The 108,709-nt window shown below is 36.4% G+C and overlaps 3 protein-coding genes across 3 annotated transcripts; 1 reads left to right on the top strand and 2 right to left on the bottom strand.

Annotated features, from left to right (window-relative positions):
* The first annotated feature begins 3,692 nt into the window (after positions 1-3,692).
* On the top strand, positions 3,693-52,313 carry fam193a (family with sequence similarity 193 member A). Its single transcript, XM_059343048.1, is given in 24 exon segments — positions 3,693-4,122; positions 6,350-6,424; positions 8,653-8,895; positions 15,859-16,034; positions 17,241-17,408; positions 20,656-20,902; positions 22,716-22,840; positions 23,587-23,734; positions 23,847-23,921; positions 24,017-24,091; positions 25,009-25,121; positions 28,000-28,242; positions 29,386-29,542; positions 29,736-29,882; positions 31,469-31,747; positions 34,991-35,213; positions 36,727-37,089; positions 40,874-41,156; positions 42,287-42,470; positions 43,459-43,701; positions 44,963-45,742; positions 45,744-45,867; positions 49,339-49,420; positions 51,227-52,313. Coding segments are annotated over 24 exon segments (4,878 nt in total). The 5' UTR covers positions 3,693-3,891; the 3' UTR covers positions 51,321-52,313.
* Positions 52,314-63,092: 10,779 nt separating this feature from the next.
* tnip2 (TNFAIP3 interacting protein 2) lies at positions 63,093-67,510 on the bottom strand. Its single transcript, XM_059343125.1, has 6 exons — positions 66,860-67,510; positions 65,719-66,018; positions 65,491-65,580; positions 65,075-65,338; positions 64,828-64,944; positions 63,093-64,213 (listed from the first exon to the last, which is right to left on the bottom strand). The coding sequence occupies exons 1-6, from the start codon at positions 67,397-67,399 to the stop codon at positions 63,923-63,925; spliced, it is 1,602 nt and encodes a 533-aa protein (XP_059199108.1). The 5' UTR covers positions 67,400-67,510; the 3' UTR covers positions 63,093-63,922.
* A 15,002-nt stretch (positions 67,511-82,512) lies between these two features.
* sfrp2 (secreted frizzled-related protein 2) lies at positions 82,513-84,368 on the bottom strand. The gene is made up of 3 exons (XM_059343218.1): positions 83,847-84,368; positions 83,279-83,359; positions 82,513-82,980 (listed from the first exon to the last, which is right to left on the bottom strand). Exons 1-3 carry the CDS (start codon positions 84,346-84,348, stop codon positions 82,676-82,678), a joined length of 888 nt encoding a protein of 295 aa, XP_059199201.1. The 5' UTR covers positions 84,349-84,368; the 3' UTR covers positions 82,513-82,675.
* Positions 84,369-108,709: the final 24,341 nt, after the last annotated feature.

Below are 108,709 nucleotides of genomic sequence, written 5' to 3'. Positions count from 1 at the left end.
GGGAAGGAGGGAGGAAAGGAAGGAAAGAAAGAAAGGAGGATAGAGGAGGAAGGAAAGAAGGAAGGAAGGAGGAAAGAAGAGAGGAAGGCAGGAGGAGGGAGGAAAGAAGGAATAGTCAAAACAGATTGGGTCAATTTGACCCAGAAGGACGACAGGAGGGTTAAAACAGCACAATCATGGCTAGTGGTGGGAACAACTCCAAAATAAGTTAAGTGTGGAAGTACAGAAAAGCCAAAACATAAAACAGTTTAAAAACAAATATAAAGACATCATCTTTACAAAGTACAGAAATTTAGAAATGCCTTTGTAACATGGACATATGTAGACTGTAATTTTGTAAAACACATGGTAATTGTATATTTTTATATTATATTTTTATAGTAATTTACAATATACATGTATAGGTATTTGCAATGTAATATAAATTGTTTATAGTAAATATAAATTGTTTATAGTATATATATATATATAATTGTTTATAAAATTTGTATGTGGCTATATTGATTATTCATATATATATGTATATATGTATATAGATATAGACACCTGTTAAGGGGTAGGACTCGATACGTTTTTTTACTTCTTCCTACCCCCTTTCGAGCTTGCAGAAAGTGTCTGCCTTTTTTTTGCTTTTTTTTAATTTTTATTTATTCATCTATTAATATTTAAACTTGTTTTTTTATTTGCTTGCATGTTCGAAATAAAGACAATCAATCAATCAATCAATCAATCAATCAATCAATCAATCAATCAATCAATCAAAAATATATGTTATGCAGTATAACACAGTTATAACGCCATACAACACTTTAAAAAAGGCTAATTAATTTCTATGCTAAATTACAGGAAAAAAATGGAATAAAATTATATTGTGTTTATTATTTTTATTACTATTATTACTATTGCTGTTCTGCCCTACAAAACAAAAAGGCAGTAACTGCATTTTTGGTCAAAAATGAGTTATTATCATTTTCATGACTTTCAAGGCATCCTTTGTTATGTGACAAAACATCTTATCTCAAATGTGTGTCGTTTTGGAGAAAAATGGTAGTCGTTTGTACAGTAACTAAACGGCTGGATTACAGGATGACTTTAAAGTCATTTTTCTCAGTTCTGCACTCTGTGTAGTTACTGCCTTTTTGCTTTGTAGGGCAGTGTTATTTTTTATACTTTTTGTGTTTGATACCTATATTTTCTTTTTTATTATTATTATTATTATTATTATTTATGTATTCATTTTGAGTGTTGCTTGGTCAATACTACAAATGTTGTAGGGTGTATTATGTAAATCATCTCCGCGGACTTGTGTAGTATCCCTTGTTTCTTATCTAGAATCATAGAACAAGTGTAATCATATATGCATCTCCAAGTTGAAATGTAATTGTATGTGTTTACATAAAAAAAGTTACATATATACATATATATAAACATATATACCTATTTAACATTTTGCATTTTTACAACCTCTACTTGCAACCTCTCCTGTCCCCTCCTCTCTGGTCTGTGTAAACAGCCTACTGTTATGTCCGATTTCCATTGAATATTTGTGACGTGATCAATCATCTCAGCAAAATGAATCATGGAGTACATAATTCAATGTTTTTAAAAAATGTTTATTCTTTTGGCGCTGTTGTAATTGAGCCATGTAGAATAAAGTGATCTTGAGAAACTCCCAAACCAAGGACTGTTGGAAAGTTCTAATTCTGACGATAATGCCTGTTTTCGCCGTTTCTTTCTTAGATGAATGGTGTATTTTGGCGATCTGTAAAGGAAAACCTTATTTGTTTCATAGCACCAACATTTTTATACTGCATATTCATATTTATTCTGCACTGGAATTCTACTCCTTAATACATACTCCTTCTTTAGACACTTTATTTTTATTTTTACATTACATTTTATTGTATGTTATTGTATTTTTATATTTTATTGCTTGAAATATGCCTAGGTTGTTCTTTTTATTTAATTGTGTTGTTATTGTCTCTGTGTGTAACGCTGCTGCTACACTGTAATTTCCCAGCTTGGGATAAATAAAGTATATCTATCTATCTATCTATCTATCTATCTATCTTAAACAGGGGTGTCAAACTCTGGCCCGCGGGCCAAATTTGGCCCGCAGTGTAATTTTATTTGGCCCGCGAGGCAATACCAAATTATTATATTATTGTTATATGGCGCATTTACCGCTAATACTAGATTTATTGTTGTTATTTTATTTTTAAATGTATTAACCTGTTGAAAAACTTTATTTTGATATTTAAATCAGAAGGATGCAAATAGAAAAGAGGCATACAATTTTTATTTAATTGGTATTTAATAAATTAATGACATTGATGTGTTTTTTATTTGAAATTTGATTTTGCATGTCTGCACTATTTAGTTATATATTTTATGTTTATAAGCGTTGCTGGTTCCATATTTAATGTTAAAGCAAAACATGTTTGGTATATATTAAAAGGTTTATTTGTTCAATGCTGGCCCGCAATTTTATTCAAGTTTTAAATTTTGGCCCATTGTGTATTTGAGTTTGACACCCCTGATCTAAAACATACTTGGTGGGGTTCAGACGACAAACTCCATTTCCCATCAGCCCCTGGGTGGGGGACGCACAGTTACTATCTATCTATCTATCTATCTATCTACACATTTATTTTAAAAAGACATAAAAATGACCAGAAAAGACACAGAATTACCAAAAAATACACAAAATTATTTTTTAAAAGGCACAAAATTATTTAAAAAAGACACAAAATGACCAAAAAAAGACACAAAATAACTAAGAAAAGACACAAAATTATTTTAAAAAGACACAAAATCATCAAAAAAAGACACAAAATCACTTAAAAAAAGACACAAAATTACCAAAGAAGACACAAAATTACCAAAATAAGACACAAAATTACCAAAAAGAGACACAAAATTATTAAAGAAGACACAGTTATTAAAAAAACCAAAAACTAATTAAAGGGACCTTCCACACACAACACAGTAAAGTGCCATTCATATAAAACTCACATTAAACTTTCATATCAAGGTGGGGGCCACAAAATATCGTCACGAGGGCCACAATTGGCCCGCGGGCCGCGAGTTTGAGACCCCTGATCTAAAACATACTTGGTGGGGTTCAGACGACAAACTCCATTTCCCATCAGCCCCTGGGCGGGGGGACGCACAGTTACTATCTATCTATCTATCTATCTATCTATCTATCTATCTATCTATCTATCTATCTTTCTATCTATCTATCTATCTATCTATCTATCTATCTATCTTTCTATCTATCTATCTATCTATCTATCTATCTATCTATCCATCCATCTATCTATCTATCTATCTATCTATCTATCTTTCTATCTATCTATCTTTCTGTCTATCTATCTATCTATCTATCTATCTATCTATCTATCTATCTATCTATCTATCTATCTATCTAAAACATACTTGGTGGGGTTCAGACGACAAACTCCATTTCCCATCAGCCCCTGGGTGGGGGACGCACAGTTACTATCTACCTATCTATCTATCTATCTATCTATCTATCTATCTATCTATCTATCTATCTATCTATCTATCTATCTATCTATCTATCTATCTATCTAAAACATACTTGGTGGGGTTCAGACGACAAAAAACTCCATTTCCCATCAGCCCCTAGGCGGGGGACGCACAGTTACGTTGCAACGTAAGCTGAAGCCTGGTTGAGGCAGAGCTAGAGGCCATATTGGAATCTATGAAGTCGGCTTGCACTTTGATGGAACTGAGTGTCTGTCGTTTTGGGAGTCTCTAAAATCGCTCTCCCGGATTTATACCCGAGTGATTGCGCAAGGCATTCCACGTGAGACCCTGCCAAGAGTGGACGGCAAGTTGTCTCGCTTCTTTTGTGGAAAAAAAATGAGTCCAACCGATGCTAAACGAGGGGCTAAACGCAGGAAGAACAAGCGGGGCGGTGGCAGCAGCTGCAGTGCTGTCTGCAACACCAGCGGTGGCAAGGCCGGGGTCGCCTCGGCCCTGGGCTGTGCTGGGGGGGCAGCGACACCTGCCTCCTCTGTCGTCAGCTTCCTAACACCTGGCAGCAGCACAGGCAGCGGGAATATCGGCTCCATCACGGGCATAAACGGAGAGGTGAGAGTGTGAAGTGGTGGATGTCAAAAACGGGGCGACTAGCTTAGTTATCAACGACACAAATCAGATCTGGGCCCAGCTAAGCTAACAAGCTAACTAACCTGTGCGTAGCTAGAAATTAACTGGTTTAATTGCAGCTAATGCTGGTTGGTTATGCTTTGTGGGATACCTAGCCAGCTAACAAGTCGCCTAGCTTGTGTGTGTGATGTTGTTATATTGTAATAAAGTGCAGTAAACATGAGGCTACTAGCTAGCATCGTTAGCTCAAGATGAATCCACAACAACTTAGACAACACCAAGCTTTATTTTTTTTAGCTAATACAACCCAGGTAGGTGCAGATTACACTGGACAACCCGAGATTATTCGTGAGTAACTTTATGTTTAACACAGTTGCACTATAAACTGTTATTACACAGATAAACATTCATGCTAGCTAATGCTAACAGTGAAGACTACCAACAACTCCAGCCCCGTCGGGCCTCTGTGTGTTTTTACAAACTGACCTTTCACTTTTTCTTGTTTGGAAAATAGTTAAACTTTCTTACATTTACCAGATGATTAAGATAAACAGGATAACTAACTGCTGTCCAAGGTTGCTTAGTTACACTCTGTTAGCACAAAGTTAGCACTAAAACAATAACTTGCATCAATCCCATCAACAGATAGATAGATAGATAGATAGATAGATAGATAGATAGATAGATGTACTTTATTTATCCCAAGCTGGGAAATTACAGTGTAGCAGCAGCATTACACACAGAGACAAAAACAATTAAATAAAAAGAACAATCTAGGCATACTTCAAGCAATAAAATATAAAAATACAATAAAATATAAAGTGTCTAAAGAAGGAGTATGTATTTAGGAGTAGAATTCCAGTGCAGAATAAATATGAATATACAGTATAAAAATGTTGGTGCTATGAAACAAATAAGGTGCAATGAACAGTGTGCATAAAAACACATAAAGTGCATAGACAGTATGTAATGAACCAGGTTATTATTTGTTATTGTACAGTGTGATGGCATGTGGCAGGAAAGATTTTTTATATCTGTCCCTATGACAACTTGCATCGATCCCATCAACAGTGGCAGTGAAATGGATAGATAGATAGATAGATAGATAGATAGATAGATGTACTTTATTTATCCCAAGCTGGGAAATTACAGTGTAGCAGCAGCATTACACACAGAGACAATAACAATTAAATAAAAAGAACAATCTAGGCATACTTCAAGCAATAAAATATAAAAATACAATAAAAATACAATAAAATATAAAGTGTCTAAAGAAGGAGTATGTATTTAGGAGTAGAATTCCAGTGCAGAATAAATATGAATATACAGTATAAAAATGTTGGTGCTATGAAACAAATAAGGTGCAGTGAACAGTCCCCAATCCAATGTGTCCCCAATTTTTCTGTATATATATGTAATGAGTTGTTGGAACTACAAAGGTAAACAAAGTCTTTTTTTAGAGCAAGTGTGTATGTTTATGACACATGCAGACAGTCAGCTTAATAAATAAATAAATAGCCTCCTTCCTTGGATGTTGTGACCCTTCCTTCCAGACAAACCTTGCACATCAGAGGGATTACGTCCTCTATTTATTTAAAGCAAATAATACTCCTGAGATGTGCTGCATGATGTGTTTAAAAACGGGATAAGTTGTAGTCACGGTTGTTTGTCTACTTATTTATTAACAGAAGGTTGAAAACTACAGCAAATTAATGTATTATTAGACAAACAGCTGCTTGTCCACTATTAAGTTGTATTCAATTATTGGGGCTAAATAATCTGTTATACATGTTAATCAGTCAAGCAGCTTTACGGAAATAGCTGGAAAAAAGTGAACAAAAACGACTGTAGATACTACTAGGTACAAGTGGGTAACATGTTTAAACAAATGTTTACATTTTGTTTCTATAGCAGTCTACCTGTCTGATGCTTAGTGAGTTTCTGCCTTGATTGTTCAGCACGTGCATAGCTAGAAATCTCAGAAAATACAAATCTCTAACTCACCATGTAAGGGTTTAAAATGTGATTTTGTAATTGCTCGCTCACCTAATTTATCAGCCGTAGGTCCTAAACAAAACGAACAATCTCAGCAACAGGCTCTTCGCTCTTATAGACTGTCTTAATATAAGTTACAGCTACATAAACTCTACTTTATGAAGCGTGTAAGTGGTCAGTTCTATTTAAAAACTGAGTTGTTTGTATCCCTCAGGTCAAAGTAAACAACAGTGTTACACCACAGTTTACGGAAGGACCAGTGAATGCTGACTTCTCCGGGGTCCTTCAGGTAAAATTACTGCAGGTGTTTGAGAAGTTCAAGGCCACTGTGAGATTTTTCTTCCAATGCCTTGTCCCTTTTGCCAAATCATAATTCATACCTTGATGCCAAAACTTCAGGCACATTAAAAGGGGGAGCACACTACAACATTGGCTTATTTGGTCTTTATTTTATTTCCTTTATTTACAATTATTGAGCATATTCTATTCTGATGGGTTCTGTATTCAGGCTGTAGATCTGGGAAGTGATTGGGGCCAGTCTCATCGTGTTAACTGGACACCTTAAGCGATCAATTACAACAGGGATTTTGGTCTCTGGAGCGCTGTTTGTTCTAAACAGCAGCATTACAGTGCTGAAAACTCAAAGGGAGCTTTCTTTTTTCCATTTAGACACATTTGAATGGGCTGTCATCAAAACATTAACATAAAATTTGATCTCAACCAAGCTGGATCTCGATCTTTTCAAAGTTTTTATCAATCTGATTGACCGTTATTACAAAAGTATTAACCTGTGCATTATTGAACATGTTCACATATGTTGTCCTATTCACATGTGACATGTTAAGTAATCATTTAGGCTGCAACAGTGTGTACATTGTTCAGAACAAGACATTTTATTCAGCACACACAGTGAATGAAGTAATCCACCCCATGCTTGTTCAAAGTATGTCACGTGATTACCCTGCACTACCTTGTGTGTGTTTTTGTTTACGTTATGCTTAGAAAATTTGCTCTAAATGAGTCGGGCAAAACTCCACGGTTTGATTAAAGAATATCTCAAATACAAAATTGATAGTTGGATTAAATTGAAAGTAAAAATGTGAGGAATGTTATTGGGTCCTGCTTTTTTTGTTGTTGTTGCATCAAACTGAAGGATTTCAGTTGTTACGCCCCATCTGACCTTTGCAGTATACCAAAAATATACAGGCAAACAATTCCTGCTTTACTGCTCTCATTTTAGGTGTAGTCAGAAAGCACCACTGCTGGAGGAGTGAATACGTTTGAGGCTCCCACAGGTTCAGAATCTCCTGGGCACACCTATAAAATGTTGCTGGAATAGATGCAAAAAAAAGACTATTTTTAAAATCCAAAAAAAGCCATTTTGTGCTCTGACAAACACGACTGACGTGGATGTCATTAATTGAAACGTCTGCCTGCTAATTATGTGTCTGTGCCACTCTGTGGTTCACTCACTGACAAGGCTGCACATTAAGAAAAGGTTCCAGTGTTTTAATGGAGTGCAGAGGAGCAGCTAAGATAGCTGATGAATCCAGAGCGTATGGCAGGTATAGAGATATAGAGATGTTTAGCTGACTGGTAAATCGTGGAAACATTTCTTTTCCCATTTTTCCACATTATTTTCAGATAAATAATTTAGTCTGACATTCCATATGAATTAACATGGTTTGATGTTTATTAAGTTTTATTTACATTGATTGAAACATTCACTGTTTTTGTTTTTTTTGTAAATTTTATTTATGCAAAGTTTTGGATATATACAGACACATACAGTACAAGAAACATAGAAAAACCCCAACAGAGAAATAAATAAATAAAATAAAAGTAAACAAACAGATAAAACAAAATAGAAGCAACAGACAGCCAGCCACCACTTACTCGTTAACGTAAAAAGAAAATGAAACATACACTGTTTTTTGACTCTAAAATTTCAGTCATAATGAAATATAAATGCTTACGGCGGACTATCCTCTTTAAGTGGAAAAAGTCGGTACCCCCTTCTCATGGGCGGTGGGTGATGGACGTAGTGGCTCATCTTAAAGTGGAACAACTAAGATATACGACTCAAGGCTCAGAAAGTAAATTCAAAAAGCTGTGGCAACCGTTCCCACTATATGTTGAGAAGCTCCACGTCAACTAAATGATTTCAAGGGCCCTGTGAATTTATTTATTTACTTATTTATTTTACTGTTTTTTGTTTTTGCTTCTCTGTTCACCTCTGTCGGTTTTGTATAGCTGATTTGCATAATTTGTGAAGTTTTACCATTAGCTAATATATTTGGGACATTCTAATCATGTTTATTTTTATTATTATTATTTCTTATTGATTTTATGTTGTGCTCACAATACATTTGAGTTTCTGGATGTGTTTGAGTTCATGGATGTTCTTGTGCTGTATGTATTATAAAACCCAATAAAAAATATTCACATAGAAATATAAACGCTAAAGTGGCTGCGAACCTAATGGTGTTTTTTTCCCTACAAACGTTCTCACCACAGACACCATTCACGTTTGGCTTGAACCAGCGAGCTCCCTACACGGCCGGAGATCGCTGCCTCTTATGTCGGTGTGAGCGCAAAGACAGTGCCATGCCTTCAGAGGCGGGGATCCTGGGCCAGAACGGTACGGCACAGCCCAGCAAGACGCCCAGCGCCCTGCAGCTGCCTCTATGGGTGTGCTCGGACTGCAGGCGCACAGTGGAGAAGGAGGACCGGCACACAGCTCTGGAACAGTCGTTGGGGGTAAGTCACCTGGGGAAAGAGAGTTAAAAGACGACAGCTTAAAGTTTGTGGCTGTTATGTTTTTTTTTTTTTGTTTTTTTTAACATATGTTTATTGACATTTTGAGTAAGACATGAACAAACAATACGAACCCAACCCACCAAAGATCTCATCCATCAAGGTCCAAAAAAGGAAGAAAAAAAAAAACTAAAACAGGAAGACTAAATGAGCAAGTGGAAAATAATAAAAAGTGAGGATACATAGAGCCATATAATCACACATACAATGCAATGCCATTAAGATAACAATAGCAGCTACAAAACAAAAACAAAAAAAACAGATGCAGACATCAGAGCAGCAGTACAGACAATTACAGGGCAATAAGATTCAAGGGTCAAGGGCACACTGCAGATCTGCACTTTCAAGAAAATGTAAAAAAAAGGCCCCAGATTTTATAGAATTCACCAAGTCTATGTTTAATACTATAAGTTAACTTTTCCAAAGCCAGACATGATGATAATTCCTTCAGCCAGTGATTAATAGGGGGACATATAATATTTTTCCAATACAGAGCAATGAGACGTTTTGAATGGACAAGGCAGAGATTAATCAATTTGATTTCATGCGATTTCAAGGAGAGATTTTGGCTGTTATGTTTTTTTAAACTTTCTTTTTATTGATTTTTCAGTGAAAAACAAAACACAAACATATAATTATACACACAGAACAGGTACATCAGACATGGTCATCCATGGCAAAATACAATGGCAGGTTTTATTCTAAACAAAGGGCTGGCAGAACTCAGGCTGATGAATCGGGTCTAGAGGCTTTAAGGCACCCACAACCACAAGGTCACTGGTACAAAAAATAAAATAAAAAAGAACCCCCATAACAAGCGGAAATGGAATATATATATACATATATATACATATTTATACTAGGGGAGAAACGCTCCTGACCCAGGGGAAAAATACAATAATATAAAACAAAAAGATTTTCCCACACAGAATATGCAATCACCTCTCATACATGTTGCCCCTCCATTTCTTCCAGTATTGGTCACCTTTTTCAGTACTGTATCTCAGGGAAAATGTTAACCTTTCCATATTATAACTTTCTTTAACTATTCCTATCCAGTCTGAAATTGTCGGACACTCCTTGCTTAGCCATTTCCTGGTTCTTGCCTTTTCGCTACTAGCCAATAATATTTGTAATAGGTATCGGTCTTGTTTATTTATCTTAGTTGGTATGTTTCCTAAATATATAACACTGAAACTGAGATCAGGCTGCAAATTGATTATTAAATTGATTGCTGCTATTATGTCTTCCCAATAAGATGAAATTATAGGACATTCCCAGTGTGGCTGTTATTAAAGAACTGCAGCGTCGTCCGTCTCGGCTCTGATGCCGTATATCTGCAATTTAACTCGCACAGCTGCAGTCGGTCTTTGGTTGGAGGGTCTGCCTCCTCCGTTCACATCCGTTTCTTCCCCAGATAAGCTGCAACAGATGGGGCAACCAGAAGCAACAGCTGCTGCTGTAAAAATGTTAGAAAGGACACACTATCATCTAATAGATGGATAATATCGAGGGCGAAATTAGCCAATTCTGTTAGGATCTTAAAAACAAATTACAATACAGAGGATCAAATACTTACAATACCATGTTCCATAAATTCATTCTTGAATTACATTTGTTGTGTTCTGTACGTGCAACTTTTGATCCACACGTCGAAGCACGGCTGTAAATATCCTCCCAGGCCTATGTTGTATAAACGCCATGATGTGTAAGACTAATGCCTCCTCATATAAAGAGCTTCTTTATGTTCCACGTCTGGCTGTGTGCTCAGCCTCGTCTTTGTAAGGTCAGCACCAATGTAGACATGGAAACATCTTGTAATTTATTCAACATAGGATTTTTTTTTTTTTTTACTGGAATACAAAGTAACTTTTCTTCCTCTGAGTTGTGTAATTAATAAGTCCATTTGACATTTAAAAGCTCCTTGTTGTACACCTAATCTAAAAGTTAGGGGACTTCCATTTTATTCTATTTTTTGCAAATTGTTGGTTTCCACGTCTGGTTCGATTAAGTGCAACATGATGAGTCGACGGTTCAGTTATTTGTTCTGTAGACTGCAGGCAATAGTTTCATCTTCCACCATTCATTTTTTTAAGCCAAGCCAAAAGCTGCTGCCACTGTGTTTTTAGCTACATTTTGGTTGTGTGACCTGAGCTGATCAGAAAATAACATCTAGTCATCTCTGGTAACTATAATTATTGTTTTAACAAAGAGGTAAATTCTGCTTATTTCACTGTTTGCACATTGATGTCATGTCTCTGAATAATGCAGAATTCCAAAATCATTACCCAAACATTGGATTAGCAAACTAAAACAGACAAACACAGAAAATGTTTTTTCATAATGTAGCAGAACTTCTAAACTATCATGTTTACAGCGTGTTTGGTTCAAGACTTCGCCACTAAAATGACACGTTGGCTTAAATTCACACTGTTATGATTCAAAGTTGTACTGTAAGGAATCAAACTGTGCATTCGTTTTTAAAATGCAACCTGCTAAATACACATATCTTACAGAAGACATGAAGCCGTTGTAACCTACAGTGTTGTGCTTGTTTAATACTATCAATCAGGATTTATATTAGGCCTGTCAGGTATTTTAGGGGGGTCGGTTTTCCTTGTTGTGGGTGTGAGTCTCTTGGCCGTGGCTGTTTTGCTTGGGTTTGGTTTCCTCATAAATGTATTGTTCCTCTGCATCCTCACAGCAGTGGGGTACTCTGCTGACTCACGACATCATGGCATTGTAGTAAACGGAGCCAAACCACTGGAAAGCTTTTACTGTGAAGCTGCTGAAGAAAGTTAGCTTGAACAGAAATCTACCACTAAATCAGAGAACCGAAAGCTTGACAACGAGTCGACCAATGAGGCTCATATTATAGGCTGCTTCCATACTAATGTGCATGAAAACGTACACTCACCGGCCACTTTATAAGCCAGCAAGCTGTACCTAATAAAGTGGCAGTGTGGTCTTATGCTTCAAGGTTGGACCTGTTGTGTGTTCAGAGATGGTATTCTGCATACCTTGGTTTTAACGAGTGGTTGTTTGAGTTACTGTTGCTTTTCTATCATCTCAATCCAGTCTGGCCATTCTCCTCTGACCTCTGGCATCAACGAGACATTTTTGCAGAGAGAACAGCCGCTTACTGCATATTTTCTCTATAAACTCTAGAGATGGTTGTGTGTGAACATCCCAGTAGATCAGCAGTTTTTTTAAATACTCTGACACCAACAACCATGCCTCGTTCAAAGTCACTTAAAACACCTTTCTTCCTCATTCTGATGCTCAGTTTGAACGTTGGCAGGTCGTCTTCACCATGTCTACATGCCTAAATGCATTTAGTTGCTGCCATGCTATGGGCTGATTAGATATTTGCATCAACAAACAGTTGTACAGGTGTACCTAATAAAGTGGCCGATGAGTGTTTATCACATGACCAACTGCTCCATGTTGAGCTGACAACGTCGCTTGACATGGGAAGCATTAGCATTAGCTAGGGGTGTGCCGCATCGTATCGTTCACGATAATATCGGTATATTTTTTTTATGGTTAAAAAAATGCATATCATGATATTGGCAACGTTCCTACTTCTTGATGTCGTGGTTAAAGTTGTTTTAATCACAAAAAGCTACTTACTCCCTGTTGTTAAACACATGCAGCTTTCAAAATAAGAGCACAGTGTGTTAAGAGAATCCACCACAGAATTTACAAGAAGACTGTCAAAATAAGATGCCTTAAATAAAACATACAATAACCTTTATTCTCCTTTACAAAATGTCATTAAAATATGCCCCCGGAACCCCTAAAAGGTTATTTTTATTATTTGCTCATACTCAAGAGTCAAGAGTACATTTTTTTGTATTTGGCAACTGTTGAGATTTGCACTTCAAACTACATTTTAGATTTTTATTTATTTATACAGACTACAAAAAAATCATATTTTTTATCTTTTTAAGTATTTCCTAATATCGTCAAGAATATCGTTATCGCAAAAATAGTCTGCAATATCATGATATTCTTTTAGGGCCATATCGCCCACCCCTAGCATTAGCATTAGAAAATGTAGAATTTTACAGCACAACAGTCAAACGGCTGTAATTTATTGGGTTTTTAGGCGGCTTAGGTGTCAGCTGTCAAAAGATCAGTTTCAGAAATCTTTTTTAACGTTTCATACATTATATTTTTTTCACAAATGGTCAAAACAAAGTTAAGACGAACACTTACATTTTTTAAATGCATGGTCCTCTGTAAGACTCAAACCGGAGTCCATGTGGATATATATTAAATAAAACGTAAGCATATCTCTTCCGTGAGACATGCAGCCCTAAAAACTTCATCAACTAAATGAGTCGGAGATGATTTTCTGACCTTTCCACATTGAATAGCTTAAATTCAACACCCCCCTTCCCCGTGCTTAGCTTTGAGTCAGCTAATCCAGATTGTCTCCTCTCCATGCTGTTTTTACGTTCATACGTCTCAGGCGCTGGGCTAAAATACTAAGGCGCTTTCCCTGAACCACATAATGGCCGGGAAACCCCTGGTTATCCATATCAGGCTGAATAAACCACTGGTAGTCAAGGCTGATGTTGGTATTCTTCCGGAAAAGGGTCACATGATGAGGGCGTGACTGATCAGATCCAGTCAAGAAGTGAACTCGAGTTTGTGCAACATTGTTTTGATTTTCCAGACTAAAATGCAATCATGGAGTTTTCAAATTTTTAAAAGGGTCAACAGCATTTCTTAAGTCAAAAATGATGCACTTTTAAACAAAGACGTATTGTAGTCTGTCACTAAGGCTACATGAATCAGGTTGGTGACTAAACTTGTGATTCACGTAAAAAAAACAACACTTACCCAACATTCCTGTTGTGTGGAGACGTGCTGGGCGTCATGTCAGTGTGACGGGTTATTAAATGGGTGTTAGATTGGCTGATTCCAGCTCCTGAACCTGGACTTGTTCTGTTGTCGGCTCATTGCACATCTTCTTCTTGGGAACAAGGAGAAAGTTACTGCTGAGATATCTCAATGTCCAGACCTCTGCAACTCACAGTTCCACCCAAGAAAATGTTATTCTTTTTGAAAATATAATGTGAAATAATCCTGAAAACATTATAGCAGGGATGGGCAACTTAAATGCTGCAGGGGGCCACAATTTTTCATGTTCACTACCACAGGGCCACATATAGGAGCGTGCACAACCAGATATGATGAAACTGACATTTTAAATATGTTTACAGTGCAGTAACTTAACATATTTCATGCTCAAATGCATGTATAACAGTATAAACAGGAATACAAAATGTACAGTTTGCTAATCTCAGTATTCAATTTAGTATTTTTTTCATTGAACATGTGATTATCTATAGCAGGGATGGGCAACTTAAATGCTGCAGGGGGCCACAATTTTTCATGTTCACTACCACAGGGCCACATATAGGAGCGTGCACAACCAGATATGATGAAACTGACATTTTAAATATGTTTACAGTGCAGTAACTTAACATATTTCATGCTCAAATGCATGTATAACAGTATAAACAGGAATACAAAATGTACAGTTTGCTAATCTCAGTATTCAATTTAGTATTTTTTTCATTGAACATGTGATTATCTATAGCAGGGATGGGCAACTTAAATGCTGCAGGGGGCCACAATTTTTCATCGACACCACCACAGGGCCACATATAGGACCATGCACTTAACCAGATATGATGAAACTTTGTGTGTTAATAATTGTTAAATAATAGTTAAAGTGTTAATAATATGTTTACAGTGCAGTAACTTAACATATTTCATGCTCAAATGCATGTTTAACAGTATAAATAGGAATACAAAAGGTTTGAAGCGAATAAAAAATATCCACTTACTGTGATTTCTTTTTTTTTTTCAGTGCAAGAATAACAGACCAACATTAATTGCAAGAAGTAATTTTGTGCAATTTTACATTGCACTTTTAAGATTTCATGCTCAAATGCATGTAGTTATACTGAGGGCCACTTCAAGTGAGGGTGCGGGCCGTATGTGGCCCCCGGGCCTCCAGTTGCCCATCCCTGCATTATACTTGCACATTGATTTATGCTTGCTGTTACAATGTCCAATCTGTGCTCGTCATATAGCAGAGGTGTCAAACTCTGGGGGGCCAAATTTGGCTCGCAGTATAATTATATTTGGCCCACAAAAAAATATACCAAATGATAACCAGAGCTGGCCCGCCGGTATTATACAGCGCAAATAATACTACAAATCCCAGAATGCTCTGCTGGTGTTTTGGCTTGAACACAGTAGATCAGTGTGGAGCAAACTGAGCAACAATTAAAGTTGTCTTTATGAACTTTTTCTTGCTAGTCCAAGGCTTGAATGGCTGCACATTCATTGAAGGATATTATTATTAGTCATTTGGTTTATTATTGTTATTTTATTCTCACATTCATATTTAGCCCGTGGAAAAAGATTACTGTTAAATTTAAATTTAAAGAAGGCCGCATATAAAATAAAGGGACATACGATTTTTATTTACATTTTAATTAAGAAATGAATGCCATTGATGTGTTTGTTTGTTTTATTTGATATTCGATTTTGCATGTTTGTTTGCAATATTAAGTTATATCAAGCTTTGCTTGTTCCATTTTGTTTCAACTTGTTTAGGTCAATTTTTTCAATAAATATCAATGTTGGCCCGCGACTTTGTCCAAGTTTTAAATTTTGGCCCACTGTGTATTTGAGTTTGACACCCCTGCTCTAAGGTGTGCTGTTTCAGCATGTTTTGGATTTTAGACGTCTAAACATAAACGGCAAAAATTGTGAATAGACAAACGTCACATTTTGTTTAAAACTTTGCTGTCATGCATCTTGAGGACAGTATAGGAATTGTTCTGTATCTAAGTGTGCCATTTGTTGTATTTCCCACAGAGCCAGGACTTCCTTTTGCACATGCCTGTGGGTAACGGGAGCCTGGGCCAGGAGGCAGCCACCGGGGACAGACTGACCACTGCTGTGCCTACACTACCCATGCTCCCTGCCCCCGACCTCACCGCACCCATGCCTGCCGATACAGTGTGCAGCTGCGAAGCCTGCAATGAGAGACGGTCAGTCAATAATTTCTATGAATTTTTATAGTTGCTGTGATCTTAACCCATTAAGGCCTAAAACGGCTGGAAAAAATGCCTGGGAAACCTGTGGGCGATTTTGAAAGAACCCCCTAAAATCTGAAGTTTTTCTGGAAATTCAACAGAAGATTTTTCAGCCTCTGTAGCCGATAGAAATGAAATTCAAAAAGTATTTGAGAGCTTATACCCGTGGCTTTCATGAGAAGTTGAGTTTATTTGTCCAAACCTTCAATAAAGTTTTTTTAAAAATCAACAAACTCAGCAAATGTTGCATTTGACTGAATAAAAAATCCTATATAATACTAATACATGCCCATTAGCAAGATGCAAACATGATATGACCATTGGAAGAACAAGACATAGTTCTCATTAGCCTACTGTAATAAAAATAATAATAATTATCATAATAATAATAATAAATAATAATACATTTTATATATTGCACTTTTCAGGGTGCTCAACGACGCATAAAGTAATATAAGACATAAACAGTCATGATTTCTTATATCATCATCACAATCTATTATTATTATTATTATTATTATTATTATTATTATTATTAATATATTATTTATAATATTATTATTATCTCCAGATGGCCACAAATCTGTCTGTTCTACGGTGAAAATATGTCGTCTGAAAACATATTCCTCATCCATAAATGCCGGTTGATTGGTTCCGAGGGTTCAAAGTCGGATCAGCAATAACATCATCAGCGCTGTTTTCATCAAGATCTCTTCCGTCACTTACTGCTGATCTCCTCCGCTATAGTCGTATAAATACACAAAATGACGGAGAAAAGAAACAAAATGACCAAAAAAAATACATAATGACAAAAAAAAAGACAGAATTGACCACAAAATGATAAAAAAAAAGACACAAAATGACCAAAAGAGACACAAAATGACCCAAAAAAGGGAACAAAATTACCTGACGAATTACCTGGAAAAGTCCCATGATGCATTGCGACACTCCCGCATGTATTCTGATCATGATTCTGATGCATTACATTGGCCAAGAGACTGAAAATATGTGGAAAAAAACTACAAATACTACAAAACAACGTATCCGCTGTCCCGGCCTCAATGGTAGAATAACACAACAGCGCTCCTGGTTTTAATGGTAGAAATGTGGTAATGCTTTCCCGCCTTAAATGTGTTAATGAATTCATGTCCTGAATAACAGGGAGATCTCGGCTGAATCGGAGACAGAGTCCCAGCAGCTACAGAACCACTGGTCGGAGGTTCGTTACCTGGTACGCTGCATCTACCGTCAGACAGGAACACCGCTAGCAGACGACCACGACCAGCCCCTAGAGAGAGACAAGGACGGCATGAAGGAGCTGGTCGACAGGTAAAACTATACTAAACGTGCTCTAACTATTATAGAGCACGTTTAACCCTTGTGCACCCTTTCAGAAAGTACCCCACTTATTACCTTAGGTGAAAAAAATGTTCACCTCTTAAAAAGTGCTATAAAAATATTATCTATGAATATTTTTTTTCACTTTCAATGCATTAAATCTTTAGACCAACTTCAGTCCTGATCATAACTATACAATTTACATGTATTTCTTAAATAATTTTAACCCTTTAATGCCCTTTTAGAAATGTAAATCCACATTTTTTTAAATGAAAAAAACACAAAATATGAAATATTTTCCATATACTAAGTGCAAACTGGATTTTTTTGGGGGGGATTATTAGACCCTTGGATGCATCAATAATTAACAACAACATTGATTTAAATGCATTATTAATTTTTGAGCAGTATGAGTTTATAAAAAAATACCCCACGTATTACCTTAGGTGCAAAAAATGTTCACCTCTTAAAAAGTGCTATAAAAATATGATATATGAATATTTTTTTTCACTTTCAATGCATTAAATCTCTAGACCAACTTCAGTCCTGATCATAACTATACAATTTACATGTATTTCTTAAATAAATTTAACCCTTTAAAACAACCGGGGTTGACTAAAGTGCTGCACAGATATCACAGTTGCAGGAAATACAAAAATACAAAAAAAAACTAAAATACATAAACACAGTGCAACAATAGAATAAAAAAAAATAGAAATATGATAAAATAAATTAAAAATTAAAAGAAAATTTTTGTTTTTGCAAGATGTCCACTTAAACTTGATTAAAAGCCAGGGATAAAAAGTGTGTTTTTGACAGGTGTAATGTGGTCACGTTTGTCCACTAGGGGTCTCTGTTTAACTGCAAACGTCTCTGTAAAAACATTTGGGCCTGGCAGCTTGTGACCAGAATGATGTCAGCTAATAGAAATTACTGCCTTCATACTGTAATAGGTCAGTATGATAGAAAGTCCCTTAATGTTGCATCTTTACTTCCTTGATATGATGCATTTCCTGTTGAAACTGGATCTGTGCAGTGACTCACTGGGGGAACATTTTAAAACCAAGGGGAGATCAATAATGTTTTTTCGAAAAATGTTGGAAACCACAGCCATAATGAGAGATTTAAGCAATTTTTTTTTTTTTTTTTGTAATTCAAAGTTTTTATTATCTTTTTTTCTTTTTTTCTTCTTGTTTTTTTTTTTTCCTTTTTTTTGTTTTTGTTTTTTTCTTTTTTCTTGTTTTTCTTTTTCTTTCTTTTTTTTCCTATTTTCTTTTTTTCTTCTTGTTTTTCTTTTTTTGTTTTTTTTCTTGTTTTTCTTTTTTTTTCTTTTTCTTTTTTTTCTTTTTTCTTTTTCTTCTCTTTTTTTTCCTCTTCTTCTCTTCTTTTCAATCAATAAAGGTTTTTTCGAAAAATGTTGGAAACCACAGCCATAATGACAGATTTAAGCAATTTTTTTTTTTTTTTTGTAATTCAAAGTTGTTATTATCTTTTCTTTTTTACATACAAACGAACATCAAACAAACCAGACAGGATGGAGGTCATAAAAAATACAATAATAATAGTAAATAAATAAATAAGTAAAATAAAATACAAAATCTGAAAATAAATTAACTAAAAACAAGACAGGCAATTTAAGCAATTTTTAATTGTAAGAATGCCCTTGTCGGACACTTCAGTCAAGACTTGGCAGCAGACTGTCATCATCATCAGGTTGCACATTTCTCTTTTATGTTGCAATCCAGAAAACACAAAAAGGCAATCAGCAATCATTAGACATTTTGCAGCATGAACTGGAAATATATTTTCATTGTTAGTCTCAACTAATGCAAGCGAGACACTTCCCGCTCAGCTCACCTACACTGGCTGTTACTTTGACACAAGAAGATTTTCAAACCTTTAAATAAACATTTCAGACATATTTGATAGGCTGTGTAGCTTCTTTTTATTTTTAACTATGCTTCAAAATGATGGACTACTCTGCTGAAAGCTTCAAGAGAGGCTGGCTGTAAACGCTTTTAGACAACAGCTGAAAACCTGCTGATTAATTCTGGCTTTTACGTATTATTATTTGGCATCATTTTATTATTCTTTACATTTATTTGATCAACTGTTGTCTTTGATTGTCTATCTGCATCTATTGTTTTTTGTTTTTTTCTTACTCTTTGATCTACATCACCTATATGAATAGTGTTATTTGTTATTTTTAGTATTGTTTTGATATTTATGGTGAGACTCCTTTCCAGTTGGTCACATAAAGTTACGCCAGTAAAACCCTGATACTACAGGATTATTTGGACAGGTTTTTTTTTTTTCTATTTCTTTTTTTCCCTTTTTTTCTTTTTCTTCTTTTTTTTCTTCTCTTCTTCTCTTCTTTTCTTCTTTAACATAAAGCACTCCTGTAGCGATGACAGTTAGCTCTTAAAGTTTTTTAAAGTTTTTTGTTTTTTTCTTACTCTTTGATCTACATCACCTATATGAATAGTGTTATTTGTTATTTTTAATATTATGATATTTATGGTGAGACTCCTATCCAGTTGGTCACATAAAATTACGCAGGTAAAACCCTGATACTACAGGATTATTTGGACAGGTTTTTTTACTTTTACTTTTTCTTTGTCTTTTTCTTTTTTTTCTTATTTTTTCTTTTTCTTTCTCTTTTTCTTTTTCTTGTTTTTTTTTTTTCTTTTTTCTATTTTCTTTTTTTCTTGTTTTTCTTTTTTCCTTTTTTTCTTTTTTTTTCTTTCTTTTTCTTGTTTTTTTTCTTTTTCTTTTTTTCTTTTTTTTGGTTTTGTTTTTTTTCTTGTTTTTCTTTTTCTTTTTTTTCTTTTTTTTTTCTATTTTTTCTATTTTCTATTTTCCTTTTTTTTTCTTTTTCTATATTTTTTTTCTCTTGTTCTTGTCTTTTCTTCTTTAACATATAGCAGTCCTGCAGCAATGACAGTTAGCTCTTAAAGTTCTGTACTTACTTGATTCCTGTGGTCTATGTCTAGTACCTTCAGGTTGAATGCACTTATTGTAAGTCGCTTTGGACAAAAGCATCAGCTAAATGACATGTAATGTAATGTAATGACACCTTGATTGTCAGTAATGGCCCAAACTAGGAAAGAAAAACAGTTTGATTTGATTATAAACGCGTTCGCTGGTGTTTCTTTTGGGTGGAGTTTTCATTCACAATGTGTTCTGTCTCATCGTATTACGATTTTAAAGAATAAAGTGCTTTATTTTTGTCCTGTAGACTCTGTGAGAAGGACCCCTTCCAGCTGTATCAACGGTTGGAGCAGCAAGCGCGTGAATACGTCTTGGAAATGAAGGTGCGGCTACTGAAGCACCTATCGACAGGACCCAAGACTACAGGACCAGCGGGGACCGTGGCTGCAGCCCTGGGTCCTCCTCAGGCCTACCAGTTCATTTCCCTGCTCCTGGAGGAGTACAACGCCCTCTGCCAAGCTGCACGCACCATCAGCAGCTTCCTGCTCACCCTGGTCAGTTTACAGTGTGTTGAGATACTGTGTTAGCCGCCCTGCAAGTGGCATCAAAGGCAATTAATCACTGGTTTTATTGTGTTTGCTTCAAGTAGGGATAGAAAAAAAAGAAGAACCGTATTTGGTAACTTCAGCTGATATTCAAAATGAGGTCCCCATGTCTCTCTGTGAGGTCATAGACCACACGGATTTTGGGTAATATTTTGAGAAAAAAGTTGCAAATTTACTAGATTAAAGTGGCAAATCTACAAGAAAAAAAGTCACAGATTTAAGAGATTTAAAGTGGCAAATCTGCGCGAAAAAAGTCACATATTTACGAGAAGAAAGTGGGAAAAAAAACAACTTTTTTCTCGCAGATTCACCACTTTAAATCTCATAAATCTGCACATTTTTTTCTTGTAGATTTGCCACTTTAATCTTGTAAACTTGTAAACAAAATATGACCCCCCTCCCCCGGGTCTGTATGTTTTTTTTACACTATCTGGCAGTATGTCATATCCTCCAATATTCTCTAGGGTTGAAATTTGGAATTTGCAAGTATTTCAGTGTCCTATTAAGGGTTAACGGTCATTAAGAATTTGGTCGATCACATGGAATTTTTAATCAATCTGTGTACTTTTTTTGTTTTATCTATGACGGGGTATCAGTTCTCACTCAACTGAAACACGGCCAAGCTTTCAGTTCTGCGGCCGTACATGAATAAGCCAATGAGCTGAGAATTAAGTAGGATAATGCTACAGTTTGCAAACTGAAAGTTGCAATAACAATTATAAAACACACATAAAAACAGTAGTTTAGTAGAGTATTAATTGGAGCAAAAACTAGCTTACTGTATCAAAGCTTGCTAGCATGAATTACTATGTTTTAATTTATCCAAAACTTATTTAAACACAAAGCACACTTGAATATGCAAGATTACTTTGAAAACTAACCACATGCCTCTTCAGGGGCTAAAACGTAAAACATTGAACTCCTTGAAGTTAAATTTACAGTTTAATCTCATTTGAGTTTTACGATCGACAGGATCAAGTCTCTTTTCGTCCTTTCAAAATAAAAGCGTCCGTGATCAAAACAGGCCTTTGCATAGTAATGTATATATATATATTTTATTTTGCCCATGTATGAATGTTTTTACACAAACTGGAGTATGTGTAAAAACATAGCAATTTATCAATTAGTTGATCTTTCGTTATTAAACTTTTTATTTGAAGAAAAACAAAACAGCACATACATGTTGCTCTACATCTTGTAAACATGTCAAGTCTTTTCATCAAAACATAAAAAGAAAGAAATGGTTTTAAAAAAATAAAATTAAAAAAATATAAATAAAATTAAAATCACATCCTTGCAAAAGCATTTAAACTCTATCACAATACTCTTACAAAGACATACTTATACCTAAATTGATAAGCAACTTGAAAATCAGAAAAAAATAAAATAATGATAATAATGATAATTCGAAAATCATAATAACAGCCTTAATAATAGTGAGTTTATCTGCCCCAGGTAAACCTTCCTTCATCCATGTTTTCTTCTGCAAACAGAGCCTTATCATGGGGTGATAACATTGATGACAAGGATCAAGTCTCTTTTCGTCCTTTCAAAATAAAAGCGTCCGTGATCAAAACAGGCTTTTGCATAGTAATATATATATATATATATATCTTTTATTACATACTGGAGTATGTGTAAAAACATAGCAATTAATCGATTAGTTGATCTTTAACGTTGTAGATAATTGAGTTGGCAAGTTCCTTCCAGCCGCCCATCCCTAGCTTCAACTATGATTTTAACCCTTTTTTTTTTTTTGCAGGAAAATGAGCACCTCCAGAAATTCCAGGTGACGTGGGAGCTGCACAACAAGCACCTTTTTGAGAATCTGGTGTTCTCTGAGCCGATCTTGCACAGCAGTTTACCTGCACTGGTTGCACAGCTGAAGTAAGATACTAGTTTGACTAGTTGAAAAAAAAATGCACGATAAATTATTCATCCATCATTATCACCTAATCTGCTACTCCTAACCAAAATTAGACCAATGTTTGTTTCTGAAATGCACTAAATCTTTGCACTAAATCTACGCACGACACTATGCTATGTTATTAATACTATTACTATTATTATTATTATATATACTGTTTGCTGCCATTATTACTATTATTACTATATACTGTAATATACTACTATTATTATTTTACCGGCCTTACCAGCCTTATTTATTATTATTATTACTATTATTTTTATATATTATATATCATATTATTTTACTTATAATTACTTTATTTATATTTTTCATTTTATTTCTATATTGTTTATTATCTATTATTACATATTATATTATATATATTATATACTGTACTATTATTATTATTATTATTATATACCATCTAGTCACCAATGCATTGTTGCCATCATGTCACCAGTTTAATTACCTTCATCTTGCCAACCATCCTACCAACTGATCTTCTTTTTTTAACTTCTTAAGTGTCCTTGTTCTATTCTGTGTTTTTTTTCTATTGTTGTTTTTATTTATGCTACCTCAGTATTTTATTCTATTGTATTTTATTGTACTTGAATACCGGACTGCTGTGACAACCGAATTTCCCTTCGGGGATGAATAAAGTTTATCTATCTATCTATCTATCTATCTATCTAACAACATGTCTCGTTCTGCACCTTTTTTTCAGACATGGCACAGCCTCCCATGATTCATACAATGAAGATATGTACAGGACCTTGTTAGAAAGCTACCATCAGCTGCAGCAGGAGATGGCTTCAGTGGCTACTGAATGGCAGGAGTGTGAGAAGAGGATTGACGACTATGTAGATGAACAGGTATTTATATCCCAGACAAAACAAACGCATTCCATACTGGAAATAACAGTCCTTTTATAAAACGGTGGTACTTGTTAAAGACGCTGTGATTAATGCTGTGACTCTTCTGCAGCTGCTTTTTAAGGTGGAGGGTCAGAGCGTCACCAACCAAAGAACAGAGCCACACAAGTCCTTGATTAGCAAAAATGTAAGAGACTTGAAAGTTTATGTCAACTTAACTCACATTTTGTATTCTTTCTTTTATGGATTCTGATGTTGTTCTCACTGTCTGCCAATTTCCAGACTTTAAAGACGAAGCAGCGAATGCTGAAGGAGGACTGGGAGTTCTTCAAGCAGAGAAGATTTATAGAAGAACAGGTACACAACAGGAACATGGAGCCATCGTGGCAGATTTAAATGCAGTGGCGGTTCTAGACCATTTTTACTGTGGGGGCCAAGGAGGGGCCAGTGTTTAATCAGAGGGGCACATTAGCACATGAAAAAATGGCAAAGATGATATTTAAGCATTCAAAATCTTTGAATGTCTTGAAAAAGACACAAAATGACCAAAGAAGACATAAAATGAGAAGACAGAATAACAAAAAAAACCCACACAAGACATAAAAATGACAAAAAAAGACACAAAGGGACAAAAAAAAGACACAGAATAACAAAAAAAGACACAAAATGACCAAAAAAGACACATGAATGACACCAATGACAGAAAAGACAAAATGACCAAAAAAGACAGAAAATGAGAAGACAGAATAACCAAAAAAAAACCCACAGAAGACAAAAAATAAATAAAAATAACTAAAACAGACACAAAAAAGACGCATAAATGACACCAATGACAAAAAAGACACAAAGTGACAAAAAAAGACACAAAATAACTAAAAAAGACACAACAGACAAAAATATTACCCAAAAAAGACACAAATGACCAAAAAAAGACACAAGATGACTTACAAAAACACGTAAAGACATGAAAAGGATTCAAAAATGGACAAAATATCCCAATAAGACTCCATAGAGTTAAACTATTATACAATGTTCACATTCTGGGTTCCTTTTGTGTGCAATGAGATATTGTTGAACAAAAAAAAGGTTAGAATTGTTCCATTGTTCATCGTTATAAATTGATCATTTTATTATTAATTTGACACAGGGGCCACAGCAGGGGCCAAAGGCTTCTACACAGGGACAGTGGCCCCTGGAGGCCCCTGTGTAGAACCGCCACTGTTATATGTGTTTCTGTGCTTCACAGCAGCTTTTTAACTTGGTTCTCTTTCTAGTTACCGAACAGTAAGAAGTCCCCGGCTGGAGAAAACAACTTCACAGACACTATGAGGATGCTCTCATCTCGCCTGAGTATTCCAGACTGCCCAAACTGCAATTATCGAAGAAGGTGGGTGTCTCAGGTTGGCTGGTGTGTCATTTTCTGGAATAAAATCATGTCACTTTTTCGTGAATGTAATCTGTATGTGACACATGGGGGGAAGAAGTACTCCTATTTAACCTTAAATCTATTGACATCTTTGTTTTAATCTTCTCATTTGAAATGTTTTCAGTTAATTCAAGATTAATCCACAACTTTGACTTGTCAGAAATATTATGCAAGCTGTTTGTTTATAAACAGTACTGTGCAGTACTGTTTTTATCAATTAACAAAATGCAAAGTGACTGAACAGAAGACATATCGAAATCAAATCAGATTTGTGTGACCACCCTTTGCCTTCAAACCAGCATAAATTCTTCTAGGCTTTATTTCACACCTGCCTCACTTTTGCACAGTACTGTATATCTTGAAGCAGCTGCCCTCCAATCAAAATGTGACAGCTACTGTAGCTTGAATTATAGACCACAATTTTATTTATTTTTTTACTTTATTGCCTTTATGCACATTTACAGACAATTAACATCACAAAGGAAAACAAATCAAAACATCTTGAGATTGGGTCTCATCTGTCACACAAATGGCACTGTAAAGGGTTTTACACATATTTTATCTGGTTCTGTATTCCAAAAAATAATAATAAATAAATAAATAAAAAGGGCTAATTTAGATAATAATAGCGTATAAGAGTCTTAAGCAATATAGTCTGTAACTGGGGCCCATCTTCTCATAAAAACAGGTACTTTTAGCTGTAATTGGGCAGTCATATATTCCATCATGTAGACGTGTTTCACTTTCTGTAACCACTGAGTGATCATGGGGGGTCTTTCTTCATCCAATTTATAGTAATAATTTTTCTTGCAATCATCAACAAAATGTGTAATATATAACATTGTTCTGTGGTAAACAGGTCAGGAAACTCAGACCACAAATTGGACAAAACTGAGCTCCAGCAGCCACAGAAAGTTGAGGCTGTGGACTATTTAAATTCTTACAACCTCTTCTTAAAACCTTCCCTGTCCTCTCTGCTGTACGTAAACAGCCTGAAGTTCAGTTTCGAAGGTTTTTTATGTCACGTCATTCATGCCTTCCCAATTGTGCTGAGGAACGCAGAATTTATTCATTTTTAATGGTGCAACACTTCATTTTCGGTGAAATCAGTAGTTTAGGATCAGTTTTGGTTTCCTTTCTGACAGAAGCATTTGTCACACATGATTCGTTCAAAGACCGTTGGAAATCTGAAAATCCCATGGTTTGTTTTTCACTGTTCCTGGACGATAAATGATGTAATTTGGGGAATTTTTTTAACATGAGAGACGTGTGGTTCAGAGGGTTAACTTAATACTTTTCACCATGTCTTTGTGAATACTTCATAATATATGAATGCATCAAAATCAATTTTGTTCTTAATCTTTGACCTACCCAAGGCTGTGATAAAAACCAATGCCCCAGCCAAAAATTATTTATTATATGGAAAAAACTTCAATTTTTTTTGTTTTTTCTTTGAAAAACAGTGACATTGTGCAATCAAACTGGCATTTAAAGGGTTAAAATTCTCAAAATCTTTGAATGTTTGGTAGTTTTGAGCAGGGCAGAAGTTGTTTAAGAGGTTTATGCAGGAAAAAAAGTAGAAAAAAATATTAATCTGTAAAGTTTTTATAGCATTTTTTTGGAGGTGGACATTTTCAGCTCGAAAGGGTAATAAGCTTGTACACATTGTATTATAGAGCCATTACAAAAAATTTAATTAGAATTTCAAAATATATCAAGAAAGAAATCCTTCTTCCAAAAATCATGTCATTTGCAGTATTACAGCCAAAATTATTGCCAAAAATAAAGTGAAAAATGGCTGAAATGGCTGAAAATGTCCTTATTGGGCCCAGATGATATAATGTACTTTATTACCCGTGTCTTTTTTTATCTACTGCTGATTTTAATGAGTTTTCTCTTTCTTGTTTCTGGTTTCTGTAGCACTTTGAGATTTCTGTATGAAAAGTGCTTTACAAATAAAATTTATCATTATTAGTGCGAGGACCCTATTGTAATTGGTCCGTCTATTCTTCTTCTTATTATTATTTTTCCAGGTGATGAATTGCCTTTTTGGGGGCTTTATCATATTCAAAAACTCGCCATATTTGGAATATACATAAATCTCCCGTGAAATTTTTTGTATTCTGGTATTCGCGGGAATGGACGTTGCAAAATGACTCACTAGTGCCCCCTTGAAAGTCAAGAAAATTCAGCCCCTCGCACAGTAATGTCGTATCAGCATGAAATTTGGTACGTACAGTACAGGCCAAAAGTTTGGACACACCTTCTCATTCAATGTTTTTCCTTTATTTTCATGACTATTGACATTGTAGATTCATCAAAACTATTAATGAACACATGTGGAATTATGTACTTAACAAAAAAGTGTGAAATAACTGAAAACATGTCTTATATTCTAGTAAGTAAAGGGTGGCTACTTTGAGGAATCTAAAATACAAGACATGTTTTCAGTTATTTCACACTTTTTTTGTTAAGTACATAATTCCATATGTGTTCATTCATAGTTTTGATGCCTTCAGTGAGAATCTACAATGTAAATAGTCATGAAAATAAAGAAAACGCATTGAATGAGAAGGTGTGTGTCCAAACTTTTGGCCTGTACTGTACATGTATCATGGGAAGACGCACCAAAAAGTCTCAAGAACCCATACCCTAAAACGTACAGGAAGTCGGCCATCTTGGATCGAAAATGGCGTTTCCTGCTGTTTTGGCCCATTTCGATGCCGCATACTTTAACCAACTCCTCCTACAGAAAAGGTGCCAGATTTTTTGGCATCTTTTTCAAGCAGCAAAGGGGTCGCTACACTATGATAATAATTAACTTTTCTCCCACCAACAGGTGCACGTGTGATGACTGTAGTCTCTCCCACATCCTGACCTGTGGTATCATGGACTCTCCCATCGCTGAGGACCTCCACATCAAGCTGCCCCTGCAGGGGGAACCTCCTCGTGACTACCTGGCCGAGGTGCACCCCCCCAGCCTCTCCTCCGGCAGCTCGGCGTCCGGCTCCAACTCCAGTTCTCCCATCACCATCCAGCAGCATCCCAGGCTCATCCTGCCTGAAGGGGACACCAACACTTTGTAAGTCCCATCAGAGATTATTTCATTCTTCTGTAACGAATCTTTAAGACACAGTTTCATATCTGGTGTATAAGATCATAATTACACTCCTCTTCCTATAAACCAAACATTCTCAACCTTGGGGTCCCGACCCCAATTGGGGTCGCGAGACGATTTCTGGGGGTTGCGTGTTTTGTTTGTGTGTTTTGTTTTTTAGTCATTCTGTGTCTTTTTTGGTCATTTTGTGTCTTTTTTGGGCCATTTTGTGTCTTTTTTTGGTCAATTTGTGACTTTTTTTGGTCATTTTGTGTCTTTTTTGGTAAGTTTGTGTCTTTATTTGTCATTTTGTGTCTTTTTTTGTCATTTTGTGTCTTTTTTTGTTCATTTTGTGTCTTTTTTTTGGTCATTTTGTGTCTTTTTTTGTTCATTTTGTGTCTTTTTTGGTCATTTTGTTACTTTTTGGGCCATTTTGTGTATTTTTGTGGTCATGTTGTGTCTTTTTTGGTCATTTTGTTTCTTTTTTGGGACATTTTGTGTCTTTTTTTGGTCATTTTGTGTCTTTTTTGGTAAGTTTGTGGCTTTATTCGTCATTTTGTGTCTTTTTTTGTCATTTTGTTTCCTTTTTTGGTCATTTTATGTCTTTTTTTGTTCATTTTGTGTCTTTTTTGGTCATTTTGTTACTTTTTGGGCCATTTTGTGTATTTTTGTGGTCATTTTGTGTCTTTTAGTCATTTTGTGTATTTTTTTTTTGTCATTTTGTGTCTTTTTTTAGTCATTTTGTTTCTTTTTCGGGCCATTTTGTGTCTTTTTTTGATCATTTTGTCTTTTCTGACAAATCCCAAAGTATCAAGTTCTTACTACTCCAAGGAGTCTCTGGCTTGAAGCTGACTGTTACACACTCAGGAGGTCAGAATGGACCTTTAAACTGATAGCAAAGGACTTAGATTAAAAGTAACAATAAAATATAAAAAATGCACAGACAGAAAGATGTTTTAGTTGTTGTCTGCTTCATTATTTGTCCAAAATTTGTCGTATCAACTGAGTTTGTCTGATCTGAACTGTGAGATTCTGTTCAGTGAGACAATAAGGGACAATAAGCCCTCCTCTCCCCCCTTTGTTACTTCCCCCAAACATAACCATTCACTCATTTCTCTCCACTTCTAGTATCAGTGATGATGACGAAGTGCCTCCGTTGTCCAGTAAGTTCGGGGACATCTACCCGATGAGTGGTTATGAGGACAACAGTGTTGTGGCTGCAGCTGTGAACGGCCTCCATAATGACATGAACGGTGAAGGTGAAAACGTGGAACTAAAGGCTGGGGTGAGTCCTGCACTGCAACATATTACTTGAAAAAATTCCCAAGAATAGTTGTGAATTTCCCTGCCGAGTTTCTTGATGACGCAGCGGGCGTTCATTATGAGTGGGCTGCCGATAATTCAGGAAATGTTCAGTGTGCTGTTCCTCACCTATTCCCTGATTGAGTCGTCTTTTGTTCTACACATTTCTGTCTCAGTCTCCACGCATGACCAGCAGCAGCAGCTCATCAGAGGGTGACGAGGAGGAAGTCAACGGGGAGGTTGGAGGGGAGCCTCGAGGCCAGCAGGAGGAGCTTTCCTCAGGAAAGACCAACAGTCCTCCACCTTCCTACAACCACCAACAGGTGTTGTAACGCTTCCAATAAGCTCTCTTTGTCATAGCTGCTTGGATAGAAAGTGAAAGGTCCTGTTGCAAATACACTACTGGTCAAAAGTTTTAGAACACACCAACTTTTCCAGAATTTAATTGAAAATGATGCAGTTTAATGTCTCAGTGTTCTCTGAAATGAATGCACATTTGCAACATTTAAAATTCTTTATTGAGCATGATAGTGTTTTGAAAGTAAAAAAAAGATTCAAAATCACATTTTATGTTGAACTAAAGGACTAAAAAAAAGACACAAAATGACCAAAAAAAGACACAAAATGACAAAAAAAGACACCAAAAGACACAAAATGACTTACAAAGACATGAAAAGAATTCAAAAATGGACAAAATAGCCCAAGACTCCATAGAGTTAAGTTGTTAACCCATTTCTTGTTCCCTGAAAAAGGCCTACTTGTATAATTCTGAAATGTACATTATTTTTCAGTTTTGGTTAAGCTTACCTATTTTATTTACCTCTGGCAGTTCACCACTTACCTTTGTACCCTTTCAAGCTGTTCATTTGACTTGAACTGCTTGAATTTCAATAAAAAACTGGAAAAATTGGGGTGTTCTAAAACTTTTGACCGGTAGTGTATATTGATCACAAAATGAGGTAAAACACTGATGACTGAGGCTTGAATTAGTGTCTGTGTGGCCACATTAGAGACTGTTTCCCGTCACACAGCAGTGGTTTGTCCATCAGAGAGGGCTTCTGTGATCCCTGCTAGAGTTTCAAGTAAATGGTTACTATGACCGAACAAACAAATAAAAGAGCGATGACTACAGACAGTGAAACTTAAAAAAAAAACAATGGAAAGTGAAAGCGAGAGCCAAAAACACACCTGAAATTACTGCTTGATCAAAACCGAGATATCCAAGATCGTAACTCCAGAATAAAAGTCAACAACATATCTTGAATGTTCCCCGTCTGTGTTTTACTATTGTATTTTTTAGAATAATATTGCTGCAGCATTATAGCTTTTAAGGTTATGCTAATTCTAACTCCTTTATATGCTGTTGGGTAGTTTATTCTACGGAAGTGCATCATATTCTATAAGAAATATAAGATGCAAAAGCTCTAAAAAGTGTGAAAAACAGAGCTGTTTTCAGTGCGTTTTCCAGGTGATCTAAGGTTTTTTTAATAGTTTTATTCAGCTTTAAAAGTAGAATTTGCTTCATCCTTCAGATAAAAGATGCCAAATTTGGAGATGCACATTTTCACTGGACAAGAAGAGTATGAAAAACAAATCTAAAAAAATCACAACCCTGATTCTAAAAGTTCTAAAAGGGGAAAAAATGCAATTACATGCAAATCCTTTTCAACCTGGATTCAATTGAATATAGTAAATAAAGATAAAAAATTTTGATGATGATGATGAATTTGCTTCATCCTTCAGATAAAAATGCAGAATTTGGAGATTTTTTCACATTTTCACTGGACAAGAAGAGTATGAAAACTTTGTGCAGCTGAAACTTTGTGTTTAAAATCTAAAAAATGATTCTAAAAGTTCTAAAAGGGAAAAAAAGTCAACAACATGTCTTGAATGTGTTTCCCCCTCTCAGGTAGAACAGGTCCACCATGCCTGCGAGTGCCACGTGTGCAACCAGGACCCCAGCTCCTCCACCCTGGGCCCCGCCACATGCCTGCCCCCTAGTCGGCTCCACGCTGCACCTCCTCCCCCTGTGGGACACCAGTTCTTCACAGACAGCAAGACCCCTCCTGCCCACCCCGCCCTGCACCTCTACCCCCACATCCACGGTCACTTGCCCCTACACAACTTCTCCCGGCCCCTCCTGCACCCGACACTCTACCCCCCCAGTCCTCCTCTCACACACAACAAGGTGAGGATCCTTCTTGGGGCCACATATCAACAATATACAGTACAGGCCAAAAGTTTGGACACACACCTTCTCATTCAATGCGTTTTCTTTATTCTCATGACTGTTTACTAGTGGTGTCAACAATAATCGATTCGGCGATGCATCGCAATGCGGGGCATGCACGATTCAGCATCGATGCGGCAAAGTGCCATAATCGATTATGTTTATTTCCTGTCCTCCAGTGGAAAGTTGTGGGGGACAGGGTGGGAATTTCACGATGGCCACGACAGCCATGGCCGTCGTTGCCCCACACTCTGGCCTTGATGCCCTGTGAAAAAATGTTCAATTTACGGCCAAGGTGGCCTTTACGCCCCTGTCAAAGTTCCAGTATAAACACAACGCTAACCCGACCCACTCCCTGTCCTTAGAGATGTGTGCGCATCAACACATGGCTCATTTGAATATTCTAATGAGCCATGTGTTGATGCGCAGCACAGGTAAGCTAGCGGGACAAGCTGTTTTGATATGTTGTGACTGAAGTATGTGGCAGTAATTGACAGAACTTAACATTTACGTTTTTATAGAAAGTACTATTGATAGGTAATTACCATTGTATTTGCCTATTTAAAGTCGACTCATTAACGTTACATTTTTGCGTCTTGAAAAACTAGCGATAGCTAGCTAGGTGGGATAGCGCTAACGTCTTCCCTAGCTCAGGAACAAGGGCTCCACATTTAGCTGATGTAAACTTCACCTCAGCAGGTTCCTTTTTATGGCAGGAGGAGGCATTTCTCTTTCCTTACTTTTAGATGAACTCAGGCAGGAGATTCATTTTGCCATCTTTTCAAAATATAGCCAATAAAATCTATTGTTATTAGGCCTATCTGACTGCTTGTATTGCCTCATGACTGACGAAAAATGTCCCTTGTTGTGTGCAGTATAATTGTGATGCATCGCAATGCATCGTAGAATCGAATTGAATCGAATCGTTACCTGGTGAATCATAATCGAATCGAATTGTGAGGGCAGTGCCAATGCACACCCCTACTATTTACATTGTAGATTCATCAAAACTATGAATGAACACATATGGAATTATGTACTTAACAAAAAAGTGTGAAATAACTGAAAACATGTCTTGTATTTTAGATTCCTCAAAGTAACCACCCTTTGCTTACTAGAATATAAGACATGTTTTCAGTTATTTCACACTTTTTTGTTAAGTACATAATTCCACACGTGTTCATTAATAGTTTTGATGAATCTACAATGTAAATAGTCATGAAAATAAAGGAAAAACATTGAATGAGAAGGTGTGTCCAAACTTTTGGCCTGTACTGTACATGCTTTTCTTCCTTATCACTTTCCGTCTCCAGTGATTATAATTATAGCTGTGAGACTTCCTTTAAGAGAATATTGAATCATTTCCTTATCAATGGGGATTTTTTTAAGTTTCCAGGAACAACGATGAGCTTAGTTGTATTCTAGTTTCACTCAGTTTCACTGTAGTTTAATTGTCCGCCACAAGGGGTCAGGTCTAAGCTGTATTGAACACAGTGGTGGAAGATGTATTCAGATCCTTTACCGAAGTAAAAGTACTAATATCACACTGTTAAAATACTCACACTTCAAAATTCACTTTTTAACCCATTGAAGCCTAAAATGCCTGTAAAACCTCTGGGCGATTTTAAAATCAGCCCCTAAAACCTGAAGTTTTTCTGGAAATTCAACAGAAGTGTCAACTCTTCTACTAAATAATAGATTTTTCAGCCTCTGTAGCAGATAGAAATGAAATTCAAAAAGTATTTGAGAGCTTATACAAATACTACAAAACGATGTATCCGCTTTCCAGGCTTCAATGGGTTAAAGTACTGTGCAGTAAAATGTTCCCTGTCTGTGTTTTATTATTGTATTTTGGAATAATGTTGCTGCAGCATTATAGCTTTTAAGGTTATGCTAATTCTAACTCCTTTATATGCTGTTGGGTAGTTTATTCTACGGAATTGCATCATATTCTATAAGAAATATAAGATGCATAAGCTATGATTCTCTAAAAAAGTCTGAAAAATAGTGCTGTTTTCAGTGCGTTTTCCAGGTGATCTAAGGGTTTTTTTTAAATAGTTTATTTAGCTTTAAAAGGAATTTGCTTCATCCTTCAGATAAAAAATGCACAATTTGGAGATGCACATTTTCACTGGACAAGAAGAGTATGAAAAACAAATCTAAAAAAAAATCACAACCCCGATTCTAAAAGTTCTAAAAGGGGAAAAAATGTAATTACATGCAAATCCTTTTCAACCTGGATTCAATTGAATATAGTTAATGAAGATAAGATGACTATTGCTCAAATGTTTTTGTAAATATATACTCATTCTGAATTTGATGCATTCAGTTCTTAGTTAAGTTTTATAAAAAGATTTTTGGAATAAGAGTTGTAACTAAAGCTGCCAGGCAAATATAATGGAGTTAAACATACAGTATTTAACTGTGAGATGAAGTAGAGTAGAAGCATAAAGTTGCATAAAATGTGAATATTCATCTGAAGTACAAGGACCTAAAATTTATACTTAGGTGTAGTACTTAACCTCCTGCGTCCTCATATGTGGACATTTCATTTTAGGTTTTCTGGACCTTATATTTCATTCTGCTTAATTAAAACTATGTACTCTAGAATAAGAACAATACATCAATCAGTGTAAAAATCAGATGGCAGCATCTTGTTAAAGTCAATTAACAGCTTTTATTCAGACAAAAGTGGACCAGGTACCAAAGCTGACCAGATTTTATGGCTAAAACTTGTGTATTTGTGCTTAATAATGTTTGTAGTTTGATGTTCTGTGCAAGTTTGACTATTTTTAGCATTAGCAACAAGCTACGACTCTGCTAATCAGGAAGTATTCATTTGAAAACGAATAGACTTTTACTATCATTCTTCAAATGAGAGGGTGTAAATGTAAGGAAATAAAAAGTTTTATTCACTGGTGAATTAATTGCGTTATACAGTAAAATTAACCGTTTATTTTTTTTCAAAAACGAATTCCTGTTCAAAGACAATGGTTAGTTTTTGTATTTATCAGGTCCTACAAATCCAAAATATCTAGGAGAAACTAACAATACATACCAAACAAAAACTTGGCTCTCAGGAGGTTAAATAAATGTACTTTATAAGATTCCACCGCTGATTTCACAACTTCTCAAATAATTTTTTATGAGCCCAAATTAGTGACATGATTTGTTTTCTATCTAATTTCTCTTTTCCTCAAGCCTCTGCCCCCGAACCCGACAGCAAATCACTCTGCGGCGAAGCAGCTGGCCTTCAGCCCGTCGTTACCAGAACACGTTTACCAGAACTGCTTCGGCGGCGCCGGCGGAGCAGGAGACTGGAACAGCTCGCTGCAGTGCCTCTCGCTCAAGTTTGAGAATCTGTGGGACGCTGCTGTGATGAAGAGCTGGAACCCGTCTGTGCTGTTACCGGAGTCTCTGCCAGGTGAGCCGCTCCGAAACAACATAATAATAGTCATAACTTTATTTGTATAGGATAATGATGCCATAAGGCCTAATAAAACATTTTTACATAAAAAAAACAATAAAAGTCAACAAAGGATCAATTACAAGACAATCTTGGATACCAAGGACAAGTAATAAAGTAATAAGAACAGAATTAAAATGTAAAAGGACGACTACAATAAGAAATTATTAGACCACCCTTGTTTTCTTCAATTTCTTATTCATTTTAATGCCTGATACAACTAAAGGTACATTTGTTTGGACAATTATAATGATAACTAGCCTGATATGGGTGGTTGACGTGACGCTCAATTTTTGTGTTCCCAGTGACAAATATTACTAAAATTTGATAATATTTCATTAAAAAAGTTTTAATATGCAGTTCATTCTTCTACATCTAATCCATCTGCAAACAATGAGTATCGTTCTTCAACTATGCAAATATTCTTTTTTTTAACATGACATTTGTCCACCGGTGCAACTGTCCTAGGTAGCATTACTTATCTTAAAACAACTGTAATTTAATGAAAAATGTATCTAAATACATTAAAATACTTGAATGCATGTCATACGAGTGTTTACTTAATGAATCTAGAGGATATAAGTGTTAAGGTCCCTATGTAGAGTTATTATGACACATTACATTTTGTCCTCCTGGAGCAACGCCATTATGTAGATATAAAACAGGCATTAATGTGACCACCCATTACTGAGAGGGGTCCTTCCAGAACCAGGAAGGACAGAAGAATCTCTGGACACAAGATCACTTTTGTCTCAAATATTTTCATAATATTAATATTCCCGTGCAGTGTTGGAACTGGTCGTCTTAAGGTAGTCCTTTGGTACAACGCAGTTTAAGTATTGATCTGAATATTTTTATCAATTTACATTGATTGATCATTGAAAATAATGTAAATTGATAAAAATATTCCTAACTAATAAGCCTTGGGCTTATCTATCTTATCTGTCCAACATTCTTTGAATTAAATAATGACATTCTTTATTTTGTTGCACCGGTGGACACATTTTAGGACTACCACACCAAAAGTAAATAATATGCTAAATATATGAAGAATTAGAAATGGACACATTCAGTTATGAATTATTCACATATAAGGGAATATAATTGTATGTCATTTGACATATATTTTTGAATTATTCTTTTTTTCACTTCGAATTTGAGTTCACGTCAACCACCCATGTCCAGGCACTTTCCATGGTTTTGTTGATAATGATTTTGGTTATTATCAAGAAAACCATGGAAAATGGCTAGATATCAACTCTTAAATGAAACGTTTATGAGCTATAAAAGTGGGTTTTCAGAAGTGATTTTATAGAAGGAAGCCATTTGAGGATGTAAGGACGTTCTGAAAGTTAGGAGCCAGACCTAAACAAGCTGTAAAAGTGATCAGTAGAATCAGAGATAATCGGGTAAAACAAATCCCAGCGTGTCAAAGAATGTGAAAATCATGTCTGGCCATATTTACCAACAGGTGACATGCTTGGCCCCCCCCTCGCTGACGTGCCCCTCCCCCCAACGTCAGCCATCGGCCCCCAGGGGGAACACCCCTCGCTGCCCACTCCCATCCCCCCCTCCTGCTCCACTTCCTCCTCGCTGTCCTCGTCTTCATCGTCATCGTCGTCGTCATCGTGCTCCTCTTCAGAAGCCAAACAGCAGAAGAAGAGCGGCGCCAAGAAGAAGTGTCTCTACAATTTCCAGGATGCCTTCATGGAGACCAACCGAGTAGTGATGGCCACCTCCGCCTCCACGTCCTCCGTGTCCTGCACTGCCACCACTGTCCAGTCAAGTAATAACCCACCCATCCACCTAGCATCTAAAAGACCCAACTCCTTAGGTAATATAGGTGGTAGGAGCAATGGTTGGGTTTGGTGATTAATTCAGGGAGAAAATGATCCGTTCTTATCTTGCAGGGGCGGAAAATGTTTTGCCTTTTTTTTTTTTTTTTTTTTTTACTTTCCAGCCAAAATAGAGACACAACAAGACAATACCAAGCAAGTGTAGCCAGTCGTAGTGCTGCTTTAAAGTCGAACTGAAATTTAAAGGACTAGTTTGGATTTTTGAAGTGGGGTTGAATGATGCACTTATCCATAATCTCTGTATAACATATCCCAGTCAACAAGTGCTGCTGTGGACGGAGGCAGCAGAACATGTTTTAGCCACATCACCTTTAGATTAGATTAGATTAGATTCAACTTTATTGTCATTGCACATGTCACAAGTACAAAGCAATGAAATGCAGATAGCATCTAACCAGAAGTGCATGAAGCAGTAATTTTGAATCATATTGCAATATATACAGGAATGAATTGTATAAAAATGCAGTATATATAGGTATAGATTATATAATAAATAAGATAAATAAATGCAGATTTAACTGTACATTAGTGCAAGTAGATATATATATATATACATATACATACATACACATACACACGTATATAAATATATACATAGTTGCTGTCAGACAGCCTTTTCCGACCAGAAGCTGAGGCCGTTTTGTTCATCACTTAGAGTTGTGAACGATAAACCGATGTGACTGGATATTCGGTTTCACAAGTGAGAGATACGGCTGCATCGGTAGAAGCCTCCTCAATCGATACAAATCAGCCATGAATTCCTAGATTAATTGGTTATGGAGTCATGAATCAGGTATCGCAAGAATTGGAATCGGTTGGTGGCTTCACACACTTATAGTTTGCGTAAGCGTCTCTAAAACATTGCGAGAGCTGAATCGGCCCACGAAACGGTTCTCGCTACTCCACGGCTCTCTCCCAAGTCTCTTATTTTGCATTCCCGCTTCCCTCACTTGCGCCGTTCACTTGCATCACTTGCGAAACGTTTTAAGAGACGTGAGACGTCCTTTATTCCCTCCGAAGCGTCACATGAAGCAACATCCGTTTCTAATGACGGCGGCAGCTGATTACAGCTGTAGACATGCACTAATAATAATAATAATAATAATAATAATAATAATAATCAGCTGTCAGTCACTTTAACAGCTGGAGACATGCACTAATAATAATAATAATAATAATAATCAGCTGTCAGTCACTTTAACAGCTGGAGACATGCACTAATAATAATAATAATAATAATAATCAGCTGTCAGTCACTTTAACAGCTGGAGACATGCACTAATAATAATAATAGTAATCAGCTGTAAGTCACTTTAACAGCTGTAGACGTGCACTAATAATAATAAATGTTTTCTCTGTTTAACAAACAGCTGCACATGAATAACAAGCTGCATTCTGTATTTATATGTGAACTGTGTCCTGCTCAGGGACACGGGAATGCCTTTGTATTATATTATTTTTTTATTAGCCTATTATTTGCTTCTGTATATAGACTATTATGGTGATAAAATCATTATTTAATATCACAGAACATGACTGTGTCCGCTGAACACCGGCCAATATTTTATTAGGTTAGATTATTAAGGGAAAATGTAAATGATCACTCAGATCAAAGCTACACTCAGGAATGATCCGCCTCACGTTGGACTGAATGGAGATGTCAAACGATGGAGAAGTGTTTCTTGCTGACAGACTCTCTACTGTTTGTTTTTTACCTTAATAGTATCCATCATAAATCTGAATGGGGGAAATAACAGATCATGAAAGGACAAAAAAGCTTTTAGAACGATTTTTCCTTATATTGTAAATGTAGAAAGATGTTTGTAGTCTTTTTGTTGTGCAGACCCAAAATAAAACAGATTTTTAACTCCATGGCGAATCAGAAGATAAATAAAATATAAAACGTATCTACAACAAATATTAACCGTAGCATCAAATAGCCTAAAATCGTTCTTACACTGTATTGATTCGAATCGGTTTGTACTAAAAGTATATCGTTATTGAATCATTTATCACAGAGAGATGTGCAGCCCTGTGATCAGCGCTTCCTTCACTGAATACCAGACTCTATTGGCAAAAACAGGAATTTTACCTTGCACAAGACAGGAGTTGCTGGTCCACTGCTGCCTCAGTTGTGAGTTTTTTTGTGTCATTGTGTAACTTTGGTGAATCAAAAAAACCTTTGAAAACACAATAACACACAGTAGCCCCTTTTTTATAGTGCAGTCCTGCAAATGTCCTGATATATTGGCAGAAAGATCTGTGCCGGCTTTTCACCATAGGCCGTTCATAGTGATTCTGCAAAGGTGTATATTAGATATTAGATGTTGGTGCCCTTTCATAGTGCAGTCTGGTGTTGCGGAGCGAAGTGGGAGGAGACGATAGTGAAGTGAGACGCAGCAGCAGCACAGTACTAATAGGCTACACAGTTAGCTCTGTAGAACAGCTATTCTCAACCTTGGGGTCGGGCCCCCAATTGGGGTCGCGAGATGATTTCTGGGGGTCGCCAAATCATTTAGGAAGTCAGCTCTGTCTCCACTGTGTTAAAGTGTTCATGTGTTAATGTGTTTTAGTCTTTTTGGTCATTTTGTGTCTTTTTTTGGTCTTATTGTCTCTTTTTGATCATTTTGTGGTCAATTTGTGTCGTTTTTTTGGTCATTTTGTTTCTTTTTTGGGTCTTTTTGGTCATTTTGTCTCTTTTTGGGTGATTTTGTCTCTTTTTTGTCATTTTGTGTCTCTTTTTGGGTGATTTTGTCTCTTTTTTTTGTCATTTTGTGTCTCTTTTGGTCATTTTGTGGTCAATTGTGTCTTTTTTTAGTCATTTTGTTTACTTTTTTTGGTCATTTTGTGTCTTTTTAGTCATTTTGTGTCTTTTTCAGTGAGCGGGGGTCGCGGACAACATGCATGGTAAATTGGGGGTCGCGACTCAAAAAGGTTGAGAACTACTGCTGTAGAAGAACAGTATGTATGTGGTGCAGCAGTATGTGTTCATTTAGGGACCACCGTTTGTTTACAACAAGCACCGGGCACTCTGTGCACAGTTAGCGATGCCGGTTTGTTTACGATCTGTCGATTCATAGTGGTCCCGCTTCCAACAGTCCCACCAAATTTCCAACTCTGTGACTCCCTCTGGAGGGATCACTTGATCCCGGCATCCCGCTTCTGGCGCTTTCATCGTGCAGGCGAGACGATACAGAGCCTCAAATGTCCCGGCATGAACTAACAAATAGAGGCAGCAGTAAACCAGAAACTCCTGTCGTGCAATATGCATATTACCATATTGTATATTACCGTTTTTTGTTAAGGAAATCTGGTGGTTTTGACAGGAGCGTAGACTGGCTTTAGTTCTGGCGGCATGGTAAAGCAGTGGAATTATTCTAAATATAACAAACTTCTGTTTTTTTTCCTGTGGTTAAAATACATTTTGCTGCCCCGTCCACAGCGGTACATAACTTAGCCTAGGTGTCAGTACTCCTCTTCACCATCTATTATAGGAAATACACTGACTGTGGATAAGATGCTTCTATTGTAGCTTTCCAGCTTGCTAATGTAAGAAAAAAGTCAAAACTGTTTTTGCACAAATTCATTTCAGTTCCACTTTAAGTGAATCTTTTTCTTAAATATATGGTTAATTTTCTTATGTTTTTTTTTGCTAACCTGCTCCATTGTGTCATAGCTTTGTGAATAACTGCATGTTTTAAAGAGTTTGTTTTTTGCAGAACTGAACAATGTTCTCAACCAATAAATCTTTTCCTCCTCTAGACGATGTATTTCACAATCTAGGTAAAGAGGACCATAGGCAACCCGCTCCAGCTCCACCTAGAAACTGCCCCGCAGGACTGACCTCCCTCCCTCCACTGTCGGGCCCCACCCTCCCCCCAGCACCCACCACACACCTTCCCACAATGGGATCCCAGCCCTTTCCAAAGATGGCCGCTCCAGCCCCAGACTTCATGGAGGCCCATCAGGGTCTGTGCCTCCCGCCCGCCGAGCCTCCGGCCCCCTTAGCTGATTGTCCCGTCAGCGCTCCGCCCAGCGTCTGCAGGTAACACCTCCACCACCAACATGTCCTACAGACTCACAGATATTGGACACCGTACTGAGGCTCCGTTCATACGAGGACGGTCTGAACAGAAGACGCCAAAAGTGGCGTCACGTCTTCACTTTTTATTCCGCGTTTAGACGAGCGTTTTCTGGAGGAAATCTGCTGCATACGGTGACGCAAAAGTGTGTGAATTGGATTGTGTGCAGCCAGGCGGCATCACTTAAAGCCATAAGAGCATCTTTGGGCATGTGGAAGTTTTCACACCACGTATTTTCATCAGCTACTCCTTCCACAAAGTTCTCCACCATCACTAGATCTCCCAGGTCTCGTTCACAGCCGTCTGGCTCGTCTCCGACCAATCGGTGCATCCAAAATTGTTTTATTTTTTATTTTTTATTAGTTTATCTAAACGGGGACAGTGCAATTTCATAAAACACATGATGATACATGCTTAAAAAAGCCAGAGTTAGCCAGAAAGCTAGTTTTCATCTGTAGTCCCCTGGCCATGATGTAAAACAGCAGAGAATTACGAAACAAAAAACAAACAAACAAAAAATAAAAATAAAAACACGTACAATATACAAAATACATATACAAACACTTACGATACGATTAAGAAAAAAATACAACATCACATACAACATCACAACATAACATTTTATCATAACATCAAAACAACACAACAGTGATGATGTGATGGAGGTAATTTCAGATCCTTCTCTGTTCACTAATACTATCTGTACATATCCTGTACATTTGGTGGAAAGACTCCTGTAAGTTTGAAGGTCCGACGCATGGAAATAATCCCACGTTTGTTTATTTTCCTGTACTGGAGCATGGATGTGACGTAAACACATACGTGACGTGAGCAGATCTGAGCAGAGTTTTGTGTCTTGTCAGTGTAGACGACACGCTACGGAGAGGATTCAACTTTTCCACTTTGGAAGGTGGTTTCAGATTTTTGCGTTTTTTAAGCCCCAAAAACGGCGTCACCGTCTAAACGAAAGGCACTTCCCATAAAATATTTTGCCGTTTTTACCCACAAGCGTCCTCGTGTAAACGGGGCCTGAGACACAATATCATATTTACTTGGTTGGAAATGTACCACTTTTAATGAAAATTCCTTTCAGTGATCCTGACTGTGAAGGCCACCGCTGTGAGGGGAACGGGGCGTACGAGCAGCCGTACGATGGCGAGGAGAGTCAGGACGAGGACAGCTGCTCCGAGCACAGCTCCTCCACCTCCACCTCCACCAACCAGAAAGAAGGAAAGTACTGTGACTGCTGCTACTGCGAGTTCTTTGGCCATGGCGGGGTAAGAGACACTCACTGAAATTATCACGTTCACCTCAAATGAAAATGTTTTTTGGGGGGAGCAAATTTGAGTCCTTTTTGAATTAACTTAAAGAATAAATTTATTTTAAGACAAGAAACTTGAGTTGCTTTTTTAATGCCCTGGTCAGTTTTGAGATTGTGGGCTGTTTTTTTTCTATATATATATATATATATATATATTTATGTTAGGGGTGTGCCATATCGTATCGTTCACGATAATATCGGTATATTTTTTTTATGGTTAAAAAAAATGCATATCATGATATTGGCAACGTTCCTACTTCTTGATGTAGTGGTTAAAGTTGTTTTAATCACAAAAAGCTACTTACTCCCTGTCACTAAACACATGCAGCTTTCAAAATAAGAGCACAGTGTGTTAAGAGAATCCACCACAGAATTTACAAGAAGACTGTCAAAATAAGATGCCTTAAATAAAACATACAAGAACCTTTATTCTTCTTTACAAAATTTCATTAAAATATGCCCCCGGAACCCCTAAATGGTTATTTTTATTATTTGCTCATACTCAAGAGTCAAGAGTACATTTTTTTTGTATTTGGCAACTGTTGAGATTTGCATTTCAAACTACATTTTAGATTTTTATTTATTTATACAGACTACAAAAAAAATCATATTTTCTATCTTTTTAGGTATTTCGTAATATGATCAAGAATAATATCATGATATTCTTTTAGGGCCATATCGCCCAGCCCTAATTTAGGTGTCTTTTGCATATTTGAACATAACATTTCAGAAAACTCACAATACAAAAATGAAATGTCTTCATAATCAACTGGGTGAGTTTCATGGTTTAAATCTGTAGTGTTTCATTGTAAATAGATTTGATCACCTGTACACCTGTAAATAAAAATGGCATTTTCAGTTTAATGAATCCTAGTTTATTAGCTTTATGTAAGGATGTATTTACAGTGTCCTAAGTGATGATTCTCTGCTTGATTGATCTGCAGCCCCCAGCTGCTCCTACCAGTCGAAACTATGCAGAGATGCGGGAGAAACTGCGCTTGCGTCTGACGAAACGTAAGGAGGAGCAGCCGAAACGTGAGGAGCAGCAGCCGGTGATAGAAGGACGGGACGGAGGGGTGGAGGACCACAGGCGGGTGGAGGACCTACTGCAGTTCATCAATAGTGCCGACAACAAACCGGCCTCCAGTTCTAAGGCAGCCAAACGGGCCCGGCATAAACAGAAGAAGGTAACTCCTCCTCCCAGTCAGCTCCAGTAGAGATCCATCCACAATAAACCACCACAGTAACACCAAGCAGCTTTAGTCAGAGTTTCCTCACTGTGGCCTTGTTTTTTGCTGCAATATGCAAGTCCTGCACCTCAATTGAAGCAAGAAAATCATGGCTAGAGTAGACAGAAGTCAAATAATTTCTCCTGTGCAGTATAACTGTTTTAGCGGCACTAATCATTAGGAAAAAATATGCAAAGGAGCGCAAAAATTATTTGTGGCTCAATTTAAATGAGAGGTATAGAATTTTTTTTATTGGATTGTCTTTATTTCGAACATGCAAGCAAGTAAAAAAACAACAACAAAAAAAACAAGTTTAAATATTAATAGATGAATAAATAAAAAACAAAACAAAAAAGCAAAAAAAAAATTGAGAAAACAGACACTTTCTGCAAGCTCGAAAGGGGGTAGGAAGAAGTAAAAAAACGTATCGAGTCCTACCCCTTAACAGGTCTCTATATCTATATACATATATATATATATATGAATAATCAATATAGTCATATACAAATATTATAAACAATTAGATATATATATATATACTATAAACAATTTATATTACATTGTGAATACCTATACATGTATATTATAAATTACTATATATATATATATATATATATATATATATATATATATATATATATAAATATTATAAACATAAATACAGTTACCATGTATATAACAAAATTACATTCTACATATGTCCATGTTACAGAGGCTTTTCTAAATTTCTGTACTTTGTGATGATGATGTCTTTATATTTGTTTTTAAACTGTTTTATGTTTTGGCTTTTCTGTACTTCAACACTTAACTTATTCCACAATTTAACTCCGTAGATGCTGATACAAAAGCTCTTTTTGGTTGTGCGTGTTCGGTGGACCTTGAAGTTTAACTGTCAAGGTCCACCGCACACGCACAACCAAATGAAGTGAACAAATGAAGTGATTTCACCAAAAAGTACCTGGAGTTGATAGAGTTGTTTCTCACATATTACTCTTCTAAGACTGTCAAAAATGTTAATATGTAATGATGCAGTCTGTTTTTTACAGTTTCAGGCTTTGATAAATGATGTCATTTTAACTTATTTCATTTAAATTGTAGCATATAAGAAAACAGGCCTTGGGTTGCCGTGTTAAGAGTGTGTACACCCTTTTCGTAGGATTTTTTTGGTCAGAGTTGTTAGAGTGCTGAAAGTGCCTCTCTGTCTCTGTGTGTGCTTCAGATGGAGGAGAAGGCTCGTCTGGAGGCAGAGGCCCGTGAAAGGGAGGAGCAGCAGATTTTGGAAGAGCAGCAACGGCGGCAGCGGCAGGAAGAGGAAGAGGCGGCGCTTCAAAAGGAACTGCTCCGGCTGCAAGAGTTGCAGCAACACCGCGCCGCCAAGAAGAAAAAGAAAGAGAAGGCAAAGGAAAACACCGCTCCCCCACAAAACAACCCACAGCCCCTCAAACAGACAGCTCAGAACGTCCTAGATAACCTACAGAACGGAAAGTCACAGTCACTGCTCCAATCCCTCATCCGCCTCCCTGACCAGAAGGAAACCAGGTTCGACCCCGTACCCCGGCCCAACACACAGCACAGCCCAAAACACAAGAGTGACAGGGTGTTTTCTACCGAGACCAACATCCCAAACTGTCAAGCCATCCTCCACAACGGCACCCCCACATCTCAGCTCGAGGCCAACAATAAAGTCAAGGCCAAGCCGTCTGCTAAAGTGGCAGCTTGTGAGGTGGCCGTAAAGAAAGCGCCGGAGCTACACAAGAGCTCAGACGCGCCGGCGAAGCTAGCGAACGGCGCCATCCCCACCATCAGCGCTACAGCGGACGCCAAAGCGACGCGGATCCGACCTGCTGAGGTTCCTCTCTCCACCGCTGAGCCGAGGCGGGAGGACAGGTGTAACATCAGGAGCGCCAGCGGGAAAAGGCAGCAGCAGCAGCTACAACAACCGCTGACCCAAAACAAGGAGGACAGAAGGAGTCCCCCTGTGTCAAACCCCTCCCCGTCCCCCCCCGCCGGCCTCCCAGTCCGACCAGCAGAACGGCAAACCTCCCAGTGCAGAGTCCCCACAGCCCAAAGGCAAGGCCAAGAAGAACAAGAAGAAGAAGGGGGACAAGATGAACACCTCAATAGGTCAGTGTTAGTAAAACTCACTGTTTGTTCACGTCCAGCAATTATTATTTTTTTTACATTTTTTATTTTATTTTGTGAGAGCATTATCATACAGTGATACAGACCAAAAAAGACACAAATTGACCACAAAATGACCCAAAAAAGACACAAATTGACCAAAAAAGACAAAAAATGACCAAAAAAAGACACAAAATGACCAAAAAAGACACAAAATGACCAAAAAAAGACACAAAATGACCAAAAAAAGACACAAAATGACCTAAAAGGACTCAAAATGACTCAAAATGACAAAAAAAGACACAAAATGACCAAAAAAAGGAAACAAAATGACCAAAAAAGACACAAAATGACCCAAGAAAGACACAAATTGACCAAAAAAGACACAAAATGACCAAAAAAAGACACAAAATGACCAAAAAAAGGAAACAAAATGACCAATAAAGACACAAATTGACCACAAAATGATCAAAAAAGACACAAAATGACCTTAAAAGACACAAAATGAACAAAAAAACTAAAACACATTAACACATGAACACTTTAACACAGTGGAGACAGAGCTGCAATTACATTTTTACATTTTTTTTTATTTTGTGAGAGCATTATCATACAGTGATACAGACCAAAAAAGACACAAATTGACCACAAAATGACAAAAAAAAGACACAAAATGACCCAAAAAAGACACAAATTGACCAAAAAAGACACAAATTGACCAAAAAAAGACACAAAATGACCAAGAAAGACACAAAATGACCAAAAAAGACACAAAATGACCCAAGAAAGACACAAATTGACAAAAAAAGACACAAAATGACCAAAAAAAGACACAAAATGACCAAAAAAGACACAAAATGACCAAAAAAAGACACAAAATGACCAAAAAAAGACACAAAATGACCTAAAAGGACTCAAAATGACAAAAAAAAGACACAAAATGACCAAAAAAAGGAAACAAAATGACCAATAAAGACACAAATTGACCACAAAATGATCAAAAAAGACACAAAATGACCAAAAAAGACACAAAATGACCCAAGAAAGACACAAATTGACCAAAATGACCAAAAAAAGACACAAATTGACCAAAAAAGACACAAAATGACCAAAAAAAGACACAAAATGACCAAAAAAAGACACAAAATGACCAAAAAAAGGAAACAAAATGACCAATAAAGACACAAATTGACCACAAAATGATCAAAAAAGACACAAAATGACCTTAAAAGACACAAAATGAACAAAAAAACTAAAACACATTAACACATGAACACTTTAACACAGTGGAGACAGAGCTGCAATTACATTTTTACATTTTTTTTTTAATTTTGTGAGAGCATTATCATACAGTGCTTACTTTCAGACAATATACAATAGTATTTCTGCCACTCACAATCAAGGTTTTTTGTTTACAAAACAAGAAACAAGATACAGAAAGTTCAGCGTATTATTACATTTGAGAACTTTGAACAAACTGGGAAAGGTAGACATATGTAAAAGAGCAAATAGAAAAAAGAAAAAGAAATTATCCACCATGGAGTTTCAAAATGAAATATAAGTAATTCAAACTAATCATTAGACCCAATAAAACATAGTACAATGTTATAGTACAAAACAGCATTACAGGGTCATCCTTACAGTACTTCTGTCTGTTCCACATTAACATATTCAACCCACTTGGACCACAGTTTAACACATTTATCTTTCTGAAGGCGAAGGGAGAAGGTCCAGGAATTTTTTTTTATTAATATTGTGCCTTCTGCAGTTTAGATAATGCATTATTGTTGGGAAAAAAAATGGATTGGTAACGCTTTATAATAAGGTCCTTAACCCTTTGATGCACAACATGGGTCAGAAATGACTCATTCATCCAAATTTGATTTAAAATGAAATGACCTAATACTACAATAATAGTCATTTGTTTCAAATAGTTACTTTCCACACTCATACAGTACAGACCAAAAGTTTGGACACACCTTCTCATTCAATGCGTTTTTCTTTATTTTCATGTCTATTTACATTGTAGATTCATCAAAACTATTAATGAACACATGTGGAATTATGTACTTAACAAAAAAGTGTGAAATAACTGAAAACATGTCTTATATTCTAGTAAGCAAAGGGTGGTTACTTTGAGGAATCTAAAATACAAGACATGTTTTCAGTTATTTCACACTTTTTTTGTTAAGTACATAATTCCACATGTGTTCATTCATAGTTTTGATGAATCTACAATGTAAAAGTGATGAATATAAAGGAAACGCATTGAATGAGAAGGTGTGTGTCCAAATTTTTGGCCTGTACTGTATATTTCATATATTTAACATGTTTGTGTATCATTTTGTCACACATACAGTGTATCTGGAAGGTTTTCACAGCGCTTCACTTTTTCCACATTTTTTTTAATGTTTCAGCCTTATTCCAAAATTGATTAAATTCATTTTTCCTTAAAAATATACACACAATACCCCATAATGACATTTTTTGACCCATGTTGTGCATTAGAAGAGTAGTGATACAAAAAGGGTTTTTATTCAAAAAGTAAGAAATGGGAAAAACAAAAAATTAGGATGTATGCTAATCAAAAACAAGTTGATTTAGGAAAACCTGGAATACTGAATGATGAAATTAATTTATTGCCAAAATATTGAAAATTAAAACCTCAGATGGGTCACTTTAGACCCATGTTGTGCATCAAAGGGTTAATAACCATTAATGAACAAGTAATAAGGCATTGTTCTCGCTTTAGATCCGCTAGTTGCAAAAAGCATAGTTAACTTATAGTTAACTTATAATAGATGAGCAATAAAGTATATTTCAATATCAATAAGCAAACAAAATAAGATTAATAAAGGCATGGCAAAGACATAATGGGTGGGTCATGGGTGTTTGTAATGCCATTATTAACACTTATATAAGCTTATAAACACACAATAATGTTAATAAGCATCTAGTAAGGACTAACAAGGGCCTTATTACTTGTTAATTAATGGTTATTACAAGGACCTTAATATAAAGTGTTACCGATTGATTTACTGTGCAGCCCTAGTGTCGATATTTTAAAAACCCTTTCTAAAAGTTTTTTCAGGTTTACTTACAAACATTTTAAATCCCCCATGTTTTAGTAAGAATTTCCAACTTTGGCACATTGATAAAAAACTATATGACCTATCGAAACGTGGATTAATACACCGATACACAAGACTTGTGTCTACTGTTTAAAGTTTAAATGGAGTTTCTAGGTGAAATTATGCCGGAGAAGTAGACGCTTAAAAATCTCCAATTATTGTTCTTTTTCGCTCATTTTTTGTCGGCCGTCCCATTCATTTCAATGCAAAATTTTGGGAAATATCAAAAAACATTTAGCTGACTTGCATGTTTCAGTTGTTTTAGAGACAAATTTTAATTTCTTAAAATGTTTAATATTTCAAGTAGGAGGTATTAACATGAATTTATGTTACTTTGTTTTAGATGATGTATTCTTGCCCAAAGACATCGACCTGGATAGCACTGAAATGGATGAAACGGAGCGAGAGGTGGAATATTTCAAAAGGTATGTGCATTAAACTAACCGTGGTTTTCAAGAGATTTTTCTGTTGGTTTCACCTTTAAAGGTACCCTGTGGAGTTTTTTTGACCATTAGTGGTGCTATGGAGTCATGTTTTTATAGAGTAAATGAGTAAAAGCAAAGTGTTCTTGTTATTTGCAAGTTGGTGGCAATGAGGTATTCAAACAAAGCCAACAAAGAAAATAGCTGTTTTCATTCAATTTTGCATTAAAAAAGAGCAAATATACAAAGCTGTAAAAATGTACTTTGATCAGAAGATGGCAGTGTAATGCAGTAGTTCTCAACCTTTTTGAGTTGCGACCCCCAATTTAACATGCGTGTTGTCCACGACCCCCGCTCACTGAACAGAATCTCACACGCACAGTTCAGATTACCCAAAAAAGAAACAAAATGACTAAAAAAAGTAAACAAAATGACCAAAAAAGACACAAATTGACCACAAAATGATCAAAAAAGACACAAAATTACCTTAAAAGACACAAAATGAACAAAAAAAGACTAAAACACATGAACACATTAACACAGTGGAGACAGAGCTGACTTCCAAAATGATTTGGCGACCCCCAGAAATCATCTCGCGACCCCAATTGGGGAGCAAAGATGGATTTAAAAGGTTTTAAAGTCATCAAAATTGTCATATTTCCTTCCCTATAAACAAAATCCAGCGCAGGAAAGGAAATGCATTTAGCATTCATTAGGCCATAGAGCTAATCAAAATGTGTTCTGGCGAGAAACTTAACACAAAAACTCGACAGGGCTCTTTTCAACATTTATTACCTCAACTGAATTAATAAATTGAGCTGTAGCATCGACTTTCAGAACACTGCAAAAAAAGAAAAGTTGGGTGAACTCAAAATTTCAAGGCAACAAACTTTGATAAAATTTTAAGTTGGACATTTAAAATAAATATTTTAAGTTTTGTTTTTGAGTTTGCTTAACTCTGAATTCAGATTTTTGTCAACTCAACTGGAAGTTGCACTAACGTATAATTTACATTGTAATAACTTATCAGCTAATACTGGGACCACAATTTTGAGTTAGCATTGATACGCTAATGGCTACTCTTGTAGCTGTAACAAGCAGCACCGCTAGCATCAGTTAGCCGCTAGCACCAGTTATTGTTTATTGTTTATTGAATGGATCCCCATTAGCTGACGCCTTGGCGACTGCTAGTCTTCCTGGGGTCCCTAAAAAGACATAGAAAATGACATACAAACAACATAAACAAAAACAGTACATACAAGAAAAACAATAACGTACTCAATTAATACATACATGCAATACTGTTAAAAATTCTACATTCATATTTACCCGACAAATGTTATACTGCAAAAATCATTAATTCAGATGTCTATAGTGTCAATATCAGCTGTATACACTTATAATTTGTCATTTCATTAGAGAACATTTAAAAGGAAGAATCATCCAGCTACAGATATAGCAGAGAAAAAGAAATAAAATAAGAAAACAAAATAAGTTAGCCGTTAGCTTTCGCTAATGACTGAATTTCACCGCTTTCCCGCATTTCACAACAAAGAAATAAGAGTTATCAGAACTATTGTCCCTTGTTGTGAACCCCAACTTAAAGATATAAGTAACAACAACTCACAAACTTGTTTTTGAGCAGACAACTGGCTTCCTTTGTTGTGCTAACTTACATTATTGCCCTAAATGTCAATAATTTATATTTCCAAGTTTTACCAACTTAAATCACTGTTTTAGGCAAAAAAAAAATACAAGTTGGCTTTTTTGCAGTGAAGTTTAATTGTTTTTTTGTTTTTTTTCTTGCAGGTTTTGCTTGGATTCTGCCCGGCAGACTCGCCAGCGGCTTTCCATCAACTGGTCAAACTTTAGTTTGAAGAAAGCCACGTTTGCTGCACATTGAGGCCGTTAGTGAGTGACTGTCAGGACACAATCAGTACCTTAACAGCTATACCAACCCACCCGTCCCCTCCCCCGCCCCTCGCCACCACCCCTTTACCTCCATCCGACTGTTGTCCTTCCAGAACTTCTCTCCCGCTGTGCCCAAATCACACCCACGCTGCCTTGCTTTGTTCTTGTCGCTGTGTGGTTCCAACACAGACCCCATCTGGACTGATCCACCTGCAGAGCTAAAAACAAAAATTAAATTAAATGACACAAAAAGAATCACAAAATGCTACTTTACATCTGATTTAATTTTCCTTGCGTGCTTGTATGCTTTTTAGTCTGAGTCGGGCATTTCTCTTGACTGAAAAAAAAGCCATGGTATGAAATTATTTTTCTTATATTGGCTTACCTGTAGTCAAAAGATGCTTACTATGTCTGGATGGTTCTCCCCCCCAACCCCTCCCCCCCCTCTACACCCCCCAAAAAAGAGACAATGGAAACTACAAAAAAAGAGAAATGTATTGAATTAAAAGCTGTATTTGAGATATTGTGGCTTACTATCCCGTCGTTTCCCGTTCCTAGCACGGCATCTCATCCACATGATTGACAAGGGAATGGGCTTGGTCAGCTGGTCTCCACTCCCTGCTCCCCCCCTCCTCCTCCTCCTCCACCACCACCACCAACACCTCCTCCACCCTATTTCACAGAAAGGAGGAAAGCGTAATACTTGACAATGTTCTTTTTTGGTTTTTAAGTTCTGTTTAACAAACTGTTGAGTAAAAGTGTACCAGTTACAGTTTTTGTTTTCTTTATTTTTGACCTGTAGCCAGCTTGTATCAGAATACTTTCAGAATGAAATTGAAAAAGAACAATACTCACACTATCAATCTGTTATAGAGTGTATATTGTATTAACACTGAAGCCAAACTGGCTACTTTTAACATATTGTTAAGTAATATTAAATCTTGTCTTTCTTTTTTGAAAGATGGAATACAGTAGAATGGCAGGATTATGCGTCTTGTGTCACATCTTATTTCATACATGCAGAAGATTTTTTTTTTTTTCCATTGAAGGACATGGGCACTTAAAACTACACATACATGGGAAGAAAATGTTTTGAGATATCAGCACATTTACTCTGGAGTCAAACAAGAAGATTCATACTACACTGATATCCTTTGAATGGAAGCAAGCAGCCAGTTAGCTTAGCACAAAAACTGGAATCAGGACAAATGGCCTGGCTCTCTGCATCTAATGTGTTTAATCAGTTTAACCCATAAGAACCTATGGTGACACCCGTGTAACAAACACTTTAAATCTTCCAGAATCTCCCATATTCAGCTTTATGCTTCACATTAACTCATTAAATCCCTAAGTGACGTATACTCAACGCCCTGGTGTGGTGGTCATGTGACTTTAACAGGAAGTGACTTCTCCAAAATGTAGCTGTGACTGGGAACAGAAATGTGAAAAAGTAGCTAATTTTAAAAAGCTTATTTTTTGTTACTTGGCTAAGTTTAAACCCATTTAACAATTCTAAACCGTTAATAGGGAACTGAACAAATTAAAGTCACAATTCTGATATATGTTATGGAGATGCAAAAGAAAGAGACACATTTTCTGCTTACAGAGACACCAATTTATTACCCTTTTTTTTCTATTTTAAAATAAGAAATATAAACATAAATACCATAAACGGCCAATGTAATGTTCATATGTCACATCACAGATCTTTGGCATTTAGGGGTAACAATTTTTTTTTTTTTTTTTAAACATCAGAAATGTGTTTTATGTGGTCAACTTATAGAACACATCCTTTAAGGATAACTGGGTCTGGGTTCTTATGGGTTAAAACAACAATTTGCTGTTTTTCAGATGTTTATGTGCTGGACTATTGCTTGGCTGGGACAAGCCTCCACTGATTGCCTTTGCAACTTACTAGAACCAAGAAAAAGTCCCTTTTTTAAAACGGAATATTGTCGTTTTAATGTGTTCATCTCTTGTGATAAACAAGATGTGGCGTGTTGAGTGAGATATTTTTGGTGTGCTCACCAAATGCAAAGCAATTTTATTGCATGCCACAGTTGCAAACAAAGTCGATGCAACGTCTATAATTACTCAACAAGAATAAGCAGAATTTGCATATTTGTTTCCTGCACAGCATACACCTGATCTAGCCAAACTCCATTTAGAAAACAAGCATTTTAAAAGTTGGGTAACACTTTACAATAACCTTCTAAGTAATGTTTATAGATGGTTTATAAACCAACTATTAACCATTTACAAAGTGCTATACATATTTAATCTTTAAATGGTTTCAACCAATTTCTTATATGAATCATTTCAAAATCATTAACCTACTAAATATGGTGTTAAAAATGTAATAATGAGTGAAACTAAAACTATTAATAAACTATAATTTAATTGTTTGTAAATGGTAAATTAATTATAAACTTACATTAATATACCATCTATTTGTCATTCATGAATAATGTAGTTAGTTTAACAGTAATAAATTATGTAATTACCATTCTAAATGGCCTATAAATGGTTTATAAATGATGATTAAACATTAATAAACTATCTGTTTACCATTTATAAATTATGGTTATTGTAAAGTGTTACCAAAAGTTTTTTGCTTGTTGTTTTGCAGAGAAACCTGACGAGCACAAATTCAGACTTTTTTACAAATCGGCATCATGATGATGTAGTTATTTTGGGGCAACCTTTGGATCCGATTATGGCAATTAAGTCCCAGCAAAATCTCTTTATTTTGGGTTTATACCGCTGTAGTAATGGCAGTGATCTAAACATTGTTTCAGTGAATTTCACGCAGCTGTTTGCACATTTGGATGATGCCATGAATGCTGACCCAATAAGGGGTTTGGTATCTGGGACTTTCACAACTCGTACAAAAATATTGCATGGTGGTTATTTCGACAATGGTTGATGAGGGAAAGAAAGAAAAACAGACGTTGGTATTTACGTCAGCGTGGAATAAACAAACGATCAAACTCGCATGAGTAACGTGAGATAAAAAATGTTCTTGTTGGCAGATTTTGTTACTGTTGGACAAAGCTATGCTAGCGGTTCCTCCCTGTTTTTAGTCTTTGTGCTATGCTAAGCTAAGCTAACTGGTGCTAAGCTAAGCTAACTGGTTGCAACTTCATATTTAACAGACAAACGTGAATTGTGTCAAAGTTCTCATCTTATCTTAGCAAGAAAGCAAAATCTTATTTCCCAAAATGTCAAGTATTTGCTTGATTTTACTTATTATTCTTAACAAAAATATTGCATGGTGGTTATTTCGACAATGGTTGATGAGGGAAAGAAAGAAAAACAGACGTTGGTATTTACATCAGCGTGGCACTCGCCAGTAACACGAATAAACAAACGATCAAACTCGCATGAGTAACGTGAGATAAAAAATGTTCTTGTTGGCAGATTTTGTTCCTGTTGGCCAAAGCTATGCTAGCGGTTCCTCCCTGTTTTTAGTCTTTGTGCTAAGCTAAGCTAAGCTAAGCTAACTGGTTGCAACTTCATATTTAACAGACAAACGTGAATTGTGTCAAAGTTCTTATCTTAGCAAGAAAGCAAAATCTTATTTCCCAAAATGTAAAGTATTTGCTTGATTTTGCAACTTCATATTTAACAGACAAACGTGAATTGTGTCAATTGTTATTTCCCAAAATGTCAAGTATTTGCTTGATTTTAATTCTTATTATTATTATTCTTAACATGAGCGAGAAAACCTTTCAAGGTCAGTTCACTTGAACCACCATGGGACCGGTGAAAAACACACACTGCTTGCGGCAAAGCAGGAATTTTACCCATTGTTGCTGCTCTGCATGTCTGCGGCTACATAAGGTTGCAGAGTGAGTCACACCCTTGAATAAATACGCGTTCCTTTTGGGAAATCCACTAATTGACAGTCATAATCAATCTAGAAGGCCACTGTAACTGAGTCATGTTGATCCAGAGGTTCAGTTTCAATCACAAAGTATGTTAAACAAAAAAAAAAAAAAAACACAGCTAGCAGCCATTGGGCTACCTCAGACATTTACATATGTAGTCCAATTTCATACATGCACATGAAACTCTAGGGAAAATTGATTTGAGGCGGTTTTGAAATCAAGTACATTCCCTCAGGGTGAAGTGAGCGTGAAATGAGGTCATGCTTTGGCTTATCTAGATGGAGATGAGTTAATACATACCTTTCACTGACAGGACAGCAGCAGCAGTGAAAGCCTCAGCATTGGTGTTTTTCCACCACTTTAACTTGAATTCAATAGCATCATGATGACATTTTATAAGTCAAATCAAGTCAAAGTTTATTTACAGAGCACATTTAAAAACAACCTCAGTTGACCAAAGTGCTGTACAGTTATTAAAATAGAATAAATCATACACAAATAGGTATAAATAAAAACAAGGAAAACAGTAAAACAATAAAATAAAATAGTAATAAAAACTCAATCCAGAACAGAGTTAGAGATAAAAAGACAAATAAAAGGGTAAAAAAAGTAAAAAAGAAAGCCAAGGATTCTTGTCTAGCTGGGACTGAACGCCAAGGAAAATAATAAGTGGTGAAATGTACATTTACTTCAGTACAATTTTGAGGTAGTTGTACTATGCTTAAGTATTTCCATTTTATGTAACTTTTACTCCACTCTGTTTTAGAGACCAATATTGTATAATATAACTATGTACTTTTCAGGCCAAGATTTAACATAAAAACACATGATTTAACATGAATACAGTTTTGTATAACAAAACCATAAAACAGTGTAATTAGGTGTTTAAAATTAACCAGAAAAATACTTTTTTAACAGTAAAAAGTTGCTTACATAAATACATCAATAATTCACAGTGTGGTATTAGTACTTTTACTGAAGTACGGGAATCTGAATACTTCTTTCACCACTGGATTTTGTAAACTTTTCACTGCTGGGCTTCGCTTTTTTTCCAGTATATAATGATAAAATATGTTCAATTTAATGTGTACTTATGTCTGGGGAAAGTTTGAGAAAACGTGGAACTAGTCTCAAACTAGTTTCTATTTGCTTTGTTGATTTTTGTGGCTAAAACCACATTTCACATCTATTTGCACTAAGGAAAAAAAGATTTCTTGCAATTTCAGGATGCATAATATTCACATATTTTCATTCTCACCTTAAAAAGACAACAAAAATGGAGTTTAAGCAGCTATTTTATTTTTTTTAACAATACGATGAAAAAGTTCTGTGTGTTTATATCACATTCAGAGTCAAATGAACAACATGTAGAGGAAGTGAGCTACAGTTATGTTCCTCACCAACTGCTTCCTCTTAACTTTTTTGTAGAGTGTCTATCTCTTAAAAAAAAAAACGAGGGATTTCACAATGAAAAATCACCACTCCTACAAATTAGTCGATTGTTATAACTGCGGTAAATGTACTTCATACAAGGGGAAGACAAAAGGTTTTGGTTTTGTGAGAGCCACCGGAGCAGATCTGACTCATAATTCATTTCAGGTATGAATGAGTGTCTGGCTGTTTTGTAGAGCGTGCTCGCTCTCAGTCACTAGTGATGTAAGATCGGATCTACCGCACTTGAGCAAATGCCCCACAAAACTACTAACGTAGACAGGGCTGAAAACACTGCATTCGTTTGAGAGTCAAATTTGGGCCGTGATCTGATTAAAACTTGAATTTGGCACAGATTTGTGATATGTAGAGATAGTAGATAGATAGATATGTAGAGAGCTACTTCGGTCAACTCTTTTCCTCACATTATAATATGTTTAAGTTCCATCATATGTCTTCTGAAATGTTTTCTTGTTTCCTTTTGCTGTATGGTCGAGGTCAGGGGTCGGCAACCTTTATGGGTAAAAGAGCCACAGTTGCCGAAAAAAGGGGAAAAAATGTCGGAATGGAGCCGCAAACCTTATTTTAAGCCTTATAATGACGATAAAACAGCTACGTCTATACTAGCCTACCAGCTTTACTCATAGGTCACAATGAGCATTTATTAATATGATTTAGTCAGAAAGCAGTGAGAACCAAAGTGCAAATAAGAGGCTTGACACTGAAGAAATATCTAAGCTAGGGAAACTTAAAACGGGACTTGAAGTTGGCAAAATTTAGAGGTTAAGCTGCCGTGCCGTAGACTTTTGTAAGCTATGATGTGCATTTGAGGTGACCAAAAATTAAAGAGAAAAATATGTTTAAATCCTGTGTATAAGATGAAGATTTTTACAATTGAAAAATATAAATTGCTTTGGTCAACACCAACCACCTTTTATGTTAAATAAGAATTAAAATGTAAACAAATTTGTTTCATTTCATATAAATGTTTTGGTCACAGCCACAGGGAGCCACACTGCAAAAAAGCCAACTTGTATTTTTTGGCCTAAAACAGTGATTTAAGTTGGTAAAACTTGGAAATATAAATTATTGACATTTAGGGCAATAATGTAAGTTAGCACAACAAAGGAAGCCAGTTGTCTGCTCAAAAACAAGTTTGTGAGTTGTTGTTACTTATATCTTTAAGTTGGGGTTCACAACAAGGGACAATAGTTCTGATAACTCTTATTTCTTTGTTGGGGAAATCGGTGAAATTCGGTCATTAGCGACAGCGACATCAGTTAGCTAGCGGCTAACTGACGCTAGCGGCTAACTGATGCTAGCGGCGCTGCTTGTTACAGCTACAAGAGTAGCCATTAGCGTATCAATGCTAACTCAAAATTGTGGTCGCAGCATTAGCTGACATTTCATAGCGGCGTTACAATCGTGCCAATTCAGCACATTGCAGAAGTTAGCAGAAGTAAGGATTAAAAGTTATTACAATGTAAATTATAAGTTAGGACAACTTACAGTTGAGTTGACAAAAATCTGAATTCAGAAACAAAACTTAAAATATTTAGTTTAATTGTCCAACTTAAAATTTTAATTTTGTTGCCTTGAAATTTTGAGTTCACCCAACTTTTCTTTTTTTGCAGTGTACTACAGATGGCCTGAAGAGCAACCTGTGGCTCTGGAGCCACAGGTTGCCGCCGCAGGTTGCCGAGCCCTGGTCTAGGTTGATGAATGACACAATGGTGCACTGAGAGCTGTCTGACAATGACAGGGGCGAGCGCCAATAGGATTATTAGAAGGGATCACAGCTGCCTCGTAGCTTGTAATCAGAATGCTGATCTTTTCATTGTCAACAGCCTGGAGCCTTCAGGATCAAATACACTTCCAGAGAGGGAATCCCCCCTCCTCCATTCCCAGCTACAATATGCCTCAATGCTGTTTTATTTTGATGGACGAAAATCTTCCCACTACCTTAAAAAAAATGCATTTAAAAACAGTCGACCTTAATACCGACTACCTCAGCCAACATGTGTTCAATCAAAATGATCTGTTTAAGTCGACAGCGCTCCATTTTCAAATAAACTCGTCTACTGTTTTGGGAATTCCCTCGTGATGGCGGGAAATTCCCGTTCTTTTAGGATACACATGTAGATTAAAGGCTGTATCTATCCATTCTGTGTTTGTCTGGATAAGTGTCAGGCTGAAGTTTTTCCCTCCTTTGTTTAAAAAAGCATCTCACAGCTTCACCGGTACATCCTGGAGCTTTGAAACTAGTTTCCAACAGGAACTGAGCTACCGCTGTCACCTGACTTTTCTTATTAATTCTTTTGTTTCTTAGAAAAAGTTCCCAGATGCTCAGGTGGGGGACTTGTGACCTCTTTTTTTCCACCCTGAGATCGGTGGGTAGTGTGTGTTTTTTTTCTGTGTGGAAGTTCAGTCACTTATAGACCCTGTTGTAAAAATAAGTGGGCGTTTGTGTGGCGGGGGGGAGAATCCCCAGCAGACAGCTCATGGCCTTTTTAGGCCCTGTGTGTATTTCTACATGCGGTCGGCTTATAGAAAGATACTTAAGTTGCCCTTTAAAGCCAAAATTGGAACCAGTGGTTCTGTGGGCACACGAACTAGCGCCAGGCTTTTTGGTGTGTTATGTAAATGAAGTAAATGTGTTGCAAACTAATTCAGCCACAAATATCTTCCCCTGTTAGCTGATGAGTAAGTTAACATGTGATGCTTCCTGGTGTCATTTGAACGCTCGGGGAGTTGGGTGATGGGCCAACTGTCAAAACTCTTTCTATTGTTTTCAGAAACACTTCAACACTTTGTATGGAAGCTCATTCATGCCATTAAAGAAGAAAAAAAACATTATGGAAAAAGCTTAACCTTGAGAAATGACGGTAACACTTTACAATAACCAACTAAGTGATGTTTATAGATTGTTTATAAACCAATTATTAACCATTTACAAAGTGCTACCATTTAAACCATAACCATTTAAATGTTTTCAACCAATTTCTTAAATGATTTCGAAATCATTAACATACTTAATATGGTGTTAAAAATGTTAAAATGAGTGCAACTAAAACTATTAATTATAATTTAATTGTTTGTTAATGGTAAAGTAACTATACACTTACATTAATATACATTTTTATATATAAATATACCATCTAATTGCCATTTATTAATGATGTAGTTAGTTAAACATTGATACATTGTGTATTTTCCATTCTAAATGGCCTTTAAACTGTTTATAAATGGTGATTAAACATTAATAAACTATCTGTTTACCATTTATAAATGACGGTTATTGTAAAGTGTTACCCATATACCTTTGGGAAATTGTTTGAAAACTTTTAAAGATTAAATATGTATAGAACTGTGTAAGTGGTTAATAATTGGTTTATAAACTATCTATAAACATCACTTAGTTGGTTATTGTAAAGTGTTACCCAAAATCATTATCATACTTAATATGTTAAAAATGTTAAAATGAGTGCAACTAAAACTATTGATAAACTATTAATTATCATTTTAATGGTAAAGTAACTATAAACTTACATTAATATACCATCTATTTGTAATTTATGAATGATTTAGTTAGTTAAACATTAATAAATTATGTATTTACCATTCTAAATGGCCTATATACGGTATATAAATGATGATTAAAAATTAATAAACTATCTGTCTACCATTTATAAATGATGGTTATTGTAAAGTGTTACCGAAATGACTTGCAATCCCAATTTTTAAAAAAATAAATCCATTGTCTGGAACTTAAATAAAACATGATGCGATAATTTACTAATCCTTCAAGATTTATTCACTTAAAACTGCACAATGATGGAATATTTTATGTTCAGACTGATGACAAATGCTTGTTTTTGTAAATATACTCTGAATTTGATGCATTCTGGTTTTATTTGCGTTTTACAAAGCGTGAATTGGGATTGTATATTCAAATAATGACAGTCACTTTCAAGGTAATTTTTGGTATATTTTCAGAGGGTTTATCATTATTTTGTAATGGTTATAATTTTGAGATAAAATAGTTAATTATTCTGGGATACTAATTTAGTATTTCTTTTCAACATTGATTCAATTTTATTTTGCCTTGAAAAGTCAAACATGGGATTAGAACACTGACATAAATCGCGCACTCGTAATGAGACCCGCGCGCACGCAAATCAAACATCCGCGCGCGCGTATTGTTTTTTCGAGCGCTTTCAAATCCGCGAGCTATTTTGTATCCTGCATCTCTGCTCCCTAGAACAAAAACTGAACAAAAGACTCTGGGAAGTCATTATTCTGTGACCTTTAGTCATTGTATTGCAATACTTAATCTTTATTTTATTTATTTTTTATCCTGATAGAAAGTAAGCTTTGTATCACTTATCTGTACGGTCAATATGAAGCTACCACTAGCAGCTAAGCTAACATTAGCTGGAAAGTTAGCCTGGCTCTGCCCAGTGTTACTAAATCCTTTTACAAGCTCCTCTAAGGATCAGTTACTAATATATTAAAACGCATCTATTTAATCTGTGCACAATTCTAGTTTTGGTGAAAAGATGAAATTAGCCACAATACAGATTTTTTCCCCAAATCTTTGAATTTGAGATTTATATTCAAATAATTCTGCATTTTTCAGTTCTACAATTTGTGAAATGTACGGAAGAGGATTAGGGCCAGGTAGGAGGTAAAAATAAATAATTATTAAGTTTGAGAAAAAAATCAAAATGATGAGAATAAAGTTGAAATACAATGTTGAGAAAATACGTATAGAATACAATATATGTCTAAGAAATTCACATACATTACATGAAAGCAGATATTCCCCAAAACAATAGTTATGGTAGCTACTACCGAGAATAGCTCATTAATGTGTAGGCGGATTTTAGTGCTAGTACACCATTAACACGTAGATTGTGGTTATTGCTCATTTTATGACATTTATGAAAATCTGATTGTAGCTTGCAGTCTACCTCATGGTTCGGATAGACGTAGTTTCTCTAAAACAATGTTCCTCTGATGACTTATTAATTTGTCAATGTCTTTCCAACTTTACCAAAAAAAAAAGAGTTTACTTTATTCTCTTCGTTTTGACTTTTTTCTCGAAATTGTATTTCAACTTTAATCTCGACTTTGTTCTCGACTTTTTTCTCAAACTGCATAATGGGGAAAAAATCCTCCTAATTTTTTATCCACTCTATCCCAATCCACTTTAATAGAACTGCTTTTGTTTGCTATCTGACATTTTAAAAGATAAATTAAAAAATCGATAATACTACACCAAGTGTATGGTAAATTTGAAGCTATAACTAGCAGCTAAGCTAGCTAGAGGCTAGCCTGGCTCTGGCTAATGTTGTATAATCCATCTCGCACCTTTAAAATTCACTGATTCTTAAGTTTTATATCTGGTGTGTTTAATTTGAGAGAAAAAAAATGTAGTTAACTAATGCTAGTGCCTAATAATGTAATGCCTAGTAATGCTAGGCTAAGCTAAGGGACTGCTAATGGTAGCTTCATATTTACTGTACAGTAATGAGCAGTATTAATCTTTTTCATGGCTCTTGGCAAGACTGGAAATAAAATTTCTGGAAATATTTTAAAGTGAGACTATATGCAACTTTTGCCAGATCGTATTTACCGTTATCCGGTAAATAAGAGTCATACAGTAACACTCACAGCATCTCGCTAATGTAATCTATTGGCCATAGTGTATTGAACTGAGCAAAACTAAGTTTAACTGCTCAGGCATTCAACTTTTAATTTATACAAAGACTGCATTTTGTGTCTTATTTTAAAAGTTTGTCTTAAAGTTCGATATTAAACAAAAAAAAACAACAATGCAGCAAAAGGCCTATGTGCTCACTAACGTGTACAGTTTGCCTTTGTTTTTTCTGTGCAACTCAACTGCCTACTTCCTTTTTAAAAACAGGGGATGTCCAGCTTCCTGTGCTTACTGCACTAAACCCATGACAACTGATTCACGTACAGCTCTTTATAACAAACTGTTGGTGTCAAAGTGAAACTTGACAGTGTCTGACTGCAGTGTTTTGGTCACTAACTGATCCGCAGGTGGTCGTTGGATGTAACTCGAGCTTTACTCTTTCTCTGGTCGTCTCAGTAGCCCTGTTAGTGTTTTTGCTTCAGCCACACAACAGCTGAGAATATGGCTGTCACAGTACAGCGTGCCCATTCAGGCAACGCTAGGAAGGGGTTTTCCACCGAGCACAAGCACATACACGTGACACGGATGGACACACACACAAACACACACTAAAAAGACATGCACACACTGACTTAGATTAAGTAGCGCCAACATTTTCGTGGTTAGGCTATGATCTGTGGTTACAGCTCGAGGCTGCAGACTGTCTTAAGAATTAAAACACTCCACGCGATAATGAAACATACTTAAGTCTATATAAATCACCATAAAGGTAAAGTGTGGGTAAACAGTCTTTTATTACAAAAATAATGTGCCAGCTCAAGAAAAACAGCACAAGATCTCCAAAAAATAAGCATATTATTGTCAGTTAGGATGCAACCTTTACATACACTGTTACAAATATTAAAAACATTTTTCTTTTTTCCAGTTGTGATGTACTTAACATTTTTGATCCCAAAAGTTCACCAGGAAAAAAAAAACATTTCATGGCTTTGGTGGAAGAAAAAGGCAACAAAACATTACACTTAAAATGCTCTGCCTTTTCCAATTATTTATGCAAAGAGAATAAATATTAATATAATAGTTATATATTTTAAATCTGTTTTTAAGAATATATAATTTACAGGACAGAAATATGTAAAGTTCAATCAAAAAAAATAAAATAAACAACTTATAGCACCACATTATCCAAAATAAGAAGCTTATGTGTCATGAATCTCTTAATCATGTGATTCAGTTTTTGGCTAAATGTCAAAAAAAGTGCAACATGTTTGTAATTTGACACACTGAGGTATATGATATTTGATATATTGCATTTGCAGCCACTTTCCCCCCACAATAATCTCCTGTATTGCCACAGGAGAACACTAAGAACCTGACACTGGATATTTAACTATGCAGACTGATGAACTCATTTCTCTTGCGACAGGGGAACTTTGGGTTGTACAGTTTTGCTTCACTATGTACAAACATCTCAAGTCAGTTCTTTCATTTGTAGTCAAGTGTCTCCGATTTGGAAACTCCGCTTACGTTATTTTTTCTGTCGTGTAGTGCTGCTCTTCAGTGTTCGCTTACTGTCAGCAAGTGTCTTTTCCAAAATGAGTGTCGTTCCGTTTATAGTTTGGCGCACTCTTCACAATGGTTCAGGTACTCTGCAGCGTCCCTTTCGCTGAACGTGGCGAGGCACTGTGGGCACTGCAGCTCTGACAGACCCAGGCATTCGTTCCATGGGGGGCTGGGTGTTGTTGCTGCTGCTGCAGCTGCGGGCTGTTGCTGCAACTCAGCAACAGTGGCCCTCAACAGAGGCTCTGAGGAGTCCCTTTGTCGCCTTGAGCTGATCCTGTGTCCTATGTGCACACGACACATGGGGACCACTTCTCTGCTCTCTCTGCTGCTGGCTCCCTGCTGAAGACAATTATGTTTAAGGTATAAGGTTAGAGCATGTGAACCAAAAGAGAAAGCAGATTTACACTACCGGTCAAAAGTTTTAGAACACCCCAATTTTTCCAGTTTTTTATTGAAATTCAAGCAGTTCAAGTCAAATGAACAGCTTGAAAGGGTACAAAGGTAAGTGGTGAACTGCCAGAGGTAAATAAAAAAAGGTAAGCTTAACCAAAACTGAAAAATAATGTACATTTCAGGATTATACAAGTAGGCCTTTTTCAGGGAACAAGAAATGGGTTAACAACTTAACTCTATGGAGTCTTGGGCTATTTTGTCCATTTTTTAATTCTTTTCATGTCTTTGTAAGTCATTTTGTGTCTTTTTTTTGTCATTTTGTGTCTTTTGGTGTTTTTTTAGTCCTTTAGTCCAACATAAAATGTGATTTTGAATCTTTTTTTTACTTTCAAAACACTATCATGCTCAATAAAGAATTTTAAATGTTGCAAATGTGCATTAATTTCAGAGTACACTGAGACATTAAACTGCATAATTTTCAATTAAATTCTGGAAAAGTTGGTGTGTTCTAAAACTTTTGACCGGTAGTGTATCCCAAGATGCACTCTGTGTGGTCTTACCTGTTTGTGTAGCTGCTGTTTTAACTGATGCATCTGCTCCCTCAGGTCCAGGATCTGACCCTGTGCTCGCTCTCTGTCTGCACGCTCCGACTTAAAGTCATCGGCATAGATGAGGACCTGATGAAGAAAAACAAAGAACCTTTTAGTCTGTTTGTTTTCTCAACAGTCTGAGCTACATGCAGACAAATGCAACTAATGAAATTTTAGGTTTAAAATGGCAGAATACAGAGCTGTAAAGAGAACCGACCTGCTGCTCCAGAGTCTGGATGCGCTCTTTATCGTGCCTCCTTATCTCCTCCACTTCTCTACCCAGACGTGCACACTCTATCATCTTGTCCTCCAGTAAGCCGTTGAGCCTGGAGATCTCCTGATGCAGCAACCCCGTGTTTATAGAGCCCAGCCCAGGCATCAAGCCCTGCCCAGAGGTCTCCTTCAGCCTCTGACACAAACCCCTGATATAGTCCTCCCTGCTGGAGTCGTACTTCTGCCACTGAGAATTCAGACTTTGTACCTGAAAGAAGGAACATCAAAAGCTCAGGTCACTCAGATGTTGAATAGAAGCACATTAGTGCTGCAACGAATGGCCGTTTTAATACTTAAACAGCACCTTAGTATCTTGTATTAAAGGTTTATTTTGTAAACTTTCTCTTTGTGAATACTTACATATGCCACTCGCTGCTTTAGCTGTTGATTTTCCTCCTGAAGTTGACAGATTTGGGCATTTACACCACTCATTTCAGAGGAATCTGTCATCTGGAGAAGATATAATTGAGTTACAACAGAGCCCTCCAAAAAAACGAACAAAAAAGTCCAATGCACAAGTAAATAAAGGCACCGGTCACCAAAAAAGTATACAAAAACATATCCAACACAGCTGAAAGCCTCACACACCTCCTTAGAGTTTTGCTGCTGAGCCACCTCCTCCACTTCCCCTCCTTTTTTGTCTTTCTCCAGCCTGGCCAGCAGATCCTGGCACACCTTCACCGTTGCTCCGAGCTGGCTGCGCAGCTGGTCAGCCTCCTCGGCCAGGGAGGTACAGAGCACGGCCCTGGTGGCCTCGGAGCGCTCCCGCTCCTCCAGGGCCACCCGCAGCCTGTGGATCTCCTGGTCCTTCTCGTGGTCCGGCTGACACCTGACGCTCTCCAGCTCCAGCTCCTTCTCCCGGAGCTGCACGTTCAGCCTCTGGATCTCCTGGGAAAGGGAAGACAGGGGTTATTAATTGCATGATATGTATTTTGTTTGTAATATTTGGGCTATTAACCCTTAATAGGGCACTCATTGAAATACTTGCAAATTCCAGATTTCAACCCTAGAGAATATTGGAGGATATTACATAAAGCCAGAATGTGTGAAATGTGTAAAAAAAAAAACATACGGACCTGGGGGAGGGGGGTAATATTTTGAAAAAAAAGTTTAAGAGATTAAAGTGGCAAATCTACAAGAAAAAATGCCTAGATTTGAGATTTAAAGTGGTGAATCTGGGAGAAAAGAGTAGCTTTTCCCACTTTTTTCTCGTAAATCTGCGACTTTTTTCCCACAGATTTGCCACTTTAAATCTCTTAAATCTACTTTAATCTAGTAAATTTGCAACTTTTTTCTCGAAATATCACCTGAAGTTACCAAATATAGTTCTTTGCCTGATAAAGGGTTACTATTAAACTATTAATTATGCATCAACTATACATACAAATACATGTTCAAATAAATTATACCTCAAATTATTGCAAATAATATTTGTTCTGTTGATTTTCTGTCATATATGCCTGCTTGTATCCGTGAGGAAGATCTTTCAGTTAAGAATTAGTCCAGCATATAACACTTTATAGCAACAACAACCACCAGCAGGATGAAAGTAATAACATATTAAATATTGACATATGGGCTTAAGGTTTTTAAAGCTAACTTGTTAAGCCACTTGTGGGAAGTTTCCCTTTATGAAACAGACTATTATTCTCCTTCAGCCAGTTTTAGGCTCCACTTATGTGCATGCAACAACATTTAATAAACATATTTAATAAGAAAATGACTTTACCTCTGTTTGCCGAGATGCCTTGAACTCCATATCGTTCCTCTTCTGTTTCAGCTTGCATATTTCTTTACACAGACTCTCCAGCAGAGACTTGGACGGCCCTATGACCACAGACTCGTTATCTCCCACGGTCATGTAGATCTTCTCATACCTCCCCAGCCTCGCTTTTAAATCTGCAATTATATTGTCTTTAACATAAACCTGCTTGTTGAGGAGGTCGATTTCCTGCCGCGTCTCATGATACAAAGTATTCAGTGTGCTGTAGCTCCGCAGTTTGTCTTTCAGCGCGTCATTATCCGTGTTTATACTGACGTTATCCATGTTTGGCTTTTTAGTAGATTTTGACAGACAGATTGGTGTTTTAATAATCCAGCATTTGACGCATCTGCTTCTCGCTCCTGTGTCTTTTAGAAAACGAACCGAGCAGGTCAACTGTTTTGAAGATTTGGCGCATCGGTGGTGTCGAGAATAATATGCCCGATCAGTCTTTGGGGGATTTCCTAGGGAACTTCCCCGTGGACTTTTTTGAGCGTCAATGAGCATTGCCTGCTAGAGACTCACTGTCGACCGTCATTGAGGAGGTAAAAAAAGGGGTTTTATAGCCTGCTGGCACACATGGTAAAGAAAACAAAGAGGCGCAAATGTCGAATATAAGCTGAAAAAAAAAAAAAAAAAAAAAAAAGTTTAAGCAAGCTCCCACTAAGGGCTGAACAAGAAATACCGGTGCTGCCTTCAAACCCCGTCGTAAAGTTGAGCTCTCGCAGCGAGAGGTGCGGTTTTTTTAGTGTTTTTTATTAGCAACAGCCTAACAAAACGTTATGTACAATGTTGATATTGGGAATTAGCCTATTGTGCCATTTTGACATCATGATACTTGAATTTGGAATAATAATAATCCCCAAAGATCATGCTGGTATTTTACAAGGGAAATACGCCAGAACATCCTATTTATTAATTAATTTAAAAAAAAGGATAATAAAACAAAATAGCCTAACAAAACGTTAGGCTATAGGCTAGGATATTACATACTGCCAGAATGTGTAAAAAAAAACATACAAAAATAATATTTTGAGAAGAAAATTGACGAGATTAAAGTGGCAAATCTACAAGAAAAAAATGTGCAGATTTATGAGATTTTAAGTGGTGAATCTGGGAGAAAAAAGTTGCTTTTTTCCCCACTTTTTTTCTCGTAAATCTGCGACTTTTTTCGCACAGATTTGCCACTTTAAATCTCTCAAATCTGCAACTTTTTTTCTCGTAGGTTTGCCACTTTAATCTAGTAAATTTGCAACTTTTTTCTCGAAATATTACCTGACTCTAACCACCAAATATAGTTCTTTGCCTGATAAACACTAACAAAACGTTAGGCTATTGCTTATTGAGTCGTTGACTAATAAAGAGCAAAAAAAGTGTTCTTATGAAATACTTTTTTTTATTTTTGGGCCACGTAGTATAAGTGAAGAGGGGGGAAAAAGTTCCTGTTATCAAACAAAAATGTTTCATCCCACCCAAAAGCTGTAGGCTAAAACAGAAAGTATCTTCAAATAGATATGAAGTCCCCCGTAAGTAATAACAAATATTTTTGCATGGGATGACAAACTAATACAAACAGTATTGAATTTTCCCAATGGTAGTTTACAGGGTTTCCACGCATCCTGTCCCCTAAACGTCACATCAGTGCCTCTGCAGTGTCACAACAAAATCCCCATACACTTAAGAGGTGTTGATTTTTCCCACAGTTCTGAAGGCACCATAAACACGGTCTTTTGTCATTATGATGTAATTTAATATTTCTGTTAAAAGTTGCGCAGTTATGGTCTCACCAGTGACTGTGTGATGACATTATAGCGGCTCAGACTGATACAGGCTGATTCATACTGGGACTGACCATTGTGTGCTTCCTAATAACTCTGTGGGGCATTTCTGCTTTCTGAAACTTTGGAAAAAGTACTATATCCGCTACCGTTACGAGATTATGTACAGTGTTGATATTGGGAATTAGCCTATTGTGCCATTTTGACATCATGATACTTGAATTTGGAATAATTACAATCCCCAAAGATCATGCTGGTATTTTACAAGGGAAATACGCCAGAACATCCTATTTATTAATTAATAAAAAAAATGTAAATAAAAAAGAAAAGGGATAATAAAACAATTCTAATAAATTAGTCATTCTTTAAATTAAATTTCCACAGTGGAGGATTAGTAAATTTCCATCTAAAAAGACCACAACATGATTAATCAATCTTGATTTTACAAGTCTTCATTTACTTGTGTGACATATACAGGTGCATCTTAATAAATTAGAATATCATGATAAATGGTTCGCACTTATACAGTGGCGGTTCTAGACCATTTTTACTGTGGGGGCCAAGGAGGGGCCAGTGTTTAATCAGAGGGGCACATTAGCACATTAAAAAATGGCAAAGGTGATATTTAAGCATTCAAAATCTTTGTTTTAGCTTATTTAAACACAAGTTTAGTATATTTGGAAGATACAAATACATTGATTTAAATAATGAGACTCGCCAACAATAACAGTTTTTTTTGTATGACAATGACATTTCTAAATCTTGTGCACAATATTATTATTATTATTACAGTCAGAATGATCTATATATATATATATATATATATATATATACATTCTGACTGTACTCCACTTTCAAAATAAATAATAATATTGTGCACAAGATTGAGAAATGTCATTGTCATACAAAAAAAACTGTATATATATATATACACACACACAATATTTTAATGCACAAATAAACTATTATACAATGTACACATTCTGGGTTCCTTTTTTCTGTACAATCAGATTGTAGAAGGTTAGAATTGTTCCATTGTTCATCGTTATATATTGATAATTTTATTATTAATTTGACACAGGCGCTTTACACTACAGATGCGCTAATTCACCCTTTCACACACACATTCATACTGGTGGCAGAGGCTACCCCAAACGGTGCCACCTGCCACCATTGGGAATTCATTCACTATCTTGCTCAAGGTTACTTCGACATGTATGAAGCTGTGAAGTGTGTGAAAATAATGTGGGAGGATGTGTCAGGGTGGGATTTTTAACAAATCTTTCAGGCCTTTTACCTGCCGTGGTCAGGAATCGAACCGCCGACCTTCTGATCAGCGGGCGACCGCTTTACCAACTGACAGCTGCCCTCATGGAAATTTCCATTTCCAGTAGTTCAAGTCAAATAGCCCCAACCAAGTACTGAGTGCATATAGATGGACATTCTTTTCAGAGGCCAACATTTCCATATTAAACATACTTTACATACACTACACACAGTACAGTGATTAAATAAATATTCAGGTTATGTACTTTAAAATACACACACATATATATATATATATTTAAAAAAATTAAATGAGACAAAAATCTAAAAGTATCGATCTAACAGTATAAACATACTGTTAAAAAATAAATGCCTGGCATTCACAATATTACTTAAGTAAAAATAAAAGTGCTCATTATGAATAATGTCCCCAGTGTCCAAATTGTCACATATTACTGTTCTTATATCATTTCTCATAACTGCCATTTTAATGGTGAAGTTATGCAAATGTAATCTTCTTATAGTGTTTGGTTCAACAAGTAATATTTATAAAGTGATTACATGTTTTGTATTAAAAAAAAACTTTAATTTGCCAAGTAACAAACATGATAGCTCTCAAATGTAGTGAAAGAGCCCTTTATCAGGCAAAGAACTAAATTTGGTAACTTCAGGTAATATTTCGAGAAAAAAGTTGCAAATTTAAGAGATTTAAAGTGGCAAATCTGCGCGAAAAAAGTCGCAGATTTATGAGAAAAAAGTGGGAAAAAAGCAACTTTTTTCTCCCAGATTCACCACTTTAACCCTTAATAGGACACTCATTGAAATACTTGCAAATTCCAAATTTCAACCCTAGAGAATATTGGAGGATATTACATACTGCCAGAATGTGTAAAAAAAAAAAAAACATACGAAAATAATATTTTGAGAAAAAAGTTTACAAGATTAAAGTGGCAAACCTACGAGAAAAAAGTCGCAGATTTATGAGATTTAAAGTGGTGAATCTGGGAGAAAAAAGTTGCTTTTTTCCCACTTTTTTCTTCTTAAATCTGCGACTTTTTACGCACAGATTTGCCACTTTAAATCTCTTAAATCTGCGACTTTTTTCTCGTAGGTTTGCCACTTTAATCTAATAAATTTGCAACTTTTTTCTCGAAATAATACCCGACTCTAACTACCAAATATAGCTCTTTGCCTGATGAAGAGTTAAACAGGTGCAGCCCTTTGCAGAAGTATTGTACACAATAAATAATAACTCAAAACCATGACCTTTTGTTAAACTACATGAGCAAAAGTCCATTCCCTTCAGAGTCGGACTCTGGACTACACAAACACTATATAATATATATTCTACTCATGATCAGGTCAGAGTGAAACTACTGTCTAGACTGTAGGTGTACAGTTAAAAACCTTCATTCATACTATAGGCCTCATTATTCTACTGGCCAGTGGGGAGTCCCGGTATTTTCTGGGTCAATCACACCATAATGTCACATGAGGGCTGCAGAGGTGAGTCATTGAGGTCACATGTCATGTGACAGTTGTCAGCACCACTTGAATGAAGCTGTGAAGTGTGTAAAAACCATGTGGGAAGAGGTGTCAGGGTGGGATTTCAAACAAATCTATCAGGCATTTCACTTTTCACTTTAAGTGCACACAGAAGAAGTGAGGTGTCTGAATGTGGTTTCCCTTCCCCAGGAAATACTCTGAATAGAGGTAGTCTGGATATTTTAGATACCACTCCTTGTTTAGCTTCACGAGAAGGCGCACCTTGATCATGTGACTTCAATAAACGAAGCTGAAAGGAAAGAGGAAATGACGGGACTCCCCACCGCTGATATGAGCCTTTTGTCAGGTGGCAGTAAACCTCTTAAGACTTTTTCTAGACACAAGTGCATATTTTCTTAAAGTGTTTGTCGTCCAGGTGCAAAAGTACCTGGATGACTCAGACGAAAAGTTAGAAATATTTAACTGCATCACCTCATGACAACATATAGACCAGAAAGTAAAGTAAAGTAAAGTAAAGTAAAGTAAAGTAAAGTAAGTAAGTAAGTAAGTAAGTAAGTAAGTAAGTAAGTAAGTAAGTAAGTAAGTAAGTAAGTAAGTAAGAAAGAAAGAAAGAAAGAAAGAAAGAAAGACATCATACTGATGATATGATGGCAACAATGCTATAGTGACTAGACGGTATATAATATATAATATAATATGTAGTAATAAATAGTAACAATATAAAATAAAAATAAATAAAATAATATGATATATAATATAATATATAAATATATAGTAATAGTAATAATAATAATAAATAAGGCGGGTATAATAATAACAGTAGTATATTACAGTATATAGTATAGTATAATAATAATAGTAATGTCAGCAACAGTATATATAATAATAACAATAATAATAATACTACTACTAATAATAATAATGATAATAATAATAATAATAATACATTTTATTTGGAGGCGCCTTTCTTGGCACTCAAGGACACCGTACAAAAGGATAAAAAAGAAACAGCAATAAAATACAATATAAAATACACAGAATGAATAACAATACAATACAATACAATACAATAGACATATTCATCAAAGGGAATAAGCAGTTTTAAACATGTGTTTTGAGTAGTGATTTGAAATGGGGGAGTGAGTCAATACTACTAGTAGTAGTAATAATATTAATAACATAGCAAAGTGTCATGCAAGCAGTGTTGGAATGCAGCTAAGTAGATTTACAAAAGTACTGTACTTAAGTATAATTTTGAAGTGCTTGTACTTTATTATTTCCATTTTATGTAACTTTATACTTTTACTCCACTAAATTCTGAGGCAAATATTGTACTTTTTACTCCTCCATTACATTTAGCTGACAGCTTTAGTTACTTTTCAGGTCGAGATTAACATAAAAACATGATAAATTTAAGGTGGTTAGACTTTTAGTTAAATCCCAACAATATATTAAGTAGTTAAAGTGAGCCTTACCTGTAAAAATGTACAATAAGTACGTTTTGATGCTGATACTTTTTTTTTTTTTTATACTTATATTTTTTATTAGTTTTTATGTCAGGAATAGTCAAACATGACAACATCACAGTACATTCAAATGAAAAATAACATAGCCAGGCAATTGTATCACGTGGGGACGGTCAACAAATAAAATTTTGCACTACTCAGTCCAAACAATATATGTCCCTTGGAATGTATCTGGCGGTTATACACCACGTTAAACAGAGCATTAGCAAGACAATAAAATAAAAGTAGAAGGGGGGGGGTCATGAATGACCCTCCTCGTTTGTCAAGAACGCCGTCCATTTTTTCCATCTTGCATAATACAGGCCTTTTCTTAGTCTGAGCAGGAAGGTTAGTTTCTCCATCTGGTGAATTTCTTTAATGACCTCTAACCAGTCAGAGGTTGTGGGTGGGTCTGACTGCAGCCACTTACGGGTGATAGCTTTTTTTGCTGCTGCAGACATTATCCTCAAGAGGTATCTATCATTTTCTGCCATCCCGTCTGGTAAATCACTTAGAAAAAGAGTTGTAAATGGCAGAGGAACCTGTTGTCCCAGTATCCTTCGTATGGTTCCCACAATATCGTCCCAAAAAGGTCGTAGACCTGGGCAACTCCAAAAGATGTGGTAGTGGTTTGCCTCTTCATTTCCACACTTCCTCCAGCATGTGTGAGCCGTTGTTATTGAATATGTTTTCATTTTAGGTGTTACAAAGAAACGAACAAGGTTCTTCCAACAGAATTCACGCCAATACATAGAACAAGACGTGGAAAAAGCATTACCACACATATTATCCCATTGTTTACAGGTTATTTTGTCATTTAATTCTCTCTCCCATCTCTCTTTGATGTATGTTGTGGTATTATCTCTGCTCTTTGCAATGCCTTGGGAAAGCCTTGAAATAACAGATTTACAGGTACCATTATATGCCCGTATTATTAGTTGTATTATTTCGTTTAATTCTGCAGTTTCATTTTCCCGGATTTCTTTCATAAAATATTGACGTACTTGTAAATATCTAAAAAAATCGTGATTTTCTAAGTTATATTTTTCTTTCAGTGCTTGAAAACTTTGTAGCCTATTTTTTTCCATTATATTACAAAAGGCAGTAATACCCTTATTGGTCCAGTACTTAAACCGAGAGTCCATACCATTCGGTTTAAAATCAGTGTCATGTCCAACCCATCTGATTTTTTTCAATTGATTCCACAAGTTGAATTGTTTCACAACCCCAAACCAGGTGTGTAATGTAAAGGAGACAAATGGGCTCAAATGCTCTTGAAAAGTTGTCATTAATTTGTTATCACCAATCATTGCTTGTATGGGGATGCCTTTGCATTCCCTTTCCATATCCTTCCATTTTGCCTCATATCCACTATCACACCAAAGGACCATATATTTCAACTGAGCAGAATGGTAATAATCCTTGAGATTAGGGAGAGACATCCCACCTCTTTCTTTATTAATAGTCAGTGTACTGTATCTAATCCTTGGTTTTTTCCCTCTCCAAATAAAACGTGAAATTTGCTTGTCCCATTCATGAAATTGACTAGTTGGAATTTTAATAGGCAGTGACATAAAGAGATATAATAGTTTAGGTAAAATAGACATTTTTATAAGGTCGATTCTTGCACTGAAGCTTAGTAAAAAAGATGACCAGCTGCCAAGGTCTTCTTTGATTTTTTTGTTCACAGTTTCATAGTTTTTTTTATACAAATCGTTAGTACAGTATGTCAACCAAATTCCCAAATATTTAATTACTTTTTGAGACCAATCAATTGGTATTCTGTGTTTGAGCTCCGGTGAGGGAATATAATTGAACGTTAATATTTGAGTTTTCTGTATGTTGAGTTTATAACCCGAATATGTGCCAAATACATCAAGGAGATCTAAAATGATAGGAAGGCATTTTCCTGGGTTATTAATGTAAAGCAAGACATCGTCTGCGTACATCGCTATTTTATGTTCTGTATTATCAATCAGAATTCCCTGTATGTTACAGTTTTCTCGTATTGCCTGTGCCAAAGGTTCCAAGTACAGCGCGAAAAGGGCTGGCGATAAAGGGCATCCTTGACGTGTGGATCTTTCCAGATTTATACGATCAGTGAGGCTTCCGTTTATCCTAATTCTTGCTGTAGGGGCAGTATATAATGTTTTAAAATTGTTAATAGCTTTTTCATTGAAACCAAATCTTTTCAAAACTAAAAATAAATATTCCCAACTAACACAATCAAAAGCTTTCTCTGCATCTAGGCTTGCCAGCACTGCACTAGTTTTATTTTTCCCAATGTTCTGTATTATATGAAGAGAGCGTCTGATATTATCATGTGTTTGACGTCCCCTGATGAACCCAGTTTGGTCACTATCAATTAATTCTGGCATAAATGAGTCTAATCTTCGGGCCATTATTGATGCATAAAGTTTATAGTCTTGGTTTAGAACTGAAATCGGCCTATATGAACTACACAACATTTTATTCTTTCCCTCCTTGGGGATAACCGAAATGATCGCCTCACTCCATGAGGGTGGAGATGATTTGTTTTCTAATGACCAATTAAAAGAATTAAGAAGTATTGGATTCAGTTCTTCTCTAAATATTTTATACCATTCAGCTGGTAGTCCATCACTTCCTGGTGTCTTATTATTTTTAAGTTTATTCAGTGCTGTTTCAAGTTCTTTTTCTGTAATCTGTGATGTTAAACATTTATTTTGATGATCTCCAATTGTAGGTAGATCTAGGGAGTCTAGAAATGTTATTATATTTTCTTTAGTTTCTAGCACTGGCTGCGAATATAGGTTCTTATAATAGGATTGAAAAGCAGCATCGATCTCCTCTAAGTTATGGTATATTTGTCCTGTTTTAGAGTCTGATATTTTGTGTATTGATTGGGAAATTTGCTTTTTGCGTATTTTCTTTGCTAGTAATTTTGTAGCCTTAGGGCCCACTTCGTAGTATGACTGTTTTATAAATTTGAGTTTTTTCTCCAGTTCCTCTTTATAAATATCCGATATCTGATTTTTAATTTCCTTAATTTTTGACAGGATTTGGGGGTCTTGGTGTTTGCAGTGTTGCCTTTCCAGTTCTTTTAAATTGTCTTCAAGCTGTTTTAGTTTATTTTCTTTTGCCTTCTTGATTGCCGTACTGAGGGATATCAGTTTACCCCTGACAACTGCCTTTAAAGTATCCCATAATATATTTGGGTTCACTTCCCCATTGTCATTATGGTCAAGAAAGGTCTTAATTTCAGATTTCACGTCTTGTATTACTGATTTGTCATTAAGCAGACTTGTATTCAGTCTCCAAGTAGTTTTCTTCGATCTACTGTCTAGATACAATTTCAGATAGAGTGGAGAGTGATCAGAAATATCTCTAGTTCCGATTTCGCAATTCAGAATTCTATGTCTATCATTTTGAAAAATGAAAAAATAATCTATCCTTGAATGTACAGCATGGGGAGCAGAGTAAAAGGTGTAACTTTTGTCTAACGGGTGAAGATCCCTCCAAATGTCAAGTAAGCCCATCTCGTCCATACCCTTCCTCAGCACTTTAGTTTGAGGAGTTATATTTCTCTTACTGTTAGATGTGTCTAATTTGCCATTCATTACTGTGTTAAAGTCTCCTGCACAGATTAGTGTGCCTTGCGATTCTGAACCAATCAATTCAAGGAGCTTTTTTGTAATGTTTTGATCACTTAGTGGGGGTAAATAAACTGAAATGAGTGTGGTCAGGTGATTTTCTATTTTCCCTTGCACCAATATATATCTCCCTTCACTATCCCTAATCTCCCTAATTAATTCAAAATTAACAGAGTTGTGTATTAAAATTGCAGTACCTCGTTTATGACCTGATTTGAATGTGCTGTAGAATGTGTTTTTGTATCCAAATGTTTTCAATTTTTCATGTTCATTTCTGGATAAGTGGGTTTCTTGCAAAAAAATAACTTTATTATTCTCTCTTCTTATTTTTGCCATTACTTTACCTCTCTTAACAGGATTATTTAAGCCATTTACGTTCCAAGAAGCTATTGTCAAATTGCTATACCCCATAGCAACAGGTTAATCCACATGTGCCGGCTTTATGAACATATGTACTGTGAGAACAACAACAAAAAAAAACACTTACATGAACAGAAAAAATAACATTGACTTCCAACCTCAGGGTCTTACACTGCCCTGTCTTCTTCCTACACCTACCCATTCACTGGTGGAGAATCAGTCCTACTTGTGTAGGGGCTCCCTCTTTGCAATAAGCAAAGTGTCCTTTTCTCTTGAGCCAAACAGTCATTTACTCTCCACCCGATCAAGTTTGCTCCTGTGAGGCGGCGGGGGTAATAATAATAATAATAACAGGCCACGTGAGCTCTAGCGTGGTGTTTACCTTACTGCCGATGAAAATCTCTGAGCCTCTCCCGGACGCGTGTGGATCGTTCTCCGTCCTTTCTGCTCCAACATGCGTCCTGGGTGAGTTTCTGCTCCCAGTTGGTGATAGTTTTTTGCGGCAGGTCAAGTTGAAAGCCCCTCTTTCTCATGTCCTCGCATACTTCTGCTGCGTTGCTGTAGAGACGCGGTCCGTTATCCCAGTGGATTCTCATCCGGGCAGGGTAGGGAGTCTGAAAACGAATCTGCTTCTCTTTCAGTATCTTCTTTATATCCCTATACTCCCGGAGTCTGTTGTTAATTTCTGTGGGGAGATCGTGGGCAAAAGTGACTGGTTTCCCGTGACAAGTGATTTTCTTTGACCAAGCCGTCTTCAGTATTTTGTCTTTGATGTCATATCTCTGAAAGTTGACTAGAATAGACCTGGAAACTGCTCCGTCCTGAGGCTTTGGTCCGATAGACCGGTGGGCTCGTTGGATTTGTAGATCAGCTGTACTATCCAGCGCTAGCTCCGTCTTCAGAAAGTTGTCAATAAACGTTAGCATCGAGCTTCCTTCGGTGTCCTCTTTAATGCCGTATATTCGGATGTTATTACGGCGTGATCTTCCTTCCAGGTCCGTTACCTTATCTTGAAGCAGTTTTTGCTGTTTCAGTGAATGGAGCAAAGCATCCCTCAGCTCGGTGTTAGCGGTCTCCGTGTCTCCCACTCGTTGCTCCGCTTCAGTTAGCCTTGTGGCTTGGTTACGGACATCGCTGACAACACTTTGTATCTTTTGGTTTGTCTCTGCTCTGAAGTTATTAAACTCCTGCTTAATGTCGTTCTTGAAGTCCGTTAGATCTCGCTTGAATTCTTTATGCATGTTTTGAATGTCTTTGCTTAAGTTTTGAATGGCTTTGGTCGTTGTGAGGCTCTCCTCTTCACTGTCGGATTCCTCCATGCTAGCCGTGCTGTTGTTCGTTGTGTCTTTCCCCTTCTCCTGGTCTTGAATATTCTTTTCCTGTTTTTTATTACCCCGCGATTTTTTCTTGCTTCTTGTCCCACTCATTCTAAGTCATATTAGTTTCTTGTGATAGCAATATTCGTAGTTTGGTGGGTTTTTCTATTAAATTGATCGGGAGAGCTTGATACCTATGTCGCCATCTTCAAACGCTCACCGGAAGTCGATGCTGATACTTTTTATACTTAAGTTCTAAAGGCAGGACTTTTACTTGTAGTGGAGTAATTCTGCAGTGTAGTATTAGTACTTTTAGTTAAGTAAGAAAAAAAAGAGAAAAGTTGGGTGAACTCAAAATTTCAAGGCAACAAACTTCGATAAAATTTTAAGTTGGACAATTAAACTAAATATTTTAAGTTTTGTTTTTGAGTTTGCTCAACTCTGAATTCAGATTTTTGTCAACTCAACTGTAAGTTGTACTAATTTATAATTTTACATTGTAATAACTTTTAATCCTTACTTCTGCTAACTTCTGCAATGTGCTGAATTGGCACGATTGTAACGCCGCTATGAAATGTCAGCTAAGTGTCAAATGTCAGTTGCGACCACAATTTTGAGTTAGCATTGATACGCTAATGGCTACTCTTGTAGCTGTAACAAGCAGCGCCGCTAGCATCAGTTAGCCACTAGCATCAGTTGGCCGCTCGCTTTCGCTAATGACCAAATTTCACCGCTTTCCTGCATTTCACAACAAAGAAATAAGAGTTATCAGAACTATTGTCCCTTGTTGTGAACCCCAACTTAAAGATATAAGTAACAACAACTCAAAGACTTGTTTTTGAGCAGACAACTGGCTTCCTTTGTTGTGCTAACTTACATTATTGCCCTAAATGTCAATAATTTATATTTCCAAGTTTTACCAACTTAAATCACTGTTTTAGGCCAAAAAATACAAGTTGGCTTTTTTGCAGTGTAGTTCTTCCACCACTACCTGTAAGTAGTTTGTTGTTGTTGACCCTACAGTTAGTTAACAGGTCCAGGATGTGATTCTGGATAAAGACTGAGTCTCATTCCCAGCTTGTCAAATATTGATGATTTGTATCGGTGTACCGTCAATGTACACCAACAAAAAGTATCATATTTGGCTAACTATCTTTCTCCAAAATTGCATACTGCTTTTTCAATTTACTGACCTACAGGAAACTAATCACAAAATGCTTTGATAATCAAATTTGAAATAAAAAAAAACAAAAGCTCAAATTTTGCTAGTTTCAGCTTCTCAAATGTTACAGCCTGAGTTTGATGGTTCTAATGTTGTCATTGTGTGGGGCTTTAAGGTGCCTCTTTTGGTATTAAGTAAAGGGAACTAAAGACTTTAAATGGCACTTGTCAAAATAAAAGTTTCCCTTGAAGGCTCACAAAACCCCCCCAGAAAAAATGGTAAATTTGGCATAAAAAACAAACTGGAATCAAACCAGTAATAACAAAAGACAAAATAGCAATCATATAAGTAGAATCATTTGGGTGATCTATTGATAGAGTAAACTTTTTCAAAATAAAACCCTCATTACAGAAATTTCCTACAGTAATCAAGTAGTGAAAAAGAAGTGGGCATCAGGAATATATATAAAAAAAATGTAATATGTGCATGTCATTTAACTGGCACTAAGCTTTATTCAGCATTATAAGGTTGAAATATCATGGTGTTTTTTTTTAAACACCATTATTAAAACTTTTATGCTAGTTTTCTCATTTAAAAAAAACCTGTAAAACATCACTACCAAATTTCTCACATGCATTCACTTACCATGAACAGATTTTACCATTATATGCCACTAGATGGCAGTGTTTCATTGAGAATATCGGTTTATTTTCAATCTTAAAACTGCAGCCATGAGGATAATTTTTTAAAAATTCCTCTTATATATTATATTGATTTCCTGCACACACACAATGAAAAGAGGCTTTTCAAAACTTGTCGTTGGCAGCTTTTAATCGCTGAAAACTTCATACAAGAATAAAAGGCAGTATTTGATATTTACACAGTAATACTTTCAAAAAAACAAACTTTTTACATTGCACACACAGACACACACCACCACTTGATTATTTGCGCCTAACAAGTTACTGCTCATCAAATCAACACTACCAACCAAAACTTAGATATTCATCCTCTAATAATACCTAAAAAACAAACTTGTGTCACTCATCGAACAACAGGATGGAGATGCAAACCAAAAACATTTAAAGTTTAAAATGAAGTATGAAAGTCTGGAGTAGAAAAATAGTATCATACTGTGGTAGAAAAGATTACTTAGAGTATTAAAATGGACAGGAAGAGAATATAGCCAGCTATCTCTCATTTTTGCTTGAGAAAAATGGTAGGAATACAAAAACACGAATATTATTTTTGTCTTTGAACATCACACACAGGGATCACAGCTTCACTCAACATGCACGACACAATATGAATCAATTGTTACTGTAGCATTATGACAGAAGAGTTTTTATAGGAGGCAAATATCTAAAAACATGTTAAGAGCTCTTTGTATTTAACTTAAGTCACTTAAATCAGTTAAGGCATTTAACCTTTGTGATGTAATTTGTTCCTTTTAGGAGTTTTGAATAGCCCGAAACAAACATCTGCTGATTATTTAACTTTTTTTGGAGAAAAACCCCATGAAAAAAGTTCCACCTTTGCAGATCCCCAGGGAAAACCAGAAGAGAAAAGGAAAAAATTGAGAAAATGTCTTCAACTCACCCCAATCTGCTACTTTTCACTCCAACCATATAATTAGTGATTCCTTTACACCTTGGACACAAGCTGAGTGCAATTAATGAGGTGACAGCAAGAGCAGCTCCCCAGGAAAACACAGATCACTTTAATACTGACCACTAGGGGGCGGCAAGTGCTCACTAAGTGCAAAATTAATGGAAGTCAATGGATGACCTTCACAAAATCTCACATTGCTCCAATTTAAGGGACTTTTCTTCTATAATATCTGACTTTTGTGTCTGTACCAGATGTAAATGTGTCTCCAGCTGGCCAATTTGTGTGATTTAGCCACTTAATGATGTGGCCTTATTGATAAATTGGGAACTTTTTTGAACATGAAAATCCAGAGGAATTATAACTGTAGAGTTTTTTTAACAGGCGGATGAGTTTTATATTTTCTTTTTTTTTTTTAAAAGATATTTTAGCATTTGTAATTATAAACTAGTGGAAAACACATGAAGTGATGTGCTGTCTGAGCAACTTTACCCCCTTAAACTTATGTTCCCATATAACAGAGCTGTTTTCTCAATTATGTTACAAGTAAAAGGTATTTTCTCCCAGATTACGGTCAGTTTATAACACGTGGTTAATGTTTTGAATTAAACTACTTGGTTTGGTTTAGGAAAAAAGATCAGGTTTGGGTTAAAACAAGTGCGTTTGTTACATAACTTTTTAACAAAATGAGTCAACGTCGGTTTCACACTGGACATGAACAGTAGTCTACAGTAGCTTAACCCTTTATCAGGCAAAGAATTATATTTGGTAACTTCAGGTAATATTTCGAGAAAAAAGTTGCAAATTTACTAGATTAAAGTGGCAAATCTACAAGAAAAAAAGTTGCAGATTTAAGAGATTTAAAGTGGCAAATCTGCATGAAAAAGTCGCAGATTTACGAGAAAAAAGTGGGAAAAAGCAACTTTTTTCTCCCAGATTCACCACTTTAACCCTTAATAGGGCACTCATTGAAATACTTGCAAATTCCAAATTTCAACCCTAGAGAATATTGGAGGATATTACATACTGCCAGAATGTGTAAAAAAAACATATACGGAAATAATATTTTGTGAAAAAAGTTTACGAGATTAAAGTGGCAAATCTACGAGAAAAAAATGCACAGAATACGAGATTTAAAGTGGTGAATCTGGGAGAAAAAAGTTGCCATTTCCCCACTTTTTCTCGTAAATCTGCGACTTTTTTCGCACAGATTTGCCACTTTAAATCTCTTAAATCTGCAACTTTTTTTCTCGTAGGTTTGCCACTTTAATCTAGTAAATTTGCAACTTTTTTCTCAAAATATTACCTGACTCTAACTACCAAATATAGTTCTTTGCCTGATATAGGGTTAAAGTCTGACCCATCAATCAATTTGTGATTACAAACATATTTTTGGCTATTGATGACCTTTGTCAAGCATAAAAAAAAACCCATTTCCTTCAAAATGTAATTTGCAATGCAGTTTTGTTGAATGGTAACACACTTTTCAGGAGAGCAGGCTGGTCTGAGGCTAAAAAATACCTTTTCTTGAGTCTAGAGATGAATCTATGAGCCATAATTGCACTTTGTGTGACAACTGAAACAGGATTATTGGAAAGAGCTCAACTATCTTTTTCTCCAACAGTGACACATGCAGTTTTTTCCCCCTCCCTAGCACTGCAGCTTGCGGATGCTGCGGGAAATCCTCTTAAACTCTCGCTGACCCTTCTGCCAGCGCTTCAGCGAGGTGATGACTAGGTGGCCGTCCATCTTCTGGCCCATGACCAGGTAGGCGGCGTGGATGTCGTTCATCTCCTCACAGATGCACTGCAGGCCGTCCTTCAGCCACAGCACCGTCTTCCTCAGGTCGCGCTCCGTCACGCCGTTCAGCTTGTAAATGGTCTTGCTTTTGTTCTCCGGCACTATCTTGGTGTCACCATTGATGTAGGAGATCTCTTTCACTTTGATCTTCAGAGCTTCATGCAAGCAGGAGAAAAAAAATAAGGGATTGTTTTCATTAAAAAACTTTTTGACATGTTGTCCTGATCATGAAAGCCATATGGGAAGGCCTATATTTCCAAAAGGTTTAGTGCTAAAATGCATGCAATAGCTGCACAAAATACACATTCTTTCTTTCTTTGGACTTCCCAGTAAATGAAACACACGAAACTCTTTTCTCCTGAAATTTCCCGGAACCTCCCTTTATGACCTTTTGGGGCCCCTGAGTTTCACCTTGGGAACTTGTGCTCTAATAAAACCGGTGGGTGGACTTACCAAAGTCATTCTTACACAGGTTGTCAACAATTTCGTTGTCGTTTTCATCTGTTTCCTTGCAAGCATCGCACACTCTGGGCACTAAAAGAGAAATTAGATTAGGTGAATATTACATACAGCGTACATTCCAAAAGAAAAAACATAATGCAATGATGTGCAAATCCTTTTTCACCTACATGCAACTGAATACAGTACGAAGACAAGAGTGCTTAAACTGGGAACTTTTTACAAATTCTGTTTGCACAATATCCCAAATTTTTGGGAATCAGGGTTGTAATTTGCCACAATTCAACACAAAATGCGCAAAATAAGTAATAATAATAATAATAATAATTCATTTTCTTTAATAGGGCGCCTTTCAAGGCACTCAAGGTCGCCTTACAACATGAAAAAAAACAATGCAGAACATCATACACATCATACAATTTAAACAAATCAGAACATTTACGATGCGCATGTCTAGATTTTAAGTATGCTGCAACTCTGACAAATGACTGAGGAGACAGATGACATTTATTCATGCACAATGCTAAATTTGCTTCTAAAATACAACTCAATAAAGTCTTACCTTCTTTGGTGACTGGCACAAAGTTCTCCATGGTTGCAGGCGGTATGCACAGGTCGTTGTCCAGGGGGAACCGGCTGCAGTCCAACATCTTCGGCCAGGGGAAGCCAAACGCGGACATCACGGGCGCGCAGCCGTTCTTGACGCTCTCGCACAGAGACCTGCACGGCTGAATGGGCTCGTCCAAGTCGTCCAGACAGACGGGAGCGAAAAGGGAGCAGAGGAACTTTCTCGTGTCGGGGTGGCATTGCTTCTGAACCAGCGGGATCCAAGACGAGGCTTGCTGCAGAACTTCAATCATGGTTTCGTGCCCGAGCAGGTTCGGGAGGCGCATCTCCGTGTACTCTATATCGTGGCACAGGAGGAGATTTGCAGGAATGGGCTTGCAGTTGTTCTTTTTGTAGAATAATTCATGCTGGCCGAAGTTGTATAATCCGTGGATGGCTTCCATGCAGGGTATTGTCATCACCCACAACACCGTCACGGTGGAAATAAAGACTCTCATTTTGCACGCGTGTAAAACCTGCAAAATATAAATGCGTAATCAGACGTTGCTGAGCATCAGTCAGCGTGGATGGAGGCTCTGTCAGTGGCCAGCTCCTACTGTAACAGGAGGTTTTCTTCCAGGCATGTCTGGGAGGAGTCTGGATGGTGTGCGTAAAGTCCGCTTCTCCATTCAGCACTTGGTTTCCTCTTTATATCAGGTGGACAAAATGCGTCTCCAAGCCCAAATTCTCACTCTGCGTCTTGGAGGCATTATTGATTTATAATTACAGCACATTGGATCTTATCACCAGTCGTTTTCTTTGCAATCCTCCCCTCTATTTCATCTCCAACCCTTCTTGGCAATCATAACAAAACGTGTCTGACAGGTTTTCCTCATTACGCCCAAATCAACAGCAATATATCCTGAGTGATCCCTCTAACTTGCTGTTTTTAGACCCTTGCTGTAAATAGTTTGGAACTAGTTGTCAGTAGGGACATTAAGCTCAGCTCAGTGAAGCGTTTATTTTCCATCATTAGGAGTTTAGTGGTGAAATCCTCTGGGCAGGTCTGCAGGTTTTTACCACATGGTGATATATTGTTTGCCCCGGTGTGAGAAGCAGACCTCCACTCAGCACACCCAGGGGTGAAACCAAATCTGCCTCCTTGGTGCACTGCAGCTCTGGATCCTATCCGCCTTCAGACCCCCTTGAGCTACAGTCTGGTTCTGCAGACAGCCGTGTGGTTCTTCTCAGGCCTGACCCTCCTCTTGCTCTGAAATGAGTGAACACTTAAATCTCTCATGTGATGTTTGTGGAACTTCTAGCTAAAAGGGTCACTTCACCCAAATTACAGAAACATATTTTCCCGCTTACGGCTTGTGGTTTTCGAGGTATTCCGATTCCATTTTCGGTTTTACTTACCCAGATTTAGAGATATGTGTCACTGCTGCCTCCCCCCTTATACAATGAGGGTTAATTTAACCCTCTATGGTACGGTGTTGCCCCATTTTTGGCCTGTCAAATTTCTACAATGCATGTTTTTGAGTGATGCAACACTTTAAAAAAGAGGGAAGAGTATAGGGAACCAATTGTAATGCTTTAATTTGTCACATGACCTCCAGGAGGCCATATTGAAATCCTATTTTGCGACACAAAAAATGACTTAAAACGTAATTTCCTGGCCCTTTTCCATCTGGAAAAAAATATATTCCTACTGATGGATGAATAAACCTTCAATTTTTGATAGTTTCATACACTTAGACTGTTCAAGACATTCATCTACAGGCAACATTCAGATAAGAAACCGGTTAAAAATGTTCATTTTATAATGTTTTTAAATTTAAAATGTTGTGTATTGTACCCTGTTGAAGCTACTGAGTCTTTTACACATGTTAATTAAATAAATTATGTTGAAATTAATTTTAAAAACTCTCTTTTATACTTGTGCACCGTCATGGTACAACGTTGCCTACGGACAACAAACCCCCAAAAATGTCTTCAGATTATGTTTATTTAGTCTATTTTAAGACCAAAAAACACTCCAAACATTTTTTTCCTAACTCCATCATAATGCGTACCATAGAGGGTTAATTTCTGGTGCTGAAAATGCAGCCTCAGAAGCAAATAATTGATTAGCAATCATCTATTTAAAAAGAAATCTAGTCTGCAAAGTAGAACATGTTGATTCCTGGATTGTCACAATTCTCTCAGAGCCTCCCAATGAGTCACCAGAAAACAAAGTTGTTCATTTTATCTGAATTGAACCTGTCATTAAGGTTTATAGCTCTAGGTGTGCCAAATTTTCTTGAGCAGAACTGAACAAAGAGGATATTTTGGAAAGAGGTCCCACACTGTAAAAAAAAGAAAAGTTGGGTAAACTCAAAATTCCAAGGCAACAAACTTCGATAAAATTTTAAGTTGGACAATTAAACTAAATATTTTAGGTTTTGTTTTTGAGTTTGCTCAACTCTGAATTTCTCTGGCACGACTGTAAAGCCGCTATGAAATGTCAGCTAATATTGTGACCACAATTTTGAGTTAGCATTGATACGCTAATGGCTACTCTTGTAGCTGTAACAAGCAGCGCCGCTAGCATCAGTTAGCCGCTAGCTTTCGCTAATGACCAAATTTCACAACAAAGAAATAAGAGTTATCAGAACTATTGTCCCTTGTTGTGAACCCCAACTTAAAGATATAAGTAACAACAACTCACAAACTTGTTTTTGAGCAGACAACTGGCTTCCTTTGTTGTGCTAACTTACATTATTGCCCTAAATGTCAATAATTTATATTTCCAAGTTTCACCAAATTAAATCACTGTTTTAGGCCAAAAAATACAAGTTGACTTTTTTGCAGTGCACTTCTTTTTCTTTCCGTATGGAAAACAAGCCAGAACGTATGTAAAAACGATTTTGTATAAATAGTGTTTTTATGTTTTCATACATAAAGTGCTCCACCCTTAAATGAGGTGTTTAGTGATGGTTTTGCTCCTGTAGATCCAGTGTTTCCCGACTCCTGAACAAAGGAGCCTGAATTCAATTAGATGCATCATACTGACTCATGACTCCATCTTATTGTCAAGATATAATTGCTCTCTTCCAGAAACTGATTCCTGCACATGTTGTAACTGCTACAGCTGCAGGCTAAAGTGATACTTTTACATCTGATTCATTTTTATTAATATTTAAACGGTCATTACTGTCAAATAAAAATGTTTTTAATTTGAGCCATGCAGGCAGTTTAGGTTTATTTACCAAGGTTGTGAGATTTATGTCTTCAGTTAAATTGAAAGTGAATAGAAGTTAATAAGTAGTGCTTAAAGCGTTGAAAAAGATGTATAGAAAATAATTAAAACATTACTAAAACAGTCATTATTACTTTGGGTAAACTGCAGAACAAGGTTATAATAGTTTTGGATTTTTCATTAGTCCCCGGGCGCAGTAATGTGCTGCCCACTGCTCCTTGCATGGTGTGTTCACTTGTGTGTAAAAAAGGATGGGTTAAATGCAGAGGTTGAATTTCCCCATTGTGGGATTAATAAAGTACTCTTCTTCTCTTCTTCTTCTTCTAGTTTTAGTTTTAATTTCGTTGTGAATTTTTGTTTTCAAATTCAGTTAGTTTTAGTTAGTTTTTAGAGTGAGTTTGCTAGTTTTAGTTTAGTTTTTATTAGTTTTAGTGTTACTTTTAGTTTTTTTGTAATGGGTATGTGCCTTCATTTCCTTTCTTAGCCTCAATAAGGTTATTAACTCTTACAGTTCGGGTGTTTTGTATTTTGGTTGAAGTGTAGACATCTCAGTCTCAGTAAACATATTCACCATGTGTTCCTGCATGTTGAAATAGAAACACTGAATTATGTATGAAAAAAGTTGCCAAAGACGAAAACGAAGGATATTTTCACTATAGTTTAAGTTAGTTTTAGTTAGTTTTGTAACCACACAATACAGTTTCAGTTAGTTATCGTTTTTTAAAAACCTCTTGTTTTTATTTTTATTTCAGTTAACGAAAATGTTTTTTCAATTTTAGTTTTCGTTATTTTGTTAGTTTAACTATAATAACTTTGCTGCAGAACATGCTTTTAACCCAGATGTCCTCCTAACGACCTCGTAGAGTGTTGGTTTCTGGTTTCTACCCTCAAATACGACCCACAGGAGCATTTTCAAACTTTGCACCCCTACAGCTGCAGGAGACCAACACATTCATACCTAAATGTAACAGTTTTAGACATGTCGTAAACAAAAGTTAGATTTAGGTAACAAAAGTACTAACTTAATGTTAGGGGATAAAGGTGCACACTGCAAAAAAGCCTACTTGTATTTTTTGGCCTAAAACAGTGATTTAATTTGGTAAAACTTGGAAATATAAATTACTGACATTTAGGGCAGTAAGGTAAGTTAGCACAACAAAGGAAGCCAGTTGTCTGCTCAAAAACAAGTTGGTGAATTGTTGTTACTTATATCTTTAAGTTGGGGTTCACAACAAGGGACAATAGTTCTGATAACTCTTATTTCTTTGTTGTGAAATTTGGTCATTAGTGAAAGCTAGCGGCTAACTGATGCTAGCGGCTAACTGATGCTAGCGGTGCTGCTTGTTACAGCTACAAGAGTAGCCATTAGCGTATCAATGCTAACTCAAAATTGTGGTCACAACATTAGCTGACATTCATAGCGGCGTTAGAATCGTGCCAGAGAAATTCAGAGTTGAGCAAACTCAAAAAACAAAACTTGAAATATTTAGTTTAATTGCCCAACTTAAAATTTTATCGAAGTTTGTTGCCTTGAAATTTTGAGTTCACCCAACTTTTCTTTTTTTGCAGTGCATGGTTAGGCATTTGATTGATTGATTGATTGATTGATTGATTGATTGATTGATTGATTGATTGATTGTGAGAATTTATTTGAACACAAAATAAAAGACGAACATTTAAAAACAAATGAACAACAATGAATACAAGACAACAACACAAAATGAAACAACAACAAGACTCAACACTTATTTGTGTTCAAAAGGAGTGGGAAGAAGCCAAAGCTTATTAAATCCCACCCCTCCTCCCTATGTTAATTTACTATATTCAGTTATATAACAACAATAATATATATATATATATATGTATGTATGTATAACACATAGTAATGTAGTTTATAAACTCATTATTACCATTATCAACACACATAACTTGTTATTAACTTTCAAACACATAAGTACACATACACCCATGTAGTCATAATGAGACAACAGAATGCATGACAAAATAAAGTTAAAATGATCAAATAAATGGACATAAATGTCAGAAGTGATGGTATTGATATTTCAGACACAAAGGTTGGTCTCCTGGGTCAAAGTCCTGGGCTTGTTTTACTGGCCCACTGTAAGTGGACTTTATCATTCTTTATACTAAATATCTTCACTTATATCTTTGCTTTTACACTCCGTCACACCAATTTGGCCTTTAAATGTTTTATAATTACTACAGACACTAGATGGCACTGATAACTACAAATGTAAATATAGTCTGTTTTTAGCTGTTGTACAAATGGAAACAAGGCTGTGACATCACTGGAAGTGATTGTTGATGTTGCTATTATAAAAATACAGGTGTTAGCTAATTTTAAAGACATACTATGCAGGACTTGTCACTTAATGTTTGTCAACACAACATCCAAACTTGAGCCCTCCAACAAAGTGAGAGCAAACCCCAAATTTAACGTCCTGTGACTCTGCGTTCTTATATGTGGACATTTCATTTTAGGTTTTCTGGACCTTATATTTCATTCTGCTTAACTATAACTATGCACTCTAGAATAAGAACAATACATCAATCAGTGTAAAAATCAGATGGCAGCATCTTGGTAAAGTCAATTAACAGCTTTTACCCAGACAAAAGTGGACCAGGTACCAAAGCTGATCAGATTTTATGGCTAAAACTTGTTTGTAGTTTTAGCCAGTTTTAGCCTTGTTTGTAGTTTTAGCCATAGTTGTAATGTTTGTAGTTTGATGTTCTGTGCAAGTTTGACTATTTTTAGCATTAGCAACAAGTTCCGACTCTGCTAATCAGGAAGTATTCATTTGAAAACGAATAGACTTTTACTATCATTCTTCAGATGAGAGGGTGTAAATGTAAGGAAATAAAAAGTTTTATTCACTGGTGAATTAATTGCATTATACAGTAAAATGAACCCGTTATTTTTTTTCAAAAACGAATTCCTGTTCAAAGACGATGCTTAGTTTTTGTATTTATCAGGTCCTACAAATCCAAAATATCTACACTGAAAAAAGAACCAACTTATTTGAATTGTTTCATTTGGTAACACCTAAATGAATTAAGTTCTTTCAAATGAATTTAATAAGTTAGATTAACACAATTGATTTTAAATTAATTTGAAAGAACTTAATTCATTTAGGTGGTACCAAATGAAACAATTCAATTAAGTTGGTTCAACTATTTTCTTTTTTCAGTGTAGGAGAAACTAACAATACATACCAAACAAAAGCTTGGCTCTCAGGAGGTTAATCTAATTTTGAAACAAGGTTTGTCTACTTGCCGTTTTCCCTTTCGTACTATATTAGCATTTTTTCAGCGCTGTGTCCAATATTTTCTAGGTTTGTGCCAAAAGGGGGACACCAAAAATTAAAAGGAAAGCCAGAGGGCAGGGTCTCAGCACCAGACTGGTCTTATTCGAATGGATGAGAGGTTTATTTTTTTTCATGCAGAGCCCAAGAGCACTAGAGCCAGAAACCTAGCGTGTTCTTCTGTCTGTGTCAAAGGTTTAACTTGTTTTTATAGGGCAACTCTCCCCCTCTCCCCCCCTTTCCTTCAAAGTGTGTTAAGTCTATTCAGGTCCCTGTAGAAAGACTTATACGGCCATTTAAGGGCTGGAGCCCCCTATTAACCTGCAACTGGACTCCCTTTGGCTGAGCAGCAGGTCAGCTGGCTAAACTGTACCTGTGGTGTGGCGGGTCACATGCTAACCTTTGTCGGGCCACTAAATGTGATCAGCTGTAAGCAGACTTTGGATGAACTCTTGGACTAAATGAAAACTTATGAGACAAACATTAAGGCTTCAGATATATAAAACATGTGATAAAGTAGTTGGACGGATACATCCTGTGTGCTTACACTGCAAAAAAAGAAAAGTTGGGTGAACTCAAAATTTCAAGGCAACAAACTTCGATAAAATTTTAAGTTGGACAATTAAACTAAATATTTTAAGTTTTGTTTTTGATTTTGATCAACTCTGAATTCAGGTTGTTGTCAACTCAACTGTAAGTTGTACTAACTTATAATTTTACATTGTAATAACTTTTTTATCCTTACTTCTGCTAACTTCTGCAATGTGCTGAATTGGCACAATTGTAACGCCGCTATGAAATGCGACCACAATTTTGAGTTAGCATTGATACGCTAATTGCTACTCTTGTAGCTGTAACAAGCAGCGCCGCTAGCATCAGTTAGCTGCTAGCATCAGTTAGCCGCTAGCATCAGTTGGCCACTAGCATCAGTTAGCCGCTAGCATCAGTTAGCCGCTAGCTTTCGCTAATGACCGAATTTCACCGCTTTCCCGCATTTCACAACAAAGAAATAAGAGTTATCAGAACTATTGTCCCTTGTTGTGAACCCCAACTTAAAGATATAAGTAACAACAACTCACCAACTTGTTTTTGAGCAGACAACTGGCTTCCTTTGTTGTGCTAACTTACATTATTGCCCTAAATGTCAATAATTTATATTTCCAAGTTTTACCAACTTAAATCACTGTTTTAGGCCAAAAAACACAAGTTGGCTTTTTTGCAGTGTAGGCTTAGGTTCAAAGTCTGTAAATAATGGAAAGGATCCAAAAAAGGGTAAATGGACTGCATTTAGGATGGGTTCAACCCTTCCTAAGCATCAGGTTTTATTTCTCCAAACACAGATAACATGCAGTCTCCATTAACAATACGGTTTCTCAGACAGTTAAGGTCAGAGGCTGGGGATGGAGGTAAGCTGATCCCAGGCCTGTGCTTAAAGTCCCCCCAGCGGGTTTTCATTACAACTCTGTGTGAAAATGAGACACAGCTTGTCAGAGCAAGTTGTCCATCTGCAGCCCAGTAACCCTTCGTTCTTTCTCTTTCCCCTCCAAGACCATCCACCCTTTATGATTTTCTTTTCCTACTTTTCATAAAGAATCCAGGGCTGCACTCCTGTCAGAAACAATCAAAGGTTGCATAGTGCAGGTTCAACAGAAAGCCAAGGCCCAGTGGGAATGTTTGAGGAATCAATTTATTGAATGTTCATGAAGACTCATCGCACAGTGTGAGGAGCATCAAAGCCATCACCTGCTGGAATGTAAACCAAACCAAAACGGTTTCTGAAAAGTCCTCCAAATTCTCCATAGGCCCATTTTAATGCAGAAAATCTATCCAGCTGCAAAACATAAATGAAGGCATACTTCTATCAGCTAGTATGGAGTGAATAAACTAAGCTACAGTGTGGTTTCATCAGAAGTCTGCGCTATGGGCTATGCATGGCTGTAATCCACCACTAAACCAAGTAAATGAAGTTGAGGATTGAAACTGGAAACAACAACTGACACATCTACAAGAGAAAAATGTCTTCAGGAATTTGGTTCAATTGGGAAAGTTGAAATTGTTCTTTCACATCAGCTAGTATTGGCTGTGAGACCAAGAGAAGTAAAAATTTTATCCGGAAAGAAGCCAACAGCAGAAACAGCTGTTTAAATGTCAGAAGGTCTATCAGAAATCAGAAAATATTTGGCAATATATATATACACTACTGGTCAAAAGTTTTAGAACACACCAACTTTTCCAGAATTTAATTGAAAATTATGCAGTTTAATGTCTCAGTGTACTCTGAAATTAATGCACATTTGCAACATTTAAAATTCTTGATTGAGCATGATAGTGTTTTGAAAGTAAAAAAAAGATTCAAAATCACATTTTATGTTGGACTAAAGGACTAAAAAAAGACACAAAATGACAAAAAAAGACACCAAAAGACACAAAATTACTAAAAAAAGACACAAAATGACCAAAAAAAGACACAAAATGACTTACAAAGACATGAAAAGAATTCAAAAATGGACAAAATAGCCCAAGACTCCATAGAGTTAAGTTGTTAACCCATTTCTTGTTCCCTGAAAAAGGCCTACTTGTATAATCCTGAAATGTACATTATTTTTCAGTTTTGGTTAACCTTACCTTTTTTTATTTACCTCTGGCAGTTCACCACTTACCTTTGTACCCTTTGACTTGATTTTACTTCATTTGACTTGAACTGCTTGAATTTCAATTAAAAACTGGAAAAATTGGGGTGTTCTAAAACTTTTGACCGGTAGTGTATATATATATATATATATATATCGCTCTGCGCACTTGGGTTTGTTCTCTCTGCACGCTCTTAGGAGATCGCATCGGATGGACTCGGACAGGACTCGGAGGAAATTTCGGTCAATATTTATTATTATTATGAGTATTATCTGATGTTACAGAACTACCTTATTAGTTTTTGTACTATAGTATAGCATAAGAGGATATAATGTAAGCCCAGACAACGCAACCCTAACGTCACAATACTATTTTTACGGGTTAACTTAACTAGCGATCTAATTGGAGAGCAAACAGCCAATCAGGATGTACCTCTGCAAGCTCTCTGATTGGTTGGTTTTGTGGCACATTTGTAACGTGTGTGCCAAGCTGAGCGCGCAGAGAGAACAAACCCGAGCGTGCAGAGCGAGAGAGGGATGGGGGGAGCGAGCGAGCGCAGCGGTCTGTTTGTGCACCATGGAAATCGTTTGTGAGAGAACATTACGAGTAAAACTAACATGCAAACACATTTATGGAGCACAGAATATATTTTTGTTTGCTCAAGTGTTATTTCTTTTTGAAATATAATTGATGTGCTTGCAAAATATATTTTTCTGTGCTCAAAATCTGTCTTTGTGTGCTCAGAATATATCATTGCTCGCTCAGGATAGTGGCACAAATATAATTCCATGAATAAAATACGGATTATTTAGCGGCCAACAATAAAATAAGATACAAATGGCTTCACTGTCAGGACAGCTAGTTTTTATCTTCCATGGTGCCTTGACTGCCGACTGAGAATCAACCGTAGCGCTCTGAACATTGTCCTGAAGTCCACTAATGAGCTTGTTAACTTCAATCACTCCTTCTACACTGACATTTGGGAAAGAATTTATCCCATCCAAGAGGAATTAATCTCATTAGAGCTCCAAAGTCATATAGATCGTGCCTGCTTGGCGTAATTGATGTTCCTATTGTACAGGTCTAATTGACTCAGTATGGGGCTTCAGAGCAGCTGTGGGACATGCAGACGACTCTACCAGACTCTGGGGGAACCACATGCATATGAGACATGTGGACACTGTACATAGTGGACAGATATGTGGAGAGGGCACAATATAATTCGTATTTTCTTTTATTGAAGTATTAAAGTGTTATTAACCCTTTATCAGGCAAAGAACTATAACTTCGGGTAATATTTCGAGAAAAAAGTTGCAAATTTACTAGATTAAAGTGGCAAATCTACAAGAAAAAAAGTTGCAGATTTAAGAGATTTAAAGTGGCAAATCTGCGCGAAAAAAGTTGCAGATTTACTAGAAAAAAGTGGGAAAAAAGCAGCTTATCTCTCCCAGATTCACCACTTTAAATCTTTAAAGACCACATTTTTTTCTTGTAGATTTGCCACTTTAATCTCTTAAACTTTTTTCTCAAAATATTATTTCGTATTTATTTTACACATTCTAGCAGTATGTAATATCCTCCAATATTCTCTAGGGTTGAAATTTGGAATTTGCAAGTATTTCAATGAGTGCCCTATTAAGGGTTAAAGTGGTGAATCTGGGAGAAAAAAGTCGCTTTTTCCACTCCAATCTAGTTAATTTGCAACTTTTTTCTCGAAATATTACCTAAAGTTACCAAATATAGTTCTTCGCCTGATAAAGGGTTAAGAATTGTTAGGAACATTTCATGTCAAGTGATCAGCCATTTATGAGACATTGAAGGAAATAATTTGACAAATGCTTCCTTGCGAGTTGCATGTTTGCATAGAGTCGGATAAGAAAATTGCAACGATGGAAGTATTTTACAAAGTACTATAAGTCCTGCATTCAAAATTGTACGAGCAAAAGTACAGCAGCATTAGCATCAAAATATACTTTAATGTTTTTATGTTCTGTGTTTTGTATTTATTATGATTATTTGTTTGTTGTGTGACATTTTTAACTACTGAATGCAGAACAAATTGCCCCTCGGGGACAATAAAGATTTATCAAATCAAATCAAAATATTTATGAAAAGCAAGTACTCATAATGCTGAATTCCACATTTCAGAATTATTTATTTAATGGATTATAATTATTGCTGCATTAATGTAACCATGACTAAAGATACAGCTGGTAAAGATGGAGTTAATTGTGCAAACTGACACAAAGCTTAACCTATAATAATATCCATCCATCCATCCATCCATCCATCCATCCATCCATTTTCTTCCACTTATCCATGGCCGGGTGACGGGGGCAGCAGGCTAAGTAAGGTACTCCCTCTAGACTTTCCCTCTCCCCAGCTTTTCCTGGGGAACCCTGAGGCTCTCCCTGGCCAGACAAGACATAAATTCTCTCCAGCATGATTTGGGTCTACTCTGAGGCCCCTTGATAGTTGGACGTTCCTGGAAAAGACCTCTAACAGGAGGCCCCCCGGCATCCTGATCAGATGAGCGAACCAGCTCAATGGGCTCCTTTTGAAGGGAAGGAAAGCCATGTCTGGATGTCTGAGGACCTCACCCTATCTCTAAGGCTGAGCCCAGCCACCCTACAATAGAAACTTATTTTCGTGGCTTGTTTTCATGATCTCTTTCTTATCTGAAGCTTATGACCATCGGTAAGGGTCGGTAGATGGACTTGTAAGCCGAGACGTTTGCCTTCTGGCCCAGCTCCCTCTACAGTCCAGTACAACACCCCCATCACTGCTGACAGCACACCAAACTGTCAATCTCACACACCATTTTCCCCCTCACTCATGAACAAGACCCCAAGATACTTGAACCCCTGTGCTTGGGGCAGTAACTCACTGCAAAGATGGAGCAGTTCCAACCATAGACTGTATATAAATAATGGACGTAGTCACCGTGACGTCACCCGTTGGTTTGTGGCCCGTTGGAAGCCTCGAGTTCATCGTTATACTCGTCGCCATCTTGCGTCGCCATCTTGTTTCCGATACAGGAAGCAGACCATATTTGGACTGTGGAGGAGGAGAGGGATCTGATCACTGACTACAGCCTCTCTACACCTCAACCTGACTGAGAGAAGCTGCTGCTAATTCATGTTAGCATTAACTGGAGCATTAACTGGGATGTTAGTTTTGGCTAGCAAAAAAACAAAAACAAAATGTATCTTTCTTACCTCAGAAAACTGAGCAGCGACTCCTTGGAGTGTCTGTTAGTCCAACCAAACACTGAACAAGACATTTTTACTGAACAAAACGTTCAAATAAACTGTCATTAAGTGAAAATACAGTGAAAGGGTCAAAGTTATGAGACCAAATCGGTAAAAGTCCTCTTTTCTATCCATATAACGTTATATATAACTTTATTGACATGTTGCCGTGGATACAGATTGCTCTGCTTCTCTCCTGATGACGGCTCGCCTTGTCAGTGACCTGTCAATCAAAGGTAGCCCCGCCCCAAATCATACGATTCTTTATCTTCTGTTTTCTTCTAAATGGGGCCATTATTAGGACTATTGACATCAGATTGTCTTGAAGATGATTTTTTACTAGTGATTGAGACCATAGTGTTGTCCTGAAAACATTTTCTGAGGTAATAAATCAAGTCAGAAGTTTTCAAATTTTGCACTGAAATGAATGGGCAGATTTTTTTTGCAGCCAAATTTAGCACCCCTACTGGAATTTTCGGTGGATTGCAGGCTTAAGGCACTTCCTGGTGGCCTCCATGCTCAGACACGGAGATTGCAAACAAACCTTTCAAGTGATTGCGGAAAGGCCATGATTTGTTGAAGCCAACAGAACCACATCATCTGCAAAGAACAGAATTCTGAGGTCCCCAAATAAAAGCATTAAAGTGTAAAAACGGCATGCTTTTGGGTGGTCATGGGGTTATGAGATTAATTCCTGAAGTGGCAAGACTTCAGGAAGTAATTTTTTTATTCTTCTATGTTTGTGCACATAAAACAAACAAGATAAAACATGTTAATTTGTAAGCCTTAGAGGTGTTGGTAGGCAGACTGCGTTACCTTTGGGCCGAGCTAAGCTAGCTATTTCCCCCTGTTTGCAGTCTTTGTGCTAAGCTGAGCTAACTGGTTGTAGCTTCATAATTATCTTACAGACATGAGAGAGGAATTAAACTTCTCATCTAACTCTTGGCAAGTAGGCAAATAAATGCATTCCCCAAATTGCTGATGTGTAATGGCTTGTGCTGACCACCATGCAGCTGCATAATTAGTACTGGGAATCGATTTCCTCCACTAAAGTCAGGCCAGATTTGTGTTACAGGATCCAAAAAAAAGTGTCATTGTATCATAAAACACAGCAGTGAGCCGGGGAGGTTTATGCTTCCAGGATGTCCATGGATCAGTGTGACGAGCAGATCCTTCTGCTCTTTGACCCCTGACCGATACCGAAGCTGGAAGACTCACGCTGTGAAGCTTCTCGGGGGATATTTTACAACTCAGACCAAAGTACAAGCAGCTCTGCCATCACAGAAGTGTTTTCTGAATGACCCGTACCTGATCTCCACCCCATACAGAGAGGGGCACCCCGTAGTACTGCCCCTCACCACCTTCACACATTCCTCACAATAGGGTGGTGCTCTTTTCTACCTAATGACAAGATGTGCTATTACTGAATCTCTCATGAATGAAAAAGATACATTATATTCAGCGAAGGAAGTTTTCTGCTCTTTTAACCCTTTATCAGGCAAAGAACTATATTTGGTAGTTAGAGTCAGGTAATATTTCGAGAAAAAAAGTTGTATATTTACTAGATTAAAGTAGCAAATCTACAAGAAAAAAAGTCGCAGATTTAAAGTGGCAAATCTGCACGAAAAAAGTCGCAGATTTAAGAGATTTAAAGTGGCAAATCTGCACGAAAAAAGTGGCAGATTTAAGAGATTTAAAGTGGCAAATCTGCACGAAAAAAGTCGCAGATTTAAGAGACTTAAAGTGGCAAATCTGCACGAAAAAAGTCGCAGATTTAAGAGATTTAAAGTGACAAATCTGCACGAAAAAAGTCGCAGATTTAAGAGACTTAAAGTGGCAAATCTGCACGAAAAAAGTCGCAGATTTAAGAGATTTAAAGTGGCAAATCTGCACGAAAAAAGTCGCAGATTTAAGAGATTTAAAGTGGCAAATCTGCACGAAAAAAGTCGCAGATTTAAGAGATTTAAAGTGGCAAATCTGCACGAAAAAAGTCGCAGATTTAAGAGATTTAAAGTGGCAAATCTGCATGAAAAAAGTGGCAGATTTAAGAGATTTAAAGTGGCAAATCTGCACGAAAAAAGTCGCAGATTTAAGAGACTTAAAGTGGCAAATCTGCACGAAAAAAGTCGCAGATTTAAGAGATTTAAAGTGACAAATCTGCACGAAAAAAGTCGCAGATTTAAGAGATTTAAAGTGGCAAATCTGCACGAAAAAAGTCGCAGATTTAAGAGATTTAAAGTGGCAAATCTGCATGAAAAAAGTGGCAGATTTAAGAGATTTAAAGTGTCAAATCTGCACGAAAAAAGTCGCAGATTTAAGAGACTTAAAGTGACAAATCTGCACGAAAAAAGTCGCAGATTTACTAGAAAAAAGTGGGAAAAAAGCAACTTTTTTCTCCCAGATTCACCACTTTAAATCTCATAAATCTGCATATTTTTTTCTCGTAGATTTGCCACTTTAATCTCGTAAACTTTTTTCTCAAAATATTATTTTCGTATGTTTTTTTTTTACACATTCTGGCAGTATGTAATATCCTCCAATATTCTCTAGGGTTGAAATTTGGAATTTGCAAGTATTTCAATGAGTGCCCTATTAAGGGTTAAAGTGGTGAATCTGGGAGAAAAAAGTTGCTTTTTTCCTACTTTTTTTTGGCGCAGATTTGCCACTTTAAATCTCTTAAATCTGCGACTTTTTTTCTTGTAGATTTGCCACTTTAATCTAGTAAATTTGCAACTTTGTTCTCGAAATATTACCTGAAGTTACCAAATATAGTTCTTTGCCTGATAAAGGGTTAAGGAAGTTTTAAGTCAATATCTGTCTCCCAGTCCTGCCTAAATGTAGAATTTCTTCACTTATAATTCCAGCCATAACCTAAATAAATAAAACCTATTTAAATTCAGCTAAGTGTAGATTGAAAATGACTGCAGCATAGAAAGAGAGGTGAACACACACCTGTAAGACACGTTTCAGACTAATTGTTAAGTATTTCACTGGTTTGTAATGAATATGTCAGTTGAAGCAATGTGTATTTATTTAGAATTGGCTGCATATCACTTGATTTGAACATGTGATATGAAGTTACACCCTTTTTAAATTATTTTTTGTTGCATTAATCAGGAGCAAAAACAGCATGACGGCTGGCATTGATTATGTTTGTCAATGTGGAACCAATTTCTCCCGTGTGGTTTCCATTCTGTTTCCATTTCAGGCAATTTCCTATAATTTCATCTCTATTTATTTTTTTCATAAATATATCAAAGCTGTCATAAAAATAAAAAGCAAATTCATGTTTAATGTGATTCGCTTATTGTTATAATCAATCCTATTCGCATATTGTTTGTTTTAATTTTTTGCAGTGTTGTTTTAAGTCTGTTGTTTCATGTGAAACTTTTTATGCTACTATGTTGGCCGCAGTGGTGGAATGTAACTAAGTACATTTACTCAAGTACTGAACTTAACTACAATTTTGAGGTTCTTGTACTTTACTATAGTATTTATTTATAGTGATTATGCATATTTTCTTTTAATTAAACCACATACCAGTATATTACATGGTTAAAATAACCCCTATAGAAAATTAAAACACTGCTTACATAAATGCATCAATTATCATAATCTAATAATATATTTAGAATATATTTAACAGTCTGAGTGAGTCTGTTCTGCATAATGAGTACTTTTACTTTTGATACTTAAAGTACATTTTGATGCTGATACTTTTGTACTTTTACTGAAGTAAGCTTTGAATGCAGGACTTTAACTTGTAGTGGACTAATTTCACAGTGTGGTAGAAGTACTTATACTTAAGTAAAGGATCTGAATATTTCTTTCACCACTGGTTGGGCAGCACGCCCTTTAAAAATAGATTTTGAATCTCAAAAATAAATATCTTCATCAAGGAAAAATAAAAATGCAATTAGAATTTTTATTATTTTTTTTTTAATAATTATTATTGTGTGTCTGATGGACTTGATGATTTATTGTTTGATTTCACTTTATTTGTCCTTTTGGTTCTTTTTCTACTTAATTTATGAGATTTTAAAAATATACATTATTTTGCATAACGAACAACATGTTTGCTGAATGTAAATTCAGATGAAAAGACCAATGATGTGGGTTTTCCTTTTATTAAGTCAAGTCTTTAAATTAACTTACTTCCTACAAAGACAAGTTTTCCGTGCAGTAAACAAATTACCAGTCTGGCAGAAGTCATGGGTCATTTCCCTTTTGACAGTTAATGTTGTGAAATATAATCTAATCACTGTTTCCCACAGACCAGATAGCAATTTGTGGTGCTCCACTGACACCGGTAAAGTCCTAAATTCTTTAAATATTTCACTTTATTGACATTTCAAACATTTTTAGGCGAGAAAGTAGCCACTTAGATCCCCAGTGCGTCGTTAATTTGTCTAAATACCAGCTGTTTACACTTTTGTTACGCTACTCAAGCTAGCCATTGTGAGCAACGCACTTCCGGTTACATTTACAAAAATAAAACGCCCGTTGCCCTTTATAACAATAGAATTTGTGCTTTTACTTTGAAAACAGGAAGCGAACCTACCCTCGATGTAGCTAGCTTGAAGCAGCCGTTTTTACAGTTTTTTTAAACCCTTTAATGCACAACATGGGTCTAAAGCAGGGGTGTCAAACTCAAATACACAATGGGCCAAAATTTAAAACTTGAATAAAATCGCGGGCCAACATTGAACAAATAAATCTTTTAATATATACCAAACATGTTTTGCTTTAACATTAAATATGGTACTAGCAACGCTTATAAACATACAATATATAACAAAATAGTGCAGAAATGCAAAATCAAATTTCAAATAAAAAACACATCAATGTCATTAATTTATTAAATAAAAAAGAAATAAAAAGCTTATGCCTCTTTTCTATTTGCATCCTTCTGATTTAAATATCAAAATAAAGTTTTTTAACAGGTTAATACATTTAAAAATAAAATAATAATAAATCTAGTATTAGCGGTACATGCGCCGTATAATACAGGCGGGTCAGCTTTTATAGTACAATAATAATATAATAATTTGATATTGGCTCGCGGGCCAAATAAAACTACACTGCGGGCCAAATTTGGCCCGCGGGCCAGAGTTTGACACCCCTGGTCTAAAGCATAGACTGTATAAATAAAGTGACCCGATAGAGTTTTTATGTTCTATATCTTTGCAATAAATTAATTTCATCATTCAGTATTCCAGGTTTTCCTCAATTAGTTTGTTTTTGATCATCATACATGCTGATTTTTATGTTTTCTTTTATTCATTTTTTAATAAAATCCCTTTTTGTGTCACTACCCTTCTAATGCACAACATGGGTCAAAAATGACCCATATCCATTTTTTTTTAGCTAAGTAGCTACTTAGCTAACTTCTTGGCTAAGTATTTAGCTAAGTAGCTTTCTAAGCTAATTACTTAGCTAACTTCTTGGCTAAGTATTTAGCTAAGTAGCTTTCTAAGCGAACTACTTAGCTAACTTCTTGGCTAAGTATTTAGCTAAGTAGCTTGCTAAGCTAAATACTTAGCTAACTTCTTGGCTAAGTAGTTAGCTTAGCAAGCTACTTAGCCTAGTAGTTAGCTATGTAATAATACAAAAACTTTTTTTCTTCATAAAGTATGAGAGGCAAAATGGCAAAATAAAGATCTGTTGTTATCAAAAAGAAGATATTTAAAGAATACTTGGAATATTCAATCATAAAATAAGTTGATATCAAAAGATAGAGCACAGCAAGCATTAAATAGTATTTAATATGGGAAATTAATGCGGGTCATTTTTGACCCATGTTGTGCATTAGAAGGGGCGTCAATATGTTGTGCATCAAAGGGTTAATGTCCTAGAGAGGAGAAAAAAATAACAGAATCATTTTTGTGGCGGTCGGTCTCCATTATGTGGGGGTGCGCCACAGAATGGTCTATGTGAGGGAATTACTGCTAACATACCTCCGTCACAGGAATTTGGGGGTTAGAAAAAAAAAGAAAAAAGGAAAAACCACCCCTCTTAATTTTAGCGGTGGTGGCAGCGGGTTAGCAAGTGACCCACAGTGACCCCTGGAATACCAGACATGGGCTCAAGTGTAAATAAAGGTTTGGTATTCATTCACAGTTGTGACACCACAACAAGGACACATTTTGTTTGGAGGTATGGCTGAGAAGTGTGGCTGTCAACCTGAACAGAAACAGACTTTACACCAAGTTCAGCCCAAACTCTGAACAACCCTCTGCACACTAAAACTTCAAAAGAGCCACTCTGAAGCATGAAACAAGATTTGACTTGTATTTGCTTTCTACAGTTTCAAGAATGGGACAAAGCCAATAAAATATAAATCCATCTCCTACTATGAAAACCTGCATAGTGCACAAAAGAGATCTCCAAGATAATTGTTTTTTTTTTTCATTTCCCAGATGTTTGTGATGATTAATTTCCCCTGACTCTGTCAAATGTTTTAGTTTCTCCCAGCGCAGTACAAGTAAAACTGATAAGTTAATTCAACATAAATAAATGTAATTAAGAGTTATTTTATCGAGATACCCCCCGACTTGCCAAAAACTACACACATGCATGAATAAACAGAATACACACTTTATAGTTTTCTTGGAAATTTGCTCTGTAATTAAAGTAATCTAGATAAGAGCTGAAGGAAAACAGTATGTGAAATTACATCTATTGTATCTGTTGAGTTGATATTTGACTGATCATGGAAATCAAATATGAAGAAAAGTTCTGCACAGTCAGGTCTGCTTCATAATAAAATCAAACTTTTTGGTTCCAGACAATAAATCCATTCAAAATCAAGATATCAACAACATTCATTAATGCCAGAAAAGCAAGTACCTCAAGTGGTCTGATAGAAAACTAGACTTCTGCACCCAGTGGCGGTTCTACACAGGGGCCTCCAGGGGCCACTCCCTTTGTCAAATTAATAATAAAATGATCAATTTATAACGATGAACAATGGAACAATTCTAACCTTTTTTTTGTTCAAACAATATCTCATTGTACACAAAAGAAACCCAGAATGTGTACATTGTATAATAGTTTAACTCTATGGAGTCTTATAGGGCTATTTTGTCCATTTTTTGAATCCTTTTCATGGCTTTACGTGCCATTTTGTGTCTTTTTTGGTCATTTGTGTCTTTTTTGTGTCTGTTTTAGTTATTTTGTGTCTTTTTTTTGGTAATTTTGTGTCTTTTTTGTCATTTTTATGTCTTCTGTGGTTTTTTTTGTTGTTATTCTGTCTTCTCATTTTGTGTCTTTTTTGGTCATTTTGTGTCTTTTTTGTCATTGGTGTCATTCATGTGTCTTTTCTGGTCATTTTGTGTCTTTTTTTGTTATTTTGTGTCTTTTTTTTGGTCATTTTGTGTCTTTTTTGGTCATTTTGTGTCTTTTTCAAGACATTCAAAGATTTTGAATGCTTAAATATCATCTTTTAACTATAAGTTAACTATGCTTTTTTCAACTAGCGGATCTAAAGCGAGAACAATGCCTTATTACTTGTTAATTAATGGTTATCAAGGACCTTATTATAAAGCGTTACCCAACATTGTACTCAATATTGATTGAAATGGTTAGAAATGGAGTTATTAATGAAATATAAACAATGTGGGATTTTTTAGTTTCTGACACTTTTGGATAATTAAACATGCAGGTCAGAAGCGAACATAACAAGAGGGTTAAGAGCAAACTGAAATTTGATATTGTGTGTTTCAAATACTCTGCAGGACTGCAGCTTGCTCTTTCACAACAGTAGCTTGGATTTATGATAAATGCCCGAACAGTGGACTATAACTTCTCAAAAACAATTCTCCAGCATAATCCACATCTATGCTGTCTCTCTATTTGCTTAATATGTCCCAAACACTTTAACCACACCAGCCTAAATACGGCTGCTTCCATTATTTGTTGATTATGTTTGTTATTCAAAGCAATTCTCGAAGTGTTCAATAAAAATAAACAACTAAGCATGTAAGTGACACATGGAAGGCATGTATTTATAGCTGTGTTTTGCTCAAAGATGCTGAATTTCTGAGCCAAACATGTGCTTTCACTAAGTTTTACTTTAAAAAGCCAAAAACCAAACATGACTACGTTATTATTTTTACTCACAGCATAGTCATTTTAGTCTAGTCGTAATCCCCATAGGCCCAATAGTAAACCCAGAAATGTTGAGTACCCTAAAGTTTTATTGCAGAAATGTCATCTATAGGCCTAATGGATGGAATTTAACTTGGTTGCTAAAAGTTGGACTTTGGGCAATTTGCATAATTAGCATAATAAGCCAATAAAGTCAAGACACCACAGGTGAATAGGGTAAAAATATTAAATAATAGATATCACCATGAAACTTTCTCAGTTGATTACTTATGTTAAGATGAGAAAAAAATGTATTGCATGTTTTTTGTATTTTAATGTTTACATATGCAAATGAGGCCATATCTAATCAAATATGCGCTCATTTGCATACAGAAAAACATGCAATACATTTTTTTTCTCATCTTAACATAAGTAATCAACTGAGAAAGTTTCATGGTGATATCTATTATTTATTTATTTTACCCTATTAACCTGTGGTGTCTTGACTTTATTGGCTTATTATGCTAATTATGCAAATTGCCCAAAGTGCAACTTTTAGCAACCAAGTTAAATTCCATCCATTAGGCCTATAGATGATATTTCTGCAATAAAACTTTAGGGTACTCAACATTTCTGGGTTCAAGAAATTACGACTAGACTATTTAGTAATAAGTCCCATGGAGCTTTACTCAAAGACAAACTGAACTAGATTCAGCCTCAAACAAGCTTAATTCCTTGAATTATCTATTTAGTTTTACTACACATATTTTTTATCTGTACTTCTTCTTTTCATATTTGCAATCTTATTCCCCAACCCTGCAAAGTTTATGTCACAGCTTATTTCCAAAAATAGACATTTTCTTCTTGAGGTAAATGCTTTTTGCCAGTTATTTAGTCTAATGGACCCACAAACATGTCATCACTGCTTCCCTGTTGTTTTCATATGAAGAAGGCAACATTAAAACCCAACATGCTAAATTCTTCAGTGGTGGTTACAGAGGAAAACACCCTAAATGCAGTCAGAGGGAATCACCAAGCCCTTTATTATACCTCAGCACACTGCAAAACAAGAAAAGTTGGGTGAACTCAAAATTTCAAGGCAACAAACTTCGATAACATTTTAATTTGGACAATTAAACTAAATATTTTAAGTTTTGTTTTTGAGTTTGCTCAACTCTGAATTCAGATTTTTGTTGCTAACTTATAATTTAACATATTGTAATAACTTTTAATCCTTACTTCTGCTAAGTTCTGCAATTTGACGATTGTAACGCCGCTATGAAATGTCAGCTAATGTTGCGACAACAAATTTGAGTTAGCATTGATACGCTAATGTCCACTCTTGTAGCTGTAACAAGCAGCGCCGCAAGCATCAGTTAGCCGCTAGCATCAGTTAGCCGCTAGCTTTCGCTAATGACCGAATTTAACCGCTTTGTGGATATGTCTCTCTGTTTGGTCAAAGAACCACATGAATTTGTAATATTTAGAGAAAAAAGTTGCAAATCTACTAGATTTAAAGTGGCAAATCTGCACGAAAAAAGTCGCAGATTTACGAGAAAAAAGTGGAAAAAAGCAACTTTTTTCTCCCAGATTCACCACTTTAAATCTCATAAATCTGCGCATTTTTTCTCGTAGATTTGCCACTTTAATCTCGTAAACTCTGAATTCAGATTTTACAATTACAATTTTACATTGTAATAACTTTTAATCCTTACTTCTGCAATGTGCTAAAGTGGCACGATTGTAACGCCGCTATGAAATGTCAGCTAATGTTGCGAGCGCAATCTTGAGTTAGCATTGATATGCTAATGGCTACTCTTGTAGCTGTAACAAGCAGCGCCGCTAGCATCAGTTAGCCGCTAGCATCAGTAAGCCGCTAGCATCAGTTAGCCGCTAGCATCAGTTAGCCGCTAGCTTTCGCTAATGACCGAATTTAACCGCTTTCCCGCATTTCACAACAAAGAAATAAGAGTTATCAGAACTATTGTCCCTTGTTTTGAACCCCAACTTAAAGATATAAATAACAACAACTCACCAACTTGTTTTTGAGCAGACAACTGGCTTCCTTTGTTGTGCTAACTTACATTATTGCCCTAAATGTCAATAATTTATATTTCCAAGTTTTACCAACTTCAATCACTGTTTTAGGCCAAAAAAATACAAGTTGGCTTTTTTGCAGTGTACACTCCCAGAGGAGAGCATGTTAGCATTGACTTACAGCAGCGTCACTGCCTTGTGTGTGTTTTTGTCTAATGGCAGATGGAACAAGCCCGAGGCAGTGAGCATTAAACCTGCAGAGTCCTGCTGAGAGGAGGAGGAAAAGACCCTGAGTTATTCTAAACTCTTTGGGGAGACACATTACCGCACACACACTTAAAAACCGGCCTCACATTCACTAAATGATGGCTCCCCTTTAACACTGAGGGCTTTTCCAACCTCAATCATCCAACAAAATGACCTCCTCCGAAGTGCCTCTGCTGTAATCTTTTCTCATTCTGCTTGTGTTCACGACAAAAGGATGAAACAGAAGCCGAGCATCATCACTGCACCACAAGGCACACGACCAGAAATTAAACACGGCCGTGCTTATCTTTCACCTTAATTAAATACTCTGCAAATCTTTGCTTTACAGTCCTGGTTAAACGATGGTGATGGCACAATGTGGAGCTGCAGGGCTCCAACCAAAACATCGAAGAAAGCCCCATACTGCCAAAGGTTACGTATGCCCTATCAGATGACACGTTCAGTGTATACAAGCTTAAATATAACATTTATTCTAACCCACTCCATGCATGATGTCTGGGCTGCTTTTACAGCTGTAATGGTAAGCAAGACGCTCAGTGTCAAGATGATGAAACTGCTTTGTTTGCCTTCATTTCTGAAGAGAAACTTTTGTTATTGTTTCTCTGCCAAAAGAGCATAAAATATCCCATTGTTTACAAGAAGTATTAAAGCCGAAAGCTTCATTGTATTCTGATAAAATCAAGCTGGCATTCAATGTTACTCCAGTCGGCCCAATATGCAGTTGCAGTTTTATGGAGCAGCAGTGCACTGCAAAACAGCCAACTTGTATTTTTTGGCCTAAAACAGTGATTGAAGTTGGTAAAACTTGGAAATATAAATTATTGACATTTAGGGCAATAATGTAAGTTAGCACAACAAAGGAAGCCAGTTGTCTGCTCAAAAACAAGTTGGTGAGTTGTTGTTACTTATATCTTTAAGTTGGGGTTCAAAACAAGGGACAATAGTTCTGCTAACTCTTATTTCTTTTTTGTGAAATGCGGGAAAGCGGTGAAATTCGGTCATTAGTGAAAGCTAGCGGCTAACTGATGCTAGCGGCTAACTGATGCTAGCGGCGCTGCTTGTTACAGCTACAAGAGTAGCCATTAGCGTATCAATGCTAACTCAAAATTGTGGTCACAACATTAGCTGACATTTCATAGCGGCGTTACAATTGTGCCAATTCAGCACATTGCAGAAGTTAGCAGAAGTAAGGATTAAAAGTTATTACAATGTAAAATTATAAGTTAGTACAACTTACAGTTGAGTTGACAAAAATCTGAATTCAGAGTCGAGCAGACTCAAAAACAAAACTTATATATTTTGTTCAATTGTCCAACTTAAAATTTTATCGAAGTTTGTTGCCTTGAAGTTTTGAGTTCACCCAACTTTTCTTTTTTTGCAGTGTGGAGAACATCCTTAACGACGAAATAATTGCGTGGTTTAGCACCGTGACAGCTGAGGACAGGAGGAAAAAGTGGTGCGTACTGCTTTCAGAATTATTGGATGTAATCTTCAACTCCAAGAGTAGAAATCTGTAGACTAACAGAAGAATGGTCTTAAAGTTTTAAAGGACCTCTCATAGAGCTAACAACCTTTTTTAGGGGCACAGTATCTCTGTGGAGATGTATACTCAGTCTCCTTTTTCCTGCCGGTTCAACGCCCCTGAACCTTTTTAATTTCCTTCTGTCTCACAACAGACTAAGTAACATTAAGACCAGGACATCCAGGTTCCAGAGCAGCACATATCCTGAAGCTGTCCGCCTCCTTAACCCTTTATCGGGCGAAGAACTATATTTGGTAACTTCAGTGGATATGTCTCTCTGTTTGGTCAAAGAACCACATGAATTTGTAATATTTAGAGAAAAAAGTTGCAAATTTACTAGATTAAAGTGACAAATCTACAAGAAAAAAGTAGCAGATTTAAGAGATTTAAAGTGGCAAATCTGCGTGAACAAATTCGCAGATTTACGATTTTACTATAGGTACTACAGGTCCCCATGTCTCTCTGTTTGGCCGTAGAATCACATGGATTTCTTCCAGCTAATCAGCAAAGATCAGGCTA

Source organism: Centropristis striata, chromosome 1 (genome assembly GCF_030273125.1).
Source record: "Centropristis striata isolate RG_2023a ecotype Rhode Island chromosome 1, C.striata_1.0, whole genome shotgun sequence".
In the NCBI taxonomy this organism is placed as follows: domain Eukaryota; kingdom Metazoa; phylum Chordata; class Actinopteri; order Perciformes; family Serranidae; genus Centropristis; species Centropristis striata.
This window is presented reverse-complemented; position numbering and strand designations above follow the sequence as displayed.

Bases quoted from the DNA above. Each gene is read 5' to 3' on its own strand.
- sfrp2 (XM_059343218.1), bottom strand. From the start codon at position 84,348: ATGAGAGTCTTTATTTCCACCGTGACGGTGTTGTGGGTGATGACAATA. The intron at 83,360-83,846 runs GTAAGACTTTAT...TTTCTCTTTTAG, and splicing joins TGTGCCAGTCACCAAAGAAG to TGCCCAGAGTGTGCGATGCT. The intron at 82,981-83,278 runs GTAAGTCCACCC...GCTTGCATGAAG, and splicing joins CCTGTGTAAGAATGACTTTG to CTCTGAAGATCAAAGTGAAA.
- tnip2 (XM_059343125.1), bottom strand. From the start codon at position 67,399: ATGCTCATTGACGCTCAAAAAAGTCCACGGGGAAGTTCCCTAGGAAAT. The intron at 65,581-65,718 runs GTGTGTGAGGCT...TATCTTCTCCAG, and splicing joins AGCAGCAAAACTCTAAGGAG to ATGACAGATTCCTCTGAAAT. The intron at 64,214-64,827 runs GTAAGACCACAC...AATTGTCTTCAG, and splicing joins AACAGCAGCTACACAAACAG to CAGGGAGCCAGCAGCAGAGA.